Source organism: Dendropsophus ebraccatus, chromosome 5 (genome assembly GCF_027789765.1).
Source record: "Dendropsophus ebraccatus isolate aDenEbr1 chromosome 5, aDenEbr1.pat, whole genome shotgun sequence".
NCBI lineage: Eukaryota > Metazoa > Chordata > Amphibia > Anura > Hylidae > Dendropsophus > Dendropsophus ebraccatus.
The window spans coordinates 31,481,620-31,625,798 of NC_091458.1; the positions used below are offsets into that span (position 1 = coordinate 31,481,620).

Here is a 144,179-nt window from a genome sequence, read left to right on the forward strand (position 1 = left end):
CTTGAGCCAGAACACATGGGGGACATTTATGAAAAGTCCGCCTGAGGCGTACGCCAGGGAGAAGGTGCAGATTCGGCCCTTCTCCCTGGTGTACGGCCCCGCTCGCCCGATGGGCTGGCTGGGGGAGCTTGCAGAGGTGTGACAAGGCATAAATCATGATCCAAATCTACACCTACAGGTGTAGATTTAGTACGCCGGGTGCCTCTTAGTGAATCCTTCCGGGTAAAAAGGGGTGTGACCTAATATAAGATCGGCGTACTTGTACACCGATCTTCATAAATCTCCCCCCACCCTTGGTGGTTGAATCCTTGTGGCTGGGGAAAATGGACGCAGCCCTAGGCCTGTCTGGAAAACATGGGTACAGTCATAGGCCCTAGGGATGCATCCACCTTCTTCAGCCACTGAGATTCAAATACAGAGCGTTCTGTTTCACACAAACCCAAATTTACTGTAAGTTTTCTCATTTGTACTTGTGATTATTGACCACTACTAGTCATTTTTTTTAGTGATGTACAGATTCTTTTGTAATTTTACAGGTCATACTTTTTGCCGGAATTTATATATATTTTTTTTTCCATAATCGATGATCTGAATACTGAGCTGGTCCATGGAAAGATGAAAGAAAACAGAACCAGATGCTGCCGAGTCTCCCCTTACTCACCACAGTCCTGTAATGAGATCATTGTGATCTAATGGCTTATTCAACAGTGGGCAATCTCGTCTTTTGTAGTTTTGCCCCCAGAGGGCGAACATTCAGGGGGGGGGGATCGGGGTCTCTTCATATGTTTTGGTATCTTCATCCTGCAGTTTTTAATTTTAATGATAAACCTTATTATGATAGTATTATCCGGGTAAAGCTGCGGCAGAGCACTGTATATAAAGGGGGATTACCTAGTCAGCCTTTGTATTTGTTTTCACTGTGATAGTTCATGACTGCTGCAGAATTACATATTGGTGCCAGGGGGTGTATATGTGGGTACAGGACTAACCCAGTGCTGCGTCCCCTTACTGTTCATGGTCAGTGGTCGTCCCACAAGGTGACGGCATATACCAGCAATATACCATCACGTTTATCAGAAGGAAATGCCCCTTTAATTAACCCATTATGCCACCCCTATGCATAAGCCCTCTTAGGACACATGGATGTCATAGAAGGGATTCTTTGCTTTGAGAATCCCGGTTGGTAAGAGCCATAGGCCGTATCAATGTTTTCCCGAACTCCCTAGGGCTGCATCCAACTTCTTCAGCCACCATTGTTCAAATGCCGAATGATCGGACTCAACCATACTCAAGTTGCGCACATCTCTAATCTTGATCTATTTGGTATAATGTACTTGCACTTTTATACCTTGGCATGATATCAGTAATGGTATTAGTGGTCAGAGGAATATTCTGCCATGCTCAATGCACTTGCTGCAGGCAGATTGACGACCAATGCTGTCCCCGCTGTGTTCAATGGTAGACAAGCGACATGCAGGTCATGGCGTCACAGAAATGGCCGTGCTGCTGGTTCCACAATCAAATCAATGCTGTGTAAAGCTGTTGTCTGTCAAATGTTATGCCGAGCTGGGAATGTAGACTTGATGGTTCTGGATCTCATAGGCCTCCCTACAATATAATCCTGGACCAGTGTGGTGTTACTTGCTCAAAATTGAAATTGCAAAACCAAAAAGGACAAGCTGTAAGGGTGTAGTGCAGAGTAAGAGGACAGTGGAAGTCCAGATGGAGATCTGTCTTCTTAGAGGGGTTATCCAGCACTACAAAAACATGGCCACTTTTCCCCCTACTGTTGTCTCCACTTCAGGTGCGGTTTGCAATTAAGCTCCATTTACTTAGATGGAACTGAGTTTCAAAACCCCACCCAAACTGGAGACAACAGTAGGGGGAAAGTGGCCATGTTTTTGTAGCGCTGGATAACCCCTTTAAGTGATGAGTCATCTTTTGTGTTTGACACAATGATAGCTGGAGATTGGTCTGGAGACCATGTGGGCCAGACCATGAGGAGCTCTTCACTAGGGACCATCACACCATGGGGTGACATAATATACAGTAGCCAGACCCCTCTAGTCTTTATTACACATTGGCATTACATTGATTTGGTTATGAGACCATTTTTCAGTACAACAATACCAGGTTCGATGTTGCTTGTGCTACTGTTAGGATCCTGCGTGGCCTAAACTTGCTACCATGACCTGCAGCGTCTAAGGAGTTAAAAGGAGGCGTCTTATGAAATACAAAAAAAAAGCAGAAAGGCTGGGGTACGGGGACATAATAAACAAGGTATATTCTTGTGTCCTGTAGCACTGCTCCCGGGTTCATCTGACAAGCGCCGGCCTCCTGCATCTACTCCACCTGCAACGTCACGTACCTGGCTGAGGAATTACCTGCTCACTGTCACTGACTGGCTGAGCGGGCAATGGCTCAGCTGGGCCTTGACGCTGCAGCTGGAAGGTCCGGGTACATGATGTGCCCAGATTCCAGCCGAAAATCACAGCCAGCGGCCATCAGTGGGACCTGGGTGCGGAACAACGGAGGCACAAGGACTGGTAAGTATACATTGTTTATTAAGTTCCCCCACCCCCCTGCTGGCCTGCCTGTTTTGAATTTCACAGGACTTCTCTTATAATAATAACCTCATTGATGGCATGCGGAGGTGTAGGCGTGTGTCCCTGCATGGGGCACTCATACTCTATACAAATACAAGATGTGTTTAATATTTTGCTTCGTTTTTTACCATTAACATGTCTATCGAGTCTATCATTTTACTTTTCTTCCTTCTTGGTGTTGCAGTTTCAATGTTGAGGACTATAAAAGGCTTAAAATAAACAGAGGTTGCACAGCAGATGTAGTGACATTGAAAGATATGGATGCAAAGAATTTGTATTTGCATGCATTTTCTACTATGGCCACGAGAGGGTGCTGTTGGTATAATGTCTAATTTAAAAAAAAAATGGAGCTGTACACTGAGAAGCCTTTTGTAGCTGAGTGTAGTGAGTGCTACCATAGCATAAAGGGAACCTGGCTGAAGTTTTGATGTTGCCTGAACCGTGGGCAGCAGGATACAGGGGCAGGCTCCATTATTATAGCAGGGTGATGGTCCTAACACTAAGTGCACAGGGCTACAGTATCTGGCTCTGACAAAGACACACTGGGTCATAACCAGACAAACAAGGCTGCTCTGAAGATGCAGTGTGCAGGAATGGGGAGGAAGCTGAGTACAGGAGAACACGGGGAACGTGGACAGGTGATGTAAACTGTTTGTTGAATGGTCAGCCGTCGGCCATGCATCGCACAGCGGAATTTACTTGCATAATGTTCAGCTGCGGATGGACTTTCCGTACAAAGAATGGACTTGTCAATCCTTTGGGTGGATTCCGCTAGAGAAATCCCATAGAAGTAACTGTGGCTTTAAATTTCCGCGTTCCACTTGAATTCCAGACCAATTCCGCACCAACTCAGGAAGAGGAAATCTTTACTGTCCATATACTGTTCATATATCTGTACATTGTGGTCAGATCTCATCCTGGACCTCTATGTTGTGTGTTATGGTCTGGATTACCCCTTTAAATTGCCCTTTGAGCTGATGTGTACTGCTATGTAGAAGCCACAGGTGGTGGGACGAGAGGGATGTATATCACACAGGTATGCTCAGGGTCCTCATAGATCCTCATTCATGTCTTTCTTTGCACATCTGCCCTTATTCCAGAAATCTACTTAGTCTGTCATCGCTCTCCTCCCTTACAGATAATGGTTTCTTCTTACTTCATATGTTATGTCAGTGATTATTTCTCACTGCGACGGCCCCTCACCTGCTTCCTATAACACGAGCCATATGATGACTTACACTAAGTGCTGCGGCCTCCTATAGAGATCACAATGCTCGGATCCCTCTCCCTTTACCAGTAATCCCTCATTGTGCTATAGGTGACCTGCCCGCTCTACAGAGTACATGGACTGCTGTGTCTCTGTTGTTCCTGACTCATCTAAAGGACAACCACCTCTGCTTCTCGTAATCTAGCTCTCTTGGTCCATGTGCGCACCACCTGTCTGCAAAATCCATAACAACAAGGAATTCCAAAGCAGACGAACCTCCAGTCATAGAGAGGAAACCTGTAATTGTACAAGAGATCAAAGAACATGGAGATGGCGGGTCTACCAAACTATCACAGCAGAAATAATGTACGCATAATTCCTCTATTTTCTATGCCTACAACTTAAGGCTATGTTCACACTACGTATATTTCAGTCAGTATTGTGGTCCTCATATTGCAACCAAAACCAGGAGTGGATTGAAAACACAGAAAGGCTCTGTTCACACTATGGTGAAATTGAGTGGATGGCCGCCATATAACAGTAAATAACTGCCATTATTTCAATACAACAGCCGTTGTTTTAAAATAACAGCAAATATTTGCCATTAAATCACAGCCATCCACTCAATTTCACCATTGTGTGGACAGATCCTTTCCGTGTTTTTAATCCACTCCTGGTTTTGGTTGCAATATGAGGACCACAATACTGACTGAAATATACGTAGTGTGAACCCAGCCTAAAGGGGTACTCCAGAGAAAAGAAAGAAATCAACTGGTGTCAGGAAGTTATACAGATTTGTATTTTACTTCTATTCACAAATCTTCACTCTTTCAGGACTTATCAGCTGCTGTATGTCCTGCAGGAAGTGGTATATTCTTTCCAGTCTGACACAGTGCTCTCTGCTCCCACCTCTGTCCATGTCAGGAACTGTCCAGAGCAGTATCACATCCCAATAGATAATCTCTCCTGCTCTGGACAGTTCCTGATATGGACAGAGGTGGCAGCAGAGAGCACTTTGTCAGACTGTAAAGTATACAGCACTTCCTGCAGGGCATACAGCAGGAACATTACAAGACATGATATAGCAAGAATAATTTTTGTGGTCAGGGTAATCTTAATACATTTAAATACATTTAAAGGGATTGTCCAGGGACCAGAAAGGGTCTTATCAGTTTTGCTCCCTGACACTCCACTTCCTCCCTCTGACAGTTTTGAAAGTATACCTTCTAAGACGAGTACACGTAGTGAGCATCGTGTGCAGACAACACCATGTCCACTTGAAATGTCCAATAGATGTCCAATAGATGTCCAATGTCTGTGTATCATCAGCCATTAGACAGCACGTGTTGGCTTAGTTTAGCCCACACATGATGCTTAAAACATGTCCCCATCCTCCTCTCTTTTTAGAGTATTTCCAAGAAGGCCAAGTGGAGCCCATGGGAGCAGAACAGTAAGACCATTTTCAGCTCTCTGGAAACCTCTATAAGGGGATGCTATCTAATCTATCGCCATTGTGTTACAGAGCAGGAAGAACTGAGCAGATTGATATATATGTTTGAAGGACAAGATTCAGTATAACTTGTAACTTGATGATTGAAATCCCTAATCATTCTGTGGTAAGGAGTCCAGTGGGCGGAGTCACCACTGGACTGGACTCTTTAGAATGGAAACATCAGAGATTTCAATCAATAAATTACAAGTTATACTGAATCTTTTCCCATAAAGATATATATATATATATATATATATATCAATCTTCTCAGAAGATTATGCCACCATCAGGTTTTTATCTTTTATTATTCTCCAGAATGTAGAAGATCGACTTCTACTGCAAGAGAGTACCAGCTTATTTCACAAATATGGTTCAGTGAGGGTAGTTGTCGGCCCAGTGGACCTGGTGGCACCGGGGGTATCGGGCAAGGGACCATACACACCACTTCAGGTCAGGCACGAGGGAGCTGATACAGTACACAAGGGTCACCATTTAGTCAGACTTTAGCTTCTCCTCTAAGGCTTTATCCCTGGTATAATAATAGATCTAAATATTTATAATTACTGTATGTCCTAAATGTAGAACTTTATCTACTGATCAAGGACAAAATAGGACCCAGTGTTACACAGCAAAACATGAAAGAGCCTAAGGGATAAAAGAAGGAATAATATTACATTAGACACCCTTCTTTTTTTAGTAGCATAGTTTTTGAGCAGCCATACACACGGCCTCTTTGATGTAGGCCTTAAATAACTCCATAGTTGAGGTTTATGTACAAGACAGATAATGTGATGTAAGGACTGATAATACGGACACATAACGTAGCTCCATGTGACAGATTATGCGTGTAGGACCAGACATCCTTGTGACCGGCCCCATGTGAGTGCAGGTTAGTTCCACCACTTAGGAGTCTGTCCTCGGTATAATGTTCTCTGGGGCTTGTAATAGAGTCTGGGCTGTGTGAGGGTTTATGTAAGTATGCCATGTGGTGCCGAGAAAATTTTACACAATGGGAAACACCATGAAGTAACAAAAATTGCATTCAGTAATGCTAAGGCGGCACGGTCATTTGTTGTGGTGGCGGCCACATGACGGCTGAGCATCTTCTTATGGTTTTGAGAGGCGACAATGCAAAGCTGGGCTGGAGGGACCAATCCAAAGCATAATCTAAGAGTTTACAGTGTTGACTTAAAGGGGTTATCCAGTGTTAGAAAAAGTTGGACAACATGACATGACTTTTGCCTCCACTTTGGTTGCAGGTTTTTGCAACTTAGTTCCATTGAAGTGAATGGAGCTTAATTGCAAACCGCACCTGAACTGGAGACAAGAGTCGTGTTTTCTCTAGAAGAAAGTGGCCGTGTTTTTCTAACACTGAATAACCCCTTTAAGGGCCTTTTACACATGGCAATTATTGGCCAGAAACGTTTCTAAAAACCACCTCACCGCTGATAATCGGCTTGTTTAAAAGTGAGGCAGAGAAAATGTCTGATCCTCGTCTGATCTTGTTTCTTGAGCCTGCTACTAAATTTACCGTCATCGTCCGCACATCTTTCTGTGTAAACAGGTTTATGTGAGGCCGATAATGATAAAGGGAAACTGACAGCATGGATATGTGTATCTCTTTCCATATATATATATATATACAGTATATGTGTATATATATGTATATATATATATATATATATATATGTGCTGTCAGTTTCCAGATCACCGGCAGCATATACTTACCTCCACACGGCTTGTGATCAGGCATCCTATTCTCCGGCTCTCCTGTCCTCAGCCTCTGCGGTATTAGGCCCTGCCTCCTCCAGTATGATTGACAGCCGAAGGAGACAGGTCCTGGGGATAGATGTCAGATCACAATCAGTATGGATGTAAGTATAGATTGCTTGTGATCTGGAAACTGACAGCACAGATATATACATAGTATACATATATATATACATTAATTTCCAGGGCTGCACAAGAGATACAAGGATTGTTTGTGCAGCCCGGTATCTTGATTTGTCATGTAAATGCATGTAAAGGCACTCATTTGCAGCCATCAGCGGCCAAGAAATCTATTTGTGTAAAAGGGCCTTAAAGCGACTCTGTACCCACAATCTGACCCCCCCCAACGGGGGGTCCGTTCGGCAGGTGATGCAGATATTGTCATAAAAACAACTTTTAATCCTGCAGCGCTGTGTCTAATGGCCGGGGCTTACATTTGTATATGCATTAGGCTGGCACCACCTCTCTGTCCTTCCTCCCCACCCTCCTCATCATTAGGAATGATCCAGGAACATTACTGCTGTTTGAGCTTTGCACAGGTGTATTAACGATCCAGCCCATGTTCATTATACACACAGGTGGGGAATAGGAAGCAATTTGCCTGGAGCATTCCTAATGATGAGGAGGGTGGGGAGGAAGGACAGAGAGGTGGTGCCAGCTTAATGCATATACAAATGTAAGCCCCGGCGGTTAAACACAGTGCTGCAGGATTAAAAGTTGTTTTTATGACAATAACTACAATAACGAACCCTTACACCATTTCCAGGGCAAAGCCTTTATCCCATGAGGAGCATTTTAAGGTGGTAATTACTAAATCCCTTAAATTCTGCTACCTCTATCCTACTTAAAGGGTTACTCTAGCACTTATATAACACTGCCCTTATATAAAACAGAATAAACATCTTATTCGTACCTCACTGCCTTCCCCTAGGGTCCCTGTGCTGACTACTGCCACTTACGACACTGACAGACCGTCCCAGCCAATCACTGACTAAGGCAGGACAGTGCTGCGGCCAGTGATTGGCTAAGGAGGCTGTTACTGGTGAGACAAGTCCGCCTCAAAAGTGACAGTGTCACTGGTTAGTGGAGGACCAGGAGACACCTCAGGAGGACCCCAGGGGAGTGTGGTAACGTAAGAATAAGACGTTTATTATGTTTTATATAAGGGCAGTGATGGAGTACCCCAGAGTACCCCTTCAGGCCAAAGCTAATATGACATAGGGAAGCGAATGTCCAGAGATTTGACCTATTAGAGAAATGTATCCTCTAGATTTGTTTTTACTCAACCAGAACCAGATACTGGAACGTGTTCTTTTTTTCTAATATGTTTATATTGTCTGATTGTAATTTTTTAAATGTTTTTTTTAGTACATTATTATGAAGGCTGCCATCTTGCCTCACCTTTTTTTAACAGCACTTAGTGACACGCTTAACTGCAAACCTCATGGATACAGACACAATGAACCCTATTGGGACACATTTGTAAGCATGCTATGTAACCTGTGTCCTGTGTAAAGCTCATTCCACAGGGAGGGGGAGGCTGAGCTGCTATTGTCTTCTCTATCGACTGGTGTAACCTTTTGCTGTAATGCTGTAAAGATCATTTGCAGCAGGGAAGCACTTATCATCAAAGACAAGATAGAGATTCTCAGCTTTGTTGTATTCTTATGGAGTGAGCACTTTCTGGAAAATTTGCAAATATCCCTTATATTGTAGTGTTCTGTATGTGTTCAGGTATTTAGTCCAGATTGTACCCATGATATATGACATGGATTGTCGCAATGCATTCTGGGAATTGGTGGTTGTTTTGGTAGTAAGACCCCGTTCTCAGACACGGTCAGGCCCGATCCTATTTACAGCACCACAGCCCGGGCCTGCACAGATGGTGGCGACCCCCCACTTAGAAAGGATGTTCATATGCAAAAGAAATGGCAAATGGTCCTTGGCTTCATTCTTTACAGGTCCGGCAGCGATCCCAGAGGTCGGAGCCCCACTTATCGCAATGTCACGGCCTATCCTAGCACTATGCTAGAACATTACACGATGGTAATATCACTGTAAACCAGTTTTACGTGAATTCTTCCCTCTCCCGACCTCACAATTACAGTAATTGACAAGCTGGAGATGTAGATGACTTCATTATAGCATCATTCCATTTCAGTTCTATTAGAATTCATTATATAGCGCGTGAGAACATCCGAGTCACTTGTCAAAACATTGCTGCGAGTATTCTATCCGAGGCGTCAATCACACTCTTCCTATTTCATGTATATAAAGCTTCTTACCTAAAAACAAACATTGCATTTCATTATGTAGATGGGGCCGCGCGCTGCGCTCACATGGTAAGCTCCCTTCCAAAAAAACCAATTAGTTTTGCTCTGCTTATCACAGTGCAGCAATGACAAAGCCACCGGCCCCCCTCCCCCGAGACCTCATTATCATACAAGCCACTCAATAATAAAGATTTGTTTTCGGGACTCTGCCAAGAAGAAATGAACCAACAACAACAGCCCAACAAGGCCATGTGGGGCAGAGAGCGAAAACTTAACCCCGCTCTCAGTACATTACCCTATTACTCTGGTCATTGTGCCATTCTCTTGTGACTATACAGGTTCATTTAAAGGGATTCACATTTCATTTTAAATTTTCTTATAACAGTTTTCTATACACTGATGGTGATGTGGGTTAGGTCACGTGGTACCCCCCCCCCCCCCCCAGCTGGTCAAAACAGGAGGCACCCATAATTTACATATATGTGCACTAATAGGGCTTGGTGATTTGCCCTTTAATTTGAGAATCCATGTAATTTTTGTAAATTTGTAAAAAATTTTTAATTTGATTTTCAAACAAAAAAATTGCACACTCCCCCCTGCAGGTGAAGCAGCAGAGCTCAGGGCCCAAGCAGTGCCAGTAGGTGACACATACATAACAGTACTAGAGCCCAGAACTGCAGCTGGAAAAGCCCTGGAAACTTCTGTGCTCTGTCCTGCAAGGGGTTTCTCCATCGCCGCTCAGGATGTACCAGACCCAGAGGAGGTGCCCACCCATGTTAGCTACGAGGCCCTGCAGGGAGACAACAAGCTGCATCTCGCAAACCTACAGAAACGGGTCTCCTTGCCTCTCAATTACCCTGCAGAGCACGTTGACAGGACAGAGAGCCGCGACTAGTCACAGCCCAGATGACTAGTTCACAGCTTTCTCCCTGTCTCTCTGCTGTATTAAAATGCATTTTACCGCACATGAAGCTTATGGAGCCCGGATCCCCCAACACCACCGGAGAGCCGGCTGCCAGGTGCGTGCAGCTGGGTCCCTTGGGCTCCTGTCACAGTGGTCCAGAGTGGGGAGATGACCCACCCGGGCTGTCAGTACCGCCACCCACAGACAGGGGAGAGTGACCCAAAGAGTGTATAGCTGAGAGTTGTAGGTGCTGGTGCAATTATCACTGAGTCCCAGTAGAATAAATATAATGGCTTTACTAAATAGTCTTTCAGAATACCAGGTATCTTGGCAATTGATAACTTCTTGTTGGTACAGACTTGTGCTCACTGAATCTGTGCTGGGAGATACTTGTAAGTGCTGAGATAGAATAGCGGTACTTGAGTAGCTTAGTGTTGAACAGTGAGGAGAAGAGTTTGTCGTGAGAGCACTAACCCAGGGTAGTAGTGTACTCTGCTGTAACTTAAGATATATTTGTGAGAAGAGAAGAATACTTGTGCCCGTGTTAATGTCGTTGATCTACCTTTTGCTCTGCAGTGTCGGGGTACCCGTCTTATCGGGGTGACACAAGCCCCAGTCTTAGTTACCTGAGATTAGCTAAGTGTCCCAAATTATCCAATGTCACCTGTGCTGCGAGATAGAGTACGTAGACCTTCATGCTCTATTTGGGTCAGTTCCTCTGTCCTAGGACACTGCCCTGCACTTTTCAGAGAGGTCCACGGTGGGGGCTGGGGTGATCTCTGACTTGTCCTCCTGTAGTGGTCTAACATAGTGTCTGTAGTTATAGTGTTGGAAGTAAAAGTCTCTGAACTCTCCATACACATGTGTCTCTGACAACTAACATAGCTGGTCTGTCCCGGACAGGGATCCTGGCTAAGTTCGGCAGGGATGCCTGTTCTGTGTGTTTCCTTCTCCTCAGAGAATCAGAGGGAAACTGACGCTACACTTCCTCTCCCCAAGTGACAACTTCCTACAGGGTATGTAAGAGTCCCTGTGAGCGGTGGACAAGAGAGTGTGCAGAGAAAGAAGTAAAGACACAGAGAAGAAAGAAGTATCTCCACTGGTCCACAGAATCACAAAATACAAAGAAACAGTAACCCTATAGTGACTACAGCTGTGCAATACATATATACAAGTTTACACATAGAACACTGACATCTGGTGGTGAAACTCATAAACATATTTATCACCACCATACTTTTGAGTTTAAAGCTCTACCATCTCATATAAGGCACAATCACATGGAGATCAGTGAGGACACACTGTAGTGCATAGCTCTCACTGTCGTCCACATGGGTTTATGAGACCGTAGAGCTCGGAACTGCTTACTATGCATTGAAACATCAATTTCCTTCAGAACCATGAATAAGAGCGAGTTAGCCTGAAACGTGTCAGTTACACAAATTAATTAATACAGAAATTACTGATCAAGGAGCTGGAGATTTTCTGGAGTTTCTTTTTTACTTACAATAAACAGGACCTTCCCCAGATGAAGGAGAAAGGTTTCTGGGCATGCTCAGTGACCTTTATAGAGGTCATTCTATAGCGATGAGTTGTGAGCAACAGCTATTGTGTATACCTCTGTTATATATATATATACTGGTGTCAGCTCTCACTGTACTCCTGTCTGTGATGAAAAGAAAGGCACTGGGAAATTATCTGTACAGATTTAGTGGCCAGAATAGAAACTATGGAGGAGATTTCTCAAACATGGTGTAAAGTGAAACAGGCCCAGTTGCCCCTAGCAACCAATCAGATTCTACCTTTCATTCCTCACAGACTCTTTGGAAAATGAAAGGTGGAATCTGATTGGTTGCTAGGAGCAACTGAGCCAGTTTCACTTCACACCATGTTTGATAAATCTCCCCCTATAAGATTTCAGGTTTACTTTATAATATAGATAGTAAAATGAAAAATTAGAAAAATAAAAATCACCAAAATTTTTTTTAAATTATGTTTAACGTAAAAACTTGATGGTGATATATTCCCTTTAAGAGACAAATTTTTTTATAGACTCTTATACAGTATAGTCACCTATATATGACACCTAGTAGTCAAATTCCAACTAAAGTTGACAAATCTGTGGCAAAGACTCTTAAGGTCCAAATGCGTCGCTAAGAATTGGAGAGTGTACATCACTTTGTATAATTTCTGGAATAAAGAGTAAGTTTTTACTGGGCGAACTGCAGGAACTTTGTTTGCTTTGCTTTGCTATTGTATTGTTTGACCGTTTGAGCGCATTGAGTGTATTTGGCATCTGTAAACTATAATGAATGCATGAATAGAATGTGATTTTCATATCATTGGTTGTCTTTCTTCCTATAGATCGCTGACATAACCTTACCTGAGCTTGGTTCTTACTAATAACCCCAAATACTCCTAGCATCCATATCTCCCTTCTAGCCAGGAATTCAGCCACTGCTCATTGCAGGGGTTTTCAGGGCATCTTAATGAGGGATTACATCACTGCATAACAATGTGACCCACTTATGCAATATTTCAGTTCACTGTATTCATAGTCAGGTTGTGGATCAGGGGCCTACAGGGGGTGGGGGTTAACATTTCAAATTTGTCATCTAGGAAACATTGTAGTCTGAGGTCAACAACCTAAGCCTGAAAATCTGGAAATCTACTTTTCTCCAAGGCGGCATTAAAGATGTCCAGGATCTTTTCCTAGAATCTTCTCTCTTCTATGGACTGTACCTGGTATTACAGCGTATCTATTTTCCAATGAATAATGCCCATTTCCAGATATGACGCTATTTCTAGGGAATCTAGGTAGGGGCAGAACATACTCATGTAGTCCTACAGTAACTATGGTTAGTTTTTAGACCTCCAAGCATCAGAACTGGCTTTTTGTAGTTCTATCTACACTAATAACATATAGGGTGGTTGGCTCATGTCTAGAAAACACAAATGCTAAGAAAAAAAAAATATCCCTCTATAAGAGTGTGGCATCTCTGAGAATTACACAGGCAGCCCATTGATTTCAGTGGACACTGTGTAATGCTTAATTTTACCTGTGGGGGTGCTGCAGAAGAATTGAACACTTGTTAGCAGATTTTTTACCAAGTTTCCCCAAAAATAAGACATCCTCCTAAAATAAGACACCCCAACTAGCCTAAAATAAGTGCCCTATTACACCAACAGATTATCTGACAGATTTTTTTGAGCCAAAGCCAGGAATGGACTATAAACAGAGAACAGGTAACAAAGGAAAGACTGAGATTTCTCCTCTTTTCAAATCCATTCCTGGCTTTGGCTTAAAAAAATCTGTCAGATAATCTGTTGGTGTAATAGGGCCCTAAGGCACCCCCTGAAAGTAAGACACCCCCCAAAAGTAAGGCCACTAACCACCTACCCGACATCCTGCCGCACCCTCTTGGACTCCTGGTCCTGCTACACTTCTACAGGACCTTCTATAGCTGAGGGGGAAGAGAGACGTGTATACGTTGTTTTAGGCTCCGCACCTTATGTTACCATACATTTGGCCAGCGAGCAAATTAGAGTGCTGACCCATTCTTTGAAATCTATTAAACAGTGTGAACCCCTGTTATAGTGATAAGTCCCTTTGCCTTTAGGGTCCATATGCAAGAGCACAGATCCTATATAATGAAAGAAGCTGTTGTCCCCAATAACCCAAGAGAATAATATAGAGACACCAAGCGAGGGTCGCTGGTGGCATCTAAAGAACCACCATATAATTGTGTAAGTCCGTCTTAATTTACCATTACATGCCACATGCCTTCATTTCCCTCAGGCCGCAATGTTCTACCGTCCGGACCGCATGACTCATTGAAGATAATGTATTGTGCACAGCTCAGTAATATGAATGGATGTGGCACTTAGAATCAGGAGATTCTACTTAGATTAATCCTTGTACGCGTCTCCAGTAAAAACATGTGCAGATTATTATTCTCCCGCTTGCTACTAAAGAGGCCCTTTCAGCTTCTTTAAGCCAAGAGACAGCATTTCATCCTTCATCCTCCGTTATATAATTTCACGACAAAAAAGCACACATTTTCCGCCTGACCTTCCGCAATTACATGCAAGCCGTCCGTATCACTCGCTGCATGGCTCATTAGGTGCCATTGCTCCAGTTGACTATGCCACTGCAGAGAGTGCTGCCTGATTGCCGCCTTCTACCAGTATTACAGAGAGAAAAAAGATTCTTGTTGGTTTTGTGACCACAGACTAAGATAGTAGCACCTACTGTCCACATAGGCATAAAGTACACAATAAACTTGTCACATCTAATATACCTCTTATTTTGGTGAAATTTGCTTAGTAAATTGTCTTTACTATCTATCACAGATTTTGGTGTAATCCTACCAGTAGTGCCAGTATGATATCCAGATATTATAGTATAACACTGGTCCCTTTCCTAAGATACAAAATATCCCCTTATTTTTTTTTAAACAGAAAATTTGCTGTTTTCAATGGTCATTGTTTCAACTTCCCTCCATTTAATAATCAATGTGATTCCTAACATATTGGAAAATCACATCGTTTAGCAAAAATAACTCCTTACTTCAGAAAAAAGCAGCTTTCATGTCTTGACCACTAGGTGTCTCCCTTCTCTGCAATCTGCTGTTCACTACCAGTCGTCAGAGAGAATCTGTCTGTAGTAACACCTAAATCAGGACAAATTGCAGGAAGTGAAGGTGAGGTTTACCATGTGCAAAGGGGATGTGAGAAAAAGAGAGTAAAAGAGTTTGGGCTGTGTACCTACAAGCTGAGCCAGTCTGTCTGCTAAAGAGGATCCACACTGCTCCTTAAAGGTAAATCAAATATTCTCTATCGGTCACCACCTATAACATTCAGCAGCTGTAAATATCACCATACCTGCTGCTGTATATTCACAAAGCAGAAGTGTACACACATATACCCCCTAGCTTGTCTGTGGCAGGTCAGTACTTAGTGTAACCCCTTCCTTGCTGTGATCCTGCTGCTGCTGTTTCTTTCCATACTGCTCAAATCCCAGCCCAGCACATTGCCAGCCTGTTCAGTCTAATGCATTTTCTCCAGCAGTATTGCATGCATAGCAGAGAGGAGTATGTGCTATGGTATGACTGACCAGAGAAGTAAGGAAAGGAAGTCCCTGTGTGTGTACTGTTGGCAAACAGCTCAGTTCTAGTCCCATCCCCCTAATTGAGAAATAAATGTTCACTATGAAGGGGGCTTTCAGGGCCTCAATAACAGCAGTGAGAGCACATCACCTTGTCACCACTCTAAAGGGTTAATCTAAAAAAAAAAAAAAATACACGTTTTAAAAAAAAAAAAAATCTTTTTTAAATGACTGGTACGCTTTCATTGCTTTCCTACCAATGCGCAAGTTTATGTTACAATGGCTTTATTACTCCATACAATAGAATACATATATTTATATTATTATTATTATTATCAGTGCCATAACAAACCAATGAACAAAACCCTATAAAGTTAGCAGCATCTTCCGCAAAAGTACAAAAATACACATCTTTTAATAATAGCAATATGATGGAAATGACACAAGGACAATCTGTACAAACTCATGGAGCAGACGAGATTCTCACTTTAAATATAGGAGGACACGTAACATAAATTACTCAGGACACAAGCATTGAGCACACCATATTGCACGGCTGAAATATAACACTAACATGTAAAAGCACAAACAGGTTAAAGTCTATTTCTGGTACACATTATATTTACTGAAAATTAAGTGCGTCCATCAATGGGTCCCTGCATATTATTGGGCTTGTATACAAGGGATAGGAATATATGTATTGTGCATTTTGGCTTCTAGCACTGCTTCCTCTACAGAGACTTGCAGGAAAGTGGTGGTGTGCAATAGATATCCCACAGAAAAGGCCAAGATGATCCCACTGTAACATCACGGTAGATCTTAATATCACATGTATATCTCAAGCATTAGGTTATAGATGAGACATTGTCCAATATAACAGTGAAAACTAAGATGCATAATGTTCAAGTAGGCCAGGTGGAAGCCTGGTTAGCCAGGTTGCAGTCTTTCTGCATGCCTGAGCAGCAGGGGGCGCCACTTTTATTGACAATCTTGTTTACCATCTCCAACTAGGGCATTATTTCACTGTTTGCCCTAGGAAGCATCAAGGCTATTGGCATCTGCAATAAATCTGAGAGGCCAATGTGCCGATAGTCAATGTCCACCCTTGACTAACTTTTTGGATTATTTTATCTAGGCCCAACATTATTAAAAAACTTCCTATCTAGTAGTCGGAGCTCTGTTTTTTCCCCATACAAAGCTCCAAATTCCCAGCATAGACATAAATGTAAAAAATAAATGGCTGGTTACAAGTAGCCACCACCAGAGGAAGCTTACTGCATGCAGTTATCTGCCTTCCTGTACAGATTAGTGAACACTCAGACCCCAACTGATCGAAACTATTGACACAACGTGGATTCCCTGGGAAGCCTATGTTTTTACCTGTATGTAGGACACAATGTTCTGTATACAAACCTAATAATATAAAGTCAAGGACCCAAAGATAGCGAGCCTCAAACTTATTTTTCCATTCTGACAACACAAAACATACCAATCCCATATGTACTCCAGAATGAGTATCAATATTCTTTTTGTTAAGTGAAATAAATTGGAACACGTTGTTTACTAAGAAAGTCAAATACTGAAATTTCTCATAAAAAAACACACTACACTCATTCACATAAATTAGACATAGAGGAGACTCTTCCATAGTCCAAATGGGTTCATAATATATGAATAAAACCATTAGTCTGTACACCACACGGGATGAAGGAGGATGACTGGGGTTCTCCTAACCCAATCCTATACATAGGACTCTTCTGCAAAAAATCTTTGGTCAATGTCTTCAAATTTCGGATCACTGCAACATTTTGCGTGCCAGTCTCTGCCACCCTTAATAATGGGATTGTCACATTCTTGTGGGCTCTTTATCTGTTTGTGTAGGTCAGGCTGGATGAATAGGTCCCCAGTATTGGCGCTTGGCTTTGGAGACACACAAAAGTTTTTCTCCAAGTCCAAACTTGCAATCCTAATTCCAGTGTCCACATTGGAAGGTAGCACTTTGTTCTTCTTAAAACTGGCCACGCGAATGCTGATATCCCTGCCAATCGAGGTTTTGGTGGTGTCTTCCTTTGTGCGAGACAAGTCCTCTTCTGGGTGGTGGATCGAATGTTCACTAGAAGATTTCAGGCTGGAATTGAGAGGCACAGGCTCCTCTAAGCTGCAGGAATTGGTGGACTTTCTACGGTTCCTCTGGCTAAACAATGAAATATTATGACCGAGAAAATGGGTTTGTGGCAATTGTGTGTTGTCTTGGCTGTGCGAAGATATTTCAATGTTAATGGAGACAGGAGATGGGAACATAAAGGAGCTACAGGCCACACCATTGTCACCATTCCCATTTCTATCAAAGACAACTTTGTCTCCTGTACATAATAGGAGCTTTTGACTACTTATGTCCTCACCATACATAGCGGAGGAACCTCGAGGATCCCTCTCCATACACTCTCTAGGTGTACGTCCTGTAGGGATGGGTTTGGCTTCGCACTCTGAGTTTGGCACAGATACATGTTCCCCAAACAAGGGACCTTCTGAAACTTCCTGTATTTTCCTGTCCTCTGACTTTTTAGAGGACCAGATTTTTACAGCAGATCGGCTATTTTTTAACCATGCAATGGGTGGAGCGGTAACTGAAATTTTATTGTTTGGAAACTCAGCTTCATCTTTTCCAGTAATAAACATGGTGCTGTTATAAGATGGCTTGTCTTCTTCAGTCACCACAAATCCTGAAAAAGAATGATCTCCAAAGAAATCTGGACTGAGTTCTACTTGTTTTTTGTGTTGTCGCAATGTGCAGTCCAAGGGTGAAGGCACTTCATTCGAGTTTAACACTGAATAGTCTGAGAACTGAGAGAAAGCACTGTCCAAGGAACTCAATGAAGATCCTGAAGGAGATGTCCCAGGAGAAGACAAGCTAGAACAACTAGTTCGAGAGCAAATATTGATTCTAAGTGCATTGGGTGGCATGAGTCTATTGGGGGTGCTTTTTTTGTCACCTGTTTGCTTCTTATTACCATTTTTACTGACATCTATGCCCAACGTCAAACTGCGATTGATAAGCTTTTGGCCTTCAACTTGAAGGTAGCGATGCTGTTTGAGATAATCGTCAGCTGATTGGGAGAGAAGAGCATCACAGCTTGAGTTGTTCTCCTGCGGAGACTCATTAAGTTGGCTAAATCTTGATGCCAAGATTCCAATAGCCGGTTCCGAGCAACGTCGGTGTCGCCTCACATCGGTGGTAGAGGAATACCCAGAAGTATTGGAACACAGAGAGTCTTCCTCAGACTGCTCATGTAATACTGATCGATGATGAGACATTGCTGACATCTTCACAGGTCGTGTATGAGGAGAGCCATAGGTCTGGTTGTCTTCATTGCAGACGTGATCCAGATCACAATCACTTAGCGTCAAAACAGAATCTCTGCTTCTGTTTTCATGGCTCCTCCTTGTGGGCAGATCGCTGTATGGGGAATCTCCATCGTCGTTGAGTTCATTCTCCAGGCTATCATAGGAAGAGTCAATGTGCTTGAAAGAACAAATATCTGGGAAAAAAGAAAAAAAAACTTCAGTAATGTAATTTTGAAATTTGAAACTTTGAAACCTGTCTTTTGCAGTTAAGCAGATAGTAAAGTTTGGTATTTTGTAATTAACCCTTTAATAAATGCAAGAAAAATCTTGTGTTTCATAGTCCTTGATGCTACAATACCACAACCAGCCAATAGACTGGAGAGTGACACTGTTGCTGAAAGAAGCTATGTTTTTATTAAAGGGGTTATCCAGCTTTACAAAAACATGGACGCTTTCTTCCGGAAACACAACCACTCTTGTTCGCAGTTTGGTTTTGCAGCTTAGTTCCATTGAAGTGAATGGAGTTGAATTATAATACCACACACAGCCTGGAGACAGGAGTGGCACTGTCATCTATATATTTTTTGGACATTCTTGCATTTCCCATAAACTAATAAGAATGTTGAAAGAATTCGGTCTTGACACATTTCTCCATTATTCTCCCAGGAAACATATGGTTAAATTGACAACTGGGCGTTACCATTCTCCTTACCAATGGGGTGTGTCTTAACATAATTTGGCATTATCCTTTCACTTTCCTCTTGGCAGTGAAAGTGAATATTAACATCTATTTATTGGTGCATTCATACATTTCCAGGAAAAATAATTGAGGAACTCCAAACCACAAAATTTTATAGGGGATGCAAGTATTCAGACATGTCCGGAGAGATGAATGGTCCTCTATGATTTCTAGATCAAAATATATGACCTAATATTTAACCTAATAAACTGTATGCTTGTTTGATATAAAATATTTATTGCCTCCTCCACTGCTAAAATACAGGATGTTTTAGGGCAAATACGCACAGGTCGATCTTATCATCTGTCAGTCCTTACCTGAGCTGTCCTCTCTGTTATCTTCCTTAGCCGACAAGTTGGCATATAACAATGAAATGTCATCTCCGAAAACCAAGCAGTATTTCTCTATCAGGAACTGCACAAGCACCGACACCTGGAAGAGAGAATGAAACGCATTCACAGCTGATAGGATCGGACCAACAAATCTGTCTACAGGGCTTTAAAGGAGTTATCCATTGCTACAAAAACATGGCCACTTTCTTCCAGAGACAGCATGACTCTTGTCTCCAGGTCAGGTGTGGTTTGCAATTAAGCTCCATTAATTTCAATGGAAATGAGTTACAAAACCCCACCCAAACTGGAGACAAGAGAGGGGCTGTCTCTGGAAGAAAGTGGCCATTTTTGTGTAGCACTGGATAACCCCTTTAACTACAGAGGGTACAAGGCTTAAGAGCCTTAGGGGACCCTAAATCCTTCAGCTTACAGCTTTCAACAGAAATGTTAACTTTGTAGAAGGAATTAAGGGGTCTTTTTTGATTATTTTTTAGATTTTTGACTTTGTATAAAACATGTATTACCTTTCTTGTGAATTCGCTTTCGGCCTCGGGGCTGGAAGGGTTGGGCAGCCACAGAAGACTAGGAGAGATGCACACGGCAAGATTGAAGGCCGTCATTTGGTTGTTTTCAGATCGTTGCCCGATGCAATGTAAGACGCCGAACAAGTAGCGCAGCAATGTGATGTTCACCTGTGGAAGCTTCTCCAAGAGCCTGCAATTAAAAAAAAAAAAAAAAGCCTTAATGCATTTTTTTAAAACCTTTTTTTTCCGCTCCATTTAAAGGGACTATCCAGACTTTTATTACTCCATCAATATTAGATCGATGGGGCCCTAACTTTGTATAACCGCTTCAAACAATGCCCATAATATTTGTATTTTTCCATCTCCATAGCTTTATAAGAGACTCATTTTGTGACATTTCTTTGTTTTTACAGCGTTCCCCATGAGGGATAACAATGTTTTTTTATGTACAGATTATTATGGCTGCTATGATACAAACTGTGTATTGCTTTAAAATTTTTCTTGGCTTTGGATTTTTGTGTTATTAATGTTTATTTTAGTGTCACTGTGGATCTTGAACTTGCAGTTGTTTTATAACTTCTATGGTATAGAGTATTAATATAGTGTATTATACCTGTCATATATTGAAAGGTGGCCTATTAGTCTCTGGGGTTATCCAGGGCTAAAAAAACCCCACAGCTACTTTCTTGCAAAGACAGCACCACCCCTGCCCTCAAGGTAGTATTACAACTCCACTCACTATAATGGAACTGAGCTGCTAAACCCACACTCAAACAGAGGACAAGAGTGTTGCTGTTTCTGGAAGAAGGCAACCATGTTTTTCTAAGCTTGGATAACCCCTTTAAGGCCCTTTTACATGGGCCAACAATAACAATGATTTCAACATCTAACCAGCTGACAAATGAGCGTTTGCTGATATGTCAGCTTATACCTGGCCCTATTATACAGGCCAATTATCCTGTTCCTGTTGACGCTCATTAGCCCAAAAATAGATGGGGCCCGATAGGTTGACCTACTTTGGAGAACTAGAGGCCTTGTTAGGTGCCTGGCTGCCATGGCAACCCATTATAAGCCCCACTGGGGTGCAAATGTTTGTGTGGCAGTATAACTATGTCAACTGAACTAAATTATTTAGGAACTGCTGTCTAGTGTCCCAAGGCTTTATAGGATCTATAGAGAACAGAAGAGAAGAGAACAGAGGCGGCCATTTATCTGTGTCTGAAATGGATCCAGTGCACATAGTGAGTAAGGTGAGCCGATCGCCTCCTTTTCTGCTACATTCCACTAATTTGACCTTTATGATTTGTCGGATTGGCAAAGCCGTTCTGGCAAATACCCTTTATGTCAAAGATCTGACAAACTATGATGAATATCTCCATATCATTCATTATGACGGCCGCCTGTGTGCTTAGAATACTGATAGGGGGGCAAAAGGATTTCACATCTCACTAATAATCATCTGAAATGTGTAAAAGCAGTGAGGTTGGTAAATACTCACTTCTTAACAGCTTTTATTTTCTCCGCTTGACTTCCTTGATCCAGCACAGAAACCCATTTGTCACAGAGTTTAGATGAAAAGACACTGCCGGGAATATTACGGAGGAAATCCTAAAAGGAGGAGGGAGAATTAATACCAAAACAGCGGATACCAGGAAGTCTAGAAAGATGCAATCTATCTATCTATCTATCTATCTATCTATCTATCTATCTATCTATCCATCTCCTATCTATCTATCTATCTATCTATCTATCTATCTATCTATCTATCTATCTCCTATCTATCTATCTATCTATCTATCTATCTATTAATTATATTTTTCCTCCATCTATCTTCTCTCTCTCTTTCTCTCTAATATATTCCTATGTTCTTGTATTATTATAATATACATAAAGTCACACATACCTTGAGCACAGATGCTATGACAAAAATAGATTCACATGCAAAGTCAACATCAAATCCAGAGTTGATCCTCTCCTTCATCTCTTTGCAGGATTTCGCATTAGCAGAACGCCTAAAGATGCCCCTTGTGAATGGTCCATCTTGGCAAAGGACAGAGAGCATATCCTAGAGAGAGAAAAAAAAAAAAATATATATATATATACATAAACAAAGCAAACAATAAAGAACATCTAATGTACTGTAATTCTTATGACCAAGGGTCCGATTACTGGCAGACAGAAGCTCTCACAGCCGATAAGTGCCCCGTGTAAAAGAGCCAACAAATGAAAAATCTTTTATTCGTCAACATATCACATCTCATATGTGGCCATTTAAATAATTGTTAGTCGTATATGATTACTGGGGTCTGACCTTGGGGCCCCCCATGATCTCAAGAATCGGGACTAAACTCTTCCATTAGAATGGAGCTGCTATTTATTCTTTATGGAAATTGGTGGAGATAGCCAAGTAGAGTGTTCACCTATCTCCATAGCTCCCACAGAAACTCAGGTTCTGTTGTCAAGATCACGGGGAGCCCAGCGGTCTAAAATCCCACAATCAGATAGTTATCCCTTGTCCTGTCAACTTGTATGTTGGGAAAAACCCTTTAAAGGGCACCTGTTATTTATTTTTTTATATGTCATTAGGGTGGTCCCTGGTGGCTTCTCCCCGCCCCCCACCCTTCATTGATAGACCTCACCCTGTATAGTAAGATCTATCAATAAAGGCAAGGAGTGCAGATCCATGGCTCAGGCAGCATGAAAGTGACGACAGGTTTCCTAACTATCACCTAGAAGACCCATAACTAATGGATTGCATGGTTAGATTACACTTGGCTCACACAAAGCTCTATTAGCTATGGAGTTTTGTTCCTTTGGGAAATAGTGGAGGGGTCAAAGAGGTGTGGCCAAGTCTGTAACACCTCTCACACTCAGTTTATACCCCCCTTTCCCTCTATGATTGACAACCAGGGCGGACCCTTTAAGTCCCCTATATACATAAGGGATATGACACTACTGTCCATCATTTGGTAGCTGCTCCACCATTTTACATTACTATAGTTTAGTTCACTATCCATAAGACGGGGACCTAAATCCTGACTATAAGCCCCCCATGAAGATTATGTCATCTAGACTTTCCCAAAACACACATACCCTCGAAGTGTGAGTGTAAAATGTATACCATTTTATTATACTAGCACGACTTCAGAGCTTAATAATGAGCTTTAGAAAGTACAAACTGGGTGTGTGGACATCTACTGAATCCCAATGACGTACGGTTGGAGCTGTATCGTCCTGTACGTGCTCAGCAGTCGGATGTACACTGCTATACATTGTGGTGGTTTGGCGTTATATTTTAGGCATTGCTTACATTGTCACGTACAGACAGACGGCGCAGTCATACATCATATGACATTAACGTTCACGCAATATATAATCAAAGAATGTTCTGTCTGCTCCGTGCCAGCTCCTTAAAGCTACGCCAATGTTTAGCTCAGCTACATTTTTCCAGACACGTACAAAGCTGCAAAAAATGACTGTAAATGAAGATGAATTTCTATATTAAAGACGCTTTGCTTAACTAACATATATTACTGCAGGATCTGGCCTCATTGTGTAAAACTATACATTTGTCTTAAAAGGTGAGAACTGATCCTAAGTGGTTAGCAAGGAATAAAGCGTGACTGATCTGCTGCAGCCCCACACCGCTGGAGGCCCGTAGGCATCTTCCAAGTCATTTGTTACTTACTTGTGGCTGTAATCTATAGGCCTCATCTATCAAAACTATCCCACTGGATCAAGTATACTTCTTCAAGGGCTTTCTGACACAAAAATCACAAGTTTTATGTTTGTGTTGTACAAAAGTTAGCAATGTTTATTTTTAGAGTCAGAACGCAATTCTTGGAGGTTCTTTCATGGTAAAAAAAGGTGGAATATGTTGGCACATTTAACATCAATATGCAGAAAAGTCTGCAGAACCTCAATTATGAATCTCAAAACACGGGACCAGCCAGATATCCCTCCATTGAAGGACCTAGCAAAGGGATGGCTCCTGTACGGAGACCACCGGAACCACCATATTAAGCGCCCCCTTCACTTAGTATCCAACCCAAGTAGGAGTCTGATGATCAGGCAAATACCAAAGCCAGGTATCCATCCACAGACAGCTGTTTCAGGGTTTTGCCCCTCATCAGTGTGAAGCAGGATTCTGGCTAGGTGGGAGCAACGCCTAGTAGAGCAATATGGCAAACAGATCACTGATCTCAGAGAGACAAGCGAAAGAAGACACTGTCAGCTGCTGGTTAAAGGACTCAATACTGTAAAATCCTTGGTGCATTGCCCCCTGAGAAACATAAATATGAAAAAAGATGCGCAGATTCTCAGATATGAGTCTCAAAACATGGGACCAGCCAGATATCCCTCCAGTAAAGGACCTAGCAAAGGGATGGCTCCTGTAAGGAGACCACCAAACCACCATAATAGGCGCCCCCTTCACTTAGTATCCAACCCAACTAGGAGTCTGATGATCAGGCACATACCAAAGCCAAGTATCCATCCACAGACAACTGTTTCAGGGTGTTGCCCCTCATCAGTGTGAAGCAGGATTCTGGCTTGGTGGGAGCAATGCCTAGTAGAGCAATATGGCAAACAGATCACGGATCTCAGAGAGACAAGCAAAAGAAGACACTGTCAGCTGCTGGTTAAATGGCTCAATACAGTAAAATCCTAGGTGCATTTCCCCCTGAGAAATATTAATATACAAAAAGGTGTGCAGATTCTCAGTTACGAGTCTCAAAACACGGGACCAGCCAGATATCCCTCCAGGGAAGGACCTAGCACCTGTACGGAGACCACCCAAATCACCATATTAAGTGGCCCCTTCAGTCAATATCTAACCCAGCTACGAGTTATGATATGATCAGGAAAATACCAAAGCCAGGTATCCACAGACAGCAGTTTTGGGGTGTTTCATCAGTGTGGAGCAGGATTCTAGCTAGGTGGGAGCAATGCCTAGTAGACCAATATGGCAAACAGATCACCGATCCCTGACGGCACGATTAACATGTATAGTTCCAGACTCCAGCGGGTGCAGAATAATGTACGCAGGCCTTTTATAGCGCAAGACAGCGAGTTTTCGAGGCTTCGCCGGCTCACCACTTTTTTCCATACCCAAACCTCCAAGAATGATGTGTTGACTTATTCTATCAAAAAACAGAGATCCGGATAAGTGGGGGCTGTCTACTTGTTTATACAAAGCCACAGGCGGTGCCGTGCCCAAAGCAAGACCACCCCAGGTAAGCAACCACTTCCACTACCTACTGCTCCCTGGTGGTGTTTTTTGTATTTTTACTGCCATGACTTTTACTTTATAAATGTTTAGGGGTGTAGTGGTAGCTGCAGTGGGCTCCGCGTTTGGCTTGGCCCCCCCGAGGACAGTGCCATCTGTCCTGCCCAGATGATGGCCTTACTAGCAATCATAGTTATTTGTTGTACTGGCCACCTACAATATCATCAGTACATTGTGATTTGTGAGGCACACGCATGTAGAATGAAGCAACATCTTTAGTTATTTATACAGCTGACGCGTTTCCAGGTTATACTGACTCAAACAATGGACTCGGAAATTGTGCTCACCATGACAGCTTTGGGCAGGTTGTCATTCTCACATATGGCTGGCAAGGAAAGTCCAAAGAGCTTTCCAGGAGTTGAAGAGGTTGGAGAAAGAGGGATATTATCCAGCTGAGAGTTTGATCCGCGCCAAAAGGTCCAGTTTATGATGGAGCGCTTCCTTTTAAATGGCTTCTGGCTTGGATCTGCAGGAAAAAGTGAAAAGATTTAATGGAAGAGCTTCGCTGCGGCCCTCGGTTTTGTTTTGCTCCTGGGTAATGAGAGAATGTGTATATGAAGCAACAATTCCTCCCTTTGTTTGTTGTGTCCAGGGATCCTCTGATGATATGGCGCACCCCAGAGACGGGTCATGCCTGCATACAGTGTCATGGGGGGTTATATTATAACATATCATGCTCCAGTCTGATGGGTGACAAGATTGTAGAGATGGGGAGGAATACAGATGATAGAGCACATACTCATGCTTTTACCTCCTGAATATCCCAGCACAATAACAACGTATAGTAGAGACTTCTGTTTCCTACTTATTTTGTTTTTAAGAAGGATAGGCAGCTCTCCAATGGCTAGAAGAACTTCTGTTACTCTAGCAATGTTAAAGGTTTTTATATTGATGGTGTATTCTCAGGATAAGTCAGGGGTGCTGCGTCTCGACACCCAGCATCCCTGTCAAATACTGTTTGCCAGATCTGTGGTGACCAAAGCACAGTGGATGGAGACAGAAGCAGGTGGCGCCATTCATTTTGTAGTGGCCATGTTGAGGTACTACATGTCAAATCTTATTCACTTCTATAGGATCTGGGCCTGCATTTACATAATGTGTGGAGTTAGCAACTTCCATTACTCTGTGCTGTAGGTGCTGCAGCCTTGAAAAACTGTTATCTGGCAGGGGTGCTGGGTGATGGACCCCGCCAATCACATATTGATTTAATAACGCTTTCATCACTTGAGGTCTGAGTGTTCAGACCATAACCAATCACTAGAACAAGTGGAGGGAGAAATGCTCTCTGTGAAGAATGAAGACAATAGACTTACATTGCAGTAGACTTGGGAGTTTGTCTCAGTCACATGGCACAGAACTGGGAGAAAACACACTTAGCACACACTTCTCCCAGCTTGTTCTAGAAATCAGTGGGGGTCTGAACACCCAGCCCCCAACTGATCAAAACTTTTGACAGGTCTCTACAACATGTTAGAATTTCTTTAAAGTGGCACTGCCCATTTAAATACCTGACACTTTTTAATCTACAACAGGGTGTTTTTTTTATCATCTTTTTCATACATTGTTCCCCTTCCAAATGCCTTACTAGGTGTTCATCAAGCATGGGCAGGGGCAAGGGGTAGGAGCTGCCTAGATCATTGGGCAGGCTGCATGAAAAATCTTATTCACTGCACTGATAACCCCTGACCTCTGTTCTCCAGCTGTGAAGTAGGAAAGGAAAATGTGAGGAGCTCCGTGCAGAGGTCAGTGGTTATCAGTGCACGAGCAGTAAAGCAGATATCTCTTTGTCTTATAAACTTTGGGTCACTTACACACTGCAGTACATAAGGGATTAAGCAGAAGGTAGTCTGCTCCTGCACCTATGTATTTAACCATAAGGCTCCTAATGGGCCCTTATAGGTAAAAACAGTGGATTGTCATAGCAAGCAGCCATTGGCTCTCTGCTCTGCCAGTAGGGGAGGGGGGCCCCTTAAAATTTTTTGCTATGGGGCCCAGTGAATCCTAGCTACGCCCCTGAGGTACGGCGCTGTTTTTCTAACTTTGGTCCATTTATTAGATTTCCAGGTTATGTATGTCTTCCCCTTATTGTCAGCAATACTGTACGTCTACTTTTTTTCCAATATGGCCAATAAAACTAGCGCTGCTGACATGTAAATGCCTGGTCCTAGGAGAGCACTTAGCCAACATATGTGTAAAATAATCATCACTCTTCTGAATCTAGGAAAACAGCCCCACCAAAGAAATGCTGGCCCTGACCGGCCCAGTATATTGTTACAGCCAGGCCTTACGCTGGGAGGAAAACACTACCGGATTTCTCTAACCCCTCTCACGGGCCAAGGGTTTTAAAGCAACTTTATTTTCACTAACAGAACAGTCTCAGGTTGCACATTCCCGTTTACAATGACAGCGCTGGAACCATATGTAACTGATAAAGAATTCAGGGCTCTGGGTGGGACAGCCCCGATATGACTTATAACAATCGCTGCCTGTCTCTTTTTTCTCTTTTCTTTTATTATTCTATATATTTCAGGCTTGGATCTGCAGCTTCCCCCCTGGGACTGGGTGGAAAGACTTCGCTGAAGACTTTAACTTATAAAAATATTTCTCGACATAACCCTTCAGTAACCCTCAACAGAGGAGAGCAGAGTGCAAACTCCATTTTGGATTTGAAAATTTGCTAAATAAATACATAGAATATAAATATTGATAAAGAGGTTATTTAAAATTTGAAAAAATTTGTGCAATTTTTACGCTCCAGATTATCAGGCTATTTCCCAGCAATCTACTACCAGTTTTTCCAACTTTATTCTCCAAAACTTTATATTTGGGACCACCTACATGACACTTTAACATAAATGATCCCAATTATTTTAATCAGGTAATTTCCTGGAATTGTCACTGGAACTAACTTCTCTGAGGCTAAATTCACCCTATAAATCTCTAAAATAATCTGACATATTTAAAGAGGACCTGTCACCCCCGTTAGAGCCCCCTATACTCACCTAATCCCGCCGGGTCCCGCTTCTGGAGATGGTCGGGTCACAGAGATCTCAGCCGCTGCAGCCCGGCGCGCGCGCTTAGAGATGAGTCCAACACCCATAGAGAATGACAGGAGAGTCCAGCGCTCCGTCATTCTCTATGAGCGTGCGCCGGGCTGCAGCGGCTGAGATCTTCGTGAACTGACCATCTCCAGAAGCGGGACCCGGCAGGATTAGGTGAGTAAAGGGTGCTCTAACGGGGGGTCGGGAGCCTGTCACCCCGTCACCGGGGGTGACAGGTTCCCTTTAAGATCACCTACATGCCACTTTTGCATAAATGGTTATAAAAAATGCAAAGTTCCCATGGATTTTAATTGTTATTGAGATAACCTTCTGTGGGGCTAATTTCTCTTACTGTATCTCTATAATTCTCTAGAATAATCTGATATTTTTGGTTACCGCCTACAGGCCACTTTAACCAAAATGGTAACCCTAATTTATTCAGAGTTTATACTGTGCTATTGGGTGATTTCTCATTAATCCATTCCTGGGACTAATAACAGCATCAATATATTTTGGACTAGATTCTTCTCTCAAATAAATTTGCCCTCTTGGGAATATATATCGTGTTTGGTAGCTTATCAAAAATAGCAGATTAAAGGGAACCTGTCACCAAGACAATGCTATCTAATCTATCACCATCATGTTACAGAGCAGAAAGAGCTGAGCAGATTGACATATAACTTTGTGGTAAATGATTCAGTAAAACTTGTAATATGTTGATTAAAATCCCCGATCATTCTGTGATAAGGAGTCCAGTGGGCGGTGTCACTCAATGGACTGGACTCCTTAGCATAGAAAGATCAGAGATTTCAATCAATAAATTACAAGTTATACAGAATCTTTTCCCATAAAGATATATATCAATCCGCTCAGCTCTTCCTGCTCTATAACATGATGGTGATAGCTTAGATAGGATTTTCATGGTGACGGATTCCCTTTAAGAAAGAAATGCTGTGATCTAAGATTTTTTTTAATCAGGCAATGCTGGATTATCAGGGTTCCCCCTATTCTCTCACGCCTGGGAATATATATCAATATCCCTGAAATTAGATTCTTTCATCTTTCCCTTACAGTCACATGAAATGTGAAATTATAATCCAATTTGTATTTTGTTAAAGGGAAAATCAAGAAATCCCTCTCTTTTTGTGGTATAATTGTAAATGTGTGTGAAAACAATACTAGGGCAATAATGATTTTTTTATTCCCCATATGGGTGTAAATATAGGGGGTGCAGAAGTTCTACTTGTACCCAGAACACTTTTTCTTAAAGGTCCCTCTTTCCCATATAAAACCTGCACTAGAAATACTTGGGGTCCCTGCCCAAGAGTTTTAGTATATGCTAATACTGGCTAATATATCTTTTCTTTGGCTGTGATATCCCCTCTCCCCATTATTTCATAATCAGCCTGCACGCCCTGCTCATTTGTTCCCATTCACTCTATTTTTGACAAGCTCATGTAGAATTGTATTGTGTGCAGTTACCTCTGTAGGAATGACCTGTGTGTGTGTGACAATGGGCTTTACAGATCAGTCTCCGCAGTCTGGACTATTATTAGCCGCCTCATTAAAGCTTCTTACCTGCTGCTATAGGCCGCTGCCAGATCCTGGCTCTTTAATCATTCCACCCACACAATACAGTGCCTTAAATTCGAGCTTTGTGACAGTGAAGGATTACTTATGTATGATGGCAACGTGCAGGCGGGCAGGGTTTTTTTGTGTAAAAGTAATTTCATAAAACTTTTTGACATGCCATAGATGGCAGAAATGAAAGGACAAAGATATTGGTGGGAGTCTCAGCACTTGGACTTGGACCGACATATCATAAGCTTTATGCACTATAGGGGAGATTTATCAAACATGGTGTAAAGTAGAACTGGCTCAGTTGCCCCTAGCAACCAATCAGATTCCACCTTTCATTTTCCAAAGAGTCTGTGAGGGATGAAAGGTGGAATCTGATTGGTTGAATGTCTCATAAGTCTCCACATATCTTTATGGTGCTCTCCTCAAGGAGTTATATGTTCCAAAGGCTTCCAGGCCTGGAACTTGTTCAATAAATCATAAGGCTATGTCCACATTACGTTCAATAAATTATAAGGCTATGTTCACATTACGTAAGAGACCGGCCGTTCCGTGACCCGGCCGTGTCACGGAACGGCCGGTCTCTTTAAAGATCATCCCAGCCGGTACTGCAGTACTGACTGGATGATCTTTCCGGCCACAATGTCCTGATGCGGGCGCATCAGCGTGCATCAAAACTCTCATAGCACGCGCCGGAGCCGCTCGCTTCATTGTGTGAACTGACAGGTCTTTCTGCGGCCGCAATTCACTGAATTGTGGCCGCAGAAAACTGACACGTCAGTTCTTTGCAGCGCCGCATGGGATCCCGGCCAGAGCGTTTATGATGTGTATACGCTCCGGCCGGGATCCCTTGGAACAATAGGCAGTGTTCCACACCGTACAAAGTACGGCCGTTGTTGCCGATGGCGGTTTCGGAATTAGAGTGTGAAAAAGTAAAGGAGGTGGAAGTTTGGTTTACTGCCCGCACAGCCCTGGCTTCCCCTGACAGATCTGTCAGCATTAGTCTAATATATATGGGCATACTTATGTCACTCTGCAATGCATTCTATGGGGGTTTGCTGCTGTGGACAATTCTTGTCACTAACAGAGGTGCCAGCAGAGAGAACTGTGTCAAATTGGAAAGAATACACCACTTCCTGCAGGACATACAGCAGCTGATAAGTACTGGAAGACTTTTTTTTTTTTTTTTTTTTTTTTTTAGCAGAAGTAAATTACAAATCTCTGGCAGTCTCTGTCACCAGTTGATCTAAAAGAAATAGGGAACAACCCCTTTAATTATGTGTCATGACAAACATCCTGCACACTCATCGCTGCTATGCATATGCAAGGCTTATATATATTTCACCACAAGCTCAATTTTTTTTTTTTTTTTTTTTATTCTCTGTTGTAGTAATTGAAAACTGCCCAAGAGGACGGTTTCCTGAAAATGTTACTTTGCTCAATATGTGTAAACATGCTGCAAATTCTAGGAAAATACCTCAGGCGAGTGGAATGTGCGCTCCTAGCCTCTCATTATGTCAGCTCGCAGTAATAACAGACTTGTGAGGCTGAATGAGCCCTCTGTAAGGTGGAGCACTCACCGGCGAGCTGCTGACATATGGCCAGGCGGCTGGGCTTCAGGATGAACTGACATTGCATCTCCCGGGGCAGCTGCTCCATAACGAAAGGTCCCTCCAGGTTTATAGAGTCTTTTGTCCCCTGTAGTTGAGGCAACGCGTCACGAATATGGCTCATTTTAATCCCATATGGATATTCATGTCCTGAGGGAAAAGAAAAAAGTAAAATTTAAAACAGGTTTATTTCAGAAAGAGGTTTTATATTCCGACATCAATGGGATTTGACAGGTGGAGGAGCTGCAACAATTTATTTTTTTCAAGGAATTTCCTATTGGGTTCTTGCGCAGATTTTCAATATGACAGATTCCCTTTAGCAGACTATGTAATGAAGTTTTTGTAGGGTTTTTGCAAAGTTATAAAATACAGTTTTTCCTCTAAGCTCAAGAGTAGCCGAGATTGTGCTGAGCTGCAGTATGCACACTTCATCCTTCCCCGTACTACTTCTTCCCTGCACAATTTGGCTTCCAGCATCAATCATGCAAGGCAGGGAAGGATGGGGGCCAAGGAAGCATGGATGCTAAAGCTCAGCCATTTCTATAACTCTTGATCTTAGAAGGAAAACATGATTTCATAACTTAATAGACAGCCTTTCCTGAAGTATAAATCTGTGCAGTTATGTGGTGATCACTGTACGCGGCAATAAGTCTTCCTTTATAGGGCAGTTTACTATTCAGGACTCTACTAAAGCTGAGTGACAACACTTCTGGGAGTTCAGTTTGAAGGGCACCATTTAGCACTCCAGACATACTTGTATCACTCTAAATCATGGGTCTCCAAACTGCGGCCCTCCAGCTGTTGTGAAACTACAACTCCCATCATGCCTGGACAGCTAAAGCTTTGGATTTGGCTGTCCTGGCATGATGGGAAATGTAGTTGTGCAACAGCTGAAGGGCCGAAGTTTGGAGACCCATGCTCTAAATAACAGTGCTGGACAATCTTCACTGTGCCACTTTTCTCTTAGAGTGGTATTAGATGGATAAACTGCTGCCTGATGCGATCAACTATGTCGGCACTCATTTACTAAGCCTATTACACTCCTGGATTATTGTGCAGGCAGGGTTGTATGAACAATTTCTGGATCATTATTGCAGCTCTTAAAGGGATATTCTGGTGGTTATTTTTTATTGCTAATCAAGCTGAGGCTGCTATGAAATAGAAGAAAACTCCTATACCTACCTTCCCCACCAGCTGCCATTCTGAAGGAGCTCAGTCCCACTGAGCAGTCTTTTCTTTGAGTTGGTGTCGGCACAAGGACCTTCCTGCTCAGCCAGTTACTGATCAGGGGAGACACCACTGCAGCCACTGATTGGCTGAGCAGACAGGTCCTTGTGCTAACACCCCAGGCTCTTTCAAAATGGCAACAGCAGGGGAGTGAGGAAGGCTCGAAGTATAGGATTTTCTCCTGTTTTATAGCAGCCTAAGCCTGAAAAGCAACCCTAATGGAATGGATGCTAGCATTCCCCATTTTAATATAGTTTATCTCTATAAATAGATTGACAGGGCAGAGTCTTTAGGAACACGCCCCATTGACAGAAGAATGGTACAACCCTGTTGTCAATGCATTCATACATTTCCAGGAAGAACAACAGAGGGACAGCACAACAGAGAGATGTAAATATCCCTTTAAAATTACAATCAAGGAGAACGAACAAGTCCTTCTAATATGTAAAAAAAAAAATCTAAAACATATGTGTGTGAAAAACTAGGTTTTCACTAATAAATATCCTTTCTGCCTGTATTATTGTTTGTGCACTTGACATGATATGTATATGGTTAGTGTCATCTGGTTTCCCCTCCAGTGTGGCGAATGGCTCTCACATCTGCTCAGGAGCCGCCGAGAACAAACAGCTTTAATTCCTGTTTGTTTTCTTTCCGCTATATCTAATGGGAGCCTTGTTTTTTCAGCATTACTGTTTAGACATACTTGCAGGATAGACTTAGGACGGTGGGTTAAGAGCTATTTATTTATAGCAAACAGTGAGAGGTTTTCTAGACTATGAACACTTTTTCAACCATTTTTTTTTTTTTTTTTGCTTGACCCCAATGTATCTAGAATACAACATAAAGTAACTTTGCAAATGGTTTCTATTAAAAAAAAATTCTATCCAACTACAGCTCCTATAAAAATGCCTGTGTTTCTATGGTGACAGACTACAAACAAACACAACGTAGTCTGATTCATCAGTCACACTTTCTTCTTCCCTGTGTCATCTCATTCTACAGTCACACTCTCTACTTTATTAACATACCAAAGGTTAGGGCCCCATTACATGGAGCGATAATCGGCTCATCGCTCAGTGTAATAGAGACAATGATCAGCCAATAAAATGATCATTGGCTGATAGTTTCTTTAGGCCCAAACTTAAAATTATTGGGCACCAACCACACATTGCTACGTGTAATAGCAATGCGTGCTCTGCTTCCTCCCTGGTTCCGCGCGCTGAGGCTTCAGAGCTGACTGTGGAGGAAGCAGACCGCAGAAGGAGCCCTGGAGCGTGGATGGGTAGTGGATACTCTTTGGGCAAGGGCTGCAAGGACATCGGTAACGATGTCCATGCAACCCTTGCTAAAAGATTATTGGGCCATGTAATAGGCCCAGTAAATGAACAATCTAGCAAATCGGCACTAATTTACAGTATTCATCGGGCCTCCATCGGCCCGTGTAATAGGACATTAGAGAATGGGAATGCTGCAGGTGGTTATGGCAGAATAGTAAACTTTTTGACTTTTAGTTCCTGTCACTTTAGAAAACTTTTTGAATGTCAAAAGTTTTGATCAATCAGAGCCTGGGTATACAGGCTAGATAGAGCAGAGAGAAGCTTGCAGGCAAGCGCTTCCACTTTTTACAATATAATGATATATAATTATAGGCAATAGGCTAATGTTTAGCGGGCAATTTGTTCAAGAACCAAGCACCATAGTGGTTGAAAATCAATAGGGTTATCCACCTCTGTGAAAGTTTTACAGATTCAGAATAGTTGGTCGATGACTTGAGACACCTTTACAGCCTGACACCCTTAAAGGAGAAACTCCCAAGGATCTGACCCGATAAATCAATGGCTTTTCACAATGGCAGCTCCCGGGCCGTAAAGATTGCTGAGACCCGCTATTAATGCATTCCTGTCATATTACAGCACTGTTGATTTTCTGATTGTCTCCATTTAAGAGCTTAAGCTAAAACAGTAGTTGACATTCCTTGAGCGTACCAATAAGAGGATAAGGTGCATCATCTTTGCCGGAGGTGACCCACAACTGGTAATCTGTTTCTGAGCCCTGCAGAGAAAACACAGCACAGGATGAGCCCAGCAACGTTCATCGCCCTCAGGCCGTATTACAACACGTGGACGGTGAAGAAACCATCACGAGATGGTGACATCACAGACGCCATAATCCTGCCAGGGTTACGAAAACAAACTTGTGAAGATGAAATGTATTATTTGTAACAAGGTTTACATTACATTTATGCTGGAAGGATAATATTATATGATGTAAAATGCTCTTCTGATGTGAATCAGAACTGATCGGCAATTATGAGACATAGGATGGGCTGCCCAGAGCCAGGAAACTGATCTGATGTGAATGTGAGAGAAGACGGCAGCACAGGAAATATGTATCCTACGTGCTTAGAGACAGGGAGGAATCCCTGGAGTCCCGGAGTCCTGCACCAACGATAGCAGTGCAGAACCAGAGGAATGTGGTCCGAAAGGAAATGTATGACCATACAATAATATCCTACCAGATATCTAAAATTTGTAAAGGATTCTGTTGTACACCAGTATTACACAAATTCGAAACTGGCCTAACCCCATTACTTATTTAAATGTATAAAAGAGGCAATTGTCCTGGTGCACCAGCCTCTCTAAATGATGACAGAAGAAGACCCCAGAACTGGTGGTCTCTATCTACTTATTAATGCTTCCTTATGTAATCATACACAATGCATTTCGATACATCCTGAACCTTTTAATATATAGTTGAAAATGGTTCAAGATGGGTCGAAACGCGTCTTGAATAATTGTATATGAAAGCATCAATAGAAGAAAGCAAGCCAGAATAGCAAGGGCTGGGATCTTCTGCCACATCAGGCTTCGAGTGCTGACCATTGAGACTTTCTACTTAAAGGGGTATTCCACTCAAACCATTGAGACGTTCTACTTAACGGAGTATTCCACTGAGCATTCTGCTAAAGACACAAAAAACTGTTTGAACTTTTCTCTCCGTCTCATCCTCCTCTCCCCTCCCTTCTGAGACAGCTGATGTAAACAAATCCCTAACTAGCTTTATCTGCAACATTGTAGCTTCTTTCTAGAGTTGGGAGGGTTAATCACAGTAAATTCATCAGCAACTTGACCTCAGATTAACCCTCCCAGCATTATGAAGAAGCTACAATGTTGCAGATAAATCCAGTCAGGGACTTGTTTACATCATCCGTCTCAGAAGGGAAGGGGGAGGAGGGGGAGACAGAGAGAAAAGCTCACACACAGATTTTTGTGTCTTCAGCAGAAAGCAGCAGCTGAGAACTGGGGGAAGGAGACTGAATAGATAATATTAGGTAAGGAATGAATTGTTAGTTTCAACACGGACAGCATTATATCAAATGTTATGTCTGTCTCAGTCATGTGCCCGAGCTGGGAAGAAAACGTGCGTAGCAGAAAAATACATTAAACTTCATCTCCGAGTTTTATGACTTGTATAAAAACACATTTCTAAGTGGTCATGTGACACATGCATATGCACTTATAAAGCATCGATGACACTAGCTGGTCTCTTACCTCCACGCCAAATTGCTGCAAGGCCACTTTGATGACATCAGTCACTGTATCTTCATTGGTCACAGTCAGAGTTTTTGACTGCAAAAAGAAACTGAATGTTAAAATGGTAGATTAAGCTATAGGCTTATTTATTCAATAATCTGTTAAAGGGGTTCTCCGATTAAAACTTACTTGTCCCCTATCCACAGGATAGGGGACAAGTAAGAAATCGCTCGGGTCCGACCTCCAACCCGGCTCCTTTGCTTTGAATACCGCCAATGGTACAGCACATGTTCCACGGCTCTAATCATTCACTATGAAGCTGCCAGAAAGTGAAGAGTGCTGTACTCTCTGGCGACTCCATAGAGAATGAATAGAGCAGAGGGTCACGTGCCGACCAACAGCTGTATTCCAAGCAAAGGAGCCGGGGGGCTCTGGAGATCGCCAGGCTGTATGGAGGTCAGACCCTTCGCCACCTGCAAATTAAGAAATTAATCAAAACAGAATTTTATTTTAGTCTTCGTTCACATTAGCATTTGACTCTATATAGTTCTGTTCCTTGATTTTTACCAATTTTATTCCACTAACTGTCCAAATAGTAAAGGGGATTGAAGAACAATACCCAACACATCCACTACCAAAGTAGAGTATTGCGCCTGGTAAAGGATGACCTGCAGCAGGAGGTGTCAGGAATAGTCAAGAACCTAGGAACAGTGTTGACTGTGTGTGTATAATCAAGGCATGTTTTCAACTTTTCGATGGAATAATGAAAGGTTCCCTTTTTAAACGCGTACTCTTCAGGGATGGATTAAAATTCTTCTGTGTCAGGACTTGGCCCCCCACCCCCCCTTCCCGCCCTGTTTTCTCGGAGGCCACCAATACTGCAGTCACAGAAATCACTCCTTATGAACTGTTGTGACAAGCTAAGGGTCAAAGGCTGCTCCTGGCTATGGCCATTGCCCAAACGGTTAACCGGCCAATGCTCATATTTGTATATTTTTTTCTGTGTGCCTAAGAAATTGAAATTTAATGGGATTCCTACTAGGAGCATTGAGCGACATGCTGCTGGCACTGCATAACCAGCGGGTAATAATACACCATCGTAAGCCTTCAGTGTAGCAGGAATTTCTATTCTTCCCCTACCTCACAATCTTGAATACTCTTTAAGCCCATATAATGGCTGTTCCAGGTTTCTAGCTTTAATCTCTGCAAAATGAAACTCTGCAAGTCTTAGAAAAGTTCTCTTCCAGCAGCAGAGCGTTCAGCTTGAGGAGAACCACATAGAAGATAAATGACCATGTCAGCCTGGAGTAAATCTCTTGAGATTATAGAGTAGAACCTGTGCCTCATTAATGCACTCTTTCCCCCACGGTCCCACATAGGATTGACTCTGTACCAGGTCACTGCCTTCAAATTTGGCATAAAAAAAGACAAGTTTCAAGCCACGTTTTTTTGCTGATCTAGAAAAAGCCTGCGGCCGGTGCGGCGGATCGGAAAATAAAGGCTGACATACCCAAGATTAGCCCTCACTAATAGATAGCTGTCAGCGGACACTTACCACTTCACCTCCGAGAATGCAGCTGTCACTTTATCCCCAGATTTCAACAAGAAGTCTAATTTTATGTTTGTCATTTGAAGAGAAACAACTGCTAACATAGAAACATAGACGACTGCCAGTGGAAACACCACCGCTCCATCCTTCTTACTAGCTTAGGATAGATATATGTTTATCCCAGGCAGGTTTACATTCACTTACTATGGATTTTCCAACCTCTTCTGCTGAAAGTTTTTTCCAGATATGTACTACTCTTTTAGGGTATGTCCCCGCTTGTGGCCGCGCGCATCTCCGCTGGTCCCATAGGCTTCATTCTATGGCTTGGCCGTCCGCCTGAAGAATGAGCAGGTTCATTCTTTGGACGGATGACGGAATGTGCCAAACCATAGAATGATGCCTATGGGACCAGCCTCACAGCCACGAGCAGCCTAATATTGTGTAGTTTTATCTCGTCCCAACAAAATAGACCCATCTCTCGGCTCCATCTAGGCACTGACCTCTGAAGGGGTCCTGTTGTATCTGACATCAAGATGTTAGTAGCAGGTGTGAGGTACAGCCTCCATGGATCAGACTTGTTTTTACTGTACAACCCACAGATGATCTATCGGGTTGAGATCTAAGGAGTTTGGAGATCAAAGTCCCACTTTGAACATTTTGTCATGTTCTTCAATCGAAGGTTCTCATAGTGCTTAGGCATTATCCTGCCGAAAGAGGCCACTGCCATAGGAGAAGACAATGGCCATGAAGGGGGGCCTTGTCAGTACAATGGTTAAGTGTGACGGTAACGTACACATTATGCCAGGACCCAAGGTGTCCAGCAGATCCCTTAAGGTGGCCATAATACCTTATGGTATGGTATATACAGACAAGCCAGCAACTGGCAACAGGTTCAGCCAATGGTATAAGATGTATGGGAGCCTCCCAACTCTAAACCAAACGATGTTGGTAGAAAAAAGGGTCTGGGTATGCTGTATTTTTGCTGCTCAACGCCAACGTTTGTTTTTCGGATGGATACACTGGCACCAAAGCAGTCTGGCCACAGCTTATACCTTCCCATAGTGAACACATGAATGTTCCGCCATGCTAAACATTCATACATATAGGGTGGGTGGGTGTGGTAGAGATAAATAAATGTCCACTTGTATGTCCATCTTTAGAACATCTTGTGCCATACTTTCCCCCGATAAGTGATACAAATGCACCCAGCTTCTCACATGAAGCTATAGGATTCATCACATTCATCACTACTTGGTCCATTTCCGATGGTCATATGTCAAGTGTAGGTCCTTTCGTCACCGGTCATAGGTCACACACAGTCACAGCGAGCTGTGCTGCCCTGTGTGTATTAGCGGGCCTTGGGTGCCCATGACTCTCTAATCTGATTAACCCCTTGATCATCCCTCAATCACTTTTAGTAACTACTATCCACTGCACACCAGGATCGCCCCATTCTGGAGGTACCCTACCTACTCATCTGGCCACTACTGGTTTTTAGTCACCCAGATACTTGTACTTACCTATGTTTCCTGCTTCCAACACATCTTCTGACAGGCGCCATAGCTATCATAGCACTGCCGTTCCTATACTACAAGTCCCAGCTTAGCGAGCGCAGCAGCAGTTTTATGTAAGAGTCGCTGCCGTGCCTCGCCGGACTATTTTTATATGACTTTTAAAGGAGTGAACTGCGAGTGAAATAAAGAAGATTAACTGTAACATAAACTGTCTGTGAACTGTCATGTAATGTCGGATAATTATCAGCAAAGGTCCTCCCCACCACAGCTAAATATAGATAAGTATCTGTGAAGTAGACAGAAAACCCTAATGCTAATTCCATACGGGAAAAGTAAATCTCAGTGCATGTGTAGTGGGTAAACATATGGCCGCACATCTGTGGAACTGAACAATAAACAGGGATGTATCTAGAAGACCATATTATAAAAGTTCATTCTCGGCACTCACCATCATGCTTCATAAATTTTATTGTAGAAAAAAAATCATCAAAAATATACACAATGGCAACAGGATGTTTTGGTGTCAAGCCTTCCTCAACTGGCTTGATGCCGAAACGTCCTGTTGCCGTTGTGTATATTTTTGATGAATTTCTTCAACAATAAAATTTATGAAGCATGATGGTGAGTGCCGAGAATGAACTTTTATAATACTGCTGGAATTTTTTCTTACTACAAGCACCACCCCAGACAGAAGTGCCCTCTAAAGGACTTTGTATCTAGAAGACCAAACAGGAACCCCATTACAGACACCCAAGACCCCTTTCCTGCACCTTTGGGGCAGTTCCCCCTTGTTTGCTGTTTCTCTGGATAGCAAAGACTCCATAGTAAATGGGATATGGGCTGTCACATAATCTGCCTATACACTTGTGTCCATGTTGAAAGATCAAGAAGCTGCCGTGTGATCCATCACCAAACTGGGAAGATGCGTTTGACCTACGGTCACGTCATATATTGTGTATACCAAGGGACTTTTCATGGACAGATTGTAAATGACCCTGTGCTATAAATCACCAGTAACCTCACAATCCAGAGCCATGATAATAAGTGTAGATGTGGTTAGTTACAATCTTAGGAATCCAGTGCGTGAGTCAAGCCTAAAATGTACAATGAATAATGTGAGGAACGTTCCAGCTTTGGGCATTTATCAGGAGACACGGCTGTATTATTATATACCATTATATGCTAACCGAGCACGGAATTCAAGAAATGCAATGAAACATCCACCTGGTCAATTTACTGTGTGTGAGTGTTACTGAAATGCATGAGATTACCTTGTATCATCCACTATTATGTGGGAATGCCATAGCGTGCACTCACAACCCTTTGGCAGCACACTGTTATACTTATGCAAGAGGCATTCAGCCGAAATCACATTGGAGGAAGACTTACTTAGACTAAATGTCTGGAGTCCTTCTTCCTAGAATTACCATTGAAACATGAATGGTCTATAAGTTTCTACACATCTTTATGGTGTTCTCCTCAAACCTTACCTCCCACTACCATAGACCTCTCTAAAGGCAGCCAGCACCCATAAAAACAGGTGTCTACTGGTGGATAACCTCTCCTTCTGGAGAGTTTGCTGGTTTGGCATGTCCTAAGGCAGGGATGGGGAACCTCCGGCCCTCCAGCTGTAGCAAAACTACAATTCCCATCATGCTTGGACAGCGAAGCTTTAGCTTTGACTGTCCAGGCATGATGGGCATTGTAGTATTTCAACAGTTGGAGGGCCGAAGGTTCCCCATCCCTGTCCTAAGGCTTCTAATCATTCAAACACTAAATTAACGAAAAAGCCGTCTCCAAAAGATGGCGTCATAGAGCTGCTTTGCATATCCTTCTTCCCAAAAACCCAGTGGAGAATGAATGGCCTATAAGTCTCCATGTCTTATGGGGGAAACATTACCACTTTAGTCCCTTTTCCTCTGGGGTAAGATACACAAATTTAATCTATCTATCTATCTATCTATCTATCTATCTATCTATCTATCTATCCTCTATGTAATATTTATCTATCTGTCTATCTAGCCAAAGTATTCCAACAGCACTCCAAAAAGTGTAGCAAACGTGCAAATTTATTCCATCTTCAATGATATGCAGCACAGCAAACAATAGCAAATGACGTTTCAGCCGTCTCACACGGCCATTTTCAAGTCTGTCTGTCTGTCTGTCTGTCTGTCTATCTATCTATCTATCTATCTATCTATCTATCTATCTATCTATCTATCTTCTCCTGATATCTATCAGCCTATATATTTGAAAGGGTGATTTGGCTTTTATCGCCCTTCTTCGAATGACCACTCCTGTCCAAATTATAACGCTGAGGCCGGCAGTGAGAAAATAACACCAAACACGTGCGCTGGTATCGCTCCTCTCTCAGCAGGGTGCACACTTTATTGCAAATACAGTGGGGTCTTATACAGTTTAGGGTGGGCTCAAAATGGACAAGAATATACATGTTAAGTTCTCATTGGCTACAGTCCAGAGACAGGGCACAGTTCTTTGTATATTCATGACTTCACAGTAAAGGTCTGGTACTTCCATTTAGGGCCAAGCTCCTCTCAATACATCCAGGATGGTATAGCTTGATTGACAAGAGGGTCTGTTGTCCAGCAGCATGGCAGAAACAGAAAACCTTCACACGCAGATTCCATATGCTAAATATATATTGGGCTAAGACTGAAGTTAAGGAATAGCAATGGTTTTTTATATATATTTATATTATTATATACCTTCACATATTCAGCAATCCATAGAATACTCAGTGACTTCTTATAATAAATATTTTTTCAACCTTCTAATCAGAAATCATTTCCATTAAAGTATCCCTATTTCTACCAGGCACATACTGTGTAATGAAACACATAAAGATATCAACCATCCATCTCTCCACCATAGAGAAACACAGAAAGGAATACAGAACGTCCTGAGTAATGGGCTGCAGCGGGATGTGATCCTGAGGAATATTATCCTAACCAGGGTCACACATGTCAGAATAACTGAGCGCAATATAATGTGGTCACCATAACACTTACATAGGCACAGTTCCCAATATCCTTTGTAATGATCTTCAGCGGGATTACTTTAGGGTGGTCATTTTCCTTCTCTTCTTTGATATATCTGAAAGCATAAGATATAAGAATAACAGCTCAGGAAGATATTAAAAAATGTCGACATGTTTTTTGTGAAGGAAGATCAGAAGTTTCTTTAGATATTGGAGAAGGGTCAAACCCCTGGATAGATTTCAGAAACTCTAACTAATCACACCCAAAGAAGAAGGGGTTCTGACCGCGATCGCTATGGGCGCTGAATAGCTGATCACTGATCGCTGGGGGCGCCGGATGTCAGCATCCTGTAACTGAATACTGTACAGTGGTATACATCACATATAGGCCATCATAGAAAAGACAAAAAAATTAGGGCTGGGGGTTGGAGGTACTCCTCACCTCTTTAAGGGCAGCAGTATATGGAGGCCTGTGCAGAAGCACTGACAGGAGCAGAGGTGTCACAGAGGTTAGAGGTCAAAGAAGTAAAGTCATAAAGCAAGAGGCTGCACTGACAGGAGCAGAGGTGTCACACAGGTTAGAGGTCAGAGAAGTAAAGTCATAAAGCAAGAGGCTGCACTGACAGGAGCGGATGTGTTACACAGGTTAACGGTCAGAGAAGTAAACTCATAAAGTAAGAGGCTGCACTGACAGGAGCAGAGGTATCACACAGGTTAGAGGTCAGAAAAGTAAAGTCATAAAGCAAGAGGCTGCACTGACAGGAGCAGAGGTTTCACACAGGTTAGTGGTCAGAGAAGTAAAGTAATAAAGCAAGGGGCTGCACTGACAGGAGCAGAGGTGTCACACAGGTTAGAGGTCAGAGAAGTAAAGTCATAAAGCAAGAGGCTGCACTGGCAGGAGCAGAGGTGTTGCACAGGTTAAAGATCAGAGAAGTAAAGTCATAAAGCAAGAGGCTGCACTGACAGGAGCAGAGGTGTCACATAGGTTAGAGGTCAGAGAAGTAAAGTCATAAAGCAAGAGGCTGCACTAACAGGAGCAGAGGTGTTGCACAGGTTAAAGGTCAGAGAAGTAAAGTCATAAAGCAAGAGGCTGCACTGACAGAAACAGAGGTGTCACAGAGGTTAGAGGTCAGAGAAGTAAAGTCATAAAGCAAGAGGCTGCACTAACAGGAGCAGAGGTGTTGCACAGGTTAAAGGTCAGAGAAGTAAAGTCATAAAGCAAGAGGCTGCACTGACAGAAACAGAGGTGTCACAGAGGTTAGAGGTCAGAGAAGTAAAGTCATAATGCAAGAGGCTGCACTTACAGGAGCAGAGGTGTCACACAGGTTAGAGGTCAGAGAAGTAAAGTCATAAAGCAAGAGGCTGCACTGACAGGAGCAGAGGTGTCACACAGCTTAGAGGTCATAGAAGTAAAGTCATAAAGCAAGTGGCTGCACTAACAGTAGATATATTGGAGACAGCATATCTATAAGACCAATGTAAGATGTCTTTTGCATTGGGGAGCCTGTGAGCCTTTAGCTATGCCACTGCTCTTTATCACTACTGAGAACTAGGCTTTGTTCACACATGATTTGTGGCGTCCATTCATAATGACATGAGGGATCTCAACTGCACAGACTTCTAATTGGGTTTGCTTGTCTTCTGTCATGGTTTCATCATTGTTTTCATGGCAAGAATAGCAACGCACTTCCTGACGTACGATGTGATGGAGCTGTAGACAGAACCATACCAATGCCTCCGCCACTCTCAGATTTAGCTAGGGGCTATTCTTCAGAATGTTTTTAATAATTATTTAATCTCTGAATTTTACACAGGAATAAAAAATTTCTATACACACAGCAAAGAAAAAAAAAAAAAAAAAAGCAAAAAAGCTAGAAATGCCTATTTTGCTATTTTCATTTTGATTTGTAAGGAAAATGAGAAACTGATACTTTTCGTTTTTGACACAACAATAAAAATGTGGACTTCAGTTTTTCAACCCAAACACCACAAATTCCCCAGACTAAAAGTGTAGCCAAAAAGACCACAGGAATCTAACACCAGCTGACTGTCCAACAAGGATCTCCACATCACAATAAAGCCATCCATCATCTGCCTGACGTGAAACATTTGTTCTACAAATACAAATTATCCCGAGCACAGAGGAGCCTGATGGTTATTATTGAAATGAAGTATGGGGGGGGGGCATTGTTAAAATGAGGAGTGAAATCAGATTTTTAATAAGACCCCAGGGTTTTTATTAGAACATTTTTTTTAATTATTTAAAACTTTAAAAAAAAAATCATTTGCCTTCTTTTTTGTGTATATTTTAAAATAATTTTGAAATAGGCCTAAAACTAAGCTGAGACATTCTGTTGTGTCTGTGATAAGAAGAAGGCAGATAGAAATTGATCTGCATAGGATTACAGCAAAATGTGACACCAGTAGATAGAGGAGACAATAGATAAAGCTCACAGTTCAGCCTCCCCTTCCCTATAGAAATAAAGGGGTATTCTGGCAAAATAAAGTTTCTTTCAAATCAACTTGTTTTAGAAGATTATATAGGTTTGTCATTTACTTATATTTAAAATTCTAGGCCTTCTAGTACTTCTTAGCTGCTGTATGTCCTGCAGGAAGTAGTGCATTCTTTCCAGCCTGACACATTGTTCTCTGCTGCCACCTCTGTCTTAGACAGGAACTGTCCAGAGCAGTAGCAAATCCCCATAGAAAACCTCTCCTGCTTTGAACTGTTCCTGACACAGACAGAGGTGGCAGCAGAGAGCACTGTGTCAGACTGGAAATAATATACCACTTCCTGCAGTGCAAACAGCAGCTGATAAATACTGGATTTTTAAATAGAAATAAATTACAAATCTATATAACTTTGTGACTCCATTACCAGTACTGATTTACCTCTTTAAAGTTTCAATTCATGTCAATGAGACAAGTCCTGTCCATTGTTATCTATGCCAAATAGAGATGAGCGAACCTGGAGCATGCTGGAGTCCATCCGAACCCGAACTTTCGGCATTTGATTAGCGGTGGCTGCTGAACTTGGATAAAGCCCTAAGGCTATGTGGAAATCATGGATATAGTCATTGGCTGTATCCATGTTTTCCAGACAACCTTAGAGCTTTATCCAAGTTCAGCAGCCACCGCTAATCAAATGCCGATCATTCGGGTTCGGATGGACTCGAACCCGAATTCGGTTCGCTCATCTCTAATGCCAATACATCTTGCTGTAAAGTGTATCTCTGAATGCTGTTAAAAAGGCCTCCATAATAATGTACAAAACATCTAATTAAAATCAGAAAATAAAACCAATTAGAAAAAGGAACATGTTTCAGTATCTGGCTCTAATTAGTAAAAAATGTAGGCGATACATTCCCTTTAAATTCCCTATGACAACCCTTACTTCCTATCATTAGTTTAGGGAGACAGGACCTCCTGGCAACCAGTCAGATTATAATAGGGTTATTTATAGGAAAAATAACTCTAATGTACAGGTTTATTGTTTACTGTTATCAGCCACTTCAGACTGGGAGGTAGAGAGATGTGGACTGTGGTGTTTGTCAGTAGGATACATAATATGTGAGAACAATATAATATAATATCTAATGAATTGAATATAAAAGGATTTTCTTACCTTTCAAATAGCTGGATCCATTTGTCCTTCTCCTCTGGAGTGCTGTAAGAAAGAAGAAAGCGATGCGTGAGATATGAAGTGATAGTGTGGAGTAATCGTATGATAAGACTTGGCAACCACATGAAAGTGCCAGTGGGCACGGTGCCTAATGTACATAGTTGGAAGGCTGATAACAACTCATTCATTCAATATAGAACTTCCTGGTTTAGCATTATAGGGAATCACTTAAAGGGCTTGTGCAGTTTAGAAAATTAATTTCCCCACTTTATGAATTAATAGAGGGAGAGGGGTTCCACAGTTAAGGATCCTCATCTCTTGGTCAGAGAGGAGGCTGACAATACAGAGCACTTTCCCCTATAAGACTTGTCCTGTCCAGTAGTATACATAGGGGGAGATTTATCAAACATGGTGTAAAGTGAAACTGGCTCAGTTGCCCCTAACAACCAATCAGATTCCACTTTTCAGTTCTCAGAGACTCTTTGAAAAATGAAAGGTGGAATCTGATTGGTTGCTAGGGGCAACTGAGCCAGTTTCACTTTACACCATGTTTGATAAATCTCCCCTATAGACTTTAATGGGTTGTGTGCAATTTTCCATTTCTCCTGTGGTGGCGCTGCAGCAAAATTGAATACTTACTGCAAGGTTTCCCCATACCTGATCCCTGTGATCAGCTTATCACCAAGAGAGCCTTATACATTATCCAATGTGAAAAACTCTGTTAAATAACACTTGTTAAAGAGGGCCTGCCAGTTGTCTGATATTTCTGGTATAATAATTACCTGTATGCCTCAAATGATCATATAGAAATATATAAATAAATTGATAACTTGATAACTTACCATTTTTCTTGTCAATAGGCTTGACCACTGACCGCAATGACCGCACCATGTCAGAGTATGTAAACACATTGACCATTGACAAGGTGAATGGAGATGAGGTGCGATACCCTACAAAATCCGCTGAGGATCCAGTGTCATTCAACCCTATGAGACTACATACTCACAGCGAGATTGACATCCCACTGCAAGTATGTAAATTAACCCCCTCGGCGGCCGGAGCATAACTTACACTGACAGAGGCACCCATCATCCCGCCCGCACAGACCGCTGTTAGATGGTGCAGGCTCCCCTCCAGTGTGTTCAGCGCTGCGCTGCTGCTGCCGGGCACGACTCTCTCCTCACGGCTGTGGACACTGCACACACACCGCTCCAGCTTGGGGGGGGGGGCGTCCAGAGCCGTGAGGAGAGAGCTGTGCCCGGCAGCAGCAGCACAGCGCTGAACACACTGGAGGGGAGCCTGCACCTGCATCTAAAAGCGGTCTGTGCGGGCAGAATGATGGGCGCCTCTGTCAGTGTAAGTTACGCTCCAGCTGCCAAGGGGGTTAATTTACATACGCGCAGTGGGATGTCAATCCCGCTGCGAGTATGTAGTGTCATAGGGTTGAATGCCACTGGATCCGGAGTGGATTTGCTAGGTGTGAAGGCACCCTTACTGTATTTATTGTTGTGGATCTGTTGTGAGTCAGCTGGCCCTAGCAACCAATTAGATTCCAGCTCCCTGTGAAAATGAAAGCAGTAATCCTATTGGTTGCTAAGGCTTCCGACTGCCATTTCTGCTGCAGTGCTAATTATGTCACCTGTGTTTGCAATGTGGAGGTTCTCCCATTCATCTCTATGAGGCGCTCTTCCCCCTCCCCCTCCCCTCCTGTACATCTGATGGGGACTGGACCTTTGCTCTAACCTTCCTGGGCACCCAATGTATCTGTGGGCCAAATTTGGGGTCAAACGACTCAGGCGTTTGGAAGTCTATGCGGGACAGACGGACATACTTTCATTTTTATGAGCTACAGTAGATAGCTAGCTAGCTAGCTAGAGAGATATATAGATAGATAGAAGATAGATAGATAGGAGATAGATAGATAGATAGATAGATAGATAGATAGGAGATAGATAGATAGATAGATAGATAGATAGATAGATAGATAGATAGATAGATAGATAGGAGATAGATAGATAGATAGATAGATAGATAGATAGATAGATAGATAGGAGATAGATAGATAGATAGATAGATAGATAGATAGATAGATAGATATAAAGCAGAAAACGAGCAGCACAGCTTAGTAGTTAGTCGGTGCCAGCAGACCCAGGTCCTGACTTCAGACCGAAAACATATATCACGGGAAAGTCCACGGCACACAGGTTCAACGTGAAGAAATAAGTGTTTATTCAAATCATGCAGCAATCCAGTACGCAACGTTTCGGTAGCTTCTTGCCACCATGCTTGAAACGGACGCTTGAAAATGGTGGCAAGAAGCTACCGAAACGTTGCGTACTGGATTGCTGCATGATTTGAATAAACACTTATTTCTTCACGTTGAACCTGTGTGCCGTGGACTTTCCCGTGATAGATAGATAGGAGATAGATAGATAGATAGATAGATAGATAGATAGATAGATAGGAGATAGATAGATAGATAGATAGATAGATAGATAGATAGATAGATAGATAGATAGATAGATAGATAGGAGATAGATAGATAGGAGATAGATAGATAGATAGATAGATAGATGATAGATAGGAGATAGATAGATAGATAGATAGATAGATAGATAGATGATAGATAGGAGATAGATAGATAGATAGATAGATAGATAGATAGATAGATAGATAGATGATAGATAGATAGATAGATAGATAGATAGGAGATAGATAGATAGATAGGAGATAGATGATAGATAGATAGATAGATAGATAGATATAGGAGATAGATAGATAGACAGACAGACAGACAGACAGACAGACAGATAGATAGATAGATAGATAGATAGGAGATAGATAGATAGATGGATAGATATTAGATAGGAGATAGATAGATAGATAGATAGATAGATAGATAGATAGATAGATAGATAGATAGATAGGAGATAGATAGATAGATAGATAGATATTAGATAGATAGATAGATAGATAGGAGATAGATAGATAGATAGATAGATAGATAGATAGATAGATAGATAGATAGGAGATAGATAGATAGATAGATAGATAGGAGATAGATAGATAGATAGATAGATAGATAGATAGATAAATAGATAGATAGATAGAAGATAGATAGATAGATAGATAGATAGATAGATAGATAGATGAGATAGATAGATAGATAGATAGATAGATAGATAGATAGATAGAAGATAGATAGAAGATAGATAGATAGATAGATAGATAGATAGGAAATAGATAGATAGATAGATTTTCCTATGAATATCTGATGGGTCTAGCAGAATAGCCGGGCAGAAGCCGCAGGCTGCACACTTTAGCTCCGCACTATTACTGGAAGGAGATCACTGATCTTTGCCGTGTTATTTAAGGAAACATTTCTTTCCTGCCAGTTTTCCAGCTACAAGAACGGACTCTTGATAAACATTTGAATTTTGTCACATACGTTCCTTAGCAGGTGTTCTTGGCAATCAATCTTTTGCTGAAATTGCTCTCTGAGTATTTAGTAGAGCTGTGCCGCTGTGCAGTTAATTGTTCTTTATATATAGGCACAGAATTCATCAGAGAATGGTAGGAAGTGCTGCTTTATGGTAGCGGTATACCTTTAGAGTTTACAGCAATGGCCGAGACCAAAAACTTTACTACTCAGTCAGACTCTATGGGGTCATTTTTTATGTGATAATGAAATAATGTGATGTGAAATAATTGGAAAAACGCTGACCAATTCTATTTGGACTTTTGGAGTTCTATTAGCCCTCAAGAAGTATCAGAGGAGCCACCCTACAGCAATCCCCAAAAATTGTGTGTGTCCTGTGCAGGAGATTAATTCTCATTAAAGGGGTTACCCAGGCTTAGAAAAATATGGCCACTTACTTCAACAAACAACACCTCTCTTGTGCTCAGTTTGGGTGTGGTATTATAGCTCATTGATGTGACTGGAGCTGAATTGTAATACCACATACAACCTGGTGGACAAGGTGGCGCTGTTAAAGTTTTTAGGGAAACTATCAGCACTAACCTACTGATATGTGCAGGGCGCTGGGGATGAAAGTAAGTTTCTTACCTTCATCCTCGGTGCCACTTTCATGTACTTTGTACCCCCCTCAGTGCACCGATCCACCCTGGCCAGGCCAACCCTTCTAAAGAATATTCCACTGGCGCTCTGAAGTATTGAGCACCGGAGTGACATCACTGAAGAGCATACATTGGAAGGGGGCGGGCCAGTCCTGGGTAGATCAGTAGTCCCGCCCCCAGGGCACCAAACTGCGTCATTAGCATATGTATTAAACATTGAACTAGAAAGTAAGCGAAAACAGAGCAGAGGATAAAGAGAAGAAACCCTGTGCACTATAGGGAGATATCAGCAGGTTACATACTTTACCTCTAAGTCCTGGATAAACCTTTTAAATGCAATGTGTCATCCTAGTATAACTATATATATATATTTTTTTTTTTTGTATAAAATTATTATTATTATTATTATTATTTATTTTTTTTGCTGGAATCACCCAGTAATTTTATAACCCAAGATACATCAGTGAAAGCAATAGAAACTTTGAATTATCCTTTTCAAATTAAAATCCTATAATGGAGGATGTATGATGTTTTTTCCACCCTCCATATCCAGTGTTTACTAAGATTCCTGGATCCCTTATCCTCATTATTGACCACATGCAGCACTTTGGATGAACTCTCACCTAGTCATAAAGCTCTGATCTACAAACCATATGTGGGTTTCTTTTACTTTTCCTAGAGGGTGTTTAGCATAACCCACGCAGAGAGTTTTTTTTTTGCATGTCCAATATTAATTTTGTTTGCTATAAAAAGATGTTTAAAAAAAGTTGAATTTTTTGAAAGTATTTTTGAAAAGTGACAATTTTGTGCACAACAGTTTATTATTAGATATTACTGTGTCTTCCTTGTAAAATAGACTTATAATATGTCAGCAGCCTACCCATGGGTGAACACCAACAGGTGACAATAATAGTCCAATGCTGGATTTAGGGTAGCTTCACACGTACCGTATCGCTGCATTTTTATAGCTGCGTTTTTATCGCTGCGTGTTTGGTGCAAATTTTTACATGCGAGTTTTGATTTTCACATGATTTTCATGTGAAAATCAAAACTCGCATGTAAAAATCGCACCAAACACGCAGCGATAAAAACGCAGCGTTAAATACGCAGCGATATGGTACGTGTGAAGGCACCCTAAACAAGAATTTGGTGATATCACAAATGTGTTCACTGAGCCCTCTGGATGTAAGGAGTGATCTCAGTGCTTGCCTTTGATATGCCCATAATATAAGCTAAGGCCATGTTATGGGATATATAAATATATATATATATATATATATATATATATATATACACGAGAAGGACAGCATCTCCTCATCAAGGTGCTCTTACTTTATTGTGCCATTTTGCATAGAAAAAAAAGTGCAACGTTTCAGCTTTATTCCATGAGCCTTTGTCAAGCATGCTTGACAAAGGCTCATGGAATGGAGCTGAAACATTGCACTTTTTTTCTATGCAAATTGGCACAATAAAGTAAGAGCACCTTGATGAGGAGATGCTGTCCTTCACTCTTTTCTTTTGAATACGATTGGGGTAAAGGGTCGAACCCCGAGAAGACTGTGCATCCCATACAGCGTACCCCCATTATAGACTGTGCATCCCATACCTCATTTCATATATATATATATATATATATATATATATATACACACATATATTTTACCCAGGGACACATGCCAACAACTCCACCTTCTGCTTGTTACCTGTGCAAAATATCAGAAGGACCCATCCCTGCCACAGGAAGACCCAAACCCTTCCTTTCCCGGGGCAGGACCCATCCCTTCCCTGGGAAGGACCCATTCCTTCCTTGGGAAGGACCCATCCCTGCCACAGGAGGACCCATGCCTTTCCTGGGAAGGACCCACCCCTGCCCTGAAAAGGACCCACCCCTGCCACAGGAGGACCCACCCCTGCCACAGGAGGACCCACCCCTGCCCTGGACAGGACCCACCCCTGCCCTGAAAAGGACCCACCCCTGCCACAGGAAGACCCACCCCTGCCCTGGAGAGGACCCACCCCTGCCCTGGGGTGGACCAACCCCTGTTGCAGGGAACACTAACCATTGCCCTACAGTAAACATTCATGAATGGAAACTATGGTGTCATTTGGTAAAAGCTTCACATTTAAATATGTTAAAGCTGGGTCTTCGGTGCAGGCTGGGAGAACCCCTGTCCCTTCGCATCTGTGCGGGGGAAGGACGCAGCCATTCAGGAGGAAGGAAATGGAATATGGATCATTTCTTTATTGACAAATTTGTTGCAGATTGTGCAGACATGTGAATTCCAAGCACGGGTGGGACCAGTAACAAAATGGAACTCGACCAGGATTAACAATGTTCATTTTTGGTATAAACACTTCAGATCTGTCAGAGATCGGGTGTAGACGGGTGATACACAGTATTTGACATATTAATAAGCCGTCTACATGCCGCACAGTCATAACTGCAGTAATAAATATGTGTAATGTTTAGAAGACTAATAATAATAATAAACCCAAAACTGCTGCGGGGGTTAAACATGGCCGCCCCTGTGACTCACTTAACAAGTCCTCATTACCACTCACACAACTCCAAAATGGAGCTTCTGCCAAATTATTGTTTGTCAGGAGACGGTCCGCATGTGCGCGTCTGTGAGACTTATACAAATGGATTCTTCAAATACCAAATTGTTAACATTTAATTAAACAGTCATATATTCCCATCCAGCGCTTTATCCAGTGCACTGGGTTTTGTTTGTCACATTCCTGAGCCGCTCTGAAGAATATTCCTCCAATTTATGGGAAGGTCTGTATTGTATTAAGGGGGGTTGGTCAAATTTAGGGGATTTAGAACCAGATGTAGACCCCAGAAATGATGAATTATTACTCCAAAATATTTTATTATATAAGTGAGCCCATATCTAATATAACTTGTCTACCTAAGAGTCTTCCCACTGGTGATGGTAAAGAGGTATTATCCTATTACTATCTGGACATTTATGACATAGCTGGATATTCCATAAATGTGTGATAGATGCAGGTCACACCCTTGATTTACTGAGTCATATCAGCTGCTGTATGTCCTGCAGGAAGTGGTGTATTCTTTCCAGTCTGACACAGTGCTCTCTGCTGCCACCTCCAGAGCATGAGAGATTTTCTATGGGGATTTTTTACTGATCTGGTCAGTTCTTGACACAGACAGAGGTGGCAGCAGAGAGCACTGTGTCAGACTGGATAGAATACACCACTTCCTGCAGGGCATACATCAGCTGATAAGTACTAGAAGACTTCAGTTTTTTTATAGAAGTAATTTATAGGTGTGATATAGGTGTGATCAGCAGAAGATATAGGTGTGATCAGAAGAAGATATAAGTGTGATCAGGAAATATATGGGTGTGTTCAGAAGAAGATATAGGTGTGATCAGAAGAAGATATAAGTGTGATCAGGAAATATATGGGTGTGTTCAGAAGAAGATATAGGTGTGATCAGCAGAATATATAGGTGTGATCAGCAGAAGATATAGGTGTGATCAGGAAAAGATATAGGTGTGATCAGCAGAAGATATAGGTGTGATCAGCAGAAGATATAGGTGTGATCAGGAAAAGATATAGGTGTGATCAGCAAAAGATATAGGTGTCATCAGGAAAAGATATATGTGTTCAGAAAAATATATACAGTAGATGTGATCAGGAAAAGATATAGGTGTGATCAGGAAAAGATATAGGTGTGATCAGGAAAAGATATAGGTGTGACCAGAAAAAGATATAGGTGTGACCAGGAAAAGATATAGGTGTGACCAGGAAAAGATATAGGTGTGACCAGGAAAAGATATAGGTGTGACCAGGAAAAGATATAGGTGTGAAATACAAACATGATGAAACCCATAGGACAGATAGGTTTCCTCTATTATTAGGTAGGAGCTGTACATATACTCAGGCTCTGTTTGAGATTAGAGGGGAATTTCATATCAGAAAGAAATCTGCATGTACTCACCTGAAGGTGGCGACACAGTTGGTGATGGGCCAGCCCATGACAAATGACCTCTCGGGATAAGTGCTGCCCTCACAAACTTCCTCCATGCAAGAAGCTGTCCACATCTCACTCACCCGCACATGGTGTTTCAGTTTATAGTGAGATGGGGACCTGCAAAAAATTATAACAAGAAATTATTATTATTGGAAAATGGAATAGGTGTTAAATTGAACACTGTAGCACTATATAGATCTACATTCCCATTGTAAATAAGCATCAGATATTCATTACATAAACAAGGTAACAATAAGATCCTTCTGTAGCAGGTACACCACTTAAAGTGAATTTGTCACTAGGTTTATTCCGCCTTAAATAAGAGCAGCATAAACTAGTGACAAAAATGCTGAACAGACTGGTGTATTGCTTTATTCTGTTTAGCCGTTCTCCTGATATGCAGGAGAATAGGATTCTTGCCACATCCTTCCCCCGCCCTCCAGCTGTTGACAGTTGGCTGCCTATACACAGCATGGATAGATAACTGCCAATCAGCAGCTGGTGGGCGGATTTTTTTGCTTCTCATAAATATCCAGGACTACTGAGCTCATGCACATTATGGAGAGGACTACTTATTGTCCATATTATTCAGGAGAATATATCTGAATCAGCTGCACGGAACAATGGAAGTGATACATCATTCTGTTCAGCTTCTCTGTCACTAGTTTATGCTACCCTGAGATAGGACGGCAGAAAACAAAGTGAAATTGTCTGCTGAAATTCACCTTCCGTACTGATGATGCTTTTAGGTCAAGGAGACACATTGTACCTTGTCAGTCAGCTATTGGCTTTCCACTGACTGTCAATCAAGCAGAATAGGAATGGGAAGGGGGAGCAAGAAGGCATTCCAGGTTGCCGCAAATAAGGAGCTTGGAAAGCCTTTTATTTAAATAAAAACATGTTTCAACATTATGAAAGCATAGGTATATATATATATATATATATTACCATGTGTCTCCTTGACCTGCTTACAGCGTCATCAGTTTGGAGTGTGAATTGCAACTGACAAATCCACTTGCTGATTTCTAGACAGCAGCATTGTGAGCTGAGCTGCAGTAACCCAGTATGGCCACTTTACAATACATGGCACTGTCTACTTCCGATTCTGTTCCACAACTCAGGTGAATAGCTCATTGACAGGGGTGTTGGGTGTTAAACCCCCACTAATAAGATGACCTATTCTGGAGATAGGTCATCAATGCAAAAGGCAAACATGGCAGATATTCCTTTTGAAATTTTTCCACTATGCATAGAACGTTCTCCACACACTATTATTTTGGCATATACCCGTTACCTTTATAGCATATATAGGAAATAGTAATTTTAAAAAGAAAATTGCTATAGACGGCTAGGAAGGTGACAAAGTAACACCTAGTCATAGGAAATATAATGAGAATAAATGTTCATATTACAGTAAATGGCAGATGAAGTGACCTAAGCTTTATTAGGGGATGAAAACAGGACATTTATGGATTAGTTTAGTTTGCAAAAAAAAAAAAAAGAGGTCCAATACGGGAACAGCGTGTGCTGAAATCTCGCCTTTCCATTAGCGAAAACCTGACAAAACAGCCCGGGAGAACACGTGCAGAAGTCATTGGAAGGGACATATTCAGCCCAATTCTTCTCGGTACAGCCTCTCCTCTGCTGGGGAAGGGAGTATCATGTTCACGACAAGAACAGCCAGTTACTTCCTTCACCGACCAAGGTCATGTTTATTATATCAGCTTTATAAATAGTGACCTGGAACATCATATCCTTTACCCATAAACATTTCACATTCCTGAGGAATAACCATCGGGCGACAATCATGTCGGAGTAACGGACCCATCTGCAGGTCCCAAGTCATCATGGCATATTGATCTCATCTCACTGTTTATTTATAGTCATTATATTATAGACCCAGGCTGGAAAGAGTTCTACCCAGGATCCATTGTTCACTTCCCTGATGATTCCCACTAGAAAGAAAGTCTCATACAGAAAACAACATATCCACTTCCTGAAAAACAAATGGGGCTGCCACGGTTTACTTACATAGGAAAAGCCAAGCTGGCAGCGATGGAGGATGCCCGCCCCCCCCATCTCACTGATGACCAGAGGAGGACTACAATGGATACTCAAGGTCAGATAGTGTTACACAAGCGTGGGTAAGATTGGGTTTTCCTTTTTAGATTCCAAGTGCAGAAAATTGTTTATCACTTATAGGGGACAGTGTCTTTCTGTACATTGGTTGCCTGTACTGTGTTCCAGGATGCAAATGTAAGTGATGATGATGATAATAATAATAATGATAATAATAATAATAAAGCTGGGTTCACACTACGTTTTTGCAATCTGTTTTTTGTTTTTTTTTTTGCAAAAAAAGGATGAAAAACGGATGCATGTGTGTGCATCTGTTATGATCCATTTTTCCATTGAACACCATTATTAAAAAAAACGTATCCAAACGGATCCGGTTTTTTTTTAGGGACACAAAAATTAGGTCGACTACATTTTTGTGTCTGTTAAAAAAAAAAACGGATCTGTTTTTTTTAATAATGGAATCCAATGAAAAAACGGATTGAAACGGATGCACACACATGCATCGTTTTTTTTGCAAAAAAGGGATTGCAAAAACGTAGTGTGAACCACGCCTTATAATAATAATAATAATAATAATAATAATAATAATAATAATGACAATAATAATAATGATAATAATAATAATAAAAATAATAATGACAATAATAATAATGATAATAATAATAATAAAGGTAGCAATAAAGAAATTATATTATAATGTTATATATACTATATATATTATAATGTGCCCCATTAGAGTATTAGGTGGCTTTGTTCCCTCCAATTTCTGGTCCAGAACCACAAAGCTTTCAGTCCATTCTTAGATCTAAGGCTATGTTCACACAGTGACCTTTCAGCATATGCTTACAAATTTATGGTGTGAACATTGAAAGTGCCCATATATGTTATACTAAAGTCAACCATCAGTATAAGGTATAGGACAGGTGATGTTGATAGGGATGTGATGCATTTTCACTGCCTGGCCCTTTAATTCTTAGAAGGATAAGCCAGTGGTAAAGCTGTCTGGCTGCAGCTTAGCCCTCCCCTCCTACAGAGAGCACATGTATATTGGGAGGTTGGAAGCTTAGTGATCGAAGGTGTATAGGCCTTTCTTTTCAGTCTGACACAGTGCTCTCTGCTGCCACCTCTGTCTGAGACGGGAACTGTCCAGAGCAGCAGCAAATCATTATAGAAAACCTCTTCTGCTCTGGACAGTTCCTGACATGGACAGAGGTGGCAGCAGAGAGCGCTGCGTCAGACTCCTTTAAGGTCCGCACACGGACTCCCAGAACCAAGCTCTGAAACAGTTTAAATCTTCTTGTTACTGACACAGCTACACGGCTGATGATGTCTGGATTCTCTAAGTCTGTTTGGTACCACATCCTCCCTTATTGCAGACCCCACACGGAATGTGTGAATGACCCCTTTGGGTTACTTGTTAACTAGATGCAGGATACAGACCATGCACCTGTTATAGGGCTCTTAAAGAGGGGGGGGGGTCCAGTCCTGGCTGATCTTATCCCCTTTTGTTACTGGTAGGATACTGTGCAGGACTTCACTCCGCAGGGATCTTCATTGTTAGCAAATTAAGAAGGGAGGGGGTTCAAAGGTAATGAAACACAAGGGTAAAGGGCCCTGAGGAGCAAAAATAAGATTTGGCAACACCAAAGACCACTGGAAACATCATAACGTTACCTACTATAACCAAACCTGTGTCACCCTTGGTAGGCTCTCCATTGGGAATGATAAGGGTAGGTTAACAGGACAAATCTTTCCATTCTAAAAATCCATTATGGATTTCTACATCAGAAAATTAAAGGGGTACTCCAGCGAAAAGCTTTTTCCTAGTAATTGAAACACATTACAAAGTTATATAACTTTGTAATACCCTTCAATCACCTATCTGCCCCCCTTCCTTATCTTTTCTCCCCTCGGCCCCTCAACAGGAAGTGAAGTAAACTCATTCTTACCTAATGACTGTTGACCCCAGGAAGCCATTTTGTGACAATGACATCATCAAGAGGGAGGCGGGTCTAAGCGCTGTTAAGCCAGCCTCCCTTTGTCAGATGACTCAGGTTGCTCAGCTCTGATTGGCTGAACAAGCTGTAAGCCATCTAACAGTTTTACTGAGTCAGTTAGACATCACAGGAGACAAAGTGCATCATGGGAAACCCCAAACCAGGAAGTAAAGAAAAAATGAAAAGAAAAAGTCACCAACTGAAGCTTCAGGGACCTGTAAATACCTGAAAATTCAAATGGAGACAGACTCCGGAGGGATAGTAAATGTAAACACTATGTTTTATTGATTGATTTTTTATTTTTATCAGCGCCACTTTACCCCTTTAAGGCAGGCCAATATAACAATACATCCACTACCAGCGTAACCAAAATGCCATCACTTTGGCACTGAATGGTTTCAGCCTGTAGTCAAACTCGTCCTGCCTTTAAGTTAACCCTTTGGTGATAGGTTTTACTTACTTTGACTTGGCAATGATAAGGATATCTGTGAAGAGGAAGAGATGGCGCTCCTGGGTCTGCAGACCAGTCTTCAGCTGAACATGGCTGTGCATTATGAATGATCGGCTGGGACAGACAAAGGCTTGGACAAGAGGACATGATTCAGGACTCACAGGTGAGAAACAACCGTCCCTGTAAGAACAAGGGAAAACAGCATAAAATGAAGTTGTCTCCTATAATGAACTACCATTGATGTCTATGGGCTGGAAGGTGACAACCACAAATGGCCAAAAATGTGTTCGGAGAAGCCCGTCATAATTTAAAAGATATATAAATGCCATTACATAGCGAGAGTCATCACAGTCCTGTACATAGCATGAGTAAGACACATTGTATGGATGGTATTTCCATGTACTGTATTAGAGGAGTGAACTCAGTAGGGTAAAAAATAATAATGTTAAAACAAATGACTTTCATCCAAAAAAGGTGACACTCTTTTACATCAGCTGTGCCTGGCATTGCAGCTTCCCTTTATGTAAATGGTTGGACATTCACTTACAGGGTACCAGCCTATAGGTGGCACTAGGGAGATGGTTATTTACCTTCTGGAGGAGAGCTATTTTGCATATTTCTTTCCCAGGTACATGTTGGATCTCCACAAGAAGAATCAATACCTTCTTACAGCCTAGACCTAGAGACAACCCTTGAATGAGAGTGAAGCTGTCTCTGCAGTGTTATCAGTCCCTTAGCCTATTCTGGACAATAATTTTAAGACTCTTCACTTACATATGGCGCTCTAAATTGCTCTGCACATGCATTTAATTTTTCCATGTGATGGTGTATGTATGCTGTTGCTGTGTGTATATAACAGAGCCTGCCTTGTCCGTAATCCATGCCCTCCGGCCGCATAATCTCATTGTAGTTTTCTTTTATACATTTAGTTGCTTCTATGCTTGATTATCATCTTATAATTGCATATGAGAACAATTGCTGTCATACTCCCCCCTGGTGAAGCTGCATTATAGTTAATTTCAATAACTGGAGAAAAAAATACTATTTTATTCATTAAAATAACAGGTTGTTTCCCCAATGCCAATGGTTCCTCTTACTGTAATAGAGGGTGCTATAAATGTTATAATTGTATATCAGCATTATAATTGAGTATCAGCATTATCTAAGACCGGTTACTGCCAAACATGATTTCTCCTGATGAAGTCAACAAATGGAGAAACATGCAGGGTATTTTCTGGTGGGGAGTAGAAATTTACACTATATTTATCCAAAAATAATATTGGATTACTAATCCCAATGCTTCCTCATATCGTGATAGACCCAGTGCTGCCATTGCAGTAGAGATGTAAGGACACACCACCAATAGATGAGTGTTCCACCATGCTGAAGTTGGGTTTGGTTGTCCGTCTAATATGTATGGTGGCTTCTCGATTTTCCTGAGTTCAATACCTCCATTCTTGTGGAGATAAACCACCACTAGAGCGGTCTGGCAGCGGCTTTCTCTCTTCTCCTCATTCAGAACACATGGACATTTGGCCAAGCTGCGTGGAAACGATCGGTAGAGATAGTTATTGGTTCAGCTGACATCTCTCTCGTATGTATTGCCAACTTTAGTTTTGGCCCATCACCCCATACCCCTTGGAACACATCGATTAAAGCATTTCTCTATTTGTTAGAAGCCATTACTTTTTCAAACGCTGGGTAAAAATCCAGACGGTTTTCAGTAAAAAAAAAAAAGAAAAAAAAAGAGAAAAAAGCGCTTAATCCAATTTTAACCTCGTACCTTTCTTCCATAAACAGGCGCCATGTCAGGAACTGTCTAAATATTTCCAGCTAATCTACTTGAAGGTGTGATGTAACAAGTCCTGAGCGCTAAGATAGAGCCTGACAGCGGGAGCAGCACTACCGGTGCCCATCTCCAGGAAAACACCGCTTTCTATCTTTGGCTTAAAGATGATTTCTAAAAGCATACAGGGATGGGAGCCAGGTCCATTACATGATGTCATCTTATCAGTATGGCTGGTTGTCTGTCCATAGAAACTGCTGCATATTGCAGATAACAAAGAGTCTCAAAAATAATAGTAATAATAATAAAATAAAGATAAAACACAAAAGCCAAAAATTTTCTACAATACAATGAAAATGTAAACCAGGTTTTGAGGTAAAAGGCCGCTGTCCACTGGTTGTGCTAGGTATTACTGCTCAGGCCTCAAGCACACGTCAGGAAAATTAATCCGGATTTTTTTTATCAGGAAATCTGGATACGTTTCCGAAGTTTCTTTTAGGCACGGACACTCTTTAGGATTTTTCCGGAAGGGTATCTTTTCCTGGAAAGTAGGTCAGAAAATTATAGATCTTGCCCTATTTTCGGCTGGAATTCCAACACAGATGCCCAGACAGCTCCAGATGCACAGCTAGGAACACAGGGCCAGCATCAGCCCCTAGGCCTTTCCCTTTAACTGTATGTGCTCCTAATCAGGAGTGTATACAGTTAAATTTCTTGCTGTGTTTGACAGGGCGAGAAGCTATTGGCTCCCCACCCTGTTGATCACTCTTGAGGATTGAGGCTGCAATATATCTTTGGCCACTAGAAACGGCTCTCTCCCCCCAGCTGTGCACTGCACGAGTGATGTCACTTATGCGCTCACAGAGCAGGAGAAACCGGAGGGGAACAGCACTGCAGCGTATAGCTTTTTAAATAAATTCTCTTCAGTTCTTACAGTCAGGAAGTACTGATGGTTTTCTAATCAGTATTTCCTAACTGTAAAAACTGACACGGACATCTGCATGTGGCCTCAGTTCCATTTACTGAGCCTGCCATACCAGCTACAGCCATTGCACAAAAGTGGCACTGTTAGGGCCGGTTCACACTGAGCAAACAATTCCATAGTGCTCCGTGTGCTGCTTTGAGTGAATGGGAGAGCGCACGCCTGTCCACTGCCGTCGCTCTCCGCTCAAGGAATGAACATGTTCATTCTTTGAGCAGAGAGAAGAGGGAGCGGACAGGCACTCACTCTCCCATTTGCTCAAAGCAGCACACTGAGTATGGCGGGATTCCGGAATTGCGCCGTGTTTGCATTGCATTGGAAACTGAATTATAAATTTTCTGTCAATTAACTTCCATATATTGCAGCACTGCAGCTGCCACTATATATATATATATATATATATATATATATATATATATATATATATATATTTATTTATTTATTTTTTAACAACATTTTGCTTAAATTTTAAAAAGTTACTCACAACTCTGAATATATATATATATTAATATATATATATATATATTCTATTTTTGAAAAAATAAGTCATTTTCACTCAATTTTACCTAATTGCTATATGAGCTAGTTAAAAGCATAAATGACAGTGAACTTTAGAGTCATAAAATTGCCTTGGATTACAAATAAATGACGTGATGTCCAGGTTCAACAAGACTTCGCTTTATCCAGGTCTGTGCTATTGTTAGGTCTTATTCTAAAGGAATGAAAGATGATGCCTCAGAAGACTGGAGTTCAAAGGAAGAGGCTAAACATCATATCTATCATAATTCTTACAGATAATGCTGGACTAATATGTTTTTGGAGTAGTAAAAGGTGTGTATATATATGTATATATATATATATATATATATATATATATATATATATATATATACAGGGTGGTCCAAAAGTAGGTGGACAGTATGTGTAATAGGGTTATGAATCGCGGGAGATTTATCAAACATGGTGTAAAGTGAAACTGGCTCAGTTGCCCCTAGCAACCAATCAGATTCCACCTTTCATTTTCTAAAGAGTCTGTGAGGAATGAAAGGTGGAATCTGATTGGTTGCTAGGGGCAACTGAGCCAGTTTCACTTTACACCATGTTTGATAAATCTCCCGCGATTCATAACCCTATTACACATACTGTTCACCTACTTTTGGACCACCCTGTATATATACAGTATATTCCCATATAGCTCCATAGTGGGAACCTATATACATTTTTTATTTGGGGGGGGGGGGGGGGGGGGGGGGAAGTAATTTTCACTCAATTTTACCTATAATGTTGGATGTAAATAATGGCAGTGTATATATATATATATATATATATATATGTGTGTTCTTTCAACCTCCTTACTGTATTCTACAATTCTGCATAGTAGTAAACACTTGCCCTTGTGTCTTGTTGACTACATTTAACAACTACAGATCTGTTACGCAAAAGCCTGCCTCACCGCAATACTCCCAATACTCATAAAACATGTAGAAAGCAGCCTAAGAAATCATGAAGATATCAACTCCAATAATAACACATTAAATCATTCTCATAATGGAACTGACCCCACACCAGGACGTCACTTTTATTTCTCATCTAAATGTTATAATCATTTTTTTTTTTTTAATAAACGGTCATATAGCCGACACACTGGCCCATTGCCTAGGGCCCCCCTCTTCTGGGGGCTTCTGAGGACAAGACCTTCAAGAGCAACCGGAGAGAGGAGGGGAAAAACCTTACTGGCAGCTCCAGTAATTTCTGCCTATCAATAGACTGATATGTGAGAGTGTTATTTGTATACCACATGATATATTGTGGAATTCTGTGGACTGTATACAGCAGAATTATGTGGTAGGTAGATGTATTATTATATATTGTGGTATTCTCTGAATTGTCTATGGCAGCATTGGCATTACATAGCATATATAGCGATACTACGTGGTTGGTAGTTGTATCATAAATTGAAGCATTCTGTGGACTGTATATAGCCATATGCACACAACATAGCGGTATTATGTGGTTGGTAGATGTATAATATATTGTGGTATTCTGTGGACTGTATACAGCCATATGCACACTACATAGCAGTATTATGTGGTTGGTAGATGTATAATATATTATTGTATTCTGTAGGCTGTATATGGTATGGTTATGACATGCTAAGAATACATACATCATTCATGTTGTCTCTTTATCATTACTGTGGTGGTAACACAACCTGTCGTCTATCGGTATAGGCTGTATATGAAGCATGTGGTATGTCTGGCACAGGAAGAGACCCCTCACCCTGCTATCATTACATTACTCAGTTGAGGCGTATGAGGAAAAACAGTGGAACAGATGGTAAGTAAGAATTAGGCCCACGTCTTCATCAGAACATGTACACTGACTGACTGGTGACTCACAGCACTTGGTAAATGCTTACTCACTGATTTTATACTCTGAACTATATTAAAGGAGTAGTCCGGCGAAAATTTTTATTAAAGTATTGTATTGCCCCCCAAAAGTTATACAAATCCCCACTATACACTTATTACGGGAAATGCACATAAAGTGCTTTTTTCCCTGCACTTACTACTGCATCAAGGCTTCACTTCCTGGATAAAATGGTGATGTCACGCCCCGACTCCCAGAGCTGTATGGGCTGTGGCTGCTGGAGAAGATGATGGCAGGGGGACACTGAGGGACACAGGGCACTGGAGGGACACTGAGCATCCCCCTGCCATCATCCTCTCCAGCAGCCACAGCCCGCACAGCTCTGGGAGTCGGGTCATGACATCACCATGTTATCCAGGAAGTGACATCACCATGTTATCCAGGAAGTGACATCACCATGTTATCCAGGAAGTGACATTACAACTTTATCCAGGAAGTGAAGTCTTGATGCAGTAGTATGTGTAGGGAAAAAAGCACTTTATAAGCATTTCCCGTAATAAGTGTATATTGGGGATTTGTATAACTTTTGGGGGACAATACAATACTTTAACAAAAATTTTCGCCGGACTTCTCCTTTAACCACGAAAGTGAAAAAAGGCAGGCACTATACTGAAAAATGTCAACCACTATATGGGCAACAGTGAAAGCATAAGGATCTGGACTTCATAGCAGGGGGCCACCAAGTCTACCTCTAGGAGAGGTTCTGGTGTAGGTGACAGCTGCCCTCAGGCCATCGAGATGGTCAGGTGAGGCACCGAGGGGTCAGACAGAAGTGTAGTTTGGGTACTGGCCAAGTTCTGGACAGACGTGATCGCAGGAGAACAGATCACAACAGGCAGCATAGGTTTGCAGTTAGAGATAGGCCAAGGTAAGACATAGTAGACACCGCATGGTACAAAGTAGCCAGCAGGAATGGAGTCAAAAAGAAGAAACACCTTCACAGGATTACTACAGACTAGGGACCTTATTGGGAGTGCGTGCTGTCCCTTTAAGAGGCAGAAAGGGAACGCACACACACCCTACAGGCAGAGCCAGGAACAGCAGGTAGAAGGCAAGCACAGGATCGAGTAGGCGCACAAACTGCAGCACATGAGCTAAAGGAAAACAAGCAGAGAAATACTGGTCTAGTAAGTTAAAGCGGTGTTCCAATAATTGGTATTGCTGGCATAGGGTTTGCAAATGTCATCAATATTTTCCCTGCAAGGATCCAACTAGAGGGACAACTAAACAGAACATTGTCATGGTCATTTGTGACCTTTTTCATTCCTTATTTATTAGATTTGCCAAACCCAAAATCCAATGAATTGGCCATCAATGTCTTGTAAAAATCATTTCCAAATGTTCCGATTCCTTCAAGAAGTCTGGAATGAGAATCTTGGCTGTCACACTTAAGACCATTCTTGGGAATCTCTTGGATTGCCTTTTTACAAGACTAAATTAATCTATAGCCGATTCATTAGATTCCTCTGGTGACTCTGTCAGGACAGGACTCAGGGACGCAAGACAAGGTAAGGCCTTGGCGCTTAAAGGGGAACTCCGGATAAGAAAAACTTGTTTTCTATTAAAAGTACATTAAAAGTTATAAAGATGTGTCTATACAATGTATTACTGTATCTGTACAGTTCTGCCACACTGGTAGCTGATAGAAATCCAGAAAGTGAAAAAAAAATGTGTCAATCCACATTGTCTCCTGCTCCTTCTGCTCTCCCCCCTTAGGAGACAAATCTTCCATGCCCGTGTCTCACATTGTGTGTGTTTGCTGAGCACAGGCTGATGATGCAGACAGGGGGCAGGGTGTGATGTCCCAGGAGGCTTGGCTGGATCCCCCAAACCCCTGAGTGATTCACGATCTCTGACCGTTCAGAAGCAACAGCTGCAGTGATTTCTCTGATTGTGCAGAAGTGTGCAGTGAAATTAGGGCTGTGTTTACACATGTTGCCGTACTGCAGCGTATTCACAAAAATGATGCAGTAACACAAGTAAATGATTCTAAATGGCAGATAGGATCAGAGCCTTATTGTGCGGCTCAACTTTAAAGATAACAGATGCTTGACCATCATATGTCCGTGGAAATGAAAAGAAAAAAGATTCAAAAAGTTCTTTACTTTATTCCAATATTCAGTGTTACAGGTAGAGAATACAGCGTGGTGTTACAGGTAGTAACTATGTGCTGTGGGGGTGGGACAACAATGAAATGATAAAGTACTGCAAATAATTCAGTAACACAATGAAACTGCAATGTGTGAACACAGCCTAGATGTTCTGCAATAGATTTGGGCAGGGAATGTGCAGGGTGGGGGACTGTGATGAACAGCTGAGGGAAAGCATTGCATTCTGGAACCTGTAGTACTGTGTATAACTGCTCAAACAGGAAGTGCAGAAACGCAAAACAGAACAAACCCCCCCCCCCCCCCAAAAAAAAAAAACTAATGGATTTTTGGTAGTTTCAAAACTGGGATAGATAGGTAAGTAATGTTTTATGCTTCTGCAAAGGTTTAATTTTTTTAACCTCTACCTGGAGTTCCCCTTTAATGCGTCAAACTGTACCTGCCTTTGGAGTTGTCGGCTCCTTAACAGGCTAGCCCCAACCTGAAGACTGATTGCTACTCTGGATATGGTGAAACACAAAGACATAGACGAGACAATACAAACACAATAACTACAAGGTCCACAAGCCGGGTCAGTAACTAATGGTCATTGCAGTACAAAGTCAGAGCCAGAAGGGGAAGTCAGGGAGTAAAGCCAAGAATCAGAAAACAGGGAAATCCCAACCAAGATAAGGATAACTAGCTTAGGCACACACAAGGAGGCTTTACAGCAGGCAATGAGGCAGGGGGCATGGCCGAACTCTAAAGGGAGCTGAAGTCTCGGCCCCAGGTCCTGATTGGGGCAGGGACTCCAGCCTCCCCACATAACCCTGGGCTGACTGGCAGTTGCACCTGCCAGTCAGCCATACTACAGTTAGCCACAGGTGCGGCCAGGGGGCGGTGCAGCCCCGGCAGCGGCATGTGTATCTAAGGAAGCACGCCCCCCGCCCAGCAACCGGCCGGGCCAGTTGCCAGGGACACCGACAGCACGTCCAGGGAGCCCAACAGACTCTTTGAAGACCTGCATCAAAGTCACATTTTCTACCCTTCCTATTGGGTAGTGAGATAGTCTGTGTATTACGTATAGGCATGTCATGTGCATCATACTACTTCTTCCGACAACTTCAATTCATGTACCCAGAGCTTAAGCAAAGGAATACATAGATTTCCAGGTTGTATAATACCAATGAAACTATATATACACAGCAAGAGAAGTCAAGTAAGGGCCTTGCGATTGCCGTCTCCTCTTCCATGTGATAACTGGCAGCCAAGAAATCTCACCAGCAAAGTAAACCTCGTACAGCGACTGATTTATTATGTTTATGTGTTTTCTAGTTGAAACTCCTAATGAATATTTATTATGTACAAAACATTAAAGTATAAGAGCCGGGTACAAAGTACAGGAAACTTAAATGAGCGTAATACCAGAACAGCAGATATATCCACTTAAAACACGGGTTAAGATACATGATACTCAACTACTTACATGGAATTCTGATCCTTAAGGAAATTAATTTGGTTGCGGTTTGCAGTGTTTTGTAGGAATCTTGTCATCGTTCACTTATTTACTTTTCATTAAGTCTGATTGTTTAGATTTTAGTCTCTGAGACCGTACTAAAGACCATGATTAAACCACAGATTGTATTATGCTCTATACTGACGATGAAGGAAAGTCCAATGGGTAGTCCGTTTTTTATTCTGAGATAACGTTGCTTTTAGGTCCAAAATCCTTTGCTGCTTAATTACTTAATCTGGAGCGCCAACATATATAAATATAACTAAAACAAGAAGAAAGTAAACCCTTTGGAACTACCTGGATTTCTGGGTAACTAATAACAAGAGGGAAAAAAAATTATAATAAACAACCACAGTGCAAGAAGAAAAGAAGAAGTAAAGAGATTTTGTTGGTTTATTCATGGTTGTTCCTGCTCTGTAAGTGTTTACTCAGTGTGCCAAGTAAGCGGAACAAATGTTTGTATGTTATCAGTTTACATTGTATTTGTCTATTAGTGCAACTTTTACACAATCAGAATACATCTTATTAGTAATTCGGGTAGTTCCTGTTCCTGTTCCTGGATATATATAGCGAATGTACCATTAGCTTTAAAGTGACTCTGTACCCACAATCTGACCCCCCTAAACCACTTGTACCTTCGGATAGCTGCTTTTAATCCAAGATCTGTCCTGCGGTCCGTTTGGCAGGTAATGCAGTTATTGTCTTAAAAAACAACTTTTAACTTACAGCCCTGTGCCCTATGGGCGTGGCTTAGAATATCTGTGCCCTAACTTTGTACTACCCCTCCATCCCTCCTCCCCACCCTCTTCATCATTAGGAATGCCACTGAAACATTTTCTCCATGATGAACATTTGAACAGGTGTCTTAACGATCCAGCCCATGTGCTGACACAGCTGACGAATAGGAGACAATGCCTATTGTAGGTGTGCCAGCCTAATGCATACACAATCTAGGCCACTCCTGTAGGGTACAGGGCTGCCAGTTTAAAAGTTGTTTTTTAGAACAATAACAATACAGCTAAAGCTTTGGCTGTCCAGGCATGATGGGAATTGTAGTTTTGCAACAGCTGGAGGGCCAAAGGTTCCCTATCCCTGCCATAAAGCAAGGTGATCAGCAGATCATCCTCTCTGATAGGAATGTTTCCATGACATGACCCCCTTTATTAGTGGCTGGGTTATTTCAGTTCAGCATAAAAACTGTTATGTAGAATATTTATCGGATAACACATTCATGCTCATGAGCAGGTGGCATGTCACATCTATTTCATAAAGCCTCATTACCCTAAGAAATTATATTCTAGTAAATGCGCTAGAAATAGTCAAATGAACTGTCAAAACAATTGGCAAAAGTCTTACAATCCCTGTCCTGATCCAGAGCTCTGCATGCCATGATACACGGACCTAATAGAGGTAAGAACAGGATTTTGGTATAATATCTGTGTATATTTCCACTGAAGATGATGGTGGCGTACATTGTTTGGCTTGGAGTCAGGCCGTCAGATGAGTCACGAATGTTACACTTGTATCCTCACTGTAAGAAATTGCTGGCTCGCTGCTGACCTTTCATCAATAAGAATACTGTAGGTCCATTCAACATGTAAGCAAGAACGGGATGATACATAAGACATTGTTCTTGTCCTTGTAAGTAACAGATCACTATATAGGGAAGATTCAGCAAGAACACAGGGTAGATTTGACCTCAGCTTGTATTCATTTGTTCTTGTAAAGGCTACATTAGTAGCACATATCCTGCTATACTATTGGCCTGGGCACGATTTAATAACACTGATACCTCGCTATTACATTAGTGTAGAAGGCACAATATTACACAACATGGTGAGGGTCTGGCCTGGTGATGTTTACCACAGTAATTGTAATTTACATCCTAGGGCAAGGGGCAACTTGGTTAAATGGTTACTGTCATTTGAAAAATCCTCCCTCTTCACCTCAGCCATTACATATCTCACTTTACTGCAATCTGCTGTTCACTGCCTGTTGTTAGGGGATTTCTGTCTCTGGTAACAGACACAGCAGACAAACGGGGGTTATAATGTGTTCTGTGCTGCAGAGGGGGAATCGTACATGCTGTGTCTGTTCTCCAAAGGATCCTTACTGTTCCTGAAAGTTAAATCAAGCCTGCCCCTCTATTTCAGCAGCAGAACTTCCAGTGCTTAGTGTAACCCCATTCTTGCTGTGTTGCTGTTGCTTCTTTTATTTTTGCTCACACAGAACTTTGCAAACCCAGTGCATCTGTAACCCCTTCCACCCCGCACATTTATAATAGTATACTATGGCCTAGAACAGTGCCATCCTGTTCAGTGCACTTTTGCCAGCACTATTGCATGACATGGCAGGGTGGAGTATGTGCCATGCTGTGATTGGGTAGACAACTAACAAAGTAACCATGTGTGTACTACTACAGCTCTGGTCATCATTCTGAAGGGTTAATGTAACCAAACCAGAAAGGTTTTTAAAAATCTATTGAAATAACAGGTACTGTTATTGTCACCCCCGGACAGTGTCACCTGGGCGGGGCTTCACAGCAGTTGGGCCCCTTCTCTTGGCTGGGGGGAGTGGGCCCAACTGCCATGAAACCCCGCCAAGGTGACACTGTCCTCTGATGAAATGAAGTGATTTTAGAGCAGAAAGAAGAAACAGACAATTTTTAAACAGGTATCTATTAAATGTGCAGCATCTAAGCTTGTGGATGGTGCAGAGATCCGTACATAGAGTAAGGGGGGTGATGGTATCACTTCCAGGCTAGGTGCAAACTGTATATACATTGACATTGAGATACCACAAAAAGGTATGCCGACCTACACACATTGGCAAGCTAATTCACTTTTATGCACCATTTTCCTGGACATACAGTATACGCTTCTCTTGCACACCAACATAGGCATCAGACATTGAGCCCAACAGATTAAACTAAAATTCAGTACACAAGAAATTCCCTTTAATGCAGTCTAAGTAAACACTAGGTCATACAATCTCTTGGGGCATTGTTAGTGGTTTCTCTAGTCTCTTACCTTAACGCTGCCTATGGTAACTGGGGTGAGTCTGGACATATAAGTATACCATGGAATTTGCTGATTACTTACAGAAAACCCTTGCTTTAGATTGGGAATGTTTCTCCAGTCTGCCCATTGTGAACTGATTCACGGACCTAAAAACACTCAATGCCTGTAGCAGCTTGAACCGTGCCAACCTAGATCACCAGCCTTTCGCTCTTGGTGCCCTCATTATAGCACAGGGATGTGATGTTTGTGCCAGACTTTTCTCTATGCCGCAGAACTTTCCAAGCATGGCTACTCTGCCCTCATTTACAAGTCTCTTCGTCTAAATTGTAAAGAGCTAAAAGTTCTCATTGGGGCCTGATCATTACTTGTGTTATTACCTATTATTATATAGAAACCTTTTTGGAACACTGAATCCATTTGTAGTCTATTAGTTTCCGCACTAGATGCCATGATTTTATGTCAGGCAAATAATAGAGCAGATCTGTCACAGGACTCTATTAAGATTTCCACATTTATTATCCCTACCCCCGCTGCACGCTGGGCATATACCTACCAATTATGATTGGAGTCCTGCAGCGCGCCTTCATTCCGGTCCTATGGCACCATTCCAATCCCGCAGGCTCTTCTGACCCCTTTTCTCTCTCCAGGGCTATTGAAGGCCGGAAGTCAGCGTCTCCAATGCATCTCTATAAAAGTGCTCTCATAGAGATGCATTGGAGACTATGACTTCTGGTCTCCCTAGCTGCAGGCCAGTTGGTGAAGAGGTCCTGTAGGCGCCTGCGGGATTTGAACTAAACTGATCCTCTTAAAGGGTCCGTGTGCTACATCATCCTGAATCACAAGGTGGATCTTTGGAAGGAGTTCTACCTATATTAAAGGAGAAGTCCAGTGAAAATTTTGATTAAAGTATTGTATTGCTGTAAAACTATACAATCACCAATTTACACTTATTACGGGAAATGCTTACAAAGTGTTTTTTTTCTCTGCACTTACTACTGCATCAAGGCTTCACTTCCTGTATAAAATGGTGATGTCACTTCCTGTATAAAATGGTGGTGTCACTTCCTGGATAACATGGTGATGTCACAACCCAGAGCTGTGCAGGCTGTGGCTGCTGGAGAGGATGATGGCAGAGGGATGCTCAGTGTCCCTCCAGTGCCCTGTGTTGCTCAGGGCCCTATTCCATGGGCCGAGCAGGGCCCGATCAACGATGTAAACGAGCGCCGATCTGCTAGATCGCCGCTCGTTTACTAAGCCTATTCCACGGCCCGATAATCGTTGAGCGAGGGCTGCAGGGACATCGTTACCAATGTCCTTGCAGCCCTTGCAGCATACATTACATGTCAGGTCTTCTCCTTCGCTCTGTCTTCCTCCCCGGGTTCTGCGCGCTCTAGCATGGTCTGTCAGCTGAAAGGCCACTCAGCCAATCACAGGCTGCGGCGGTCCCGGCCCATGATTGGCTGAGTGCTCCAACAGCTGACAGGCCATTCTGAAGCTAGAGCGCAGGGGACCCGGGGAGGAAGACAGAGCGGAGGAGAAGCCTTGCAGGTAATATATGCTGCGCTTCTCAAATCGTCGGTCGCCCGTCGAGCACCACTATTCCACCGTAGCAATGCGCGGTGGGGGAACGATGATTTTAGGTCTGGCCCTAAATGAACAATCAGCCGATGACTCGATCATTGGCAGATCATTCTCTCTATTCCTCGGCCGAATAGGGCCCTCTGTGTCCCTCTGCCATCATCCTTTCCAGCAGCCACAGCCCGCACAGCTCTGGGAGTCGGGTCGTGACATCACCATTTTATCCAGGAAGTGACATCACCATGTTATCCAGGAAGTGATATCACCATGTTATCCAGGAAGTGACATCACCATGTTATTCAGGAAGTGAAGCCTTGATACAGTAGTAAGTTCAGGGAAAAAAACACTTTATAAGCATTTCCCATAATAAGTGTATATTGGTGATTTGTATAACTTTTGGGGGGTAATACAATACTTTAATTAAAAATTTTCCCCGGACTTCTACTTTAAATCTACAAGGGCAAATGGACAGGGGTTGCCTGCAAGGGTTTTCCCATTTAAACCTTTTGTTACCCATCCCCTTGGGATGGAGCTAAATATATGATTACTGGGGGTCTGACTTCTGGGAACCCCAGTGTTTGTGACAATGGCAATGCATCCATTATAAATTGAACACCAGTTTCCATTGTTTCCCATAGCAGTTGATGGAGCAGTGGACACAATAACAGTTTGGGTCACAACGGATGGATCCCCCCCAATGATCGCACATTTATCATCAATTATTAGTATAGGTGTTCAATTATATCAGTGTGACCTGAGTAAAAGGTGCTGAGCTGTAATAACAGACATAGTCCATGGACCCCCGAGTGGGTTCTGTTTACAGAACAAAGCAGAACCTTAGGATATGATCACAAACAAACCCTTCAAATGTTTTCCAGCTTGGGAAAACTCTGTCCTCATTTATCTAATAAAACAATGTATCTCCCCTCGGGACCTTATACCGTATTAGATAAGAGTTGGGTTATAGCCCTCGGGTCTACCCATAAAAAGTATACGATAATTGTGCAATAAATGTATGAATCGATGACCATGATTTATCTCCGCAGTAGGGAAAAGTGGCATAAACACTGCGGTTCAGCTCCGCAAATAGGTAACAGATGCATTTCTTGGCAAGGGCTATAGCCTGAGACATCTTATTTGAGATGAAGTTCTCAGAAGTAGTCACCTTTAATGAACCAGTCTCGGATCTATGTAAGAGAACCTCAGTTGGGGCCAGTGAAAGCACAAGACGCAGAAATGTGGAAAAACATGTACACATAGTTATATAGATATAGACATCATATAAATCAAATGTAACCCCTGGTAAAAACAAAAATAATAATATGAAAGATGATGACCCATCAATCACAGGAAAGACATAAAGCAATGTTTGTTTAGCAGCTGAACATTCTGGCTTCATGAAACATCCTTCCAATGAAAGGAAATGATTGTAATTAATGGCATATGTTTTCCAGATCAAGTAGAGGAAATTATGGAATTACTCAATATTGAGTAAGAAAATAATGATGGAATCACCTTGTAATTTGAATTTCTAAAACAAATCCTAAAGTCTAAAAATTCTAATTATTCTTGGCTAATTGAAAGAAAAAACATAGACCCAGTAAGAAGGCTGTCAGCTGAAACAAAGAATCATACATTATGGAGTGAGGCAGAAGATGTTGGTTGTTCCCAGTCATCTCTGTGTAAAATACAGACGATTCAAAAAAGGAAACTTAAGGGTAAATTAAGAAATAATATGAAGTATGCTAAACATATTCATCTCTGCTGTATATAATGGAGCCTTAAATATGAATAATAAGTCAACAAGAAATAGGATTTAGCACTTACTTGGTAATTGTTCTTGACTTATTGAGGGCTTTGCTTAACACGAGTGATGGTGCAGATTGGCGTCTTTGTGCCAAGCTCTTCATTTTCTGAAAGAAATATAAATATCAGTTATGATTTTTGTAATTAATAGTACATATAATTGTTATGAGAGAACGAGAACCACCAACATATAGTTCCCCAAAAACAAAAGGGTCAGAAATCCAACATTTGTCAGGGGGGAGATGCTCCCGCAAATATTATTGAGTTTGGCAGTCACCATAATTGGTAGGGTTGGCCAACTTTTCACCAAGGTGTATGGGTTGTATCCAATAGTGAATGAGCAACCAATGCCATGACTGGCACAGGGCAAAAATATCAATGTAGCAGGCGTACAGGAAGATGAGCTTGACCGTTGCTTTTAGGCAAGCCTACAATGTTGACTTTACTGAAAAGAGTGAAATGGTCTGTCTCCTTTATGTTTATGTACAGAAATATGTCCTCACTCAACTAATACTTTGTCTATAGGGTTACGAAAACTTTCTCACTTAAATGTGCTGGCCAACCCAAGAGAAGAATGTAAAGAGAAACAAATGTGTGTATGGACGCCAAATGGGTCTTCATTTCTGATTCATATACATGTGTATGTATACATAAACCCTTCATGTGCTGAAAATTCAAAAAAGATGAAAAAGTAATGTAAAAAGAGTGTTCTTTTTTGTATCATGTGCAGTTATTATAGTGGTAACATTTTTTTTAAGAACTTAACATATCATGTAATTGCCCCATACATGTGTTTGGCCATTAGTTTATAAATGTATTTCTGATAATATCACCAATCAGCACCTTCGGAAGAATTCTGTCCATCCCTCTCTAATATTAATCCAAAACATAAGATTCATAAATTTATAGTACTCAACAAAAAACTCTCCAGCTCCATAAAAATTCCATCACAATATAAAACCGACGCGTTTCACATGTGTCAAAACAGCCTTACTCATGGTTCTAAAAACAATATAGACAACAAATATATAAAAACACTGTCCAAGAAAAACGGCATCATAGCATGTGACGCTTAGTTATCCTTGTACCATGAGATCCAGAAGCTTTGTCATCATTCTGTAATCCAAGGTGTAAGTTAATAGGCAAGAGCTAAAATAATAAGAGAATGTTCTAGTAGAATCAACCTCCATACACAAGAGTAATCATTTGCTCCAGTCTCTAGAGTCATACCTAAACTTTCCTTCTTCAGGCAAAGGTATCTAAAGGCCCTGTATCTAAACACTATATTTTGCCCCTAAATTATAAACCTCAGGCCAAATCCCACAGAAGTAATATCCCTAAGACTCTCAATGTTTAGTAGCTTTTTAGCCCTTGTAAAGTAGTTAGGGACAGCGGATCTCCCCCACCGCCAAGCATTTTTCACTTCAGTAAGATGAGCCAGTTCATGATCATTATGAGTATGGAAAGTTGATGAGACGTGACCGCTATATCCAGCTATTATGTGATTAATAACATTGCCTGGACTTCACTGTACTCTTAATGAGTCCATGCTATTTTGGAGTTTTTGGGTCTCGTAGCTGTTTACTTCGGTCTCTGCTGACTTCAAGGAATATGGGACGTATCATCACCAGTATTTCGCCTATAGTATGTGTTTATAGGGAATTTATAACATTATTTAAATCAATGTTTCTTCTTAATTTTCTTTAAGCTGTCTTTAGCTGTTTAGAGTGACGGCAAACACAGCAGTCATCCCAATGTTAGAGGCAGATAAAACAGAATCCACCATTGGTACTAGAAGATCACAAAAAATCTAGGCAAGACAGTCTTAAAATACACCACATTTAAAGGGAACAGGTCACGTCCCTCATGCTGTTTAACCCCCCCCCCCTTTCCCCCATTACCTAATGGCTGGCAATCACGGCAGCAGAGAGTGTCAGTCTGTGGCAAGGTGGCATTTCCAAAATAACACTCTTTAATCCTGAAAAGTAGTCAAGGGGGTGGAGCCACAGCATTGTGTTGTCATGCTGCCCTCCTCCGGAACCCTGAATGCTGGGAACTTAATGCTAAGCCCAGCTCTCAAGGTGCCAATCAAGAGCAATTGACTGGGAGGAGGGCAGAAGCAGTGGGACAACATGCTCCTTCGCCTCCGCCCCCCATAACTACTTTTCGAGTGCCAGGATTAAAGAGTGTTATTTTAAAAATGCTGCCCTGCCACAGATAACCAGACCCAGCTGTGCCCGGCAGCTATAAAGTACTGGTGGGTTTACACACCATAAGTGATGTGACTGGTTCCCCCTAACCCATCTTAAGCCACTCTCCTCTGATAAAATCACACCTATTTGACAAAAGCCACACCCCTTTGACAAAAGTGACAATTTTTGTTGCAAATTGTGCCAGTATTTTTGTACTGAAAGGTGGGTCACCAGATTGGTAAGCCCTTTGGAGGACCTGATACATTTATACAGTATTTCAATGGGAGCCATGTAATACTTCTTTCCCTGTTCCCGTTCCCCTGTTGATCACCAGTAAGCTAACAGAAAGGGCTTGTCCCCATCCGTCATCTCCAGTAAGCATGTTATTCTGTAACATGTCTAGATATTTTTAGGCTGTTTTTCTCCTCATGCAGCGAATCAAGCAAAATTGTTGGCTTACTTCATCTCCACCCCTTCCCTTTAACGTGCACAGAGCACCTGAGGTTGAAAAACGCTTAATGCATACCATAATCATATAATACATTTTTCTTCAATATAGCTGACTTGGAAGAAATCACAGACGTATTTTATTTCCCTGGAGAACTTCTATTTGGCAGTAAAGTGGAATCAGCAAAAACAAGCATCCAAAACATACATCAGAGCAGACATCTGTAGAGAGGCTGACCAATCTACAGCTCACTTTAAATTATGGTTAAGTCTATGCTATTATGGTATTCACTGTGACCTGTGCTGACCTAACCGCTATCATAAGGGTTTAGCTTGTCGTTACTTCACTAGGGATGACCCAAAAAATGCTCAAATCTCAAACTTTGCTTTGCAGGTACCATGGCGCAAATATTAGCAAAGTGCATTAAAGGATATGTCCGGTCCTGTCAAAAATCTGACAGGCGGCAGGGGAGAAAATAACAAGCAACCTTTGCTTACCTCTCCCTGTGCCTGCAATTAGCAGCGTGGCCCCGGGCCCCCCCCCACCGGAGGGCATTTTCCCCCCAGCAATGCCTGTCCCAGATGATGGACAACCTGTTCAGCCAATCAGTGACTGCAGTGGCATCCTGCCCCAGTCACTGACTGGCTGAGCAGCTCCCAGAGCAGCGATCCAAAGCTGGAGAGGTGTTGTTTTTTATGTGGACTGATTACGAATTGTCATTATCTTTATTCAAGACGTAGAAAGAAAAAAAAACAAAAAAAAACATAGTTTGCAGGGTTTGAACACCCAGATCCAACTGATCAAAATTTTTGACATGCAACTTTTTGGCAAATTATAAAGATACTTAAAGGGGTAGTGCGGCGCTCAGAAATTATTCACAGAATAACACACATTACAAAGTTATACAACTTTGTAATGTATGTTATGTCTGTGAATCTCCCCGTTCCCCGTGTCCCACCACCCCCACCCGTGTACCCGGAAGTGTGGTGCATTATACATTACCTGATCCGTGTCGAGGGCCGTCCGCCATCTTGTGCCAAACGTCATCTTCGGACGGCCGGCCGAGTCGCTGCCGCCCGTCCCCCCTCCACCGCGTCACAACTGTGCTCAGCCGCGATTGGCTGAGCACAGTTATGCTCAGCCAATCGCGGCTGAGCATCGGATGATGCTGCAGAGGGCGGCCGGCATTCGGGACAGTCGGAGCTGTTCGCTGTCCGTCCGAAGAAGACGTCAGTCGCTGAAGATCGAAGACGAGTCGGCACGTGACAGGTGAGTATAGCGCACCACACTTTCGGGTACACGGGTGGGGGTGGTAGGACACGGGTAAGGGGGCCATTCACAGACATAACATACATTACAAAGTTGTATAACTTTGTAATGTGTGTTAGTCTGTAAATAATTCTTTACCGCCGCACTACCCCTTTAAAGATACTTAAACTACAAATCTATGATGCTATCGGGGCTACAGGACACACAATAGTGCTGTATACTTACCTGTCCTGCTCCTCTGCTGCCACTGTCCTCTTCTTCACAACTTCTGCTGACATGCTGAGTAGTCATTTCCTGTCGGAACACCACATCAGTGGAAATTGTGCAGAAGAGCACAATGGCGGACAGTGGGTGGCCTGGGAACTGGGACAGGTAAGTATATAGCAATATTGTGTCCCCTTCAGCCCCGGCAGCATCATAGATTAGTAGTTTATGCTAGACAACCCCTTTAAACATTGTTTGACTATAAAAATATACAGTGGTCTTCATGAAGAAAAACAGGCTTGATGAAGACCCCTGTGAAGGTATTTTTGTATGGAGGAATAAAGTTTAATGCTATTTTTTACACTCTGATGGGTGCATTTTAAATGCTATACAGCATTAATAAAAATGATTCATTTTAGTATCATTAAGCAAGGCAACATTTTACAGCAAATGCATTATAGGAACTTTGCTAAACTTTTAAAGGGGTACTCCTGAGACAAAACATTTATGTTTAAATCATTGCTTGAATAAAGTTTACTAAAATGAATGTATAGTTTTTTATGCACCTGCAGTACCTGTGTCTGCTGCAGGCCTGCAAAGAAATCAGTTGTATCCAGGCGTAAACCATGCTAACTAAGAGTAGGAGGGCTTACAGCTGGTGTGTGCCATGGAAAAGGTAAGAATCTGGCCCTTTTCCTTGGGGTACACCAGGGGCCCATTTGTGGTGATCCACCGGGTGTTGTTATGACAGGTGGCTGTGCCAGCTCAGTCAAAGGTGTTAGTGCTGTGACGCCAGTGCTAGTCCAGCACACAGGTGTGATGTTGGTACCTGCTTTGTGTTGTGGCTGGCTGTAATCCCCAAATGGTTGGTGACCTGCCGGGTTGTAATCAGTCCCTTGGGCTCTTGTCACGGTAGTCCTGTGTAGCAATTGACCCACCGGGACTATTGGTACCGCCACCAACTGAAAGGGGAAAAATAACCCAAGGTGTGCAGCTAGTGTGTATGGGTGCCGGTGCGTACAAAGGTTGACGGAGTCCCAGTGATACCAAAATAGAACAACTTTACTGTGCAGTATCTCAATAGTACAACACACTTTGGCAGAATAGATAAATCTTCACATAGACGTTAGTGGCTTACACGTTTGTGCTTGAGGAGGTGCTTGAAGAAGTAGAGTAGAAAGAGGTAGTTGTAGCAGTGCTTGGAAAGTTGAGAGTGGAGGAGAAGAGTTTGTTGAGAGAGTCCCAACCTAATGTAGCAATGTACTCTGCCGGAACTTGGAAGAAATATACTGTAGTGAGACGTTTACTTGTACCCGTGTTTAGACTGTATCTGACCACCTTGTGCCCTACAGTGTCGAGTGGCCCATCCTAATAGGGTGATACTAGCTAAGTATATAAAGAATACTGATATCTTGTGGTGAAACTATAAACTGCTTCATCACCACTTAACCTGAAGTGAGAACTTTGCAACAGGTGCCTAAGGCACTTAACAGTGGGACACCACACATTTATAGCATTTTGGTCAGTATTCAAAGTCAAAAGCAGGACTGAGTCCAAAACTGGCTGTATCTGTCAACATTATGAATTATAAATTCAGCTCTGGGGTAAATGCAGGATCAGTCCATGTGTTGCATGGAATGTATGTTTCCTCTTTTCCCTGGATGGATGTGCTTCACACTGTGCATCTTTATATATTGACAAGGAATGGACAAGAAACAGGTAGGAAATAGTTTCCTGGAGAACAGTGAAGGTAGACCCACATGTGTCCAGGAATGTGGTTCACACTTTGCTGCCTTGCATTTCTTTGGAACACAGCCTTCACTATTTCTATCCATTTCTTATACACCCTCCACCCTATTTCTTGGGTGGGGACCTACTAAGATTTTATTTTGCAGGGAAGAAAAAGAAAAAAAAGAAAAAGGAAAAATAAATTAATTTTGAACATTTCATGAACATATGTTGTTTCAGACCCATGTTTTATGACCGATCTCTAATGCCCTTGGACATCTTCCCAGCAGCAAATGGGCAGGTGCCCGTCCTTAGATCCTCCTTATGCACAAAGGGCCAAATCCTTCTTTGTATTCTGAGAAAATTTCTGTGTTTCAAAGAATAAAATATGAAATGTAAAACAATTCTCACATAATTTTCACAAGTGGCCGGGTCAGTGATATAATATGATCTCATGTTAAGGTTAGTATTATTAATACAACAACATGAGGACCCTTCAGTAATCTTAGCTAGAGCTGTATGTTACAAGCAGGGGGGCCGTGTATTACATACTGAAATGTGGCTGTGGTATGGCACACCCAACAGCAACTATGGTATAAAGTTTTGACATCGTTTTTGGCCAAACATCTACTGCTTCTAACCCCCATCATACACCTGTGCACTCGTCTTTCCTGATGAGAGGGGGGTAAAGTGCTGTGAAACACTTCTAGTGGTGGCTGATCTTCAGGGAGAACTCAACCATTGGGTGTATAGGGCTAGAAATAGTAGCAGTACAGTACGGTACATGATGGTCAAGGCAAAAGATGTGTGGCTGTGTAGGGTAGTAGTAGTAGTAGTAGTTACAGCAGTACAGTATTAAACATGATGGAAAAGGCAGGAGATTTGTGGCTGTGTAGGGCACTAGTAGTAGTAGTAGTAGAAAAGTAGTAGTAGAGTAGAAATAGCAGTAGTAACAATAGCGGTGGTAGTAGTAGTAGTACAGTGTGGAATATGATGGACAGGGCAGGAGATGTGCTGCTGTGTAGTAGTAGTAGTATAGAACATGATGGACAAGGCAGGAGATGTGTGGCACAGTAGGGGTAGTAGTAGTAGTAGAAGTAGTAGTAGTAGTAGTAGTAGTAGTACAGTATGGGACATAATTTACTAGGCAGGAGATGAGTGGCTGTGTAGGGGTTGTTGTAGAAGTAGTAATATAATATGGAACATGATGGATAAGGCAGGAGATGTGCGGCTGTGTAGGGTAACAGTAGTAGTACAGTATAAAACATGATGGACAAGGCAGATGTGCGGCTGTGTAGTAGTAGTACAGTATAGAACATGATGGATACGGCAGGAGATGTGCAGCTGTGTAGGGGTAGTAGTAGTAGTTATATAGTATGGAACATGATGGACAAGGCAGGAGATGTGCAGCTGTGTAGGGGTAGTAGTAGTAGTTATATAGTATGGAACATGATGGATACGGCAGGAGATGTGCAGCTGTGTAGGGGTAGTAGTAGTAGTTATATAGTATGGAACATGATGGACAAGGCAGGAGATGTGCAGTTGTGTAGGGTAGTAGCAGTGATAGTAGTAGTAGTAGTAGTGGTGGTAGTAGTACTCACCAATTTGTTTGGCAGAATTACAGAATTGTAGGGAAATTCAGAACAAATTTCGATATGTGCCTATCTCTATACAGGGGCCTCTAGAGACCACTTAGCGCTCAGTTATATGAGCACACATGACAAAGAAAGGAAAAACAAACCTCACAGCCCCTTTAAATAAACACAACAAAGACAAATAACCAAATGCTACCACATTACAAGATGTCAATCATATAAGAAAAGCCCCGTCCTCAGTCATTTCACAGGGATGCCAGGAGTTTAAAGAAGGTATTGAGAACAAATCCCAGGTTTAAGACCTCAAATCCTGCCCTTCCAGTAAGGATCTGGCCCTGTGCTAAAACTTCAAAGTACTGGAATAAGTGCAATCTCTGGATATGTTATTATGTTTTATGGTACCTGCCTGTAATAAACCCAAACTAGAGCACAACCTGCGTCCTACTGCGTCCTGCAGACAGGAGCTCTGCCCTGACATAGGCCTCTATACCAAACTATACTGGAAGAAGAGACTGATATAAAATATTTTAAGGAGTTGCTACTCTGTTTCTGTATATAGCTCTTTGTATATTTGCCAGACTGGATGTGAGAACTGAGTGAGAAATCAGTGAGCGGCATTGCAGATTGTACTATGTGCATTGCCGCTCGCCTCCCAGCTATGGGACCACTGTGCATCATAGCCGCCGACATTCTCTTTCATGTCTGTAGTCTACAAGGATTTTATAGAAGCCAAACAATGAAAATAGCGCTGCATGCTGGAAACCATAATGGAAATAGAGTAATTAATCATACAGACACTAATGGCACCCAACAAACAACATTGACTTAATAGGTTTTTGGGTTTCCATCATGGTGTCCAACCAAGATATGTACAAAATGTCAGCTGTACACAGGGCTAAATCTGCATATACAGGTGGGAGGGGTAGTCATCTTAAAATGGGTCCCTTTCCTGAATGCCACATAACCCCTTGAGGCAGGGGGGCCTTGTGCTGCTTTGCCTCATCTCCTTTCAAATTTCTTTGGCTGATGTCTCCATCCATTTTGCAGAACATAAGAGGGTGCTAACCCCTGCATAGATTCCCACTGTCCACTAAACATCAATCTGACGGTTCCTCCCCTCTTCAGGGGTCCTATAGATAGGACAATGGCTGCCTCTATAGTAAGATTTCTCTTGTCTTTATGTGTTTTCAGTATCTGGACATTAAAGGGGCACTCCATAGGATAAAAAATAGTTTTCATATCAACTGGTGTCATAAAGTTATACAGATTTGTAAATTATTTCTATTTAAAAATCTTCAGCCTTACAGTATTTGTCAGCTGCAGTATGTCCTGCAGGAAAGGGTTGTATTCTTTCCAGTCTGACACAGTGCTCTCTGCTGCCACCTCTGTCTAAGACAGGAAATGTACAGAACAGGAGAGGCTTTCAAAGGGGATTTTCTCCTGGTCTGCCCAGTTCCTGTCATGGTCAGAGGTGGCAGCAGAGAGTAAATGTACTAGTAAGTACTGTATAACGTTACATAAAACCATTCACGTCTACATGTTTATCCTAGGCCAATATGTAATCAGATGTTTGCTTTAATAACAGCCCTTAAATACATTACAAGGCGAAGGAAACAGATTTATCTCGTCTTCTAAAGTTATGCAGAATTCATTTACTTCAGAGCTGAAATGAGGCGACTGCGCCGCATGTGTTTGTCTTTGTATATAAACACTGATCCCGTCCCGTCTGTTTACTGTCTTGCCCAGCGAGTGCTTTTACATGTGTGTGTAAACTTTATACGTTTTACATTTTTTATTTGGGACCATCAAAAGTAAAATACATTCCGTAAACCTGTCACATGGTGTCAACTAATGTCTGTCATAATAGAATTGTTTCCATGGATGTTAAACAAGCCTCAGACATGTTGTCAGAGTTGAATAACTACTTGGTAAGTGTTTAGATTTTAGGAAAATGAAATTTAAAGGGTTGTATCAGGTCATATTAGGGCACCTAAGAGGAGGGGCCCCTCACTATACACTCCACTCTTATAGCTATAGATGGGAACGACCAGCAAAAAACAATTTTTGTACTGGCAGACATGTCTGTCCATGTAGCTGTTGCAATGTATAAGGAGATGTGTTTGTCAGCAATCGTGTCAGACTACAGGAGTCCTGATCAGTTGATGACCAAGCCTGAATTAATCTAAAAACGTGATTCCCATGACTAGACTACACCTTCAGAGTATAATACTTACACAACTCTACACAACTTGAAACATGAAAACAAAAATAATATAAATAAAATAATACTCACCTTCCCTCCTTCCTCCCAGCCCATCACTGTTGCTTCCTGGTTCCTATCTTAGCAAGTGATTGGCTGAGCAGGACAGTTCCTGTGGTCAAACAACACATCCCAAGTGCAAGGAAGAAGCTGTGATGGCCGAGAAGTGGGAGCTGCCCACATGGCAGCTGCAGGGGATTGGGGGAGGTGAGTTGCGACTTCTTTTGTTGTTTTACAGCACCAGAGCTATTTGTTTTATTGTGTCCTATTTTATACACACCTTTTTTTTACATAATAACATGCTGAAAAGCAGAATTTGATAGTATCATTATACTATAAATTGATTGAAGATAATTTTCTATTACAAATAAATTGCATCTCTGAAGGGTTAAAGAAATGTTTCCAGAGAAAGCACTTGGAAGTTCCAAACAAAGCTCCATATCTCAGCTTCTGCCATCAGGATGACATGGGATATGGCCTCAGTAAAAGGGCTTGTGACTTTTGTGATGTGATTTGGATTCTTGCCAAGTCTGAGGCATAGGGGTCGCAATTACCCATGGGTCACAGCACAATCACATTCACTATCATTAGCTGTGCAATCTTATGTTGCATGGCCACAATTTGCCAAGTAGCCCTATCTAACCCACATGGTTCCTTGCTTGTTTCAAGATGATTCATAGCCCCATCTCACCTAAACACCCATGATATTTTGATGTGATGGGCGAGATGTGTACATTGTCTAACTTTTTTTTATTATTTCAAAGAAATATTTCGGAATAGATCTAAGCTGCCCCCTTGTGTGTCACAGGCGATAACCTTAAATGGCTGAGATTAGAGAACAATGGGCTAAGACCAGTAGTTCACGTGTTCTATACAAAGTCGGTTTAGTCACCTGTCATGCTATGGAATATATTGTATATGTTCATGAATTATTCATTGTCCACCCGCTACATCTGGTGCCAAAACACTATATTTTACAGTAGAGAACAGGGACAGATTAACTACGCAAAAATCCAGATGACTATCCTTAAGCAAAAACATTATATAAATGTAAGGAATATGTCAGCAATAGACAATGAGAAATCGAAATGACAATTCCTGAATATTCCTATAGAGTCATGAGGTAAAAGCATTACTTAGCGAAACGACACGGCCCCAAATAAATGCCGACAGTGGATATACAGTGACCCTTCCACTATAACTATACAATTGGATGGCCAGGGCTGAATGATGGATGGAAGACCCTCCTACTGTCAGACATCACAGAGATGACCCGGAGCTGTGGAGTCCAAGTGTGAAACAGGAGGCTCCAAGGAACGATTCCTGTGCAATAAATCACAATGTGGAGGAAGAGGTTCAGTGTCGGAGTGGCCCACCAGAGGACCGGAGGATCCTCTGATGGGCCCTCAGCTTTAGAACCTGCACTAACACTGACTGACATGTCATTTCTCACTGGTTCTTTATTGGTGGGTCCCCAGGATCATTTCCTCTGGTGGGCCCCAAATACCCCAGTCCGACACTGAATAAGTCTCCTGCATTTTATATATATATATATATATATATATATATATATATATATATTTATATACATACATATATATATATATATATATATATATATATATATATATATATATATATTACCACCACATATTTATACCTCATCTCCATTGATGTCTCCCAAAAACTCTACATAGACCCCAAATACAATGGGGTTTGGAAACATTTAAATTTAAACTAATTTAAATTTTATATTCATGGCGTCAGTTATATTACGTACTGAGATTCAAATCAATGAATATTTGAGAAGATGGTGTCAAGCAGTTACTGTATCACCAGAACCTGACTATAGCGCACGAAGCTCATGTAACAGTACAGTGGTGGTGGTGAAGATGACAGGAAGAGGAGAACATAATGTCCCTGACATGGAGGTGGCGAACGGAAATGATTTTCACACTGCCAAATCCAGTACACGGACTTCTTGTGAGGACAGAGTCATCAAATCTGCATAGTAACACCTTTACTGTTGGACAATCAATGATCTCATGTATAACCAATGGTTAGTGGTTACAGCCAAGGACTGACACGTCCCTATGCAGCATACAAATAGATAGATCACAACTCAAGGATCACTTTAATCAGCATTATTTGGATGGTAATGGTGAATGTAGTGTACCTCGGCACTGCTCAGCTAGCATATACTCATACATAATAGTCAACACCGCATGGCTTCAGCATCCCCCCAGTAAGGACTATGTAGGGTAACCAACATGGTGCTCTGTTGTATATTGATAGTAGCAAAACGTTCTTAGCAGAATATTAAGAAAAAGTGGCACTCACCAAATAACTTCTTTCTGGTTCTTTATTGTACAAGCAAGAAACACTGATGATCAGCAGGTTACAGAGCAGGTGTATTCCATTAAAGCAATGGCCGTTTTAGCATCAATAGATCCGTTGATGAGCACACGTGCAAAATGGTTGTTGCTTTAGTGGAATAGACCTGTTGTTGCTCTGTAACCTGCTGATCATCAATGTTTGTCGCTTGTACAACAAGAAGTTATTTGGTGAGTGCCGCTTTATACTCTCCTAATGGCCCATTAATGTAAGTAGGAATGATGTAATAGAGAAATTGGACGCTGCCTACAGAAATAACGTATAGGTGATCAATAGCAAGGCCAACAATGGTAAAATCCTGTGATCGATCTAATGTATGGGTTTTCCAACAAAAAAGGGATCGACTGTTGATCATTAGTTTCATCTAGTTATAACTATAGGAAACATATACTTATATTAGCTATTAAGAAGATTTCTATACACTTGTCTTTAGGCAGAGGCATCAAAAAAGCCCTGCATCTGCATTTAAAGGGAATCTCCGAGAGAAGCCATTACTGACCAGTTAGGGTTGACCAGTTAGGGTCCCAGTGGTCCAACATCTGCTTTCTAGTTAGAGGTCATCAGTGTTACTGTCCTTTACATATATGGAACTGATACTTATGCAATGGGTTTTTATCAGAACAATGTCTGTTCAGTCTATTTGGGAATTCTTTCAGGACAGCGTCTTTTATCCAAAGGAAGAAAGACATACATTGCATGTTCATATATCTAATAGGTTCCCCCGCCTAAACGTATGTTTAAAATAAAGTGCGACAATGCTGTGCCCATCCAGAATTGAGTTATGCCTGAGCAGCTGGTTGCTAGGGCTGCATTGCTTAACAACCACAACTTTTTCAATTTTGTTGCTAGGCATTGCGTTCCTAGCAACCAAACTCAAACTCCCCAGGAGTTTTGTATAGACAGCTGTCATCTTTAGAATTGTATAGCTTGTCTACTGCTAGGCTGCTTTGTCCTGTTCTGCTGTGCCAACCAAGCTCTATGCCAGTCACATGAGCCAAACCTGTGCCACGTGAAGTGCTGCACCACAGCTTTCTCCAAACCCTGATTTGCACAGCTGGGAGAAGGCCACATGGAAACGCCAGAACGTAACCACGCCGTCATGTCACCTCTGCTGTATCCCACAGTCCATTAAAGTTAATGGGAGTGGGTTTTCTAATGTTTATGATGTGGAAAATGGTGTGGTTTCCGCGTCACATCCAGATTTTGCACGTGTTAACATAACCTAAGCCATACCTGACACATTTGCTTTTAGGGATATACACTGTCTACAGTCTTTTCGATAGTGTTGTTAGGCAATGCTACCCTAGCAACCGCTCAGATCACTCAGTAGCACAGTATGGGCAGCCATTGCCCTTAGATCTGCTCTCCAGGACTGCAGAATATACAGTATACAGCAGGAGCTCCTATGTAGACAATGCAGGCACCCGCTGTCATCCTACAAGTAGGAAGTGTATACGGAGATGGTAATGACAATGTGGCGCTGCCTTCTAGATAAACACGATCTAATTAAACTAAACAGGAAAACGGAGCAGACATGAAGATCACAGTGATATATAGTGTATGGACCCAGCAGGTAGAACAGGTTTCCTTCCAGACAGGTCTCACATGGATGAATGCAGCATGGGTGACATAAAGGCGACAATGTCTGACAGCCAAACAATATATAAAAGTGTTCTGGAAATCCTAATGATGAGGGGTCACAAGTGTCTGGGAAGAGTCACAATCATGGATGGGCCCATTACCGTACTACTAATCCCAACATTGCCGACAACTTGCATCATCTAACATCACATCATCCGCCATACTGTAGCTCAACGACTTTTCTATTATTTCTATTATGTTTGGTACCATATGTGCAATTATTATGGTCCTTGATGACTGTCTATGGAAGGGACAAGACTATGTCCAGTTCAGTTTCCATCGATTTAGCATATAACAAGATGTACAGAGAGAGCCCATATGTCTGCTAAGGAGCCATCCCTGGTTGGTCCTGTTTGCTTTATGGCTTGGTGGTGATAATCTGTACAGGGCAGGACACCCCTCCGTAGAGGATCTGCATTGTTAACAAACATGGGGGAGAAGAACTTGCCCAAAGGTCAAAGAACTGGACTGTACTATGCATTTGTTTCATTACCATGATAGGTGACCCATAGTGATCTTTGCTTTGGGTTCCCATTCTCTTCAATGCACACCATTATAACATACATGGAAGCTCCAGCATATAATGCAATTCCATAATAGAATTGTATTTCCATCACACGTATCATCTCCAGCATGGACTACAGGTGTCGTCAGCAGCAACATGTGATATAGCCATACAGGCAGTGAACGTGCTCTTAAGGCTGCATTCACACTGTGCTTTTTTTTTTCATTTTTAACATCAAAAAAGCACAGTGCCTTATTGTCAAACTATCAAACCTTCTTTATGCATTGTAACATACATGAAATATCCCTGTAAAGACGATCCTGAGGGAACCTCCAGCACAATACAACAGGCTAATTCTGCTTTTAAAGGAAAAAAAAACCCATCCTATTACATAATGGGACTGAATTGTTATCAGTTATTCATTGCTTCCTCTAAGCCGTGTTCACACTACGCGTTTTTAACCACCATTTTCTATTCTGATTGGCATGACTGCAAAGACTTTCCCTTTAAGAGGAGCATATACCTGTTGTGTCAGGCTTCTCCTAACTTCATCTTTACAGGTAGATTTCATATATGTTTCAATGAACGACCCTTAATCTGACATTCATGTTGGATTAAAGAAATATTTTTTATTTGAAAAGTGTATCTGCTATTCCTATAATAATAATAATCACATTATAGGAAGCATCATATTGACTCATATATTTAACATCATATATTGTGAAATAATATTGGGTATTAAAAACATCTGGTCACTTGGGGGTTAATAGTGTCACACGGCGCGCCATCATCGTTCCCTATCAGCCTTTGTATACAGACAATTTCCCTTTTTCAATTGCATAAGTCAGAGTATAGATGCATTTGCAATCCTAGCATGAATACAAAAGGCGGATTATCCATCGATGCGACGTAGCCGAGTTTGTTATGGGCACAACATCCCCTGATGATATCTGTCTAGGTAGAAACCTGCCGAGACATTCTCATGGTGCCGAAAGGAAAGAGTTAATGACAAATTCAGCTCCGCTATACCAATCCCTACCTTATAGGAATGTGTCCAATAAAATAGTGACGTGTTCTATGTGAATGACAAAGTGAACTCGGCTACATCTCTATAAATACAACGCACGCCATGTGCCGCATGTCAGAGAACTTGCTCACTGTAGACATATGTCAATAGACAAGCCACCGTAGGACTCATATATTGAGTATGTGACATGTAGCATCACCGCTAGCCTTAGTGATCCCTGGAGTGTCCATCCATCCTAACCTGACAAAAGCTCCAAGCAGGGTATAGCCATCTATCATCACCCCGGCTGTAATGGAACTACAAGTCCCAGTATACCCATATAACAACAAACCTCATTCCGGTATACCCCTTATATAATGTTTCCCAATCCGAATGGATTATTGTAACAATCCAATTACCTTTCGGTTCTCGTTGCCCCCAGATCCCTTGGGCTCCGCAGTCAAGGATGAAGATCGGGGCTGTTGTCCTACATTGTCCTGTTGAGGTGACATCGCTTCCATTAAGAGATTTCCAAATAATCCCACAATTGGTCACTCATACCCGGGAGCTTGGGATGAGTGGTGTGTAGGGCTTCATTGACACCGCTCTGGAAATGATAGTATTAAAAATAAAAATTGCTGTCTTACGGCTTCATTAGAATGCTCTTTTAACTCTTCCCTTTCCAGAATGCCCGGCTCGTGGAGCTTAGGACTTATAGGCATTGCTGTCTGGTCTGAGCTGCTGCTGGAGAGAGCTCACATTCTAGTACTGCATGAGCCGCCCCTCTCCTCCCCTCCTGACGCTGTGCGCTCCACTAATCCATCCCTGACAGGAGAGACACCAGCTTTACACACTACTCCAGCCCATCACAGCTCATAGGCATGGCTCAGGCATCCACACTCGCCTTTATAGCACCATTACCCGCAACTTCATATACAGTACAACAAATGACAGTGTCATGGATCATGCGGGTGCCTGCTGTGCTAATGTCTCTTTGTATGCCACTCCTGCATGGGGTGTGATGGATGCAGCTGGATGGATGATAAATCAGCTCATTAGGCTGGAATCACACATGCAGTTTTTGATGATTTTTTTTTTTTTAACTAAAAGATGGAAGTGGATCCAAAAGGAATGGGAAATATAAAAGAAAGACTGATACTATGCGTCTTATATCGTATCACCTCCTGTTGTCATTCCAGCCTGTGTCCATTGTCTAGGTGCAGAATATAGAAATCTTATCATAGGTAATAGGATCTGGTAATCAGTGGGGTTTCTTTGTTCTAATTTATAATAATAATAATAATAATAATAATAATAATAATCAAAATAATAATAAAAACTAATAACAGTAGAAAAAATAATAATAATTATAAATAATAATTTTACACATTGTTTATAATTACTATTAGTTATTATTAATAACATTTATTTATATGTTGGTTATACACTCTGCGTTAATTTATACATTTTTGGAGCATTTAACTCGTTTGTGAAGTAATCACTTTTCCTATTTCCTATAAAATGACGGTTTTGGAGTCTTGTACAGTTTCTCTGTTGTTCCTACTGTAAATGGATTAATATATTGATAACTGGGAGTTCCTATTTTCCCTACACACTGACCTTTTCCAATCAGCACTGAAGAGCGTAAGGGTCCTATTACACAAAGCAATTTTTTGTCTTTGCTGATTAACGATAAACGATTTCAAACAAGTATTTTTTTGAGAATGACCTGAAATCGTTCACTATAACACACAGAGCGATAGTCGTTAGTTATGATTGTTACTAAGATTATTTACTCCTTCGTATCCCAGCAAATGAAGGAATGAGGTGTACATACACAGAGGATTAGCAACATTTAGGGGACGGTTAACGATGATTTTAGGGCCGTATCACACAGCCCGATGACTTCATGTAAGCGAGCGCCGATCTGCTAGATTGGCGCATGGTTCCTAAGCCCATATGCATCACGATAACAGCCCTTGAAGTTATACATACTGCTTCATGCTCCCTGATGTCCTGTTAACTCCGGCCTGATCCCTGCAGTGTCTAAAGGGACAGGCCGGGACAGTGATTGGCTGAGCAGCCTGTCATTTCAGACACTGCAGGGAGCGAGCCGGAGCTAGCAGGACATCAGGGGACGTGAAGAGGGATGGATAACTTTATGTTTTTTTTTTACAGTCATTAGCCATCGGCCGAGCATCGCTATTACACGATTCTAGGTCACTGTGATTGGCTGATCGTTGTCTTTATTACACAGAGAGAAATTCTGCCGTATTGTCCTGATTCTCGATTATCGATACATGTAATAGGGCCCCTAGGGTCAGCCTAAAAGATGCGATTAACCACACCTGACAGATTTTTCAATTGTTGCCATTATCGTTTAAATTTAAACAATATAACGATTTTTCTCACAATAATCGCCCTGTGTAATAGGGCCCTTAGGCTGTGTACAGACACAAAAAAGGGGGTCCGTGGAGTCTCAGTTGCGAGTCTCAAAACACGGGAATAGCCAGATAACCCTCCAGGGAAGGGTTGCCATTCTGTTCAGCTGTTCTCCTAATATGCAGGAGAATAGGATTCTTGCTACACCTCTCCCCCACCCCCCAGCTGATGATTGACAGTTGACTGCCTATACACAGCAATGGATAGATAACTGCCAATCAGCTGCTGGTAGGCGGAGTTTTCTGTGTAAAACTATAGACAGTATGAACAGCCCAATAGAGATCAATGGGCCCTAAATTTGGCCTCATAGGCCTCCATAGTCTTTTGTTTTCCTAGGTAATACACACACTATTCTAATACAGGCTTTAATATTGCAAGCCTGTTAATATTAATTAATTAATTAATTCCCTGCAATGTGAGAACACAGCCTAAAGCCTCGTATTACTTTCCTAATACAGATTTGTCACTGCAGGGTAGCGTTGACTTTAAATGTTGCCACCTGATGTATATATGAGCCACACCTATGTTCCAGTATCAGGAAATATCACCACAAAAGAAATGTATGTCAAGGTGTGCGGAGAGGTGGAAAACACCGAAGATGTAATGCAAAATCTAAAACATTCCTTATTATTCAGGAATCATTAACTTAAATATAACACTCATGTAAAGATTTAATATTGAAGGGGATTTCTACTCTCCATGGGGGGAAATTTACTTATCATTGTATCAATTGTGCGGCCTAATAACTTTATAGTAGTTGACTGTTTAGATGGGGAGATGTGTGGGTGACTATCAGTGATGTGATGTACATTGCCTTTTTTCTTTTTATTTTTTTAGCCCCCTTTTTTTAGTAGCACCAGGGCCGTCTTAACAGCATTATGGGCCCCTGGCCATAGGTGTAAACTGGGCCCCCCAATGACCAAACCCCCACTAACCTTGCAACCCCTCCATCACCTCCGCCATCCTCCTCAGACTTCTCCCTCCACATTACACCTCAGCCATGTTCCTCCTGCCCCCGAGTATCACCTCTCTTCTTCCTACTCCCCACTTTTCCGCTCTTAGTTCCCCGCTTCTTCATCTCATCTCTCATCTGTCATATTGTTTTTGCTGCCGTCAGCACTCGTAAAATTTTCTCTTGTCTCAAGGCAACCACAGAGCAACACTCCATCCGCCTCATCCAATCAAGAACGGGCAATGCTTGGCCCACAGGGGCTGCTGGGAGTGACAGTCTGAGCAAAGACATCCCCAGCCGTCTCGTAACAGTGTAAACAGTGTGCTGCTTTCTGTAATTTGTAGTTCTATATTAAGTGAAAGATCCTTTGTCAGTGTTTTACAGTTCATCCAGAGGCAGAGGGGTTCCCTATGAGTCAATAGCCCCTGGGCAGCCGCCAACCCTGCCCAATGGGAAAGACGGATCTGAGTAGCGCTAGAAAACCTCTATAATCCATGTGGACCATAATGAATATGCTTACATTCGAAACCGACATTCGTAACTAAGAATTAAGGAAAACCTGTAAGGGTGGACATGGCCAATGGGACATGGTAAAGAATTGTACATAGTGTTGAGTGGACTTGTCAAACTGTTTAAGTTCGGCAACATTCTCTAAGGCCTAACGCTTGGCTTTCGACTCCCAGCAGGTGGAAAAGTAGGACACCTTAGGTAATCCTGGAACACATGGATATAGTCATAGGCCATAGACACTTGATAAAGAGACCGGACCGGTCTCGAAACATGTTGTGTCGCTGGCATAATTCTTTTAATAAATTTTATGATATTTTATATCACTATTACCTCTTGGACCTGCGCCTGTTTTACCCGCCTTGGAGTGGAGGAGGATACTGACCTCCATGTGTTCCTGGCAGCCCTAGGGCAGCATCTAACGTCTCCAGCTGCCCGGGAGTCTGATGCCAAGCATTTGGGCTCAGAGAACATTGCCGAATGCAAACAGTTTGGCAAATCCGCTGTAGTTTTTGAAATTCGACAACCCTCTCAACTATGAAAGCTTGTTCCTTTTAATGTGGTATTGGCCTCAAGCACAGCCTGCATTTTGTTATTTTCTTATTATAGAACCGTATTTATGTTCTATAAGGTCAAGGACAAATCTATATTTTAGCTTTCATTATTAAAAATGCGGAAAATCGGCCTCCATGATGGAAAACTCATCAGAAATTCTGCAAACAATCACATTTTCCTAATCTCTACTAGTGAGGTCACAATCTAATCGCGATTTTACCACCTGTGCCCTATCCTGACTACAATGTATAAACTGGCAGCCGCCCCATTCCCTTTAATGGCCCAAACATGAACTAGTAACTAAGGTTCAGCTAAATAAATGTATACGGCTGGAATGTAGTTACTATTTCACAACATTTAGGCCATTCAGGTGAATTGGGCCACAGCCAGTATGTGGCAGCATACATCCCCATCCCTTTTTGATAGGATGTCAATGTTTAGTGAGCCTGTACTGTAAAATTATTATATGATCGTCCCTTATTATTTAAGAATAGTCAAACTATAATCAATGCAATCCTTTAGATCGCGGGCCTACAGTTATTGCAATACTACACTTCCCATCAAATCTAAAGCTTTGGCTGTCCAGGCATGATGGGAAATGTAGTTTTGCTACAGCTTGATGGCCGGGAGATGGACACCTGTTCTTTAGATTATTGTCACCACATTTATTCTCACCACTTGATCTTATATATAGAAGTGATGAATAATCAGACGATTACATGGAGTTGAAATTCCTTGACCCATCCGGAATTTGTGACCATCAAGTGCGGAACAAAAGGAATTTTACTGAATGTCTATAAAATGCTGGATAATAGTGTGTTCTCCATGCCGTCAACCAGATGACTCAGTGTCATAGACATACTGCTCTAACACCACGCAACAAATTACTATTATTATACTTGTGGTTCAAAGAGAATGTATCGCCAGAGCATGACCTAGTTGGGTTACGTTGAGTTTTTAACATCAGATATGTTTGTTTTTTTTAAGTTTTATAAATGTCACCACTGTGTCACTATCTATATGAACAGCCATTATATTGCAGATAGCCAGATATTGCAGTGTGACCCAGCCAGGGGTCTGCGCCTTAATGGCGCTGATCCTGGCTTGGTAACCTATTGCTCTCGGCTGCAGCATAATCGCGTGCATAATCGCCCAAACTATTAATTTATCATATTCCTGATCTCGCACGCTAAATGGCGCAAGTGCAAACAAAATTTCCAAATGCAAGATTAAGCATTTTTTGTCGCATCAAATCCAGAAAAAAAGTTGCATGGTACCAATAGAAAGAACAGGTCATGGCACAAAAAATGACTCCTCACACAGCCCCATAGACCAAAAAATAAAAGTGTTAAAAGCATAGTCATAGAGCAATTTTAAAGCCGATGCAGCGGTCCTTTTTTTGAACTGCCACCTGGTTGCCCCGCACGGTTCTGATCTATTACGGAGCACTGGCCCTGGCTGTAGCACTGGAAGCAGGCGGCCCATCCCCAGTGGGAGGAAACCCCCGCCCTCTGTGACGTGGCTCTATTAATTCTAATGGAGCTGCATCACAGAGGGGAGGGGATTTCCTCTCACTGGGGATGGGCCAGCCTGCCTCCAGTGTTTTAGCCAGGATCGGTGCTTGGTAATAGAACCAGGTGGGAATCAGGCTGGGAACGGGAACCTGATGGTACATTCACTTTAACATGTCCTCAAACATCTCTAAAGTTACTGATAGCACTGGGTTTCACTCCTGAGACATACAGCAGTGAATGTGCACGCGGCTGTCCGTCATATCTGGGTTTAAATGGCAGCCGAGAAAAGACGCTGGCCCTCCTCCTAGCTGTATCTTGGGATCGCAGCAGGTCTCGGTAGCGAGACCCTGTGTGATCAGCAACCTTTGCAATTTGTGACAGCATGTCAAAAGTTACTATGAATGACAGTAGCACTTTCCTTATAAAATAAAAACTCACATCAGTCTTCTTTGGATCCCTCCATAGGATTCCTAGGTGACTCTGTATTGACTGCCCCAACAACATCTAGAAGTGTCTTCTCCAAATTCAGACTGTAAACCTTGCCATGGTGCAGCGGCCTCTCAGAGCTCACATTATTGTTCACTATTTGCTCTAGATCTTTGGGTTTCACACTTTTCTGAGGAATGTCGAAATACATACAGCACATTCCAGGATTTGGCCGGACACCACACAAACGCTTTATGTAGCACGGTTGGTATATTTGCAGACATTGTTCATTTACAGTATAAAGAACGCTTATATGTTCAAGTGAAATATTTGGCCAAACACTTAGCAAAAGTAACACATTTTTCAGCTTCTCCCGAGACCCGAATCCTGTGACACAGACGATTCCAGAAGCCAGAAAGCCATCCATTGCTAGCTGTTAGCTATACTTCTGCCCTGTCTGCTTCTTCCATATTCTTTTTGCTTAAATCTATAATACATCCATAAAACACATTCCAAAAGGAATAGAGCTCGGCAAATATCTACTGGTCTTGGAGCAATTCAGTGTGAGGAATGTGTCTGTTACTTCATCTTTACATATAGGAGCTCAGAATGCAAAAGCTCAAGCTAACTTTTGCAGTTTACACAGAAATATAGATAAAAAACATTGCATAAAAATTACTTAACCCTTTCAAGACTAAGCTAATTTTGGCCTTAAAGGAGAAGTCCGGCCTCCATGTCGTTTTTTTTTTAAATGGCAGGGGAACGGGAGAAAATAACAAAGGGCACTAACTCACCTCTCCCCTTGCTGCTCCAGTGCTAGAGCGCTGCTCTGGGATCCCCAATGGGCTCCAGGATCTCCTGTGCCACCGACATCACAACCCGGCTGATAGACTGGCCGTTCAGCTAGTCAGTGACTCTCATTTAAACAGTTCACCGTGTGGGAACAATAATGATATATTTTAATAGACCGGACAATTCAACTCTACAATATATAATATATTTATTTTTAATATTTTTAGTTTTACAATGGGCAAGGGGGTATTTTAAACCTTTATTGGGAGGGGGGTTTAAAAGGTTTTATTTTAATACTTAAAAAAAACAACAACTTATATTTCACAGTAAAACATGCAATCATTAGGTTGCATATACTGATCTATGCTATGCCATAGCATAGCATAGATCAGTGTTATCGGCAATCTATGCATAGAACCTGCCTAAGAACACACTCTATCCATAGATCGATGATCCGACAGGATGGAGGTAAGTGGATTACCCCCGACTGTCGGTACAAGCGTTCGGGACCCCGACAGCATGGCTGTGGGATTCCCGATCACTCAGTGACTGACAGGAGCTTGTCCTGTCACTAAGTACCTTAAAAACAGAGATCGCTATAGATCGTGGCGCTTAAGGGGTTAATGGAAGGCAGCTATGGGATCGCAGCTGCCTGTCATTACCCTTGGCTCCTAGGACACTGATGTGTGCGGGGCCGCACTCACTGCAGCGGTCCTGCACACATCAAACCCCTTCAGTGTCAGGAACTTATATATACATTCCTACTGCACGGGGTATGCGCAGTAGGAACATATATGTACGTATTGCTGGCGTAAAGGGGTTAATGAAAAATTGCTAAATTATAAATTTTTTGGCCAGTCTTGTTATGCATGCGACGATACCAAATGTGTTTTTTCCTTTTTTTCTACATTTATTTGTATTGGGGGATTGAGGATTGTGTGTTTATTGTACCTTTTAAAAAAAAAAAAAAAAAACTTTTCTGAGTTACTTTTCTGTCACACTACAGGACATCACTATCTGACTGGCTGATCAGTCACGCTTAGAGCAGAGCCTGTTTGCTTCCATAGTTATGACACTGGAGGCCTCAGTGTCATAGCTACCATCAGGACTCTGCTACAATCACACTGACTGCTGCATCTTTAGGGTTAACTTCGGGGATCCGAGCCTGGCTCGAGTCCCAGCAGATGCCCGGCTATCACTGACATCCGGGATGGCACAGGCGCAACTTTTTTGTTAATATCATCTAAGGATGTGCTGGCAGATCCATATGAGGGAGCATGAGGTAAAAAGGGTGTGACGGTAGGTTCTTATGCAGGAAGGGGTTAAACCATATTGATTGTTCCAAAATTGATTTGCCTTTACCTTGAATGGATAGAGCAGATTCTCTGGAGGCTTACAGCTTGCCGATACACAGGATTTCTCTCATTTTCTCCCCCTCTCTTGCACAGACCATTTAGTATGCCACAGCTCAATGCGTCTTGCAGAGGCTGTTACTAGAGACAGATTTCATCTGACTTCTGGCAGTAAACAGCAGATTGCAGGGAAGAGAGACACCTAATGGCCAAGATTATAGAGCGGGTTTTCTGGGTCAAGTAGTCATTTTAGGTAAGTGAAGTGATTTACAAAAATGTTCAAATGAATTGGCGAGAAGTTGTCATGACAGTAATCATTTCAAGAATATATTTACCTAGCAAATAATAAATAAAGATGTTATTTTTTTTTTTTTTTTTTAATTAGCTTTATTTCTAATCAGTTGCCAAAAAACCTGCATCCGCTGTACTGCAGTCTGAGAAACAGTACAATGCATAACTCCTAACACTTATGCTGCATGTTAGTCTTCTTTGTCGATATCTGGACTGTCCACAATGGGTTCATCTCTGTGCTGGTTGTGGACCAGTCTGATGGACGTCCTCTCCCAGTTTATAACCACCTGTTTCCTGGAAAGCCACAGAACATCCTTATAACATTCATAAGATGCAAGACCTCCTGGATAGCCTAAAAATCTGGGAAATCTGGGAAACACCTAGGAAACGATCCATTAGGCAGCTAGTGATGTGACAAATTCACGGACAAATTCTGGTGTTAAACATGACAGTTCCCAGAGTCCAAATAACCATGTTACATTCTGTGTATACAGTGCTCCCTCAACTTACAATGGCCTCAAAATACAATGGGGGAGACTTATCAAACATGGTGTAAAGTGGAACTGGCTCAGTTGCCCCTAGCAACCAATCAGATTCCACCCTTTATTTTCCAAAGAGTCTGTGAGGAATGAAAGGTGGAATCTGATTGGTTGCTAGGGGCAACTGAGCCAGTTTCACTTTACACCATGTTTGATAAATCTCCCCCAATATTTTTAACATACAATGTGAACTCAACATACAATGCTACACGGAAAAGCAAGCCCCACCCCCCAACACTTATTTAAAAGGAAAAACACAAGAACCTTTACCATTGGAAAAACTTTATGGCCGCGGATCTTCATAAGGGTTTACAAACAATCATAAATTGCATAAATAAATAATTAACTCATAAAACACCATAATCCATTGACAGTCACATATCCAGTCCAGAATAGACTGGGCGATTAACCCCCACTATGAAGTCCGCCACAGTCCTCAAAGTCTCTAAAAAAAAAAAACAGACGGGAGGGTGGGAGCTTCTTCTCCTAGGGATCCGCGCCGACTGAGCTCCCAGCTCTGTGTCTCTCCTTAAATACAAACCGAATCTCCCGCACTTTCTCCAACAGCCAATCCCAGCTGACCGCTCGACCGTTGCTCCAATCAGCTGATGGCAACAGCTGTTCAGGGAGAATCCTCTAGAATCCGACCGAACCACCTGTGAGGAGAAAAGAGGGGGAGGGCAACACAGGTAATGGGACAGACCAAGTCTGCCCTATACACATATACATAGCAAAATGGGGGGGGGAAGCTGCAACTCCGTGTGTCCCCCCATTAAATTGGGGGGGCCCTTCGCAGACAGTCAGGATCTGCGGCACAAGTGAATAAATAGATGATCAACCAATAAAAGTGGCCATTTTACTAATACCTGGGACCCTGCGTGATCTTTACAGGACCCTTTAAACGCTCCAGCCCTCTACATAGAAAGTAATTTACAGTCTCCAGTCGCTCTTTCTGACTGTTCTATGTACAGACTTGCTTTATCCATATTAGTTATCTGCTTATTTTCCTTAAATTATTTTTTTTTTTACCAGAAATAACTGGTAGACCCCCTACTCCATCTATACAGTACATGTATACAGGACCCCCTTCTCCATCTATACAGTACAGGTATACAGGGCCCCCTACTCCATCTATACAGTACATGTATACAGGGCCCCCTACTCCATCTATACAGGTATACAGGGGAGTATTACCAGCTGCTGCTGCCCTAAGCACTAAACCTGAAGACGCCCCATCCTCATTCACCAATTAGCATCAGGATAGGTAGGTAATAGCTCCAGACGTCACATTTAACACCCCCAAAACAGACCTGACCAATACCGCCTTACTGTAACTGAATAACACCGCCACACCAGACCTAACCAATACCGCTATACTGTGACTGGATAACACAGCCATACTAGACCTGACCAATACCGCCATACTGTGACTGGATAACAACGCTATACCAGACCTGACCAATACCGCCATACTGTGACTGGATAAGACCACTATACCAGACCTGACCAATACCAACACACTGTGACTGAATAACACTGCCATACCAGACCTGACCAATACTGCCATACCCCCCCTCGAAAAGACACCAGATTTTCTGAACGGGAGGGTATTGCCCCTCTGCAAGGTGCTACCCTAGGCACCAGACCATGGGTGCCTAATGGTAAATACGACCCTGCAGGTATACAGGACACTACAGGTATACAGGACCCCAAAACTATACACTACAGGTCCACGAGACCTCCACCAACTATATACTACAGGTATACAGGACCCCAAAACTATACACTACAGGTATACAGGACCCCAAAACTATACACTACAGGTATACAGGACCTCCACAGACTATATACTACAGGTATACAGGACCCCAAACTATAGACTACAGGTATACCGGACCTCCACCAACTATATACTACAGGTATACAGGACCCCAAACTATACACTCCAGGTATACAGGACCTCCACCAACTATATACTACAACTATACACTACGGGTTTACAGAAACCCAAAACTATACACTGCAGGTATACAGGACCTTCACCAACTCTATAATACAGGTATACAGGACCCCCAAACTTTAGACTACAGGTATACCGGACCTCCACCAACTATATACTACAGGTATACAGGACCCCAGACTATACACTACGGATTTACAGAAACCCAAAACTATACACTACAGGTATACAGGACCTTCACCAACTCTATAATACAGGTATACAGCACCCCCCACCAACTCTATACTACAAGTATACAGGACCCCAAACTATACACTACAGGTATACAGGACCCCAAAACTATACACTACAGGTATACAGGAACTCCATTAACTATATACTACAGGTATATAGGACCCCAAACTTTACACTACAGGTATACAGGACCTCCACCAACTCTATACTACAATATACAGTACCTTTACCAACTCTATACTACAGGTATACAGGACCCCCAAACCTTACACTACAGGTATACAGGACCTCCACCAACTACATACTACAGGTATACAGGACCCCCAAACTATATACTACAGGTATACAAGACCTCCACCAACTATACACTACAGGTATCCAGGTCCCTCAAACTATAAACTACAGGTATACAAAACCTCCACCAACTAAACATTACCGGTATACAGCACAAACTATTTACTACAGGTATACAGGACCCGCGAACTATACAGTACAGGTATACAGGACCTTCACCAACTATACACTGCAGGTATACAGGACTTCCTAAACTATACAGTACAGGTATACAGCCCCCCCCCCAACTATACACTACTGGTATACAGGACCTCCCTCAACTATACACTACAGGTATACAGCCCCCCCCAACTACACACTACAGGTATACAGGACCCGCGAACTATACAGTACAGGTATACAGGACCTTCACCAACTATACACTGCAGGTATACAGGACTTCCTAAACTATACAGTACAGGTATACAGCCCCCCCCCCAACTATACACTACTGGTATACAGGACCTCCCTTAACTATACACTACAGGTATACAGCCCCCCCCCAACTACACACTACAGGTATACAGGATTCCTCCAACTATACACTATAGGTATACAGCCCCCCCACCCCCCCAACTATGCACTACAGATAGGCGGGACCCCTAAAAACTATACACTGTAGGCATACAGAACCCCTCCAACTATGCACTACAGGTATACACTAATTCCACTGATGAAACAATACCTTTAGATTGGCCTCCTGGGCACCTTAGAACAAATCTAATTAACACACTGACACTTTATACCCTGCAGCGCTGGGTACATTTTCTAGTATTTAATATTGAGGGGCCACTGCATACAGAATAACCCAGCAAGGGGTGCTGGGAAATTTCAGCACAGAAGCCAGCAGAAATGTGAATACAGTTTCGAATTTTGAGGTTTTGTTCACATACCTTCAAATTTACAAGCAATTTTAGTGAACGTTCGTGGGCAAATAACGGCCATTATTTATATATATATTTTTTAATTATATAAATAATTTAATTCATTTACCGTTAACTGGCATCTGCCCAATAAAAAACGGTCGTCTTTTTTACAGTATGTGAATATAGCGTAACACTGTAACTACGGATCAGTACAAGATAACGGGATGTAATGTTTTATGTAGATGAATTGTATTTCTATACTGTACATGGCTTTATTATCTTTTACAGATCTTGGACTTATAATTCAGCAGGTTTCAGCTTGCCTTTTTGCTCTGGTGAATTGCACTCTGGGACCTTAGCCAACCAGATACTATGTTAGATACTATATATAATTATATGAGTTTTTTATTGAATTAAGAAAGGAGATCTATACGGTTATGATGTGATAACAAAATTCCCCTCAGACACTGTCCGGTCATGTTATTGTACAGCAAATATTTCACAAAGCCGTGGGGGTGAATGGTGGTAGGAAAGGGGTTGATTAAGGAACAATTTAAAGAGACTCTGTCAGCAGGTTTCTGCCGTTCTATCTTAGGGTAGTATAAACTAGTGACAGAGAAGGGGAACAGAATGATGTATCACTTACATTGTTCTGTGCAGTTGATTCAGAGATATCCTCCTGAATAACATGGACAATAAGTAGTCCTCTCCATTATGTGCATGAGCCCAGTAGTCCTGGATATTCATGAGAAGTAGAAAACTCCGCCCACCAGCTGCTGATTGGCAGTTATCTATCCATGCTGTGTAAAGGCAGTCAACTGTCGATCAGCAGCTAGAGGGCGGAGGGAGGGGTGTGGCAAGAATCCTATTCTTCTGCATATTAGGAGAAGAAACCTCTGGCGGTCCTATACAGCGATCGGGTCCCGATCGGTAAGTGACAGGGGACTGCCCCTGTCACTTACACTCAAGCGATACGATCTGTCATTAACGGTGTCATTAACGGTTAGGGCCCGGTTGCTTACTGCAGTCGGCCCCCCACCTCCTATAAAGTGCGCTCCGCTCCGGAGCTCACTTCATAGCACAGGACGTACTGGTACGCCCAGGGTCGCCTGGGGACAGTCACCCAAGGTGTACCGGTATGTCCAATGTCATCTAGGGGTTAAAGGTACTGTATATATATTGATAATCGAATGCTGCATGCATGGGTTTGCTCATCTCTATTCTGTAGGGTGGAGTATAACAAGGCTTAGAGGTACGATGCCACTAGGAAAGAGCAAATTGGCAAAGAGTTTCCCATTGGCATTACTGAATAGTCCTGCTAATAAAATGGAACAATATAGCTGAAAATGACACTTGTTTGGCAGCCATAACCTGAATAACATTACATACTCAGTTACAATGCATCAGTAGTTTCCCGTCTACCAAGGACAACAGATAAGCGTTCAGGTTGGCGCATACAATGCTGATTATGAGGATTTGTTCTACTTGAATTGCAGCTACATAAACCTTTCTCCTGCATAAGCTACGAGCATTCTGACAATCTGTGTCTCTACAGCCTTAGGGATTCCCCCAAAGCCACAATCTCCTTGTGCAGCCAGACAGACATTATTACTGGTCTACCGGGGATTCTGCATCATAGTGTTTGCTGACTGGGGAGCTCCAGGAATGGGGTCAGTACTAATGTATCTGTAAGGATTGTAATAAAAAATTCCTCTCCTCCTGGAACAATAAAGCCCCATATCCATGGCAGAGCCACATGCAAGGTAGCTGTATGACTCTCTAGTATGGAGGTACTATGGAGGTACTAGATGTTGTGTGTACAGTTCTTCCCTAGAACCTTCCTTTATACATTTTATACAGCTGCATACATACAACATATTTGGAGCGTAAATAGACTTTAGCCTTTGACTTGACGGCAACCCAGCAGTACCTTGCATAGCAATGGTGACCACCACAGAGATAGTACCGACACAAGTGCTGTTACCATTCATACATCATACAGCAGATGTGTCAGGTGTCGTACCCCTTTCTTTCCTACTTATTTTATATTTGTAAGACTAAGGCTATGTTCCCACACAGTATTTTTGCTCAGTATTTTTCTACCAAAACCAGGAGTGGATTGAAAACAGAGAAAGGCTATGTTCACACACTGTTAAAATTTTGTGGATTTCCGCAATTTAAGGTTAAATAACGTCAGTTGTTTTAAAATAACGGCAATTATTTGCCATTAAATGGACGCCATTCAAGTGTTTGAACATAGCCTTTCTGTGTTTTCAATCCACTCTGGTTTTGGTTGAAAAATACTGACAAAAAATACTGTGCAGGGACATAGCCTTAAAATAGATATTAGAGATTTTTTCAAAAGTTTTGTTTGTCAAAACGTAAACAAACCGCACTAAAACATTGAAACTAGGGATGGTCCGAACCGAGTTCGGATCGGGTTCGTACGAACCCTCGGTAATGACTCCCGCTTTCTGCCCGCTCCGTGGAGCGGGCAGATCCAGCGGGAGGACCGCCCGGAAAACTGGCATACAGCCATAGCCATAGGCTGTGTCCCAGTTTTCCAGGTGTTACTCCCGCTGTACCCGCCCGCTCCACGGAGCCAGCAGACAGCGGGAATCTGCTGCCGAGCATTCGGGTTCATACGAACCCGAACCTCGGCAGGTTCGGACCATCCCTAATTGAAACAATTGCAAGAGTTTAGCTGTTTTCATGCGATTCAGCAAGTTGGCTCATCAATACTTACCTGTCCCCCGCAGCTGCCTCCACTTCCTGACTGATAGCGGCAGGACAGAGTGACGGCCCGCTAAGCCAATCACTGGCTGTTCCGTCTCAGTCAGTGATTCCCTGAGCGAGCTGGAGACACTGGAGACCCATAGGAGGGCACTGCGGGAGCGCGGACAGGTGAGAATTCCATTTTTTTATGTGTATTAAAATGTGCGGCGGCCATCTATACGAACATTGCAAAAAGTTTGGTTTGGTAATGAACTAAACTTTTTCCAAAGTTCATAACGAATCTCGCTTTGTAAGATTTGTTTTACTTATCTCTAGTGGATATACTTGAATGTTGAACTTTTGCAGGACATTTAATGTGTTTGCAGGTGACGCAATGCTTCCTAATTGCAGATTTTGAATGAATAAAGATTTCAACCTGCCAGACTTCTCCGTTCTCAGGTTAGATACGCCACTATCACAGGTACCTGGCAGCAGGGGGACAGGTACCTGGCAGCAGCCCGCCCCCAGCAATTTGTCCTCTATCTATCTATCCATCTATTGAACTCTAGCTAACTCTCACATCGAAGTCTCTCCAGACTGCTGTGTATTTAGAGCCCTGTGTACACTAATCAGCAGTAATGTCATTTGCCCCCTGTATAATTTACCTCATTAGGGAAGAGATTTAGGCCAGAGTGTCCTGTGCCGCTGCAGCCATGTGCTGTGCTGGAGGGTTTACAGGGAGAAGTGCACACAGCCCATGGTTGTCTATGAGTCTGACAAGATTTGGTCAATGTTTCAGCATGAGAAAGCTCTGATTGTATGAGCGAAACGTTGCACCAGTGGGAGGGATAAACCTATTTGTTTGATTTCATCTAGAGTGCCGTGGTGGTTTACCTTGTCTACATAGCTGTACACTGGTGGTTTCACAGTGCATACTGCTGGCACCCCCCACATGGACTTATCCGCAGGAGTGCTGCTCCCACTATACATACCATAGATAGATACATAGATAAGTTCTATTGCATCTGTGCAAAGTAACTCGTGTCAGTGGGATATGGTTTAAAAGGGTACTCCAGTGTGGTGGCACTTTTTTACTGGGCGCTCCGTTGCCCGGTTCCTGGCCACTTCCGGGTGTCTGATGCGGGCCCGAGACGTTCAAGTCCGCTCAGATCCCGCCTCCTTCACTGAGTGGCTCGGGAGTGGCCCGCTGGAACCTTGGAGGTGAGTGGACGTCTTTTTCCTCGGCCACCTCCTCCCCGATCCCAGTAAAAAAGTGCCCCCCCACTGGAGTACCCCTTTAAGTGTGTTCTGTGTTTTCCCCACTAGGTGTCACTACTGAAAAGACAAAATTTGGTCAGCTCTCCTAGAACACCATTCACACTAGGCAGGAGCATGTTGCTATGGCTAAAGTTGTAAACACACAAAAACACAGAAAAATGCAACAGCTCATCGCAATGGCAAGATACTTTTAACTGCTTTTAACTATTTTCATGTCTGTAGTGGGTCTGTATCTTGCCATTGTGGTGAGCTGTTGCATTTTTCAGTGTTTTTGTGTGTTTGCAATTGCCCAATTGACAAGTGCCCAGGTGACTTTACACCCACCTAGCAGCCATAACATCGCTAAGCTAACCTCGACAGAGCCTTACCATCATCCCCTGTGGTTACCGCAGATAGATATGAGATAGATTCCATCAAATTAAATAACACAGCAAGGTGCAGCAAAACCAGATGCAGCGTTTCAGCAAACAGTCTTCTCCATTTTCTCCATTGATTATCATTAGAAGAGGCGGGCCAGAAGATGCGGCAGCACTCCTAATGGTGCCGCGGTGTAAAGTTTACGTCAACTACCAGCACAGGACCAGCACCTAGGAGAAAGCTACGACACATATCTTCCTCCTCAGTGTCCCCGACGCTATAGGGGACTATGAGATTGTTAGATTCCTCTAACCTGCTGATTCCCTTTAAGTAATTTGTTCCTGTTTATAGGGACTGAACCATCAGGCCTGGGCTGAAGCACTGGAGGCAGGCTAACCCAACCCCAGTGGGAGGAAACCCCAGCCCCTCTATGACACTGCTCCATTAGAATCAATGGGTTTCCTCCCACTAGGGTTGGGTCAGCCCACCTCCAGTACTTCAGCCCAGGCCTGATGGTACAGTCCCTTTAAGTGCTGGACTCTGGGGGAGATTTATCAAAGGGTGTAAAATTTAGACTGGTGCAAACTGGCCACAGCAACCAATCACAGCTCAGCTTTCCTTTCTCCAGAGCTGGAAGCTGAGCTGTGATTGGTTGCTGTGGGCAGTTTGCACCAGTCTAAATTTTACACCCTTTGATAAATCTCCCCCTATGTGTTCACTGTACTTTGCACCTGCACCTACACTTTGTTCAAAATTTACAAAGCCAGTGTTAGTATACCCAGAGGAAGGCATGCCACTCCTGGCTACCATGACAAGTGCCTAGTCAGTACACCCCAACACCTAGCCCACTGCTTACAACACCTAGCAACCCCAGGGTACTGCACTGACATCTCTGCTTTGTTGTATTTGATCCAGCAGTTAGAGGGATTGCTTTGTATAACCCCTAGTGCCTGGCATTGCCGTTCTGCAAGGGCGCCCCAGCTTCCAATAGGCCTGGCATCTAGAATACCTATATCATTAGTGTGCCATGGGTATACCTGAAAGACAATTCTTTGAGCGAAGAGGCGCAGGGAGCGGAGGCGAGCGAGCCCTCCTGTACAAAGAGATTGGAGGCAGGATTCAGTGCCGAGTCAGCGTGGGGGGTTTCCTCTCAGAATCTCAGCACCAATTAGGTAGTGTGAACAGGGCCTTATGCTGCGTTTACACAGAACGATTATCGTGCGACTTTGCACGATAACGATTAAATTCATACGTGTAAACGCAGCGAACGATGAAACGATGAGCGAGAAATCGTTCATTTTGATCTTTGAACATGTTCTTAAATCGTCCTTCGCAAAAAATTTGCAGATCATTCCGTGTAAACAGTTGTTCACCGATTTTACTTATGTGCGAGATAGGCTTAAGCGATGGCAAAACGATCGCAAAATGATTTTTCCGTACCATATATCGTTCTGTCTAAACGCTGATCGTTACTTCGAAATTGTTCATCGTACGATCGGGCGAATTATCGTTCCGTGTAAACGCAGCATCAGACTGCAACATTTGGATTACTCCACATGGCAGGACTAGGTTGCTGACCAGGCTGCCCATTATCCCTCAGCAGTCCCAGGTGTGACAGGGCTACATCACGGTCAGGTACATGCTACTGCTGTGTTATTTGGGTGGTTGCACTGGGACAGGGAGTAACAATTTGCAGCAGACAGGGAGGGAGGCTGAAAATCTTCATTTTATAACATACAAAAGTCAATTCCCTTTCAGGGATCTGCTTAGAAGACTTAGCACTAATTTAGTACAAAGCCTTGTAACCACACCAAAGTGTCTTGACTTTTACACGTGTGTTTCCCATGCTACAACCAACTACAGTTTTATAGCTGAGTGGGTTTATGGGGTTTAGTGGTGTTATACCTGCAGGATATACTGTGACCTGATGTATTCTACTTCTAATACATAGTAATAGTGTTACATGTAGAAAAATAAAATCTCAGTTTAGCATGCCTTATAGGTGTTTGCCTGGTCCCAGGACAGTGCTGTTTCTCAGAGCCAGAAACCTCCTATGATATATCAGATATATAAGATATTTAAGGTGAGAGCTATGTGATCTACTGAAATGGAAAAAGAAGCTATATACGTTTAGTGTTTAACCTGTAACATCACCATAACTTCTTGTAATGCTTCATTGTGATACCTTGTTACAATACCATGGATGCACTTTTCTATTATTCTATTACATGCATAGGCATGTATCATTGTGATCATTCTGCTATCCAAGCTTAGGCTGGGTTCACACTACGTTTTTGCAGTCCGTTTAAAAAAAAAAAAAAACTGATGGAAAAAGTAATGCATTTTTGTGCACCTGTTTTAATCCGTTTTTCCATTGACTTCCATTATAAAAAGAAAAAAAGATCAAAACGTACACAAAAATAAGGCTACGTTTAAAAAAAACGGATGGGTTTTTATCTGTTTTGTTATAATGGAAGTCAGTGGAAAAGTGCTGACCATGAGCCCTCCATACTTGATGCTGATGATGCCCGGATCCCAAACAGAATGTGCATATTCTCTAAAGACAATATGGTTCCAATCTACACCAGTGCAGGTTTGCAAACAAATGCAATGCCAGCTGGGTGAAAATGGAAGGACAGGTTAAGGGGGCTGTGACACCAAATTTCCTTCTGCTAAGTGCCTGAGAGTGGTCACAGCAAAGATAGGGGTGTAATAGAGGGGCCTCCTGCATCTGGTGCCCCCTATACCTGGTGCCTCCTGCATCTGGTGCCTCCTGTACCTGGTGCCTCCTGCATCTGGTGCCTCCTATATCTGGTGCCTCCTATACCTGGTGCCCCCTGTATCTGGTGCCCCCTATACCTGGTGCCCCCTGTATCTGGTGCCCCCTGCACCTGGTGCCTCCTATACCGGGCGCCTCCTGCATCTGGTGCCTCCTATACCTGGTGCCTCCTGTATCTGGTGCCTCCTATACCTGGTGCCCCCTGTATCTGGTGCCCCCTGCACCTGGTGCCTCCTATACCTGGTGCCCCCTGTATCTGGTGGCCCCTGCACCTGGTGCCTCCTATACCTGGTGCCTCCTGTATCTGGTGCCTCCTATACCTGGTGCCTCCTGCATCTGGTGCCTCCTATACCTGGTGCCTCCTGCATCTGGTTCCTCCTATACCTGGTGCCTCCTATACCTGGTGCCTCCTATACCTGGTGCCTCCTGTATCTGGTGCCTCCTATACCTGGTGCCTCCTGCATCTGGTTCCTCCTATACCTGGTGCCTCCTGTACCTGGTGCCTCCTGCATCTTGATAGTGGACAAGGAAACTGTGGGATTGAAGGATCCTTTCTACTGCCAGTCTGTCTGGGCCACCCGAGGCCTGTTCTGCCCTCACATAACCATCGCTCCTAACATAGATGCCACCACCTAGATGGCAGCACAACTACATGCTAAGCAATCCACCATTTCTATGTTTCTGCATTTTTTTGTAAATGTTGTAACATACAATAAGTTCAATGTAGAATCCTGGCGCCAGGTATTGTAACGCTCACCTTTCATTTGATATCTTCCTTATAACTACTGACATATACTGCCAGATAAGTTCTATCACATACAAATCTATGTATTTCATATCTATTATATATTATAAAGCATGAACAGAAAGTGCCCTTATCTCATCAATAGAATCCTCCTAGCGGCTGAATGGAAGCATTTGCATATTGTGAACAATGTGCACAGTTATTCTGTTGTTATCCGCTCCTATAATAGTCTTTTCATGAATTGTATTGGTAATATCAGCTAGTGCTGCAAGCAAACAAACAAGGCATCCACTCATTTCCCTTTCACAAGAAATAATTAGTCCTAGGCCGGGGTGATGTCCAGGGTGGGATCCAGTGCTGACAGCCTGGCACCAGTTCGCTATCAGTTACAACCGGATTAATAATTAAAGGGGTACTCCAGCAAAAAAAATATTTTTTTCAAATCAACTGTCAGAAAGTTATATAGATTAATTAGTTCTATTTAAACAATGTCAAGTCTTCCAGTACTTATCAATTGATGTATGTCCTGCAGGAAGTGGTGTATTCTTTCCAGTCTGACACAGTGCTCTCTGCTGCCACCTCTGTCCATTTCAGGAACTGTCCAGAGCAGGAAAGGTTTTCTAGTAAATTGTATCTGCAAACTGGCACTCCATCCTTTCTTTCCGAACCGCGGTGCTCGTGGTCAGAAGTATCCACATAGATAAGAAGAGCCCAGCACTCGCGTCTTGCTGCAAATTCAAGTCTATTCAAGCAAACATAAGACACTGCATGGGTTCCGACCCGGCAGTCTTTCTCCACAGCCTGCTGTGAATTTGCAGCAAGACAAGAATGCTGGGATCTCCTTATCTTTGTAGAGGTTTTCTATGGGGATTTTCTCCTGCTCTGGGCAGTTTCTGACATGGACAGAGGTGGCAGCAGAGAGCACTGTGTCAGACTAGAAAGAATACACCACCTCCTGCAGGACATCCAGCAGCTGATAAGTAATGGAAGACTTGAGATTTTTAAATAGAAGTAAATTACAAATCTGCATAACTTTCTGGTGCCAGCTGATTTGAACAAAATAATTTTTTGAGTTCCCCTTAACTTATCAAAAATGTGTGTGTGTATATATATATATATATATATATATTCGTTTTAATTAAGCACCATGAAAAGGAAACAATGGGAAAACACAGTGTGAACTTAGCCTTACCAATGACTCGTTGCCACATTGTCATAGAATAGGCTGAAATTCACCTGCCATCCATATCACCTTCTACCTAGTCACCTATTCTATATAGTAGGAAACAAGGCCCAGGATCATCTGCAACTTCTAAGGAACCAATAGCTCCGCCCCTGTTGTTGTCACATGTCGTCACATCATCAATACAAATTTCCATTGGGGGATTTACATAATCTTTAAAGATTTGAAATCTATAGAGTATATCATGATTTACTGTTACCCAATATACAAAGTAACTGTAAATGATTGTGTTGCGATTTGCTGAATATGAAGCTTTTCCCCCAATATATTTATAAGAATACAATGACAACAGAGAAGAAAAATATCATATTTTCTGATCTTTGCCATTAGACACACAGAGCAGATTTGGATCCAGATGGAACAAAAGCTGTTAAAATCAGAAATCATTTATTTCAAAGGCAGGAACAGAGTGAGCTGAGTGGTGGAAGGCACGCCAAGCTGGATTCATGTTGTTTTCCCTGAGAACACATCTTTATTATGTACATTTAAAAAAAAAATGTGGGTGTTGTGAATGGTCTAATTGTCCTCTCGCGGAGACATTGTTGGCTGTCCTGTCGAGTTTAAGTAACTGCTACTAAAAAACAATGAAATCCACTTGACAGCACACCTCCATCTTTACCAGACTGATCGTGTATTACACATCTGCAGGACTGCAAAGTGATCTGGCATGCCCTGGATAATATATATACACTATATATATATTTACTTCTGCATCTGGATTATACTTACATATCCACCATGACAGGTGCTTAAAGGGAAACTCACAGCAAGTTAGAAGACTTTAATCTGCTTTTATGTTCCCAGAGGGCAGAGGACACTGATAATTAGGTACCTGTCATTTTCTTACTTCTTCTTTTTTTTTTGTAAATCTTCACTTTATTCAATTTTTAATATTCAAAATATTCATGAAAAAGGGGCGGGCCGGCAGACCTGATTGGTACACCAGGCGTCCTGTCCCTAGTGTACCAAACTGAGTGAAATGAAAATTTACTGAAAACAGTAAAGTAAGAAAATGACCTTCATTCTCAGCATCCCCAGCCCTATGGGAACATAGCATCCTGCTATTATTTTCCCTTTAAGGTAGGCCCTCCACTCTCCAGACATGTGTGGCATGTTGCCTAGGCATTGGGAGAAGATTACACGCTGACCTCTTTTCTTCACAGCAGGTATAAGAGTAGCAGAAGGTGCTGAATAAAATCTGCAGAAGATGCTGTATGTTACCAGCGGTAGGTAAGTATCACTTTTCTTTTTGTTTCTTTTATAGCCACAGCATTTTTTTTTTAACAAATACTGAAACACCCTTTTCCGGTCAGAACAGCCCTATGATGAACCGCTTTACCACTACACATCAGGTTGGCAGGGTGAGTCTGTCCACCTCCAAAGAATTCCCCGGAAATGCCCTTTACTATCCTTCTCCCTCCTCTCCCTCACTTAACCTCGCCACAGTCCTGGTCGTGCAAGCATACCCCTAGCATTACCTGGTTCTGGCCTTCTTTTTCCAGAAGGAATAAGAAAAGATGTTCCAGCATTTCTACTGTATGTCACTGCAAACACAATTATCACCTAAAAGTAAAATGAAGTTTTAAAAAAGTTAAGTCAAATAAAGTAAAGTAAAAAGAAAAATAATAAAAATAGGTCCTACTAAATGCTGACCTCCTAAACATCTTTTAAGCTTAGAGAAAACACATGAAAATACATGCTCTTCACATGACTCTTCTCACTTTTCAGAAGCAATGATACCAGTACATTAAAAAATAATTTATCCGATCGCTAAGGCTGGGTTCACACTTTGTTTTTGCAAAAAATGAATGGAGAACATGTATTTGTGTGCATCCGTTTTGATCCGCTTTTCCATTTACTTACAGTATAAAAAAAAGGATCAAAACGCATTTTGATCCGTTTTTTTTTATAATGGAAGTCAATGGAAGGACGGATGCATCCATTTTTCCATCTGTTTTTTTTTGCAAAAACAAATGAAAAAAACTAATTGCAAAAACGTAGGGTGTGAAATGTTGGAGTGTGAACCCAGCCTAAGTTCTGCATTAAATTTTATTTCCCTTGTGGCATTTGTTTTGTTTCATACTTACATGGGCTGAAGGTCTCAGCGTGACTCTTCTTCCAGGTTAGGGCAAGTGGAATAGTGCGTCTGAGAAGTGGAGCCCAAGGTGAGCTTTAAATCCATGGTGGCATACACCTAGCATGGGATTTTGTTCAGTTTATGTCAAAAGAGGACTATGTCAGTCATGTAAATGTAGGAGGAGCTTCCAGATGAACCCAGCAATATCCCCCAATGAACCCCAATATCCTTATATGCTGAAACGCCCACCAATCTCGTTAAAGCTAAGTAACGTAGAGCGCAGGGAAAAAAATATTTTAGGCAGTCCATTTGCTTTCACAACACCGTTATGTTCTCAAATTTTCTACTTTACTATCTATATTATAAATTGTGAACTCCCCTAGGCTTAAATCTAAGCTGAGACTTTCTGTTCTGTCTGTGATGATAAGGAGGAGACTGCTGTAAAGTGATCTGTACAGTATTACAGTAAAAGGTGACATCACCATGAACCTCTCTTAACAGTGCAGGGCGGTATCCTAGGACAGAGGAACTGACCCGGATATAGCAAAGCAACCGTAACCAAGGTCTATGTACTCTATCTCGCAGCGCAGGTGAAAATGGGACACCTTCGGACACTTTACTTCACTCAGGTAACTTAGTCTGGGGCTTGTGTCACCCTCATAGGACGGGTACCCCCCGAAACAGCAGGGCAGAAGTGGGTTAGTGAAACACGGGCACAAATATTCCTCTCTCAAGTATTTTTCTCTTCTCTCAAGTATCTTAAGTTCTGGCAGAGCACATTACTACCTTGGGTTGAGGCTCAAGCCTTTATCACAGAAGTTATCTATTATCAAGCTATCTTGTATTGCAAGAGACTAGTAAAGCCATTATATTTCTTCTACTGGGATTCAGTGATCATTGCACCAGCAACTACGCATACCAGCTACACACTCCTTGGGTTATTTTCTCCTTTCTGTGGGTGGCGGTACCAACAGTCCTGGTGGGTCATCTCCCCACTCCGGACCACTATGACAAGAGCCCAAGGGACCCATCACAACCCGACAGGTCACTGACCATTCTAGGGGAATACAGCCAGCCACAACTAAAAGGTAAACCACCATACCTGTGTGCTGAACGAGTTGTGGTGTCACGACATCCATATGACTGGCTGAGCTGTATCGCGACCACCAGCACATCATCATTCGGTGGTCCACCACAAAACATTGTGCCTATGTCTATGGGGCTTGCTGCAAAGCGTATCACTAAATGCTGTTAAAAGCAGCCTAGGCAAGATGGCAGTCCCCATTAAAATGAATTAAAAATAATTAAAAAAAAATTTTGATCAGTAAAAATTAGTAAAAGAATATCTAGGTGATATCACTTTAACATACCTGATGTGCAGAAAGGGATGTGACTGTACCTTTAATAAGGCATAGCTTGCTATGCTGGAGAGGTCTGTAAATTTGTAGTTCCTGGACATAGGAATTAAGGACACAAAGTAGAGACATATAGTACTGCTCCTATCATCCAAAAACTCTTTCCTTACCAGTAGAGCTAGTGCACATATTGCCAGCCATTGCTTTGTAGAGCTCTCCATGGGCGCCCATCCAGAGTGCAGGGGCGGCATATCATATTCATATGAAGCACAGTGCAACTTGATACACATCATGCAATCGGGAAGAAGTGCCCAATGATGACATCTCTTATTGGCAACAGATAAAAGTTTGGGATCGGAGAAGAACTTGTTTTCTTTGCCTTTTCTCTTTATTTACTTTCATTTGTTTACTGTTTCAGAAGTCGTCCAGATCCCTTCCAGCCAGGCACCCCCGGGGGATGACAGTGTCACCTCCCTGTAACACACAAGCCTCCTCAACGGCAGAAGAACAAACCTCCAGATGAAGAAGAGAAAACTTTACTGTGCGCCATTGTGTGAGGTTCCTGCCTGCACTGAACACCAGGCAAATATAGAACACAAAGACAGTGTAAAGAGAAAATCTACAAACACAACAACCTATATGTCTAGTTTATGGTCGGATATTAGATTTCAGTTTTGAACCATTATTTAAAGGAGTCAGTAATAAGTGACATACCTGCTCATTATATATCTTGTATATGCAAGTTGTCTTTAAGTTGTCTTTTTTCCCTCTCTAGCATGTTTGTGTCTGTTCCCAGGTACTCCCCTTCCATCTCCCTCCTTCCTCCTCCCTAGATTTGTATTAGTTGTGATCTGAACCTTGAGTTGCTACAAGTTGTAACCATTAAACAAAAGGTGTTTTGCATTTTACAAAGGTGACAATTCAGAGAAGGGAGCATCTTTGTCTGATAAGATATATTACAAAATGTTTTAGATTTGCTTGTACTATTTTATGCAAACTTTGGTTAGTGCCTAGTTAAACCAGTTATTGCTATATATACTAATTTTATTATAGATATAGATTTAATTTATTTTATTTTTGTACATCAATATGGGATAGTAACCTTGCCTGGCCTATTAGCATTCAGAAATATTGTATGCTGTACAGGAACCAGTGGGCATGATCTGTGGCCTTTGGACGGGGAGCTGTGACCATAGCTTATTATCATTGGTAGATTCACTGTTACTTGCCACCGCCCTTATAATAGAAGTCTTACCTTATATTATAATTAGAGATGAGCGAACCGGGTTCGGGTTTGAGTCGATCCGAACCCGATCGTTCGCTATTTGATTAGCGGGGGCTGCTGAACTTGGATAAAGCTCTAAGGTTGTCTGGAAAACATGGATACAGCCAATGACTATATCCATGATTTCCACATAGACTTAGGGCTTTATCCAACTTCAGCAGCCCCAGCTAATCAAATGCCGAAAGTTCGGGTTCGGATCGACTCGAGCATGCTTGAGGTTCGCTCATCTCTAATTATAATCATGGCTGTCATAATAAGGAGCAGACTATTGAGACATGGACGTACAGAACAGGACATATAAGCCTACTATCAGTGTAAAAATTGCCAAATATGTCTTTTTTTTTTTTTTTGTGCATCTGTTGTTTCAAAAGATTTTTTAAAATCTGTGGTGCCTGCTGGGTTTTGGGGGGGCCTTTGGGTTTAGTCCTGTGACATTGGGGTTGCAGGGCCATTCCATGGCCTCCCTTCCCTGCTTGTGCACGTTTTGCAGGGTTGGCGGTCGCTGACCGACACAGTGTGGAGATAGCGTAGGGACCCATGTGAACCAGGAGACCTGCACGTGGTACACGGGGCAATATGGTTTGATCAAATTATATACCAACATCCTGGCGTTGGTTTTTAAAAGTAGCTGAGTGGCATTAGTGTCAGCCATAGGTGTGATGTGCAACACTCCTTTCTCTCTATGTCGTATTTTTTAAAACCTGCCTGGATTTAAAGGTACTCCCTGAGAATGGTTTTCCTTTTTCAAATCATCTAGTATCAGATAGTTATACATTTAGTTATATTTGTTAATTACTTCTGTTCAAGATCTCAAGTCTTCCAGCACATATCAGCGGCTGTATGTCCTGCAGGAAGTGGTGTATTCTTTACAGTGTGACACGGTGCTCTCTGCTGCCACCTCTGCCCCTGAAAGGAACTGTCCAGAGCAGTAACAAATCTCTATAGAAAACTCTGGATTCTTAAAAAAACTAACAAAAACATTGAACCAGAAAAACTCTCTGGACAGTTTCTGTTTCGAACAGGGGTGGTAGCAGAAAGCACAGTATCAGGCTATGGTCACACGTAGTATGAGACTAGCCGTTCTGTGACCCGGCCGAGTCACGGAACGACCGGTCTCAGAAAAGATCATTCCGGACGATCTTTAGCGCCGCTGAGTTCTGATGCGGGCACACCATTGCGCGCCCGCATCAGAATTACCCACTGCACACAATGGAGCATATGGCCGAAGCCGCTGAATAGCGGCCACAGGAAACTGACATGTCAGTTTTCTACGGCGCCAATAGGGATCATGTCCGGAGTGACAGGATTCCCTCAGCCTGCAGCACTACGTAAGTAACACAGAAATCACGGGCGTTGTAACAACAGCCGTGATTTTTGAGGAACTTACGTAGTGGGAACATAGCCTCAGACTGTAAATAATACACTGTTTTCTGCAGGGCATACAGCAGCTGATACTGGAAGACTGGAGAAGAGAGTTACAAATCTTTATAAATTTAATAAAAATAAATACATTTTTTCGGAAGTATGCCTTTAAAATTAAAATCCTAGATTAACCATATAGTTCTTGGAAACAAATAAAAATTATCTCTTTCCTTAAAGGGGTACTCCGGCGGGGGGCATTTTTTACCTGAGACCGGGGAGGAGGTGGCTGAGGGAAACAACGTCCACTCACCTCCCCGATTTCAGCGGCGGGTCCCGCATCGCGGCGCTCCGGTCCCCGGTTCCCGGCCGCTTCCTGGAGTCTGACGCAGGCCTGAGACGATACATCTCAGGTCCGCACAGCCAGTCAGTGACAGAGGCGGCATCTGAGCGGACTTGAAACAGATCCCGCCTCCGTCACTGACTGGCTGAGCGGACTTGAGACGTCACGATGCGGGACCCGCCGCTGTAACCGGGGAGGTGAGTGGACGTCGTTTCCCTCAGCCACCTACTCCCCGGTGTCAGGAAAAAAATGCCCCCCTGCCGGACTACCCCTTTAAAGTGTTGCGCTGGCTAAAAGAAAGTTTTCAAATCAACTGGTGTCTGAAAGTTATACAGGTGTATACAGTATGTATTCCTGCAGCCATCACTAGAGGGAGCTTTCTGCATACAGATCTATACAGAATATTTGGTAAGCGCCCCCTACTGGCTTGAACAGACAGAATTTTAGTATGCAGCACTATGGTCAAGCATTGGACCTAGAGATCTTTATAATGAAATCAGGGTTTAGAGATTAAATGTAGTAATTTAATGAATACCAGGGACTGGATTATACTTCTTTTTTTTTTTAAATCTGTAAACCGGCAGTAATCCGCATATGAAACATATAGATTATACTTCAGAGCTTTATCTGCAGAGACAGGAAAATGTTGTGACCTATATGTCTATAGAAGAAATGATGTCTGTGGCCTTTTCTGTGACTTTCAAAGGTACGGCATGTAGGGGCTGCTGGAGGGGCAATATGTGCACGCATGTAGCCTTCCCCATTACACAGGGGCATGATGGGAACGCAAGACGCTGCCACGGGCTGGGAAACAAATCAGCAGTGCTGTGAATGAAGATGCAGCAGCAGATGGTTAGGGGGGATTTATTGCAGCTGATGAGATGTGTGTGGGTGACAGGGGACACATAGGCTGCAGAGATACAAGAAGACGGAAAAACACTTATTGAATTTAGTGTGAATGTCATCAGCTTTAAAGTGTGCCTGTCGGTATAACTTTCAAAATCTAAATCAACAGTAGATGTGATATAAAGCAAGTTTGCAATATGCATTCATTATTTTTTTGTTATCATGCTGTAAAACAAAGCTGAACTTACAAGAAATCCAGGTCCAGTCTCCTGAAGGTATCTATATAACAGCTATACTTACTGTACCCAGGTCCAGTCTCCTGAAGGTATCTATATAACAGCTATACTTACTGTATCCAGGTCCAGTCTCCTGAAGGCTGCTATATAACAGCAATACTTACTGTACCCAGGTCCAGTCTCCTGAAGGCAGCTATATAACAGCAATACTTACTGTACCCAGGTCCAGTCTCCTGAAGGCAGCTATATAACAGCTATACTTACTGTATCCAGGTCCAATCACCTAAAGGCTGCTATATAACAGCTATACTTACTGTACCCAGGTCCAGTCTCCTGAAGGTAGCTATATAACAGCAATACTTACTGTACCCAGGTCCAGTCTTCTGAAGGCAGCTATATAACAGCAATACTTACTGTACCCAGGTCCAGTCTCCTGAAGGCTGATTATATAGCAGCTATACTTACTGTATCCAGGTCCAGTCTCCTGAAGGCAGCTATATAACAGCTATACTTACTGTATCCAGATCCAATCACCTAAAGGCTGCTATATAACACAGCTATACTTACTGTATCCAGGTCCAGTCTCCTGAAGGCAGCTATATAACAGCTATACTTACTGTATCCAGGTCCAGTCTCCTGAAGGCAGCTATATAACAGCTATACTTACTGTATCCAGGTCCAGTCTCCTGAAGGCAGCTATATAACAGCTATACTTACTGTATCCAGGTCCAGTCTCCTGAAGGGAGCTATATAACAGCAATACTTACTGTATCCAGGTCCAGTCTCCTGAAGGGAGTTATATAACAGCTATACTTACTGTACCCAGGTCCAGTCTCCTGAAGGCAGATTTTCTGACTTGTACTGGTTGGTTTCCTGTTTTTTGAGGGGAAAAAAAAGTCAGAAAACAGGAAGTGCCGTGTTTTCCATAAAAACTAATAAAATAAAATAAAATAATGAATATAAATTGCAAACTTGCTTTATATCACATCGAATGTTGATTTAGATTTTGAAAGTTATAACAACAGAGACAGTTATTGCCAATGATGTAGCAGAGCTGAGTTGGTTATCTGACAAAACACTGTAATTTCTGAGCAGAAGCAAAGTAATAACGAGCCAATATTAGAGGCAATAGGGTTATTAGAGAAAAGCAAACCTCGAGCATGCCCAGTTTCACCTGCTCTGCATTTGATTACCAGTGGCTGAAGAAGTTATATACAGCCCATTGGGAGTCCTGGAAAACATGGATGCAGCCTATGGCCTATGGCTGTATCCATGTTTTCCAGGCAGCCTTAAGGCTGCCTCCAACTTCTTTGAGGTTCATTCATCTGTAATTATTATAATTGAATATCCAGAAATTCTCATGATATCAAACAAGACAAACCCTTCATAGGATGATCCACATGCATGGGTCTGTTCAGGCCATGGACTATATACTTTTGAATGCTTCCCTCCCCAGCAAAGGAGTAAAAACTATAGATCACCAAGTGACCGGGTGAAACCTGGACGGCACCTGCGAAATCGGGTGTGAGCTGACCTGCTGTTCTGAGCACAAAACTGAAACCTAGTCTGGAAACTCACCCGATCTGATATAGCAGATAAGATTTAGCAGATAATGTATAACCAGCTGTTAAAAAATAATGTGATACATCGGTCACTCAGGTTACAATATTCATTCGCTCTGGGACGACCATTGTGAGTTGAAAATATTGTAAGAACAATAAGCAATTAGCTAATGTAGATAGAGCAAATCCTTATGTATAAGAAAACTGTAGACACTCAAAATATATATTAACCATAAATCAGAGTACATGTACTGTATATACAGAAGGGTCTGGTCTAAAGGGTAAGAAGGGACAAAGCCCCTGGAGCAGTTGCCCCCCCCCCCCCCCAATGAAAACCCTGACTTTTGTTATTGTAACGCCTGGAGTAGTGGATCCACTGAACCGTCACTAGCGATGGCACTACCTCACCAGGGAGCGGAGTCTAAGGGGCCGCTGGTTTTCACCAGAGCCCGCCGCAAGGCGGGATGGACTTGCTGCGGCAGGCGACCCCCAGGTTGCTACCTCTGGCTTGGTTGCTAGTGACGGAAGGCGAGGCGTGGCAGGAGCAGTAGGCAGGAACAAGGACTAAGGTCAGGAACAACAGGGAGCTGGGCCAAACGCTATGGAAAGCATGCAGAGGCTCCAACACCTGTAGTGGGGCAGTGTTGGAATTTATAGGGAGTGATTAGTGCAACTTCCAATTAGGGGCGGACTGGCCCTTTAAATCTGAGACAGCCGGCATGCGCACGCCCTAGGAGGCGGGGACGCGCGCGCCGTCCGGCACAGACGGAGACAGGAGCGGGGCGAGGTAAGGCGCCCCCCGGGGCCGAACAGGTAGCAGCGCCGGGTCCCAGCACAAGGACCCCGCCGGTCGCATGGGGCAGAGAGAGGTCGCGGTGGCGGCCCGGAGCACGGGACGCCGCCGCGGCCGTGACAGTTATACACTAAAATTCAACTCTTCTGCAAAAACACAGGCTCTCATATAGCTGATTTGCTGATGAGAGAAAGAAAATTAGAAACGTGCTTTATGGCAAGCCCAATGGACATAGGCAAAATACAAGCTTAGACCTTATTCGACAAAAAATGGGAGAATTTTATGAGCCTGCTCTGTAATCTGTGCAGAGGGAGGGGGAGGCTGAGCTGTGACCATCACCTATTATCTGTTTCTTATCTGTCTAGTGGCATCACCTTTCACTTCAATCCTGTCTGTGATGATTATCAGAGCACTGCTAGAAAGTGATCTATACAGAACAGGAATTGACAGCTTATTACTAGACTTAGTGGTCTAATACTCTGTCTCCACCTCACTGCTCACTTGTGTGTCCACCATGTGACCTGGGCAGATATGTACCCTCTAGAAGTAAACAAAAAAGGTTCTTATTGTGACACAGAAATAAAGGAAATGTATTACACCTCTGCTATCAGGCTGGTAGATGAAGGCCATGCTTTACAGGAATAGCCATTGTAATAACATGGTCTGTGCTGCGATCGCTGATAGATACCGTATGGTTTTCCATCAAGTTAGTTATATTTGGCTAGACGCTTTAAAGAGAAAATATGTTTATCCTTAGCGAGAAAACCACAGATCATAAGATCTCTGCGCCTGATTTATCATTTAATTACACTTCTGCTATCTAACAGTAAGAACGCTGACAGCTTGTGGCTGCTGTCGGAAATTCCATTGGATAGAAAGAGACCGTATTATAACACTGCCTTATTAAAGTATGCACCCTTTTTGTTCCTGTGTAGCTAAAATTATATTTAAAGCAACTTTAATAATAGATTATAACAATTCTCACTCTTCTCTCGCTTCTACAGCTCCTATGCAGACCTTTTTTGTTTCCATGGTAACAGACTACAAACCCTGTAGTCTGATCTGTGTGCCAGCAGAATCCTGTGTCTTAAATGTAGCATATTACCAAGAAGTAGGGGGCAAATGGATATGGTATGAATGTCAGGTGTCATATGTGGAAGAAACAAGTCACAGCTTACCACCTGGCCAATATCTTTCCTATCATTGTACTGTGATCTCAATCTCAGATAGGGATAAAGGTTCACCCTCTAGTAGTTTAAAAACCTGAAGTTAAGCCAGGACAGTGACTCCAGGACAAATCTATAAAGAGGAGGACCAGAGAAAGTTTCCTGTGCTAAGTATTAAAAGGGTTATCCAGTGCTACAAAAACATGGCCACTTTCTTTCAGAGCCAACACGACTCTTGTCTCCAGTTCAGGTGCTTTTTTGCAATTAAGCTCCATTCACTTCAAAGAAACTGAGCATCTAAACCCCGTCCAAGCTGGAGACAAGAGTGGGGCTGTCTCTAGAAGAAAGTGGGCATGTTTATGTAGCGCTGGAAAACCCCTTAAGGGTCAGTTCACACGTATCTCGCTGCGAGTCTGTCAGGTCCTTGCAGTTCACTGTCACTACATACGCGCAGCTGTCTGAACGACCGCTGCGTGTATGTAATTCTGCCGCCCCCTTAACCCCTTCTGCTGCCGCACGGCTCCCGCTCCGCTTCCACTTTGTATACATTACCTCTCCTCGCTGCGTACAGCTCTCCCGTCCGGCCAATCAGTGTGTTGCCCAGCAGCAGCCACTGATTGGCCGGGCGGGAGAGCAGTACGCCGGGACCCCGTGCAGCGAGGGGAGGTAATGTATACAGAGCGGCAACGGAGCGGGAGCCAGGCAACAGCAGGAGGGGTTAAGGGGACGGCAGAATTACATACTCGCAGCGGTTGTTCAGACTGCTGCGAGTATGTAGTGACAGTGAACTGCCAGGACCTGAGAGACTCGCAGCGAGATTTACGCTGCGAGTCTGTACGTGTGAACTGACCCTTAAGCATATGTTTCAGATAGTTGCCAGATAAGTGCTTGTTCGGCCTACCAATGGCTCCCTCAATTCCCTTATACACATACAATCTCGACTTTGTTTTTCTGTGTTTTTCTGAATAGAGAGAGGTGGGCAGTGACAGTGGCTTATCTCTCCTTAGAGCACACAGTTTTTATGTGCCTTACCTATATTTCTTGCACAGCCACAAACCATTTGGATCACACACAGTAGTTTACATATAACGGTCAAGAGCGGTCCAAGGGCGGTCCAGACAGCAAGGGTAAGAGGGAAGGAAAAAACGTCTTGTTGCAACTAGGACCTAAAACGTTTCCTGGCAAGGCCGATCCACATCCTGCTGTTGGAGACTGTAAAAGTAAAGAAGAACTACAAGTAATATCCCATTAAGAGCCAATCAACACTGCAGCCTGTGAGTATTTGAAAATAAACAAAAAAACTTTTGATATGTCATAGAGACATATTTAAAGTCTTTATCAGTCAGGGTCTGAGTGTTCACACTATGACTGAGAACAAGCCAGGGCAGTTCCGCACTTAACTCATTCTCTCCGGGCTCTGTCACATGGCAGAAACCGCCTTATAATGTAAATTTATTATCCCGCCCACTTCCCGACTGACCACTGAGCCGTCAAGTCTAGCCATAACTGTATAACCACAAGCACTGGTCAGGAGTGCTTGCAGTTAAAGGGACATTTGCACAACCTGGAAGGCCACCTGGTGCTGCAAATGATGACGGCTCAAGAGGCCCAGTGTATAGCAGGGACGGGCAACGGGGCCTACAGATGTGACATGCCTCATAGCAGTCAGCTGCTACAGTGGTAGTTACGCCTTGAACACACCTGTGGAAACCCTTCGCCTATACCAGGCATGTCCAAAGTCCGGCCGGAGGGCCATTTGCGGCCCGCGTTCCGAACTTTTACGGCCCCCCAGGTATCCAGCTTGCTATTATCTGCCTGTGTTATAAAGCATATAGCATGTAGCATGTAAAATGGTCGGCCCTCGCACATGTTCACTTCATCAAATTTGGCACTCTTCGAAAAAAAGTTTGGACATGCCTGGCCTATACCATGGACATAACTGTAATAAAACTGTGGAACAACATCATCATGCTCACAGGTGCCTTGCTCCAACATTAGTAGCGACCTATTTCAGCAGGGCCCAGTCCTGAACTGTATCATATAAGATCACTTTTACATGGTAGTATTTCTATCAACCAAAACACTCAATATGACCGCAGCCCAGGTTCCATCTTAAACTCTTCAACTACTAAACATTTCCTTAGATGACAACATAACTGAGGCCGTCTAAGGCCGGTCAGGAGATTCTAATGAGTGATGCATTGATAAGATTAACTCCCGAACATCCCAGAATAGAGGAATAACAGAAACAAGGTTGGAGTGAACACGTCCTCACTTCTATTCCCCTCATATGATTCCTAATACTAATCCTATTACTTCGTTGTGTGCTATGTTCACATTGACATCCACAAAATATTTTTCTCTTCTCTCCAAGTCAGTTGCTAACACGATCTTGGAATACCCCATATTACGCCATTTCCCTTGGCAGGGTCTTCCTCTTGATGAACCTTTATAGGGTCTGCAACTGGTTTCCACCTCACGCAAAGGAACGAGAAGCAATGTAATAATTTAGTCAAACAACAAGAGTCACGTTTTATGGAACGGGACCAAGAAAGTCTCCAGAGCCGATGTCTTCAGCTGGAAGCTTCTTGAAGAGATAGCTTTGTCTAGCGCTGTTCTCCACTCTTCTGCTCATCACTCTTCCCACGTGCTGTCTTCTGAATAGGAGCCAGGTTTGCTGATTCAGCTAAGCGTTCAGCTAAAGCCAATATGAGAATTTAGGTGTTACAGCAGAATTCCAGTTAATTCTGGTCTTTTAGGGCCACAGCTATGACCAACTACTAAGCTGTATGGTAGTCAAACCCAGAGGACGTCTGATGAAGCATGACGCAAGCCCCATGTCGTATCAGGGGTCGAAGCTCAACGTCATTCTCTATACTGCAGTTTTAGCTGTTCTCATTGGCTCTACTGTCTCAGCACAATCCCTGTACACGCATTATGAAGTCAGTACTGGCTGAGATGATTTTGCCACACACATATTAGGGTTCTTCTTTAATGTTAACCTACAGTAAGAAATATGGCTGCTGGAACTAAAAATTAAACTACTGTACATAAAAAAAGGTGTCTATTCGCTTTAAGGCTGGGTTCACACTACGTATATTTCAGTCAGTATTGTGGTCCTCATATTGCAACCAAAACCAGGAGTGGATTAAAAACACAGAAAGGCTCTGTTCACACAATGTTGAAAGTGAGTGGATGGCCGCCATATAACAGTAAAAAACTGCCATTATTTCAATATATCAGCCGTTGTTTTAAAATAACAGCAAATATTTGCCATTAAATGGCGGCCATCCACTCAATTTCACCATTGTGTGAACAGATCCTTTCTGTGTTTTTAATCCACTCCTGGTTTTGGTTGCAATATGAGGACCACAATACTGACTGAAATATACATAGTGTGAACCCAGCCTTAGTAAAAAAGTATTCCCAGGTTGTCAGTCTAAAATAAAATAAAAACAAACAAACAAAAAAAAACGGACTCACCTGCTGCTGATCCCCCAGAGGTGTCAGTCCCTGCTGTCAGCCTTTCCTCTTCTCTGCTCTGACACAAAGGAAATTCCTGCTTAGCCAATCAGTGATCACAGCAGTAGCCCACCTTAGCCACTGATTGGTTGAGCTTGCATTGTCTGTCAGTGAGGACAAGGAAAAGAAAATGCTGACAGTAGGGACCATCCCTGACAGAATGGCACTAGTGGTGGATTAACAGCAGATGAGTATATAGTTTTTTTTATATTAACTGGCATCCTGGGCACTTTCAGTAGGATTTTCTGGATATTTAGTTCTATTTATTGCTTTAATAAAGTAAAAAAAAAAGTACTATTTGTGCTCAATCTGGTTCTAGGCATTGTGTGGCAGTAGTAAGAGCCATCATGGGGAACATTTTTTATTCCACTGTGAGAATAGAGTCCATGGCGGTGGAGGGGGAGCGCGGACTGGTCTCTTTTTTTATTTTTAACATTACAGCAGCCCTATATAGTGACTTTTCCACTGCTATGGACACCATTCTCGCAATGGAATAAAAATCCGCTATAAGTATGGCGTGCCACGGACTTCAATAGTAATAAGTATTGAAGAGTGAAATCCGCTCCGATACGGTACGCATAAATGGACCCTTAAAATGAACCTGTCAAATTAAAAAAGGCATCATGGTATAGAAAAGTATAGATCCAGGATAGAATAAGAGTTAAGTCAACAAGCAGACGATCCTACTCTGTGGTTGACAGCTAGGTGTAATAAGTGTCCATATAGGTATAATAAGTGTCCATTTAGTTAATCACTGAGTAGGACCGCCCACTTGACTACTTTACCCAAAATGAGCAGAGATTTACATGAATAATTGACAAATAGCTGGGGAATTTTCCCATCGAACTATATATCAATCTGCTCAGCTCCCTCTGCTCTATAACAAGATGTCTGCAGATTAGACCACATTTTTAATCTGTCAGGTTCCCTTTAAACTAGTCATAAACAGAAAAGACTTCTTCCAATGATTCTCACATGTTAGCTAAGGGTCTTCTGTGGGAATATCATACCTTTACAATGCCCCACATGCGTTTTTCTTCAACGATAGTGAAGTAAACTCTACAAATGTAGTGGATACCACAAATGACTAGTATATACGAGCGGTGGTAAATGCCTCGCCTTCCACTATTATATTTATATAGACATAGGAGTAGAGCCAATGGAAACAAGGAGTGTGCAATTTTAGAAAATTACAATGCACTAGCACCGAGCAATAAACCATGTGTGCTGTCAGCCAGTTACATAGCTGCGGTTTATGCTGTGAAGCCACAAGCAACCCAATCACATTTATAGTACGGTTTACTGAGACGCTTTCTTGTGTTAATTCCCCCACATGCAATTGTGAGGATGGGCTGATGACTAATGATATCTAATTGTACATCTATTGTGTGCTGGCTCTGTGGTTGTGGGCTCTTTATTTTTCCGATGTAAAATCTGATGATCATCATCTGTACAGGTTTGGAGGTGTTACCCTGCAAAACAGACGGTGAAAGAGATAGATATGATAAATAAAAGTAAATAGATAAATAGATAGTTATATGATCTATGGATAGATGATATAAGATAAGTAGGCTGACTTTTTTTTAAAGTTAAATTTAAAAATAAATCCTATACTTACCCTCCCTGCTCCCCCACCGCTCTGCTGTCTTGGTGTTGGTCCCCCCTGCAAGGTCTTCCTTGTATGCGTGTCTGCACAAAGCCTTTCTCATTCAGCCTATCAGTGGCTGAAGCAGTGTGCTGCCTCAGCCATTGGCTGGGTGAGCAGGTCTTTGTGCTCACACTCACTGAGGAAAGTACTTGCAGCAGGGACCAACACTGAGACAAAGTCAGTGGGGGTAAATTTATATATATTTTTTCTATTTAAAGTACACCGCTCTGTTTCTCTGTTAATCCGGAGTTTCTCTGTTAATCCGGAAGTTCAGGTACACTTTAATTGTTGATAAGCACAATTAAATGAAAAATAAACTTTCTGGAATAACCCTTTAACATGCCTATAGTGTGTGCAACCAGTGTACATTGGCCTTTCTGAAGAAATGAGGTTTCAAGTTTTAAAGCGATACTGTATCCACCAACCCACCTCCCCAAACCGCTGGTACCATCCATTTGATGAGAGTAAGTCCTTCCGGGTTCTGGAAAATGCTGATCTTGATCACCACTGTTGGGCATGCCAAAAAATGGGTAAATTTTGGGAGGATATTTTGGGGAATATAAAAACAATTTATGGATTTGAAGTTAATGACAAGTTTTTATGTGCAATCTTGGGGGTGATGGAGGAACAACAGATCCCGAAGGTTAAGAAAGGGGTTTTGTATGAATTATTACTAGCCGCTAGATTGGTAAAAGTAAGAAACTGGATTTCGGCAGAACCACCAACATGTAAAGAATGCAAGGAAGTAGGGAGTACGATTTTAAGGTATGAATTGTGGCATAGTAGGAAAAAGAAATGGTATGTTAAATTAAAGGAGTATACTGAATTATGTGTTAACTATTGGTCAAAACATTAGGGGGTTTTTTTTGTGTTTTTTTTTGTTTTCTTTTCAACCGATGGGGGAGGGAGAGTTGGGGTTATCATTCAGATTATTGTTAAATCGTTCGTATCTAAACGATAATCGCTCGGTTGAAATGCAGTTAACGATTAATGACCGAACGAAAAATCGTTGATCGCTTTATAAGACCTGGACATATTTTTATCGTTGCTCGTTCGCAAAACGTTCGCAAATCGCATTGAATAAGACATCGTTCTGTCGTCTGCAATAGATACGAACGCAATAGCGAATAAATAGTGAAGAAAAACGATCGCAATTACGATCATAAGTAACGATTTTCGTTCCATGGAAATGAGTGAACGTTTTCAGGTCTTTCGCAATAGCGGTCGTTTGAGATCGTTAATCGTTAATGATTATGCAAATGATAATCGTCCGGTGGAATAGGGCCCTTATGGCCCTATTCCACGGGTCGTTTTAGAGGAGCAAACGAGCGCGATTAGCGCTCGTTTGCTCCTCGTTCGCCGCTCGCTGCCGCCGCGATTCAACGCGGCTGCAGCGAGCGGGTGAGTGCGGGAGGGGCGGCGGGGAGCTGCGGGGGGGCTGCTCGGAGGATCGCTGATCGTCCGGGCAGCCCATAGGATATAGCAGCGTCTGCTGCCGATGCTCCTATTCAACGGAGCGACGGCAGCAGATCGCTGCTATATCAGTCGCTTGTTTTTCAACATGTTGAAAAACAAGCGACTGCAACGATCAGCCGACATGAACGATGTCGGCTGATCGTTGCACTCTATTCCACGGAATGATTATCGTCCGTAGCGGTCGATCAAATGGATGGTACCAGCGATTTGGGGGTTAAGTTGGTGGATACAATACCGCTTTAAGGCCATTTTAGGGATGACCCAATGAGCAGTGTAGGCGAGCGCAGATCTGCTAGATCAACGCTTGCTTACTGAGCCTATTATACAGCTAGCTGTGTAGCAAGGGCTGTATATATATTGTTAACGATGTCTGTGCATCCCATTGCTTCAATATATAAACAAAAAGAATAAAGTTTGTACTTACGTGGCTCCCCTGGTGTCCTGGTGCCTTTTCTGTCCTGCTCCCCTCAGCTGTCTCTGACATTTCTGGCCCCATCTCTTCTGTGACAGACCCCTAAGCCAATCACTGGCTAAAACAGGACCGCCCCGCGGCCAGTAATTGGCTGAACAGCCTGTCAGTACAGATACGGGGGCCAGAAGTGTCATAGGTGGTTGAGGGGAGCAGAACAGAAAAGGCATCAGGACACCAGGGGAGCCTGGACTCTTAAGTATAAACTTTGTTATTATAATTTATAGCGTCATCGGGTATTACACATCGCGAGGCACGGTTGGTGGCCATTGATTTTTTTTGTCTTATGTTGAAAGACAACAATCAGCTGATGAACAGTTTTTCGACTGATCGTTGTCTTTATTACCCGGAGCAATAATCTGCTGAATGAGTTGGATTGGGCAGATTATCACGCCGTGTAATAGGTCCTTTACTTAGAATAAAGCATGTTAGGGGAACGTTTCACCATCCATGGCAATGAGTTGGGTGCAGCACTAGAGAAGCTCTGTAGAAGGAAGTGAGAGATTATGAGCCATAGGTCATTGGCTGAACAAAGAGAATGAGGGAGCTGTAGACTGAGATGAAAGCAGAAGTGGATAATGAAGAATATTCTAAAATTGTAATTGCTTTTCACATGGGGATATGTACTGGCACCCTAAAGCTGTCATCACCTACAAACCTCCTGTAATAATAACCATGCAGACAATAATAGCCTATATTACAAAAACGACTCATACCCGCCGCCAAAATCTACCGTTGAGTTTTAATTTTCCAGTTCAATCCCCATTAATCATGTAAATATATTCTGATACACCCGAAGACTGTTGAGCAAGGTCTTATTCAAACCGGTTCAAAAATGTTACACAGCATCAGATGTGATGAAAGAATTCCCATTGGCAGCAGACAAGCCATTCCACTGCAGGAAGCTCCGTATGTATAAATCCAAGCCCAGAGGGTGCTATAATAAAGCACATAAATGTACTCTACAGTACACGTGATGTACTGTGCTAATAGCCGACTATTTAGGCTTGTTATACTGATGGCTCTTGATGTTAAGCCAAGAACTAGGTTGTACGGTATACAGTATTCCAAATAAGTTCACAGATTTCTAGTTTTCATTCCACATCCTGGATGCACAAACTTGCCCACATTACCGAGGAAATCCCTTGGTCTGTTGCATGAAATATTTACAAGGATCGTTCTCGATAAATATTTTTATTATGTGGGGGAGGATGGAAAGAACATGTAGAGCACATGGGCAAAGGCTTAATAGGAATCCATACCTGGGGCTATTGAGCTCCCCTATCACCCTTCAAACATGTGACCTCTCCACCTATGTAGAAGGGGGGCAGCACTGTTAGGTTTGCAAAGTCCATGAGGAGGGGATAGGTTTTACCATCCATATAGGCATCCTGGATATCCCGTTCCAATATAATGGGTGTTAAAGGAGTTATCCAGTGCTACAAAAACTTGGCCACTTTCTTTCAGAGACAACACGACTCTTGTCTCCAGTTCAGGTGTAGTTTGCAATTTAGCTCCATTCACTTCAACGGAACTGAGCAGCAAAACCCCGCCCAAGCTGGAGACAAGAGAGGGGCTGTCTCTGGAAGAAAGTGGCCATGTTTTTGTAGCGCCGGATAACCCCTTTAATATGAAGGTGCAGTATAACAAGATTTTTTAGGTGACTGTAAGTAATTGTACCCATGAAGCAAAAAGAATTACAGCTGTTTTTTTTAATTCTACATTGTGTTAAGAAAGCTTTTCCATAGACTTATCCAGGATGATACTATCCAGCACGGATACTTTTTTTTTGCAAAAAAACTTGGGGAGGTTTGTGGGGGGCGGGAAAAATGGGTAAAAATGTAGAGTTTAAGTAATGGGATATGAGGGAAATTGAGGTATAGGGTGGGGGATAAATAGAGAAAAGGATATATTGAATATAGGTGGGAAGGGAAGGAGGAAAGGGTTGGGTGTCCTGTTCCCCGAAAATTTGTATGTAATGGGGGGTAGGCTTGGATAGGCTGGTATTAGGGTAGGTTGAGTTACTGGTGTGAGTAAATGGGTTGGAACGTCTTCCCCCTCCGCATAAGAAAGTCTTAAGAGGGATGGGGGTTTGTTGGGAGTGGGGGCGGCAGGTTCAGGATATGAACGAGTTGAGCAATGAGTGGATGACATCTAATGCGAACCCTATAGAGGGATTAAGATTAAGAAATTGAAAAATAAATCAATAAAAATATATATAATACTCATATACGGTAATAAGTGAATTGGATGACCAGGGGCTGCCATATTGGGATGAGTGACCATTATATATGGTTATTGCGTCCTTAGGGGCGACCTGAGTGTCTCCTATAGTGGTCAAAAGACCTGGTGGAGTAATGTTCCGGAGGGTATTCTCCTGAGAAGGGGGAGCCAAGTAGGGGAGGGAGCCCTATCGGGTCTGGACAATATGTAAAGGGTGTAAAAAGGAAAGGGGTTTTGTCTGTAAGTTGGAATGAGTATGATGGGACCTGCGTGCGCCTGCTTTTCTCCCCTGCCTCGGATAGGCTCCCCTGGGATTGTAGGAGAGTGTAAAAGTAAGAGGGGGAGGAGGATATGGGATAGTTTGAGAAACAATAGTGGTGGCAGGCGGAGTGGGTTGGGGTCCCAAGTTGTTGAGAGAGGATAGGTGGTGAGGGAAGGAGAGAGGGTGACTAATACCTAGATTTGCTAAGATTACGGAGGGCAATATACCAGCAAGTCCAGGTCTGCCCTCTAGTAAAGGGTCAATGTGAAAAGTTGGGGAACGGGAGGGGGTGTGCTTCTTGGATGAGAACTTAAATAAGAGCTGAAGCCTTATCTTCTACCTTAGGTGTTAAGATTTTGTGGTAAATGGGAATAAGTATGAGGAAAACCCTGTAAATTTTAAATTAAATTATATTATTAGCTCCTCAGCTTACCAGGAGACAATGCTCTCTGAACAGTTCAGTCAGTATAATGTCACTGTGTGGTTACAGAGGTTTTGGTGCTGTGTGACAGGAGAGCTGACCATACAATGCAAGTGCCCCCAGGATTCTCTGCTACTGAATGTGGATGTTCAGCAATTGTACATATGAGCAGTAAAGGGAGACACCTAGTGGCCATATGTATAAAACATAGAAAACTAAAAGAAAAAAATTATATTGTGAAACTGCTTGTGATCACAATCCCTGTTGATTTGTTGATTCCATAAAAAAAAAAAAATTGCATCAGAGCCTCTTTAATTGGAACCCACACCCAAACTGGGGACAAGAGTGGTGCTGCTTTTGGAAGAAAGCGGCCATGTGTTTTAAAGCTTGTATAAAGTGTTCATGTGATAATGACCTGGGTTGCTCTGGCTATTTATACAATTATAATAACAACATTATAATAACAATAACATTATGTAACAATAATTATAGTAAAATGATTGGCATGATAAGATCTGTCAACAGCAGGAGCCATAATAGGATCTGTTTTCCTGCTTTTCAATACTTTCTATACTGCACAGTATACTCCCTAAGGCGTCCAGGAAAACATGGATACAGCCTATGGCCTATGACTGTATCCATGTTTTCTCGGACTCCCTAGGGCTGAATCCAATGTCTTCAGCTACCAGTATTCAATTACCAAGTGGTCGGACTCAAGCATGCCGAGTTGTGCTCATCTCTAGTCTGTACCTTTAAAATCCCAGTATTTAATGTGCAACCAATGAGCATTACTGGGAAACCAGCACTTATCTGGGATAAATGCATACAGCCCATTATGGATACCATGGATTAGGGCTCATGCACATAGAAATGAAGTCTATATTACAATGAATGGAGAACATATGGCTCCTTGGTATGGATCTACTGGATCTCCATGCACAGGTACCTGTATTGCTGGGCACTGTAAATACAGATTCCCCCCACGCAGTATGGCTTATAAAACAGAATATCTCCACACATACAAAATCTGGAAATTTATGGAGTTACAGAAGAGGGCTTAAAGGGGTTGTCCAGGCTCAAACAAAAAAAGTCTGCTGTCTTCCAGAAATAGAACCTCGCATGTCCTCCATTTAGGAGTGGTTTTGCAGCGCAGTTCCATTGCGGGAATCCAATACCACACACAACCTGAGGACAGGGGTGGCGTTGTTTTAGCAAGCAAATAGCTGTGCTTTTTAAATCCTGGATAACCATTTTAAGCATCTCAAGGCCATGTTCACATGGCGTAAGACACCGGTGTCGGAGAAGTTCATCCCGGCTGATCTTCACTGCTGCTGAATTCAGATGCAGGCGCATCAGTGTACGCCTGCATCCGAATTCACCGCTGTACACTATGAAGCATGCGGCCGGAGCCGCACGCTCCATTGTGTGCACTAACAGGTTTTCTGCAGTCGCTATTCAATGAATAGTGGCCGCAGAAAACTGACATGTCAGTTTTTTGCGGCGCCACTAGTGATCCCGACCGGAGTGTATACTATGTGTATACACTGCGATCGGGATTCCATAGACAGCAGCACTACGTAAGTTACATAGTAAAATCGGCAACAGCGGCCGTGATTATTATGAAACTTATGTAGTGTGAACATAGCCCAATGGTGGCTGTGTTACAACTTCATACAGGACTCCCTAGGGCTGCATCCAACTTGTTCAGTAATCAAATGCAGAGTGTTTGGGTTTGAATGAGCCCCAGCTTGTTCGAGATTTATTAACTAAAAGGTGTATTCCAGCCCTAGGCTAAAAATGTATATTGTGTAGTATCCCACTATGTGTCTTCTTTTCTTCTTCTTACACCTTGGTAAAAGTGTATCTCTCTAGTATCACCGGTTAGGACAGGTGGCTGCTGTTCCTTACTCCAACCACTAGATGTCACACTTTTACAGCACAGCTGCAGCTAACACTAGGTCTAGCTACACATACACTTCCCTTTATATGAACTACTTCCTTTCTTCTAGTTGGTTAGTGCCTGGCTACAAGCCAGTCAGGACCGGTATATACAGTAGTTGTTCCTGCAAGCTAGCTACCCAACCTTCATGGGTTGCTAGAGCTAACCTCTAGGGAAACCAGACACAAAGGAGTCTTCACCCTTGCCTACACTATGGATCAGACAGGTAAAACAGGATTGTCGATCACCTTAGAGAAAAGGGACGGATTTTTCAAGACTGGACCTGCAGTAGAGCACAGTGCCAGCAAGCCTCTCTCTACTGACAAGACGCTCAGCTTTGTAGGAAGGGTTCTACAAGCCAGCTCTACCCAGAGCAGGGATCTTGGACTTGTACTACCCCAATAGGACGGAAACCCGACATTGTGGGACAGAAGGCGGTTAGGTGAGATAACTGGGACTCATCCATATGTGAGTACAAGAATTCTTCAAATACTATAGAGACGCTTCACTACATCCCGGCAGAGTACCTAGTACATTAGGCAAGGGACCCTCTTATCCAGTCCCTGACACCAGTTACAGTTTCTCCTATCAACTCATCTATCTACCTGTTGGTTTATTATCATTGATTTCTGCACTAAGTACCTGAGCCCTGATTGTGACTATTTCTGACCTTTAAGTAAAGTATGAGAGCTGCTCCCCTACAGCTCTAATTTGGCTCCATCTGGTCCTTCCATCTTATTCATCCTCCAGTTTCCGAGGTGAGAGCTCAGGAGCTGGACCTGCTGCCTCAGCCAATCACTGGTCACAGAAATGTCCTGTCTCAACCGTCATTGGCCAAACATAGCCCAACCCGGAACCTAGGAAATAACGGGACACATTTCCTAGAACCTGTTCTCTCCATTAAACTGTATGTAACTACTCTCATATATGTGGCAGAATCATTTATACCTTATATTCTCCTTCCTGCACAGTCAGCGAAATACAGCTACAAGTCTGGAATAAAATATTGTGTAGATAGTTCTAAAAATGTATATGTGTATGAAGGGCGGAAGGTTCTGGCTGGAGGCCAATGATACAATGTGCTTCTGATATTTGTAGGTTAATGATGACATCTGTAAGAGTGAAGGAGATGTTAGGAGCAGTCTGTTGATGGAGAATATCTAACTGTTAGCTCTGTGGATACTGGAATCAACTAGTCACAATCTTCTTAGCCAAACAAATTGGTGCTGGGGGAGGGGGTTATATAGTCTGTTTCCAGACACCGCAGTATAAGCAGTACTGTTACTACCTATACTACCTACAGTAGAAGGAGACTAGACTTGCTATGTTTCAGCAATAAATCACATTAAGTAAAGACTTACCTTTTATTATAACCTATTAAAATCACATGGACGCAAATCAAAATGACCTATACACAGTGTTGGAAACCTTGTGTCTTCTGTTATACAGTGGTGGCAGGGGTGACTGCAGCTTAGCACCTATTGGACTGAATGAGAGCTGAGCTGCAGTACCCTGCACCACCACTACACAGTAGACAGCACAGGGCCACCATTACACAGTAGACAGCACAGGGCCACCGCTAAACAGTAGACAGTACAGGGCCACCATTACACAGTAGACAGCACAGGGCCACCACTACACAGTAGACAGCACAAATAAGTTCTATTAGATTTCTCCAACTATCCAAGTAAGCCTTCTAGTATGTTTCCATAATATGCTCAGTTGGTGTTCATGGATATCACTATGTTTATCTTGGCTACAGGCACATGAAAGCTTAGACCCATTAGAAAGCTATAAATAACTAGAAGCTTATATACAGATAATAATTATTATTATTATTTTGGAATGCTGTTTATTGAAAAGCTCGCAAAATTAACCGTTCCTTCATTGAACTCTGGGACAAACTAGTGGCCACGACTGGTACTGCACAATGTGTCCTCCTTTCACCAAGGTGTTGATTCTAGCTCTGTGCATAAAGTTTGTTCTTACTATGAATAATGTTTTCAGTCTGCAGTATTTGCTTTTGACATTAAGTATAGTGAAGCAGGTAGGAGTGGGGAACATTGTGTGAGGCTGCAGTGGATGAGAGAAATATTTCCCAAAGCCTCGCTTCAGCACTCCATCTGATAAGAGGACAGGACTGGTGCCTTGTCTTATTTACATCCAGCAGCCCATCAGATAATGCTTATTAGTTATATAACTCCACTTTTCCATAACACAGTACTGTCATTCAGCCGCTGGGATCATACAGATTGTGGATGACATGCATGGTGTGAAGTTGGCCAGGCTTCCATACGTGCCACATTTCACACTGTTCATCTGTCACTGGCGGTTTCCTACTTATAACGGTGTCAGCCTATGGTTGTGTTCAAAAGTTTACATACCCCGGCAGAATTTTTGCTTTCTTGTCCTTTTTTCAGAGAATATGAACGATAACACAAAAACTTTTTTTCCCACTCATGGTTAGCGGTGGGGTGAAGCCATTGATTGTCAAACCACTGTATTTTCTTTTTTTAAATCATAATAACAGCCAAAAAAAAATCCAAAAAAAAGTTTACATACCCCAGTTCTTAATACTGTGCTTTGCCCCCTCTAACATCAATGACAGCTTGGAGTCTTTTGTGGTAGTTGTGGATGAGGCTCTTTATTTTCTCAGATGGTAAAGCCGCCCATTCTTCTTGGCAAAAAGCCTCCAGTTCCTGTAAATTCCTGGGCTGTCTTGCATGAACTGCGCGCTTGAGATCTCCCCAGAGTGGCTCAATGATACTGAGGTCAGGAGACTGTGATGGCCACTCCAGAACCTTCACTTTGTTCTGCTGTAGCCAATGACAGGTCGACTTGGCCTTCTGTTTTGAATGGTTGTCATGTTGGAACGTCCCATGCGCAGCTTCCAGGCTAAGTACAAATTGGCCCCCAGTATTTGCTGATAACTTACTGCATTCACCTTTCCTTCAACTTTTAACAAGTTTCCTGTGCCTTTGTAGTTCACACATCCCAAAAAATCAGCGATCCACCTCCATGCTTTACAGTAGCAATGGTGTTCCTTTCATGATAGGCTCCAAATGTAACGTTTATGGTTGTGACCAAAATGTTCAATTTTGGTCTCCTCGCTCCAAATGAGCTTGTTCCAGAAGTTTTGAGGCTTCTCTTTGTGCTGTTTGGCTTATTGTAGGCAAGAAACTTTTGCATTTGCCTAGTAATGGCTTACTTCAGGCACTCGACCATGCAGCCCATTTTTCTTCAAGTGCCTCCGTATTGTGCATCTTGAAACAGCCACTCCGCTAGTTTTCAGAGAGTTCTGAATTTCAGCTCATATTTTTTGTGGCTTTTTCTTTGCATCCTGAACAATTTTCTTGTAGTTGTGGCCAAAATTTTTGTTGATCTACCAGACTATGGTTTGGTATTTACAGAGCCCCTGATGTTTTAGTTGTTAATTACAGTTTGAACACTGCTGACTGGCATTATCAATTCCGAAGATACCAGAACAAAGTGAAGGTTCTGGAGTGGCCATCTCAGTCTCCTGACCTCAGTATCAATAAGCCACTCTGGGGAGATCTCAAGCGCGCAGTTCATGCAGGACAGCCCAGGAATTTACAGGAACTGGAGGCTTTTTGCCAAGAAGAATGGGCAGCTTTACCATCTGAGAAAATAAAGAGCCTCATCCAAAACTACCACAAAAGACTCCAAGCTGTCATTGATGTTAGAGGGGGCAATACACAGTATAAAGAACTGCTGTGAACAAGCTGACCGGCGAGCTAACAAAGCGATTCGCTTTGTTTTTTGTAAATTCGCTCATCTCTAGTACTATTTATATGGACTACTGTAAAGCACTATCCTGGCAATCTAGATACTATATATCTGGGTACTGTATAGCACTATCCTGGCATTGTATCTACCATATATCTCAGTACTACATGGCACTATTTATCTGGACAATAAATTAAATATTTATTTGAATAATAAATATTCTAGTTACTTCTACTGAGTGGAGCAACATTTATTGAGAAAAAATAAATAACTGGGGGTTATTAAAATAAATAGGGTGGGGTGCACACATGACACGATTACCCTGGACATACAAACTCTATATTTTATATCTTTCCAGTAACTTGTCAGCTGAAATGTTGTGTTATGGTACATGCTGAGTGTAGCGTGAACTACATGTCAAGATTTCAGTCTACGTACGAGCTCCTGATGGGAGAAGGTCATATCGTAATGTAAGGTCATATAGTACAGCCATGGGCACAGGCACAACCTGAAGCTTTTTTATATTGAGTGGCAGCACCAATGGCTGTTAGGAATTGCAGGGCCAGGCCTACCCAGATGTCTAGACTAATGAATGTTAGCATCAGAATAGACATTACACTAGGGGAAGCTGTCTGTGCAGCTGCAGCAGTAGCTGAATGAGCAATAATTGACAGATGTAAAGTTGATAGACACAGAAAGTAGGGATGGTCCGAACCTGCTGAGGTTCGGGTTCGTACGAACCCGGATTCTCGGCAATGATTCCCGCTGTCTTAAACCTCCGTGGAGAGGGTGGATAAAGCGGGAAGACCGCCTGGAAAGTTGGGATACAGCCTATGGCTGTGGCTGTATCCCGGTTTTCCAGGCGGTCCTCCCGCTGTATCCACCCGCTGCACGGAGGTTTAAGACAGCGGGAAGATACAGCGGGAGGACCGCCTGGAAAATCGGGATACAGCCACAGCCATAGGCTGTATCCCAACTTTCCAGGCAGTCTTCCCGCTTTATCCACCCTCTCCACGGAGGTTTAAGACAGCGGGAATCATTGCCGAGAGTCCGGGTTCAACCTGTGTCTGAATGTAAATAAAACAACACTTCCTGCAGGACATACAGCAGCTAATAAGTATGGGAAGACTTGAGATTTTTAAATAGAATTAAATTACCAATCAATATAACTTTCTTACACCAGTTGATTTGAAAGAAAAAGATTTTTCGCTGGATAACCCCTTTAACTGTGGTAGGATCAGAGCTTCAGCAGCCCTGCAGTTTCATGTCAATAATTAATGTAAAAATTTAAGAAGAAAAAAAAATGACATCACAAATCACAAAGTTATATAACTTTACTGAAGAAATGTTATTTATTTATTTATTTTTTTATTCACTGGAATACGCCTCCCAGGTCATTGCCCAACTGGATCAGGCTGATCAGGGAAGAACCCAATATATCATGTCATTGAAAATGGTCAGGCACCAGGGTCTCCAGCGGTGTGACTGCTACATCTACAACCTGTGGTGCATACATTCTTAGTCATGGCTGTAAAGTTTTGGGGATGTGCTAGGAAACTGAACTAGAATTTTTTTCTAATGATTGCAAATGAAAACCTCATTTTTTTGCCATCTAAGTAAAGATAATAGCAGGTAACCAAAATATCCCTTATATGTAGTAATAATATTAATAATCCTGTAGACAACCAGATCCTAATACGTCTACTTCCACTCCATGCCCCTAACCTCTCTCCCCCAGAGCGATCCCTTGCAATTTAGCCCAGTAAATCCCTACTATCCTAGCTGTTTAGAGGAATGTTTTCCTTTCATACAGAATGTGTTGGCCACAAGCTAAATTTAATAAAATATACATGGGAATATGACTTCTTTAATGGGATTTCCATTCCTGGAGCTGTACTGACTTTGTAGATAATGGGTGACAGGACTCCCACAACATACAGGGCTGCCAAAGGTCACGGCTACTAATGACCAGAAACTCTCATGTAAACCGTCAGAGTCGGAGGGTTCCTGGTCTCCGCACCAGGCTGTTTTGGATGCCATGTTTCTCATAGACATAATGACTTTATATTTTTTTTAAATAGTGGTCCCAGTCCAGAAACATTTCACGGCCAAAAATTTATTTACGAAGTAAAGTTATAATGAGGACGCTAATAATAATTCGGAGAGAATGTGCTCCACACTGAGATGTTTTTCCATTATTGTTATGATCTTTGCCAGTACAGATGGAGAAGGTTATTGCAGGCAAATGATGTGATCTGGCAAATCTCATGATGAAATAAATGTTCCGGCTCGCAATGCCTGCAATGGACCCTTTGTAATTCACTTATGCAGTATAAGGCTATGTTCACATATGTTTGTATTTTGGTAATCAAACAATATTGCATTAACATCTGACTGTGTTTCCGTATGCATGGAAACCCAACCTTCCAGATTACCAGAGGATCTTGCCGCTGATCCGGAAGGGCCAATCATAACAGGTAGACTTTAATCGTATGGGGGGAAGGAGCCTGTGCTTTGGTGGTGGTGGTGGAAGGGGGAGGGGGGCGGGGAAAGAATACTTACAGCTCTGGTCATTTATCTGTTTTCACTATCACTGCTGAGCCAGCTAAGGCGGAACTGCAGCAACCCCGTCTCAGCCGCTGATTGCCTGAGTGAAGAAAAAGACAGACGACCAGATCAGTAAGTATACTAGCCCCACCCCCTTTCCCTCACCAACAAAGCAGTCTGGTCTCCTCCGATGCCCATCTGTGTCAGGGACCCTGTAGAAATGTAGGGATCCTTCTGTGGAAGCGAGCAGCTCAACCTTATCTCCTCTCCCTGCTGCCAGAGGACTGAGTGTGAGTGAGGCAGCGGCGCCCTTCTACTCCAATGTACAGGCAGCGTAGGTTCTGTGTGCACAGATATACAAGTACCAGCAGCACAGGAAGTCTAAGATTAAAGTGAAAGTGGGTGCACGCCTCACCGAACCGAACCCAGGTCGGTCATCAACCCAGAAAAAGCATGAGGAGACAACATGCCAGATGAATTAGAGTTTAATACACACCAGTGCTGGCTGCACTAGTGTGCATAAAACTTCATGCTTCATGTGCACAGATGTAACCCAAGTGGTGAGTGCTTCAACTCCCCCGGGCATCATCTCCTGCCACTACCACGCAAGTGTCACCCCCATTTTGCCTACATGTGGCGCTGGATGGTTTATGAGCGCTGCTTCCCTCTGAATTACCCCCTCACTGGCACTAGTACCAGTATGTACCAGCACTGGCAGGTTTGCAGCCACCTGGGGAGTTGTGTGTGGAGGGATAGGTAACGGATTAACCCCATCTTTACTAATACAGTATTTTTTATTACCTACCTTATTTTTGGGTTGTGGAATGGATTTTCTGCATTTCAATTATTTCTTATAGGAAAAGTTTCTTTGATAGCTGACTGATTTGGATTACCAGCACGTTCCCGGAATGAATTATGTTTATAAACCAAGGTTTCACAGTACTTACATTTTTTTGTCACCTAATAATGGCTCCTGGTACTCGGTTGCCTCTAGGACTTAATATTAGAGCAGGATGGAAAATACATACAAACCCATATCAAGTCTTAAAGTAGATATTCACCGGGATGTGTGCAGCAAAATTATGCTGGCCAACACAAATATACAGAAAAGTTAAAAGTTACTGATTGCATTGGGTTTCATTCCACTCCTGAGACTCACTGTGATCCTGAGATACAGCCAGTGGGGGTGCATGGCAGCAAATCCGACTTGTTCACGTCAATAAACTCTATGGAGTAAACAAATCCGACTTGTTCATATCATTAAACTCTATGGAGTAAACAAATTAAATGTCTCGGCTGGTCAGTGCCATGCACTGCCCTCCTCTAGCTGTATCACAGGATCAAAGGGGGTCTCAGCAGTGTTGTGAGTTCCGGTGCAATCAGTGACTATTTATATGTTTAAGAACATGTCAAAATGACTAGAAATGACAGCAGTGTTTGAAAGAGGAAATCTAACCTGCTGAAAGCTCCCTATAGCTCTGGGGACACTGAGGAAGACGGTAGGTGTCTCACTTTCCTCCTCGGCGCTGGTCCCGCACTGTTAGTCGGGGTAAACTCTGCTACGGAGCACCGTTAGGAGCACTGCTGCGTCATCCGGCCCATCCCTTCTAATTACAATCAATGGAGGTGGTGGGCCGCAAGACGCGGCAGTGCTCCTAACGGTGCTCCGGAGCGGACTTTACCCCAACTAACAGCGCGGGACCAGCGCTGAGGAGGGAGGTAACACACATACTTTCCACCTTAGCGTCCCCGGGGCTATAGGGGACTATTAGCAGGTTAGATTTGTTAGATAGTTCCCCTTTAAACAAACCACACCTACAATTAGATAACCTCTAAAGTCTGGTATGGATAAAATCCTGCGTCAAAAACCATAAACCGCCTGCCAGCAACACCAAAATCAAAACACAGGCGACAATGACATACCGGAGGTGGATCAGCCATACACATCAGATGGACTGGCATGGCCCACACTTATTTTTTATTTAAAGGGTATGTAGAAGAAGGCTGTCTTGGGAACAAGACATTTCAAAACTAGGGAAAAGCAGCTATAAATCTATGAATCATGGCTCCTAGATTACAGACAGTACGTTACTTGTCATGCTTAGGTTTTGTAATGTATAAATACTGTAGCCTCCAATTAAAGTCTGTTTAGCTAATGTTTTTAAGTCTGTCTAAGTCTGACAGTCTATGTACGCCATCCTGCCAATGAACAGCTGATCAGAGTAAATTACTTTGGGTCATTTTAGGTCCCTTCTGCTATTTACTGGGATGCAGAACAATTATGGTCACATTTAGAAAATCTAATAAATCTGGAGTTCTATCCTGGTTGAACCATGATAACCCTACCCCTGACCACACCACCACACATACTCTGCTAGCACAAATTTTCAAAAAAAGTTCCAAAACATGTTGGAAGTGTTAGATTCCTCTAAGGCATCTTTTTTTTTCTTTCTCCCTAGCGATAACTTGTGCAATGCGAATCTTTAATACTTGTGTTTATTTATTAACATGTGGCTGCTCACTGTCAATTACACCGACAACTATTTGCCCCAGGACTCACAAAATGAGACCTCAAACAATGAGCTGAATGTGCTCGAAAATTGTTGCTGTAATTATAAAAAACATCTGTGGCATTAAGAGATGTCAGATGGCGAGATATGATGAATTACAATAACACTTAGGTGGTAAATTAAATTAAGGTTCCAATGGGTCTGGATAATATTGGGTCAATTACAAGACTTAAGAAAAGGGCAAAGTCGAAAGAGAACAAAAAGAACGGGGAAAAAAATAGGAATATCTTGTTCTGTGATTGTGTAAACAGACGGACCACTTATTGGAACGCTGAGATGTCTAATGCATCTCTGGGCACTTCTGGGCAAGATTTACTTGTTAAGCTTTCCATTACAAGTGCCTAGTAAGGGTATAATGAGCCACTAACTAGACCACAGCTATGGGAGGTGAGGGAGCTAAGGAGAGGCAGCTCTTGGCATATACAGACATGGGTCACCCATAGTTCATAAGGAAACAGGATACTCAGTGTCTTTGCATTTGATCATATTATACCCTTAAAGGGGTATTGCAGTGTGGGCTAAAAAAAATTATAGTACTGGGGCTAGGGTCAGAAGAAATAAAAAAGTTATATTTAGCAACTCCCACAACGCCTGATAGTCTGCTTCTGGTCCTCCATCGCTTGTTTCTTGGGCCTGCTTCCTAGATGAGTGCTCAGAGCAGGACCTGTTTGCTCAGCCAATCACAAGCCGGGAAAGGACAGTGCTATTGGCAGTGATTGGCTGAGTTGGCAGGTCCTGCTCTGAGCTGTCATTTTAGAAGAAAACTAGGAAGATGAATGGGAGCTGTATGGGTGCCAATGAGAGACCAGGGGTAACTAAACATAGTTTTTTTTCCATTTCACCACAGCCCCAGCACTATATACATTTTTGGGAAACATTGGAATATTCCTTGAATACTCACAAAAAGGTATAGACTTTGCTGGAAGTGATTTTCCAGGTAGCATCCCCCCAAAAGTAATGGATTGGTACTGGTAGCACTGTTGGAGTGGCAGCATGGTTGGAAAAGGAGACAAGGGTCCTCCCCGGATGGTCAGTCAAAATGGGACAAGCCAGAGAAATAGATAAGAACATAGGTAGGAATGACAACAGCAAATTCCCCCTCTTCAAAAAAAATTACTTTTAATCGCATCAGCTAAAAATG

At 42.5% G+C, this 144,179-nt stretch overlaps 1 protein-coding gene across 1 annotated transcript; it reads right to left on the reverse strand.

Moving 5' to 3' along the window:
- Positions 1–15,755: 15,755 nt before the first annotated feature.
- ARHGAP20 (Rho GTPase activating protein 20) lies at positions 15,756–90,107 on the reverse strand. The gene is made up of 15 exons (XM_069969773.1): positions 89,732–90,107; positions 74,092–74,177; positions 58,875–59,045; positions 54,306–54,455; positions 46,262–46,303; positions 42,668–42,752; positions 36,594–36,671; positions 35,028–35,094; positions 31,786–31,965; positions 25,874–26,052; positions 22,203–22,364; positions 21,798–21,907; positions 20,300–20,489; positions 19,761–19,875; positions 15,756–18,898 (listed from the first exon to the last, which is right to left on the reverse strand). The coding sequence occupies exons 1-15, from the start codon at positions 89,831–89,833 to the stop codon at positions 17,100–17,102; spliced, it is 3,516 nt and encodes a 1,171-aa protein (XP_069825874.1). The 5' UTR covers positions 89,834–90,107; the 3' UTR covers positions 15,756–17,099.
- Positions 90,108–144,179: the final 54,072 nt, after the last annotated feature.

Bases quoted from the DNA above. Each gene is read 5' to 3' on its own strand.
- ARHGAP20 (XM_069969773.1), bottom strand. From the start codon at position 89,833: ATGGAAGCGATGTCACCTCAACAGGACAATGTAGGACAACAGCCCCGA. The intron at 21,908-22,202 runs GTATGTGTGACT...TCCTCCTTTTAG, and splicing joins TCATAGCATCTGTGCTCAAG to GATTTCCTCCGTAATATTCC. The intron at 19,876-20,299 runs GTAATACATGTT...TCTCTCTTCCAG, and splicing joins AAAGCGAATTCACAAGAAAG to GTGTCGGTGCTTGTGCAGTT.